We start from the raw sequence: 144,179 nt of genomic DNA, 5'->3' as shown, positions 1-144,179 counted from the left end.
TCACCCACCCCCTGTCTCCACCAGTGAAGGGGCTTCCTAGTGTATGGAAACTTTTCCTCCTTCACAGCTCCCTCCCCAAGGTGCAGGTCCCATCTCTATTCTTTTGTCTCTCTTTTTTCTTTTGCCCTACCCAGGTACATAGGGAGTTTCTTGCCTTTTGGGAAGTCTGAGCTCTTCTGCCAGCATTCAGTAGGTGTTCTGTAGGAGTTGTTCCACACGTAGATGTATTTTTGATGTATTTGTGGGGAGGAAGGTGACCTCCACATCTTACTCCTCCGCCATCTTGAAGGCGCCCCCCACACACTTTATATCATTGATATTATTAACATGTATGAATTTAAAATATGTATTTTTAACATTGCAGACTACTGAGGAAAATTGTTTATTTTTTACACTAGAAATAATGTACTTTAAGCTGAGGAAATTCTACATTATAAAATGATATAGTTTGTTTTAGGAAAAAAATAAGAGTAGTGGATAGGGGTATTGGTTTTCATATACTTCCCTATTACAGATGAGAAAATCTAAGTTCACAGAGACCAAGCAAAATTTCTAAGGCCATAAAGGAAGTTGATTACAGAATGATTACCAAAAACCAAGGTTTCTGAGTCCAGGTCAGTTACTTACCCAACATGGCCTTGGATGCATTTGGTCATTTTTTTCCAAAACACTGGTTTGTTTAATGGGGCAAAAATGAATCAGTTGTTAGGCCAAGGGAGCCACTCAAATCTGAGAGATTTATACAGTGTTATGAGGGTATAAATTCCCAGTCCATGTAGGGTAAATGAGGAAACTGAAGGCTATAGAAGTAATTCGGCCATAGTCACTCAGGAAGATAAGGACTGATGTAGAGACAGAGACAAGTTCTGCTTCCTGACCTATTTTCCTTCATAGGAAGCTTGATGGCATCCCTTCTGAGAGAAAAAATCAAACAATACTATGTTTTCAGGTAAACAGATTTTGATCCACAAAATGCATAATTGTGTGTAATCTGGTCTCTATTTTGCTTTGCTTGTGTTTATTTTGATTTGTTTTTCGTCCCTGCCATTAAGTTGGCTTATGCTTTTAAAATTTATATTAAATAAAATTTAATGTAAATTAAATAAGTGCCTTCCATGTGATGGGAATTATGCTAGCTATTTTCATGTATCTTTTCTGTCAATTCCTCATAGTAACATTGAATTTAGTTGCATTAGTCCCAATTAATAAGAACAATTATTGAAGCTATGACTTATATAGGCCACATTCAGAGCAGGTGGAATTCTATAAAAAAAATGTGGTCTGATGATTGAAAAGTGATTTAAGGGTCTTTACTTACATTTTTAAAATGTTTGGGAAATCTCCCTTTATGCATTTATCCTGGAGACACCTTAGTAATGCCCTGTAATTCCATGGTTTGTTTCTATTTAAAGTTCAGAATAAGTTCTGAAGATTTCTTAGATTGTTAAATTGTGACCTGCAAGAAATATTAAAATAATCAGTTTCAAATACAATTTCACAAACAATAAATTTAGCTAAGGGAAAAAAACCTATAAATATTTAAACTTGAAAGATGTCTTGTTACTGGTAATGGAATATTATGTGAGGTTTTATCTACTCCATAGCTCAAGTTTGCTTTAGCAGATGTTGTATAAGCCTGTTAGGGACATAATCTCTCTAATCATTTCATTTTTCAGGAAGACTCCAGATGCTTGACTGTAACCATACTCCTGTTCTCAAAAGATGTCTTATTTCTGTAGAAACATAGACAATAAATTAAAGGAAGTGATTTTTGATACTATATTTAATGTAGTAACTGTACATGTTGAACATTCTTGACAAAGGAATTGTGAGTAATGAATTTATTCAGGCTTTCCAGAAATTTTATGAGTATCTGGCCCCACCCTGTGATAAGCAGTAGTGATAGAAGGATGAATGAAGCAAAAACCCATCCTTCAGGGAACTTGCAAACTATTAAGGTAGACACACTTTGAAAAGATGATTTATAACACATTGAGATAAGAGATAGATGAGACTATATAATACCAAAGGAGGAAACAATATTTGCAATAGTGATCACAGCAATGTATTTTAACATTTATTGAGCTAGTAATATATGCCAGAGTTTTAAATGTTTTCTTTGACTTATCTCATTTATTCCAATTTGAATTCCTGTGATGGGTACTTTACCTAAATAATCTTTTTTAATCCACAAATTTTTTTTATAAATTTATTTATTTTATTTTATTTTTGGCTACATCGGGTTTTCGTTGCTGTGCGTGGGCTTTCTCTAGTTGCGTTGAGCGGGGGCTGCTCTTCATGTGGTGCACAGGCTTCTCATTGCGGTGGCTTCTCTTGTTGTGGAGCACAAGCTCTAGGCATGCGGGCTTCAGTAGTTGTGGCTCGCGGGCTCTAGAGCGCTGGCTCAGTAGTTGTGGCGCAAGGGTTCAGTTGCTCCGCGGCATGTGGGATCTTTTTGGATCAGGGCTCGAACCCGTATCCCCTGCACTGGCAGGCTGATTCTTAACCACTGCACCACAAGGGAAGCCCCTTAATCCACAGATATTTACTGCACTTGTACAATAATTAATCTTATTTTACACATGAAGGCAGAAAGGTTTAGAGGGATTTAGTTGTCTAAGGTCACACAGTAGATCACACAGTGAAACAGGGTAATTTGATGGGAGTTTAATAAAGGAGTTATCTATAAAGTATGGGTAAATTTAGGAGAACAAGGGATAGTAGTGTACCACTGGGTTACCTAGAGTAGGGAGTATGCAGTTTTGCCACCCACCTGTATATAGGGTCAGGAGCGGAAGGAGTTAAAGGAACCTGGAGAGGTGTAACTGGATAAAGAGATCCATATGATAAAAGCTGTTGCATTTGGTAGGGGGTACCATAGTACACAGGAGGAAAGGAGCCAGGGGTATAAATATCCCAACATCTCTCTTCCCTGACCTAAGATCTACTGTTGGTGCCTCCACTGGCTAAAACCACCTGCAAGCCAGAGGTCAAGGGATAATTATGTAGTCCTAAGAAGGGTAGAGATTGGCTGGGAGTATATATGAGGCAGGGTAATTGGTACATAACCAGCAGAGTAGAGAAGAGCACACATTCAGAGGAAAGTAAGGTGTTTGACTGACTGAGGGTGAGGCTAAGCTGAAAGAGATGGGGCTGATGAAGAACTCTCTTTCATCACTTTTACATTCCTCCATAGCGCCTTCATACTCATATCTTTAGCAACATGTTTTTTTTTCAAAGTTATATACATGAAAGTCATATGGGACAAATATGATAAAACATGAGTAAAGAAAGTTGACTTAGGAGAATATTGGGAAAGTTTTGTCAGATAACCAGTGGCATTCACACTACTTCCATTTATTCATGGATATATATTGAATATCCACTATGAGTCTGGCATTACTCAAAAGGCTATTTATTTCTTCAGAGGGCTGTGAGTGCAGTTAAAAAGGACAAGTAAATCAATGATTACAGTACCTCATGAGAAGCGTATGTAAAACACACACACACACAAGATACTATGGGAAGAAGAGAAGGACTTAATATTTTACAAATATCGTTTCACATAATCCTCACCACTATCTATAAAGGTGCTGTTTTTATTGACATTTTACAAATGAGTTAAATGAAACTGAGATCAGTTAAGTAACTTACCTAAGATCTGACAGCAAATAAATGCTACAATCATATCTGGTTCCAAAGTCCATGTTCAAATTCCTATTATAAAAATACTTCCCTTTGTGTCAGGCAACAAAGATAGATAATTTGGCAGTACCCAGAAAGTGGGGGTAAACTATGGTTGTGGATAGAGACAATGTCATGGGTTTTAAGCAGGTCATAATATTTTCCTTTGATGTAGTTGACTGTGTTCCAATCCTGTGGTCAGTTATTGATATTTTTTGAAAAATAAGCATGGTATTATGTCCAATCTAATTCAGGTTTCACTGAAGATATAGGTGCATGTGTTCCATCCTGCTCATATGGTTTCATAGCCCACTGCCTTTCTGCTATGCTCAGTCCTCATATTAGAAGTTATTTATGTTCCTGGCACATCATATATTATCCACTGTGACGGCACTAACGTGCATAACCCTCTTTCGGCTCACTACACTTTCATCTGTCATCTAGGACTCTCCATTTCTCCTAAAAAGACTAGTGAATGTAACTCTTAAGGATAATTTTCTGCCATCAAATATGAATGAGTATTCCATAGTTAAGTATTATGGGAAGTATTAAACCCACATTATGAAACAGAGTAAATAAAGCTTGGAAAATTGTCAATCTTTGGTTTGTCTCTCCATTCAATCATGACATCATATTCATGCTATTTTAGTCTTTGAAACCTTTTAAAATATAACTATAGGAAACTGCTGTCATGTAGTTAAGAAAGACTCTGATAACACATTTGCCTTAATACTACTTGACTTTTATTTTAATATTACAAAGTATTGGGCTTCCCTGGTGGCGCAGTGGTTGAGAATCTGCCTGCCAATGCAGGGGACACGGGTTCGAGCCCTGGTCTGGGAAGATCCCACATGCCGCGGAGCAACTAGGCCCGTGAGCCACAATTACTGAGCCTGCGCGTCTGGAGCCTGTGCTCCGCAACAAGAGAGGCCGCGATAGTGAGAGGCCCGCGCATCGCGATGAAGAGTGGCCCCCGCTTGCCGCAACTGGAGAAAGCCCTCGCACAGAAACGAAGACCCAACACAGCCAAAAATAAATGAATAAATAAATAAAAATTTTAAAAAAAAATATTACAAAGTATTATATAAGTAACTGCAGTAGAAAGAGATGCAGTAGAAAAATATTAGACATTGGAAGAAATAAAGTAAATTTTATTTAGTACCTACTATGTGCCAGACAATACTGTTGTCATAAAATTATAGATTAGATATGATTCAGAATTTTAAAAATGCTCCTATTATTTGTTGTTTTCTTCTGCATTTCTTAAATGGTTAATCCAGTTCCTTTTTCACCATGCCAAATGGATAAGTCCTCAGAAAAGGACGGATGATTTCAAAGAGAATATGAAGTTTTTTTTCCTGGAATGTGCATCTCCCTTTAATGTAGAATTTCTTATCATATTTCCTAGCATTGCTCATATTTTCACATTTGAGAATTCTCCAAGGTCATATTACTTTGACTGATTTTTTTTCCTGTCTTCTATTATCTATGTCCTAAATATCCAGTGTGAATTTCTTCACCAAATATTACTGATTTTTTTTTAGAAATATTACCATTTGATGTCAAGCGCAGCACTTTTACTGATTGGCGTTTTTTTCCCCATTGGTTAGATTCTTATTTTAAATGTGTTCTATTCTTTATTAGAATTTGAACTCTGTGCTTCTGATTTTATCCCCTGATAATGGGAATAAAAAGACCTGAATCACTCCACAGTGTTGGTAATTAATTCCACCTGTTTTCAACACCAAGTTCCACATAGAATATTTATCACTTTGGTGATTTCAGTTATACTTCTCTAATTTGTTACCATTAATTAAAGTTTTAGTAATAGTGATGAGTTATTGACTTCTGAGCTCAAGGAAACAGCATAATATAGATGGAAGTATGGATAAATAAAATCATAGAAAGCTTTGTAGAAAAGTGTGATTAGAAAGAAGCAAAAACAAGAAAGAAAAAAATCAATTGAGAAGCACTTATTGCTCCACTGCCATTTCTGAGTTATTGTATAGATGTGGCAAAACTTGATCAAAGTGTTAGAATTTAATTCAAATTCTAAGTGAGCAAATAAATGACTTTTCTAATAATGGTTCCCTTTCTTATAAGCACTTAAGTTTTGGAGAGGAGATGGAAAATAGAAGACTTCCTTGGGAAGTGGTCAGGATACTGAAGTAAATTATATAATTTTAATGTAAGAAAAACCTCTAAAACACATTATTATAAAATTAATTATAACAACAATAAAAATAAACAACTAAGTCCGTGTTACATACACATATTTATTGTGAGGTCCCTATAATAGCTAGTTTTTCTTCATTCTCCACTTCACTCTACCCACAATTCTACTGGAGATGCAAAATAAATATAACTCACAGGTCATGCCCTCAAATAATTATTTTTTACTTGGAGGTCAAGGCTTAAACAAAAGTCAAGTGAATTAACGATAATGTGATCAGCATCAAATGTCATAGAGTTCAAAGGAGCAAGATCATTGTGAAGTTACATGGTCACAGGAAAATTCCTGGGGGATTGGTGTTCTAAGGATGTGCAGAGTTTAATAACAACTCTAACAGTGACAACAGATATGTATTGAGCATTCCTTTATGTGCTAGACAATATTTGTTATATAAATTTTATTGATGAGGATATTGAGTCATAGATAAAATAACTGGCTCAGAGAGAGTGAGATGAGAGTTATTTTATTCGGGGAAAACAATGAAGAAAATGGTGTGCAGGTGATGTTCTTAGTGTGCATCATTTTTTTCATAGTTACTCTCCACCATCTGGAGCAAAAACTTGATGTTGGGAGTCATGGAATCTAAGTTTAGAGATGCACTGATGAGGACTTTGATAGATAGGCAAGGGACTAAAATTTAATCTGGAATCAATACTTTAGAACAATTAATACAACCATGAGTTGGCAGAGTTTGAGTGGTCGGTGACTGATTCATTAGAAAGCTGATTCTGTTAAGTATCTAATTTTAAATTGTGGCATTGAGGACTGATAGGAAATCATAGTCATGGCAGTCAGGAAGACATGGAAGAAACACACTCATTGAAAATGCAGAGGAATAAAAATGTATACAGGATAATGACTCAGACAAGAGTGAGAAGAAGAACACTGGCTGAACATCTATTATGAGCCAACAACTGTAATTATTAATTACGTTGTAACTTCTCCAACCTGCTCACAAAGTCTCCATGAAAACAATGAGTATTGCCAATGAATAAATCAAAACTAATATGGCTCAGAGAATACCCTGCACAAGTGTATACAGCTCAGACGTGGGAGAGTTGGATTTTCTTGAGCCCAATCACCTCACAATCTGAAGTTCTTTCCAATTCTCCAGGCATCCCTCCTGAGGCATTGGAAGGTATTAGCTTAATTAAAATCTTAAGAGTGTGCCCAAACTGGCATGAGTAAGGCTATAAAATGGGGTTTTTGAAGTACCCTCAGATAAACAGAAAGCTCTGTAACTTACATTTCATCACATCAGCCTTAATTATAGTGTAACATGTTGATATTGGTTGAGTAATCTTCATTTTATATTTTTTTGCCCTTAGTCCATCTTGTTCTTATTTCTATAATATTGTTTGAATGTTCCCAGATTGGACCCAAAAGCATTCTATGTAGGAAGTTATGGCTAAAACATTCATCTTAACATTTCTTCTCCTTATGGAAATGCAGATTCTCTCTTGTGCAGCAGACTAATTAATGTCCCTTTCCTGCACAATATACAAATGGCACATAAATATTTAATGGCCTGGTTTAGCATTTTTATTAGACTCTATGATACATCAAACTATACACTGTTTAAAAGCTGAATCTAAATGATATCGTGCTTTCGAAAACCCCATAATGTATGATGTATTTTACCAATAAAATTTAAAGAAAACGTTTAGGCTGTACTGAGAATAAATTATTATTCTTTACTTATTCTATAACTTGAACTTGAGCATTCACCAATAACTCATTATGCTTTTATTAGTAGTAAGTAATACTGGATGAGCCAGATAGGATATAAAATTACCCAAGATTATCCTATATAATGTGATCAGTCCTGCCTTTTAAGAATTCCCTGGAGATAAGCCTAGGAAAGTGTTCAATAGTTTTGAGATTACCTCTTCAAAAGCTCCATCTCCTAATTTCAGCTTTACCTATCTGCCTTCCCATTGTCCATTCTCCTTTAGTCTCTAGATGTTCCTACATCTAATTCTGCGCTCTTGAGGTATCAGGTTTTTCGGGTTTGCTTTCAGGATTTCCAAATATCCTCTGCTATTGCAGACTGCAATGAGCCGGCAACTTCTCAGCAAGGTCTCACCACCACTATAAGCACCTAGTCTTCATCATTGTTTTGGGTTCACCATACTACTGGTTCTACTCTTTCAGACAAACCGTATTTAGGAATACTAGTTCTATGAGCTGTCTTCAAACTACCCATATGGTTGAAACCTTTGACAACTGGTTTATATGTGGCCCAACTTATAATTTATGTGAAATGTTAACAGTGAGGTTCAACCAAAAGAAGACACAAAGGTTCTTTTTTTATCAATTTCACCTTCAACTTTCTTGTAGCTCAACGTGGGGTCTGACCTCCAAACTTAACACAGCTAAGTTGATAACCAGTTATTAAAATGGTAAATGATTCTAATATTTTGTCCTATTTAAGGAATTAGTATTCTAAAGGTTATTTGCTTTTAAGAATTTTGACAGTATACAATACACTGATAACACGTGGAGAAAAACTAATAAAGGGCAGAAAGTACAATTAATGAACTCTGGAGTAGAGCTTTCCAAGAGGAGGAAAAATAAATACCTAGGTCTAAGATTCACTATCCAAATGTCACTGTACTATCTTTGTGTTCCCAGTTGAAAAAATGTCAGAGTAGAGGCCTGAGAAGAGGTTTCTTCAGATACCTTAAGTGTTACATAAGGACAAGTTATTGGATCTTTGAGAATCTAAAACTTAAAGCATGAGTGGAATTCAGGGAGATTGATTTTGTGATGTCATGAGAACTGTTGTTGCTGTTTTTTACTTAGACGAATCTCTAAAAAATATAACAACCAAGCCAAAGAGTCCCTATGTTGCCGATCCATAAAAGTGTTCATGGCCAGGATTCTGGAGGATGCCTGAGGCAGAGAATGGCATGGATAAGTGATTATAAAGCTATTTCCCAAACCTAAGATGTTGTGACTTTCGCTTTATAAATGGTTTGAGTTATACTAACCTAGAGTTGGAACCCCCTAGCTGATACATCAGAAAGTTTTTCCCAATTATACTAAACAAGTTGCAGGGCCCAAATGCAGCATGTTACTTCATGTTTCCTTACCTTTATTAATTATGTTCCTTTCACCTATGATGTCTTACTCTTCTTTGCTAATTTTTCTTTCTTCAGTGAAGATTCCTGTGAGTGGTAAGTATATTAGCATTATTTACTTACAGAGTATTTGGGGGCTTATTTCATAGCTCAAGGCGTAGTAGTTGTTCAGTAATCATCTGCTTTTGTCATTTTGTTGCTATATCTTCCTCAACGGAAAACCTTTCTTGACCTCACCGTTCCCATATCCAGCTCAAAGACTCAAGTACTATTTGTCAAGCTGTTGGTTTTTTCTACTCTTGTTGTTTCTATTGTTATTATTATTACTAGATATTTCTTAGTAAATCACAGATTAGGCAAGTGGGGATATATACATAGGAGCAAATTAAAATATGTATATTTTTAATTTTACAGAATATCATGTTTCTTTGTAGAGCCAGTCTTGTTTGTTATTATATTGGCATAATTATGGTGTTAAACCATCATAAACTTTTATGCCTGGATGTAGGTCTGTTGGTGAATACCTCTTGGGGGCACTATTTACATCTACAGTTAATGCAAATGAAAGTCTGTGGAAAACAATGTCACCTCTAAAAATGTGCAATAATGTAGCATTGCCTGGGATGTGTCCTAGAAATTGGGTAGTTACCAAACTCACTTAATTTCATATAGGTACCTTAAGACTCAACAAATTTATAAAACAGGACCCATTTTACACAGTTATTTAGTTGGATGAAATCTGCTCTTTCCTTTGCTCAACACTGATCCAGACTCTGTTTCATGATGAGAAGACACTGAATACAAAATGCCCCACTATGCTGTCAGAATCGCAATTTATGGTCATGGCTCACTTTACCTACGTAACTAAAATATTGTTCACATATATATAACTTTTCCATTGTGGATATTATGGCTAGAAAGCCAAGAGGTCACTCCTTTATCTTTGACATGCTATTCCATCACACATATCAGTAAGCCAGAGAAAAGAGGGAAAAGGAAAGAGAGTGAGATCAAAATTCTATTTCCTGGTTGGCTTGATTTTGCTGCCTGTCTCCATGTCTTTGTTTCCTTTGTTGGGTTTTTTCCTATGGCGGGTTTTTTTTCATCACTTTTGAGTCATAAGATTGAAGAAAGTAATAAAAGCTTTACACATTCAAACCTATGATTGAATGTCTTACACAATTTCATGGGAATAACAGTTCCCCCAAAGAACTATGAACCCATGGGTCCAAGATTAAGTATTCTCACTCTATGAATTTTATATTCTGGCTGAGGAGGTTGTGTGAATACCATGCAGCAATCTATCACAAATGTTCATTGCCCATATGCTGAATATGGGATTCCCATGGTTTTTGATTAGTTCAGCTCATGCTGTCTACATATGTGACATACTTGGTGTCACATTAGTATAACTATGGCATTAGATGGTCATAAACTTGTATGCCTGGACATAGGTCTGCCCAGTGCACACTATTTAAGTACATATACTACAGAGCATGCAAATTCAAGTTCCTGGAACGCAGTGTAACCCCTAAAGTTGTGTAATAATGCAACAATACAGGAAGTATGGTTTTTCCAGGAAAATTCACCCCAGGCCAGATTTGTCTGGATGTCAAAGAAAAAAACGCTTCCATGCTGAACTGGAGTCTAATGAAGTTTATACTCTTGATTATGAAGAGGAGATTTTTATTACACTCACTCCAACAAAATGTTAAATAAGGGTGATGCAAAACATAAACATGATATCTATATAGTTAAACACTTTGGATAATTTTAAAGTTCACAGCTTATGTTCTAAAACTATGTACTTGCTTCTATATCATATTCAACTTCCAATGAGGTTTACTCATTTGAAGAATTCCTTTGAAACTAGAGAAAAGAGAACAGGATTTAAAAAAAAAATTGTAACAGCTAATGTTTAAATCCTTTTGCAAACACCATAAGCATAAACATAACAGAGTGTTAAAATATGTCAATCATATTTAATTCACCAAGATTTTCAAGTATACCATTGCACCAGAAATAATTTCATGTAATGTTCTAATTTCAAACCTGAACATCTTAACATATGATTTGAACTAACTCTCCTAATACTAAAATAAAAATATCTACATATTTGAAGAGAAAAAACTTCTTTAAAGTGATATTTGCTTAAACTTACAATGAAAAATTTACTTGCTAAACAATGGAATATTGTTTCTAATTTATCAAGAGGCAAAATTAAACTACTGACAAATGACATTCATTCCACCAAAAATTTTTTTGTTAAAAGGTAGGTTTGATGTCATTACAGAATGTTTAAGTGCCATCAAAAGAGCTTAAAGCACACATGCTACTTTCATGATAATTAGAACACATCACAAATCTTTAAGTATCCTGAAAATCAATGTTATTTCACAGTTATGCTGTAATGGGAGGAGGACTTAAATCAATGTTTCACCTTAAGAGTGAAAAATCAGTTATTTCCTTTTCTTGACTACAAACATCCATATCATCAGGATCAGTAATATATTACAATTATATTACTACCAGAAAAAGAGAGAGAAAACCCTTTTTGTATATTATTGTAATCTATCTGTCCTTTCTAATTATTATTTAGCATAATATGCTTTTATGGCTTCACAATCAGATAACTCCTAGCACCAAACCCCATCTCTGCCATTTCCTAATTATATGCCTTTGGCATGTTACCTTGACTCTGAAACTCAGCTTTCTCGCATGCAAAATGAAATTAAGTATACCTATTGCTTAAGGTTGCTTTGAGGATAGACTACAGTAGTACATTTTATAAAACACTTAGCACTGATTTTTTTAGTTAAAAATGACAGTATGAGGACTTTTTTATTTCCCTCTCATTTATGATACATCCAAGTCAAGAACAATAATAATACTACCATCAGAATATATAGTATCAATAGCAAAACAGAATGGAAAATAATGCTCTATTATTAATGGAATTAGAGAAGGAGAAATCCATGGCTATCAGCCATTAAGAAAAATAGTCTTTGAAAAATAGAGAAATTTGGGCCACAAGAGGAATGGAGGGAACTTGAGAGTCGACTTAGAATTCTTCAGTTCAGAAGCAAGATGGAAATTTCCCTGAAATAAGTATCAAGATCCAGAATTATTTACAAAGGTAAAATCTAGTGATATCAAGATACCATGGCATGAAAGAAATCAATACCACAGAATGGCACCAGAGATAGCACCAGCTGAGGTAAGACTCTGCAAGTCAACAACCAAGATTTTCTGCAACCCAGGCCCCTGTGAACTGAGAAGGCAGATTGTGAGTTGAAGTGAGAAAGGAAGGGGAGTAGAGACCACCAGATCATTTCACCACCACATGCCAGTGCTTCAAGACCCACTGACATGATACCCAGAGCAGAGATGTCCTTTTGAGGCAGAAGACAGAACAAAATAGGTTACAGAGTTTTTTTGACCTAAAATTAATGATTGCTTCTCTATCATTTTTCAGCAAATAAGTAGCAACTAGCTTCATCCATTCAAAATGGAGCTATGTAGGACCTTGGAGAGATCAAGTTTCCTCTGTTGGTTACTGCCAATGTGTGTATGTGCACTTGTGTGTGTGTGTGTGTGTGTGTGTGTATGCACTTGTCTGTGTATGTATTTTTGCATATGCATGCTTCATATTTTCAATGTAGATCGATAAAGATGATTATTTGCTAATGTAGTATGGCTACTCCAGACAATAACTCAGAGGATTAAAACCAAGGAGGGAAAGCGGCAGGGAGTGGGGGTGGTGGTGTGATGAATTGGGCAATTGGGACTGACATGTATACACTGATGTGTATAAAGTGGATGACTAATAAGAACCTGCTGTATAAAAAAATAAATAAAATTCAAAAATTAAAAAAAAGAGAAGAGAGTGTTATACTTCAAAATGTACAGTTCTAATCTGTAATAAAAGAGCAACTCAAATCTAAAAAAAAAAAAGAAAGTGTGAAATGAATAAAAAAGCTGACCTTCCAGCAAACAAAAGGGAACTCCCGCTGCTGACTGTTTGAGCTGGTTAACTGGCCCCTGGACTCAGATGGAAATATCTGCTCTTCTTGCGTCTCAAGCCTTCCTGGCTTTCAGACTGGAAATTACATCATTAGCCCTCCTGGTTCTCAGGCCTTTGGACTTGGGACAGAAACTACACATTGGCTCTCTTGGGTGTCCTGCTTGCCAACTCACCCTTCAGATCTTGGGACTTGTCAGCCTCCATAATTGCATGAGCCAACCTATTCCTTATAATAAGTCATATGCATGTGTATATATATATATATATATATATATTTAAAATTCATTCCAGGTGGACGAGGCTGTTTTATAATTTGGGGATTTTTTTTTTTTTTTTGGTTTTAATTGTAATAAGGTCATAGTACTTCACACACACATACACAACACACACACAGTCTTACTGTTTCTATAACCATACTGTTTTGGGGGAAAAGAGGGAACTTATTTTGGCTTGAGACATATGTAAATCTCCTTCCTATTATTAATGCTTCTTATTTGTCCTTGCATCTCCAGCGGCCTCTGTTGTTGCTTACTGCCCTGAACCATGTGCCTACACTAAACTGCTAAATCAGAGAGAAATAAATTTCAGTTTTCTTGGAAAAAAAAAAAACAAATCAAGGACCAAGAGAATGCAGACAATCACAATCAAGTGATGAGCACCAAAAAAAAAAAAAAAGAAAAGAAAGAAAATTATTTCTTTCCTTACTTTGAAGTCTGTTCTGTCTAAAATTGATATATCAATAGCTTCCTTTGCCTTTTTCTGATTACTGTCAGCATGGTATAATTTTCTCCACTCATACTTTTAATCTACATGTGTCTTTGTATTTAAAGTGGGTTTCTTGAAAATACTTACTGGGATCATGTTTTTTGATACACTTTGCAATTTCTGTCTTTTAATTTGTGCGTTTAGACCATTGATATTCAAAAGTGATTATTGATACGGTTGAAGTAATATCTACCACAATTATTATTGGTTTCTATTTCTTGCCCTTGTTCTTTGTTCTTACTTTTGTCTTCCGCCCTATTTCTGCCTTTTATTGTTTTAACTGAGCATTTAATATGATCCCATTTTCTCTTATTTCCTTATATGTCAGTTATACTTCCTTTTTTAAACTTTTTAAATTGGTTGGCCTAGAGTTTGCAATATATACATTTATAGCTAATTACAATTAGTCCAAGTCCACTTTCAAATAACATGATACCACTTCATGGGTAGTGTAAGTACTTTATAGTAACAAAATAATTCTAATTCCTTCTTGTCTTCTCCTGTATCATTGCTATCACTCATTTCACTTATATATAAGCATATACATAAGAGATATACATAAGCATATGTAATTTAATACTTGCTGCTATTATTTTTCAAGAAAATGTTATTTGTCAGATTAATTAGGAATAAAAAAAAGTTTTTATTTCCCTTTACTTATTCCTTCTTGAATGCTTTTTCCTTCTGTCTGTAGATCTGAGCTTATTATTTTCCTTCTCTCTAAAGAACTTCTTCTAGCATTTCTTTCAAGGCAGATCTACCGGCAACACATTCCACCAATTTTTATTTGCCTGAGAAAGACTTCGTTTCCTTCACTTTTGAAGGATAATTTTGCAGGATACAGAATTCTAGGCCGATGTTTGTTTGTTTTTTTCTCTCTCTCTCAACACTTTAAATATTCAATCTTCACTCTTCTTGTTTGAATGGTTTCTGAGGAGAAGTCAGATGTACTTCTTATCTTTGCTCCCCTATAGGTTATGTGTTCCCCCGCTCTGGCTTCTTTCAAGATTTTTCCTTTATATTTGATTTTCTAAAGTTTGAATATGATATACCTACATGTAGTTGGTGTTTTTTTGGCATTTATCTTGCCTAACATACTCTGAGCTTCCTGGATATTTGCTTTGGTATCTGATATTAATTTGGGGAAATTCTCTGTCATCATTGCTTGAAATATTGCTTCTCTTCTTTTCTTGTTTTCTTCTGGTGTTGCCATTTTGCATATGTCACACCCCGTGTAGTTGTCCTACAGTTCTTGGATATTCTGCTGTGTTATTTTAGTCTTTTTCCTCTTTGCTTTTTTGTTTTAGAAGTTTCGATTGTCATATGTTCAAGCTCAGAGATCCTTTCCTCTGCTGTGTCTAGTCCAAGAATAAGCTTATCAAAGGCATTCTTCACTTCTGTTACGGTATTTTTGAACTCTACCATTTCATTTTGATTCTCTCTTGGAATTCCCACCTCTCTGCTTACATAATCCCTCTCTTCTTGCTTGTTGTCTACTTTTACCATTAGAGTCATTAGCATATTAATCATAGTTTGTTTTCATTCCCAGTTTGATAATTTCAACATTCCTGCCATATCTGACTCTGGTCTTGATGTTTGTTCAGTCTTTGCAAACTGTGCTTTTTGTCTTTTAGTATGCCTTATACTTTTTTGTTGAAATCCAGACATGATTTACCCAGCGTTGGTTCCTGTGGAAGTTTCTGTTTGTGTGTTTCTGCTCTTGGTGACTTGTGATTTTCTGTATCCCTCTGTCTTCCTCTCCAATTCTGGGGACAGCTAGGTGCTCTGTAACTCACTTCTCTGACAGATCTAAGAACAGTTTTTGATTTTTGCAATTAATTCATCTTTTTACTTATTGTTAGGCTGGAGTGGCAACTTTCAAGCTCCTTACATGCTGGTTATATAGTTTTTATTTTTACTTGATTGCTATTCCTATGAGCTTAATCAACTTTATTATTTAAAATATCCAACATATGGTGTTTTTAATTTTCTCTATCTTTTGTTGTCTATTAATTCCACTTCTTGTAATTAATTTTCTTCCTTCTACTTACTGTAAATTTAATTTGCTCATTTTTATAGCTTCATAAAATAGAAACTTAGATCATTGATTTTAAGCATTTTTTCTTTTCTATTGTGAGCATTTGAAGCTCTAAATTTCCCTCTAAGCACTCACTCCTTAACTGCATTCTACAAACTGAAAATACATTCTGTTTTCATTATCATTCTGTTCAAAATAGTTGCTAACTTTTCTTATTACTTCTTTGTACAATGATTTATTTAGAAGGATTTTCTTCACTTTCCAACTATTTTCTGTTTACCTTTTTATTATAGATTTCTAATTTAATTCATTTTTTGTCAGAAAGTATGCTCTGTAAGATTACAATATATTGAAATTTACTGAGACTTACCATATGGCTTGACATAAGGATTATTTAGTTATCATTCCATTGCATTTGAAAAGAATATAAATTTTTCATTACTTGGGTGACATTTTGATTAGGTAAACATGGTTGATATTGTTCATTTTTACAGATTTTTTTGGTCTAGTTTTCCAATCAATTATTGAGAAAGGGATGTTAACATCTCCACATCTGATTATAGATTTATGTATTGAACCATTGAGTTCTGTCAGCTTTTCTTCATGTATTGTTAAGCTCTGTTAGTCTGCACCTGCACATTTTTGCCTGTTAGGTTTTCCTGGTGAATTGATCCATTTATCATAAAGAAACAGTCCCCGTTATCTCTGGGTATACAACTTGTCTTGAAGTCTATTTTCCCTGAAATTAATATAGGTTTCCCTGGTTCCTAATGCTTACTATTTGAAATATATATATTTCCCCATTCATTTACTTTCAGGTTTTCTATCCTTATATATAAAGTGTATGTTTCATAAATAGCATACTGTTACATAGTTGAGCCTTGATTTAAAAATCCAGTCTGATGATCTCTGCCTTTTCGATGGACTATTTAACATGTTTTATTAATTTGTGTGTGTGTGTGTGTTTCCAATTTTTCCCTTCTAATTCCTCTGTTAGCTATTTAGCTCTAATTTGTTATTTTTATAGTGGTTGCTCTGGGAATTGCAATAGGTATCCTTATCACATTAAAATATATTTTACATTGTATCACCTCACATAAAATGAAAGAGTCGTGTATACTTTTGTATAATTCTACTTATTCTCTTCTATCCATCATTTATGGTCTTGTTGTCATATCTTTTACACCTAACTATATTATAAATCTTACAGTGCAGAGGCATAATCTTGCTTAAAATAATTCTATATTATTCAAGTGATTAAGATAATAAAGTATATAGAAATATGTAATATTTGACACTTGCCCACATATGTAACGTTTGTGGTGCTCTTTTTCCTTCCTGCAAATCTGAGCTTCCATATTGTGTTCTTTCTCTTTCAGCTGCCATTTAGTGCATGTCTGTTGGCAAGAGTTTTATTTACCTTAGTTTTTATCTATTCTAAAAACATCATTATTCTGCTTTTACCCTTGAAGGATATGTAGCTACGTATAGACTACTGAATTTATACTTTTTTTTTCTTTTCCTCTTTTGAAAATGTAATTCCAGTCTTCTGGCATCTGCTGACCCATGTCAGCCATCATTTGTATCGTGTCCCTTGCATGTAATGTGTGCTTATTTTAGCTCTCTTTTTGGGGTAACATTTTGTTTTACAATAATTACAGACTCACAGAGAGTTGAAACATTTTACAGAGAGTTTCCATGTGCCTATTACCCAGCTTTTTAAACTGTCATGTAGAATCTTACATAATTATAATGCATCATCAAAACCAGGAGGTTGATTGACATGGAATACAATCTGATCTTACTCAGGTTTCATGAGATTTTACATGCGCTTTCATTTTTGTGCTATGTTTTGATAGAATGACTAATGGCCCTCCAAAAAAAAAAACCACTACATCCTAATCTCTGTGACTTGTGAATAGTATCTTATATGACAAAAAAAAAAAAGCTCTTTGCAGTTATGGTTAACTTAAAGATCTTGAGATGGTGAGGTTATCCTTGATTATCCCAATGGACACTAAATGCCCTACAAACATCTTGATTTTGGCTCAGTCATACTGATTTCAGAATTCTGACCTCCAGAACTTGCTCTAAGGGAATAAGTTTTCTTTGTTTTAAGCGACAAATTTGTGCTAATTTTTTAAAGCAGCCTCAGGAAACCAATACAAATCTTTATGTATAACTTCCCATTTTTATAATTTTGTTAGGGAGAAAATGTTATGTACAAGACTATATACAGTATATAACTTTTGGGGTTTGGCTTTTTCTAATAATGCCCTTGAGATCCATCTAATTTGTTTCATATATCAAGAGTCTGCTTTTTTATTGCTGACTAGTAGTCCACTGTATGGATGTACCAGAGTTTGTTTACACATTTACCTGTTGAAGGACGTTTAGGTTGTTTCCTGTTTGGGCTATTTCAAATAAAGTTTCTGTGAACAGTCATGTCCAGGTTTCTGTGTGAACTTAAGTCTTAATTTATCTAGGATGTAACTCAGGAGTGAAATTGCTGAAACATGTGGTGTTTGTTCAGCTTTTAAAGAAACTTCCAATCAGGATTCCAGAGTGGATGTACCATTTTACAGTCACCCTAGCAATTAATGAGAGATCTGGTATCTCTGCATCCTCACCATCATTCAGTATTATCCATATTTTTTTTAACTTTAACATTTTAGTAAGTTTATAGTGACATCTCACTGTGGCTTTAATTTGAATATTCTTGTTGGCCAAAAATGTTGGGCATATTTTCATGTGTTTATTTGCCATTTCGATGTTTTCTTTGGTAAAGTGTCTAGCTAGTCATTGGTCCATTTTCTGAATGTTTTTCTTTGCTTGTTTATTTTTTATTTGTTTTCTCACTATTGAGTCTAAAGAGTTCTTTAAGTAGCCTGGAAACAAGTCTTTTATTGGAAACATGATTTACAAATACTTCCTCCCAGTTAGCAGTCTATTTCTTCATCTGCTTAACAGAGTCTTTCAGAGAGCAAAGGCTTTTAATTATTACAAAGTTCAGTTTATCCATTGTTTTTTCTTTCATGGGTCATGGTTTACTGTTATATCTAAGAAGTCTTAGCCTAGGCCAAGGTTTAATATTTTCTCTTATAATCTGTCCTAAAAGTTCTATAGTTAAAAATTTTACAGTGATATTTATAATCCATTTTGAGTTAATGTGTATATAAGGTATAAGGTTTAGGTTGAAGTTAATTTATGGGTACTTATGATACTCGATTTTTCCTATACAGTTTGTTGAAAAGACACTATTTCCTAAAATTTATGTTTATCTTGGATTTCATCATTTTGACTATGATGTGTTAAATCTTATTTATTTTCCTCGTATTTATCCTGTTTAGTGTTTTCTAAGCTTTTTTTTAATTTAAAATTTTTATTTTTTATTTAAATTTTAAAAATTGGGGTCCTTTATTTCTTCTAATATTTTTATCTCCCCACTTACTCTTTCCTCTCCTTCTGTGAATTCAATTTAAAATATTTTAAATTACTTAATGTTGCCCCACATATCTAGGAGGTTCTGCTCATTTATCTTCATTATTGTCTCTTATTTGTTTATATTGAATAATTTCTATTGTTATATCTTCAAATTAACTGACACTATCTTATGACATATCTATTTTGCCTGTAAGCCTGTGCTTTTTTTTTTTTTTTTTTTTTTTTTAGGTATTGTAGGTTTTAGTCCAAGAAATTCTATTTTGTTCTTTTTTTATAGTTTATTTTTCTCTGCTGATATTTCCCACTAACTCATTCATTACAACTATGCTTTTCTTTATGTATTTTGAACATATTTATGTTAACTGTTTTAAAAATCTTTTCTGCAAATTCCAACATCTAGATTATTTTGGTGGCATTTTTATTGACTTTTTTTTTCCTCTTGATTAGGGAAAACATTTTGCTACTTCTTCACATGCATAGTGACTTTAGCTATATTGTGGAAGTTGTAGATGGAATGTTTTAGAGAATCTGGATTCTGTCACCTTCCTTCAGACACTATTGATTTTTTGGTTCTTTTAGGCAGTTAACTTGGCTGGACTCAAAACTCCAAAATCTCTATTTCCTGTACTGAGCAATAGGTGAGATCTCTGCTCAGTTCTTTCATCTTTTCAGTTGTTTTCTACTGGTTCTTCGGCATCTCTCTAGTGCAGTTCAGGTATTTTGCAAGGGTTTGAGCAGCATTTATATTCAGATTTTGGAATCCCACATCTGTGGACTTCTACTTTCCAAGCTATCCCCCTCTTGACTTTCGAGTTGCTCAGAAAGCTCCAAACTTTATTCTTAGACCCCAATCCAGTAATGTGATTTTTCCATTTCAGTTTTAGGCATCCAGAACAATATTGACAACCCTTAGGTAAAAACCATGTAAATGGAATTATCAGCTAATATATTTGCTCTTTTTCAAAATTTGACAACCCTCCTATTTTTTTCTTCTTTGTTTTTCTCATTCTCTATTGCCTTCAAATAATTCTATCTGTGTGTATATGTATATATGTGTGCATATGTAAGTTCAGAATTTATAAAAATCATCTGAAATATGAATAGTTGGCTACAAGCTATACTAACATTTCTCGAAGCAGAATTCCAAGGATTTTGGATTGTAATGTAAGGAAGAGGAAACCTTTAGAGGGTTTTAACTAGGAGTGTGATGTTATTGAATTTAACCTTTATATACTGTACTCTGTGTGTTAATGTGTGGAGAGTTTTTTTGTTTTGTTTTGTTTAGTTGTTTTGTTTTGTAAGATTAGATAGAGAGGGTCAGTTGCAGAAACACACGCAAGAGATTGTGGCAACTTGGATATATCTTAGAGTAGTAGACATGGATAAAAGATGGGTTATATTACTTGCTCCGTCTTTGGGCAAGCTATTTTATTAATCAACTGTAAAATGGTAATGATACCAAAAGCCACTAGTTTTTTGTGGAGATTAAAGAAAATAATATATGCACCACCTTAGACATTGCTGGACATACATTAACACTCTATAGCATTTAATAGTTTGCTATATGTGTATTATATGTCAAATACTGCACTGTGAGCGCAGAATTACTCCTGTTCATGGGTCTAATCATGAAGATACACATTAATCAAGTATCAAATAAATACATGAAAATTCTAATGAAATAATTGATATTGAGTTGTTTATGATGACTTAAGAATGTGTAATAAGATAACTTGGTCTGGTGGTAGGAATAACATACACAGATATAAAATTGATGATAGCTTACCTGTAATAATACAAGAGTGTTCAACTGGCTGATCTCCAGTTCATATTAATGTTAATAAGAAGGGTAAGTATCCCTGTGAAGGTGAGATTTGACATAGATGTAAATAAAAATAGGAGATGTTATTTAGGTGAATAATGTATGTAAGATTGCTTTAGAAAGAGGAAACAGTATACGACAAAGCCCCCAAAGAGAAGAGAGCCTGGAACAGGGGTGGAAATGGAAAAAAGCATTGTGGTTGCAGCAGAGTTTGAAGATGATTATGCTGCACGTGGTGCTGAAAATATTTAAGAGTCAGGCTATACAGGGGACTTGCATGCTGTGGAAAGGTTTGGTTTTCATCTCTAGAACAAAGAAAAACTCCTTACGAGCTTTAGGCAAAAAGCTCAGCCAGACTTCAGTGTGGGGAGCAGATTGGAGAAAGAGAAAATTGGATTAATCCAGTCTCAGTAAGTGTAGAGTGATGATAATGATGGAGATATCATGACGCTGGTGCTGATTCTGCTACTGCTGCTGGTGCTGGTGTTGCTGCTTGTGGTTGTGTTTCCTTATGAGAGATTTGGAAAGACGAAATGGTAGGGAGAAGATTGCCTAATTTATTATTTTTTGCGGGAGCGGGGCACAATTTGTGTACGTCTGGCATTCTATGGCAGGAAAAAAACTGGCAAAGAAATAAGATAAAGTTAGTTTATTTCATACTTTTTAGCACCGACAGTAGAAGGAGATTCTGGGTCTTCCTAAGCATTTACCAATCCTTGCAGGTAAGCAAGAGTTGCTTGGAGCTAATTATTAGGATTTCGGTGGTGTTTGAAATGTCTCAACTTAAATACTTAAAAGGGAATTGGATCCAATTTTACTTTAACATAACATTATCTCAGCAATAACTTTATCATAACATAAAGCATATTGGATAGAATTTTTCTCTTCACTCAGACTGAAGTTCTGTGTATCAATAAAGAGAGCAGTTGTACAGAGATAATCATCATGCCAGTCTCCAAATGCATCTGAAAAGCTGTTAAGAGCCAAAGAGGAGGCTAATGAAAAGATCTCCTGTGGTTACAGAAATCACATGGCTTTGGTCTTTTCCTCCAGATATTTTCTTTGTTAGTTTCTTCTGCAAGTCTTGGCAAAAGCATATTTATTAAACTGCCTCTATTTCCCCAGTGCACTTCATAGCTGGGAGACCAAGAATAGAATGGTCCAAGAAAACATGTAATTAATTTTCTTTATCATTTCTTTATAAGTGTGAAAATGAATAAAGGACTTGATTAGCCCTCTAATCCCTTTTATCTTCACACTCACACAAACACATACATTACACTCGTAAATAATATGATGTCAAGATCTTGTGAAAACAACAATTTCCACAATACGTATGTTTTTGGATATCTCTAAAACGTTTCATTTGTCATACCAGTTTTACTTCTCTAGGGCCATTTATGTGGAACTTGATTGATGCTTCCTGACCCATGTCAACTCAGTCTAAATGGAAAAAGTGGCGTTATCCTCTCAAAGAATAGACAGCACAACTAGAGTAATCACCTTTTCAGACAGCAGCACCTTGTCTTTGTAGAAAAGTATTGAACGGTTCTAACTATATAAAACTCCATTAATGCTACCCCATTAAAAATGTCAGAAGAAATGATGTGACCCAAAGAAAACCGAATGAGCAGAGCTGGGTGTTTAGACCCATATTCTTAATTCCCATGAGTATTCTTGGGGAAAGCAATAGTCAAAATGGGTATCTTGGGGGTGATTTTGACCCTGGTAGATTCAACTAATAAATAGGTGAAATGTGTGTGCGTGCACATTTTGGATTTTGATCATTGATAAAGCAATCACAATCACACATATAGATTACTGGGAACACAAACAGTGGCTCACTAGCTATACAAAGCTTACTATAAAAGAAAAGTTAAAGCTCACATTAGTTTCATGCTTCTGACTTCAGAATATAAAGTGGTCCTGATGCCCCAATATTTATAATTTTTTTTTGAAAAATGAAGGCAGATACTTTTTGGCTGTTAAAGACCGTCATGAGAAATATGAGTACTTTATATATTCTTAAATGAATTATTTCAGGTGTGTGTGTATTGTTGTACATGTGTATATGTAAGTCAGATCTGATTCTTCCTTAATTACATGCTACCAAAGGCATCTAAGAGGCAAAAAGACTTCTTCTGAAGGTGATATAAATGGCCCTGTTCAGGGATGCTGATAACTGAAAATGAGAAGACTGAGTTTCATCGGCATTTATGGTCCCCAGAAAGAGCACTGGCTTACCAAGCGCTATGACCATGCTAAAAGAGAACATCCAAAAGACTGAATAAAGCCTTTGATTCTGCCAGCTAGAGTACTTGGAATATCTTTCATTTTAATGTAGCTAAAAGAGTATCTGGATTTTATTCATAGTTGAATTAAATTAGAAAGGAAAGGCAGAGGGACTTCCCTGGTGATCCAGTGGCTAAGACTCCATGCTCCCAATGCAGGGGGCCCAGGTTTGATACCTGGTCAGGGAACTAGATCCTACATGCGCAACTAAGAAGTTCGCATGCCGCAACTAGAGATCCTGCATGCTGCAATGAAGATCCCACATGCCACAACTAAGACCCAATGCAACCAAATAAAAAAATAAATATTTAAAAAATTAAAAAGAAAGGCATAAACATATGATGGTAAGGTGGGAAGGCTTTATACATATATGGTTAGTAAGCCTGCTATATAATGGTCTTCAGTAAATAGCAAGTGTTAAAGATTAAGAGAAAGATTAGATAATAACTGACGTGGTTAGAAAAGACATACAAGAAAAGTCAGGCCTTAAAATGAAAGCAAGAAGGGCTTTATAGGGAAGACATGTCATGGATGGAGAAGATCTGGTTTGTTGGAATATGAGTGATAAGTCAGTGGTCAGGGTGTGGTATCTGAGGTAGCAATGAGGTCATACGTTTAGAAAGGTAAGTCAAAACATTAAAAAAACAAAACAAAACAAAACAAAACTACCCCTGAAGTGGCTTTCTCTGTATAAAGCTTGCTGGGGAGACTCTCTTTCAAAGTTCACAAGGGAAAGGGAATGGGCTTGATGGCTGACATTTTGAGTTTAAATTCCAACTCTTCCACTTCTGAGTTGTGAGTTGGAGTATGTTACTTAACTTCTATGACCTTCAGTACCACTGATATGAAAGGAAGGTAATATTGCCTACTGAAGAGGCATTATAGCTTGTGGCTAAGAGCACATACTCTGGAAGTAAACTTCTCAGGTTCAAATTCTGTTCCCATCACTTATAAGATCTATATTCTTGGTAAAGGTTTTTTAACTGTGCCTTTTCCTCATCTCTAAATTAGATTATCCTATAAAGCAGTTCTGAGTATTGAATGCATAATTTCTTATAATAGTGCCTGAGAAGAAGTGTTTAAAAACTGTTCATTATTAGTGTTTGTGTTATTGTCATTACATCAAGTGTGGTTTGAAAAATGAAATGATGTAGGCTTGTAGTGTGTCAAGCATAGATTGTAGGACACAATAAAGATGCAGCAATGGTATTTCATCTCCTGTTTTCATGCCAAAAAATGTCAAAGTGGACTCTTCTATGTGTCATTCCCTGCAGGAAATCTCACTGGCCTCCTACTATTTTTCTAACAGCCATATTCCTCATAGGAAATCTTCCTACCAACTGTCATAACTAACCTTCCCCTAAGTGCCAAGAATGAACTTTCTCACCCTTGAATTAATCAGACTATTTAAGGCCTATACAGTGGTGGTTAAAACTCAATTTCTATATGAAACCATTCTTAGCAGAAACCGATTGACACAATGGTTCACATTAAGCCATTGCCCTCAACAAGGGACTCATTTTACCTAACACAGTTAAATATGTTTCATAAACACATTTATGGAAACCATGTAGATTCTGTGTCTGATCCTTTTATTTATACTAAACAGTGCTCTTATTTCCCCACATAAGAAAAACATATAGCCCTCTTTTCAGTAATATACACTTTTTTATATTGGAAAGATTTCCAATATAAATTTCACCTAAATCCTATCCATTTAGAGATGAGTAAACAGAAGCTCAGACAGGTTAACTAACTTGCTTAACAGCTACTAACTGACAAGATGCTAATCTATAGAAATCACCTTAGTTTTTCATTTTTTAAAAATAATTTTATTTATTTATTTATTTGTTTGTTTTGGGCTGTGTTAGGCCTTTGTTGCTGCACATGGGCTTTCTCTAGTTGCGGCGAGTGGGGGCTTCTCTTGTTGTGGAGCATGGGCTCTAGGTGCGTGGGCTTCAGTAGTTGTGGCATACGAGCTCAGCAGCTGTGGCTCACGGGCTTATTTGCTCCGTGGCATGTGGGATCTTCCCGGACCAGGGCTCAAACCTGTGTCCCCTGCATTGGCAGGCAGATTCTTAACCACTGCGCTACCAGGGAAGTCCAGTTTTTCTTTTTAAAACTATATTATTTTATATTTAGTATTAAATATTTTTTTAAAAACACTGTGCTTGAAATAGCAAGCCACAATTACAGTCTACTAAAATTAAAATATCTCTTAATCTTGTTTAAAATCTAAAATGCTGCAGCAGCCTCATAAACAATTACTATTTTAAAAATAAATGTCACTGGGATACCAGGGATTGTCTCAATTGATACACTCCGTTACCATCTGCTCCTAAGAAGCCATATAGACTTTAGATTTGGTAAATGGTTCATCATCCCAGTAGCTTCAGAGACATCAATAAAAAATTCTGTAGATAACAGATTATCTGTCAGAAAATTCCATGTGTTAACTATTTTTCTCTATCTCATTTTCAGTACTAATTAAATATTTAAACTAATCAGATGTTGAGAATTTTTTTATGATATTTGTGAAAAATATATTACAATATTAACTTAGGGGTTTCACAACTTCCCACTGCTCCCTGTCTGAAGATGAAGTCTCTGTTTCTAAAGTATATTATACTTGAAAGTAGTTGAAATGTATCCATGACACATCATTAATGTGAGCTATTTTGCACATTTTTTTTCTCATTTTTTCAGCATCTGGAAAAGTTAATGGAAGCTGCAAATGACAGGTAAAGAATTAGAGGAGAGCAATGATTTTCCTCTTTGAAAGCAGTTTAGTTGTATCCATAATTAGTGTACAGAAACAGACCCATGCCCCTTGCATAGGACATTGTCATAGGTTTGAATCTCCCATGACTATCCTGAATGTTCTGGATCAGATCCCAATAATGCTGCATGGAGATGGAGTAGAGAGAATTCAAAGAGCTGGGCGAAAAATCAGAAATTAACTTGCTATGTGACCTTGGAAAAGTCACTATCCCTTTTGGAGAGTTAATTTTATCCTCAGTAGAAAAAAGAAGCTTTGGATAGATCAGCAGTTCTCAATGTTAATTTATCAGCAACTCTCCTAATCAAAGCCATTCATATGCTCTCCATAACATACTACTCTTGAGTGCTAAAATTCTGGTGCTGAAAGCTTTTCTGCTTCTCTGTCAGATAAGGACCATAGCAGAATCCAAAAGAATGAAAATGACAACAATGTACTTTAATTATCTGCTCTAATTAACGTAAAATTATATCACGCAAAATGATGTTACATGCAACACCCTATAAACCGATTATGACCAACTAATCTATCACAACAGGGGCTGTTAAGACATAGAGAACAGACTTGTGGTTGCCAAGGGGAAGGGGGGGAATGGGGGAGGGATGGACTGGGAGTTTGGGGTTAGTAGATACAGACTATTACATATAGAATGGATAGACAACAAGGTCCTACTGTATAGCACAGGGAACTATATTCAATATCCTGTGACAAACCATAATGGAAAGAATATAAAAAAGAATGTATATATGTATATAACTGAGTCACTTTGCTGTACAGCAGAAATTAACACAACATTGTAAGTCAACTATACTTCAATTATAAAAAATAAATAAGCAAAAGGGCTGTTGAGGACCACTGTGTTGGGTAATTTCACAGGTATTTCTTATGGTGTTAAAAACTCTCCCTCTCTGTCTCTCTCTCTGTCTCTCTCTCTCTCTCTCTCTCTCTCTCACACACACACACACACACACACACACACATTCTGACTTTTGCATACTTACTTTAGTAGTAACACTATTAGTTGCTACAGGTCTCTGATTAATTAATTGTAAGAGCATTAAGTTACCTAGAGCTTGACTGACCATTTCCTGGTTAGTTTCATCATCTCTTTAGATTCAATTTTGAATGGATACCTGTATCTTGATGGAGCATATTTTCCAAGAGAATAGCAGGATATAGTCCAACAGTGGTCAGAAGTACTGTCTTCAATAAGGTAGGACTGGATACTGATGGAAGGAAACCTAATGGAAAATGAAATATTCTAGATCTCACAAGTGTGGGAAGCACTGCATTGGTCTGTCAACAAGAAGTGAGGATCCAGTGTGGTGAAATTACCCAGATCCCTAAGAAAAAATTGAGGAATCAAAAGACAGGGATGGGACTCAGTTCTAAAAGGGATTTATAATAAGTCTGCAGTCCAGATATTGTAAGAGGATTACCATGCCAAAGACACCAGTGACAAAGGAGAATGTTATGCTGAGTTTCTAAAGATTGGGCTTGATCTACTGAAATCTCTGCTAAACAAGTCATAAGGGGAGCAGAACTAAACCTCCTGATGGGGTATTTGGGCTCTTTTGTGAAGTGTTCTTTCTCTCTTCGTGCCTTCTATTAAAATGGACCTGCCTTATTCCCCACATTCCCTAGTTCTGTTCTCTGTTTTCCAAAGAGATAACAAGCTAACTTGTGAAATGAATGATGAGTAGATATTTACAGAAAAAATATATTACCTGCTCATTTTTATGCATGCATACTTTAAAAAAATAATAATTTATATTCACTCTTATGGCCCAAACAAAAAATGGCCGTGAGAGCAAATTTATAAAATACAAAGGAGTTAAAGTAGAAAAATTAAAAACAAACAGACCCCAAATCATCCCAAGAAGGTCACTGATTTGATGTGTTCTCATCTTTCAATTCAGGCATGTTTATAGAGTTGTGAACATGTGCTATATACAATTTTATTTCCTAGTTTCTCTCTAAAATTATATTAAGCATTTTCAAATTGGTTTATGTAATTCATAAATATTATGATTGGATTATATTCCATTCAGTTAGTGTTTCATCATTTGTTTAACTATTATCTTATTGTTAGGTAATTTATTTTCTAACCTTTCACTTTTAAAAATAAACGTTTGTGCATTGAGATGTTTATTTTTTCTGTTTCATATATTTTCCTTAATATGTTTAAAATCAAATAAATTAAGTCAAGAGGTTTCAATGTTCTTTAGATATAATTTGATTTATTTTTACTATAAAAGTACAAAATCTTTCTGAATTTAAGCCCCAGTTTATTCCCAGAAAATTTGGATAAACCTTAAATGACATTTTAAGCCATAAACTGTTTTCAAATAAAAACGATGTATGCTGATTATCTTGAAAAATTAAAAAAGATTTTTAAAAAAAGGATCATAAAAACAATTTTCACAACTTTCAACATCCAGAAATAACCATAGTTAATATTGATGAGACTGAGCTAAATATTTTTGTATGTAGATATGAAGACAGGAGAAGGGATAAATGGATCGAGAGATGTTTCCATTTATATATATGCCTGTGTATTTAAAGTGGTTTTATTAGGTACACCATTTCATTTAAAATAATTTTATTGGCATTTAGCAAAATGAGACAAAAAAGACAAGGACATAATAGGAAGTATGTTCTCATTATATCATGTAATCACTCTATGAAACAGACTTCTAAATTAAAACAAACAAACAAAAAAACACAAGCAAAAATATTACAGAAGAAATAAGTTAATATAGTTATCAATTTCATTATTGTGAGGCTCTGCTATTAAAGTAAGGAATTTAGGGCTTCCCTGGTGGCGCAGTGGTTGAGAGTCTGCCTGCCAGTGCAGGGGACAGGGGTTCGGGCCCTGGTCTGGGAGGATCCCACATGCCGCGGAGCAACTAGGCCCGTGAGCCGCAATTACTGAGCCTGCGCGTCTGGAGCCTGTGCTCTGCAACAAGAGAGGCCACGATAATGAGAGGCCCGCGCACCGTGATGAAGAGTGGCCCCCACTTGCCACAACTAGAGAAAGCCCTCGCACAGAAACGAAGACCCAACACAGCCATAAATAAATTAATTAATTAAATAAATAAACCCAAAGTTTAAATCTTAAAAAAAAAAAAGGAATTTAGCTTATACTACAATTCCTCTCACTGCCCTTCCTCTCCATCTCTTGATTGTTAGTTATACTGCCAACGTTTACATTACTTATATTGTGTCCTATAATTCTACTGATCCCCCCTTCTACTACACAAGCTGAGTAGAAAAGATTATTTTTCATGACATAAATTAGCAGAAAGAATACAGAAGAATGTTTGAAGATGGATAAACATGCCCATCTGTTTCTCAATACAGAGTTTCTTTTGGCAACAATTCTGATATTAACTATAGGTAAGACAATATGAATTCAGGAATACTTGATTTATATGTGAGTTGCAACATGTCCATGGGAGAGAAAAAACAAAACTTGTGTATCTTGTCCAAAAGTTTATTGACTACATGTTTAAGTTGTTCACAATTCAAACCTTTCTCATGTCATCACGGTATTTACTACTACACAAACACCTCACAACATCCACCCCAACTCCTCTCCTGAGGAAAACCTATAGTTTCTTTACTTTTATTCATGGTTACTTGGTTAATTATGATATATTTAAATTTACATCTAGTATCATTTTCCTTAATCCTGAAGGACAACACTGCCTGTAATGGTTCTTGTAATAGTAGTCTTATAATGGTGAATTCTCTCCCCCTTTGTATGTTGGAGAAAAAAAGTAAAGTATTTCACCTTTATTTTTTGCAAATATTTTTGTTGGGTACAGAAATCTAAGTTTACAAATGTCATCTTTCACTATGTCAAAGATGTCATTCCATTGTGTTCTGGCTTGCATGGTTCCTGGAGACAAGTCTGCTGTCATTTCTTTATCTTCTTGTATATGTAATATTTATTTTTTTCCTTCTGGATACTTTTAAGACTATTACTTATAAATGTTTTATTGTTGTTGTTGTTGTTTTGGGGTTTATTCAAATTGACATGGTGTATTTTGTTGTGGTTTTCTTCATGTTTCTGCTGCTTGGGGTTTGTTGAACATCTTGGGCCTGGAGGTTAATATTCTATTTCTTAATGAATTTGGAAAAGTCATGGTCATTATATATCTTCAAATATTTTTTCTGCTCCACTTCCTCTCCTCTTGGAACTCCAGTTGCATATACATTCATCCACATCAAGTTGTCCAGCATCTCACTGAGACCTTTTTTTCTCTCATTGTTTCATTTTGATAGCTCCCATTGTTATGTCTTTAAGTCCTCTAAACTTTTGTTCTGCAGTATCTAATCTGCTGTTAATTTCATACAATGTAAATTTTATTTAAGATACTGTACTTTCCATTTCTAGAAGTTCTATTTAAATTGTTGCCCATGCTTTCCTCTATCTCTTTTGACATATGGAAAATATTTATAAGTGTTTTAATATGTTGGTCTGCAGTTTTCTCTTTCTTTGTCAGTTTAGGTCTGTTTCTATTGACTATTATTTCTCCTTGGTTATATTTTTCTGTTTCTTAGATTTGTTTTCTGAATTTTATCATATTTCTCATATTTCTTTAAATGTTACTGTTCTTTGTCCATGAATGTGCATTATATTATTTGGATTCTGTTTAACCCTTTTAATTTTGTTAAAGTAGTCCAGAGCAGCTAATATGACTCCTCTACTGAAGTACTGTATTAGTAGAATAGTACTACTATTCTACTATTGTACACAATAGTACAAGAGTATTAATAATATAATAGTAGAATAGAAGTACTATTCTACTAATAGTACAATAGTATTCTGAGGACTATACACATTGCTCCCTGCATTAGGAGGTCTTTCTACTCTGGTTAGTAGAAACATGAACTTTTGGTCCTTATATGAGCTATCTGGATTGTTCTGTTTATTCTTTTCTGGTGTTCCCTTCTCAAGTCTTAAGTACCTCAGATGCATGTGCAGAAAACTGCTTAGTTTAGAATCCAAGGGGACCATTCTGTAGATCTCTGGAACAATCTGTGAAGTTCCTCTCTAGTATTTGCTCAACTTTGAGCTAACTTGGCCTCTCCAAATTCTAAACTCTCTCTTCAACTCAGCAAGGACAATGGGCTCTGTTTGAGTTCTCTTCCCTGTGCTGAAGCCTGAACCTTTCTTTAGTCAGTAAACTGAAGCTATTGTAGGTCTCACTTTTATTTTTATTATCTTCTCTTATTTATCCTTATCCTGTGCTGCCTATTGATCAATATCTTAATAAATTTGTTTCATGTAGTTCATAGGTGTACCTTGAAGCTTATCTTTCCTTCTTTATCTTAATATAAGAAGACATATTATGAAGAGAAGATAAGTATTAAAAGAGTAATATCACATATTTGTGAGTCCCCTCATTTTTTAAACATCACTCTCCTTTCATTCTATAATATGGGACTCAATTACCATTAAAAAATATAGTATTCTTTTTTCATGGCCCACCCATAGCCTTAGATCTCATATATTTAATCAGAACATTGTTAAATAGATATTTCAAGATGTTAACACTTACTTTAGAGAAATCTGTGTCTGAACCAGGTCTCAGGATCTCTGCTTCTTAGTTGTCATTAATCCCATCCTCTCTTCAATCTTCATATTTCTTTGTTATAAATTGTACATTTAAGTGCATTTGTTAAAATATACATATATATGTTTTACAGTTGTAGCTATTTATCTGTTTCTCAGTTGATGGGTTTATTTATACATATTTTCTAAGTTAGTTTCAAGGGAGAAGAAAATTTCAGTGTATTTTAAATGCAGTGGAACAGGTACACAGAACTATGTCTGTGAAGCAAATATTTTGGGGAGAAAATGTGTCTATGTTTAAATGTCCATACTTTTAAAAATAAATATGCATGTGTTATGTCATTAATGTATAGCCACAAAAATTTTCTTGTATGTAGAATGCCCATTGCATATATTTTTCTCAAGTTGCTGGGAGCCCTGTTTAATTCCTCAAAATATATTTTTTATATTTTCTATTTACTATAGCCAATTTGCAGCAAATAACCACCAAGCTTCTTTCAAAGAAAGTAGATATCAGTAGTAAAACTGGAAAATGATATATTATTTCCACTTTGAAGTGCCTGCCTCATACAGGGTAGATAAGTGCCAGCATTATATATATCCTATAGATAGGAGAGTATTTGGAAAGAATTCTTTTCATCAAAAGAAAATCAGGCTTAAGAGAGGAAAAAGTAAAATACCATTGACACCAAACCACTGAGAGAGGAATTCTACCAGGAAAATACATAGGCTCAGAGTTCACTTTAAAAAGGTAGCACACATTATTTCTAAATGGATTTTTAAAATCCATTCTCTGGTTTACTGTTTGTATCACTTTGTATAATTAAAAGGTTTCCTCATGTGTAGATTTTCAATTTCACTACTTGTGGGCTTTTAATAGATAGGCAGGTTTGAAAAGGAAATATATGGTTCATAATGTTTGAAATGATCTATTGCAGACAGTTTTATAGAAAACAGATACCTCCAGTGTAATATGCAATTCTAATTATCTTAGAATCATGTGATATACACAGCACAGCACATTTCAAAATTTAAGATACTTTTTTTTCTATTCTAATTCCATTTAGCCCACTGTTGTAATCTGTTTTATGTCTGTGTTTTAATTTTGTTTATGTTCCCTCTAACAATGTACTTAATATCTCAAAGTGCTTTGCCATAAGCTCTAAGAAAGACATCTTTTCATTACCACAAATGAATTACTTTTCATAAGTCTCATTCCCCATATAGTTCATTACGTCTCTCTTCATATCAGAGCTTTCTTCCTCTCTCATACAAACACACACACATGAGAAAAGAAAGATAAATCAGGAGCTTGGGATTAACATACACACACTACTGTATATAAGATAGATAACCAACAAGGACCCACTGTAGAGTAAGGGAACTCTACTCAGTATTCTGTGATAACCTATATGAGAAAAGAATCTGAAAAAGAATGAATATATGTATATGTATAACTGAACCACTTTGCTGTACACCTGAAACTAACACAACAGTGCAATTCAACTATAATCCAATTAAATTAAAAAACAAGAGCCAGATGCAAGACAACCACCTGAGTCTATCAGAGAGGAACAATTTTATAAACATAAAATAGTAATGTATGCATAGGACTGCCTTGGCTGTGTGACTGGATGATTGATAAACACTACAACATGAATTAATCTCAAAATAATTATGCCAAGTGGATGATACTAGACAAAAAAAAAGGAATGCATTCTATATGATTCTATGTGGGTAAAAATCCAGGAACTGTAATCTACAGTGACAAAAAAGGGATTACACATGGGCATAAAGAAAGTTTTGGGAGTGATAAATATGTTTATTTTCTTGATTGTGATGATGATTTCATGGGTGTATACATATGTTAAGATTATCAAATTATACTTTTGAAATTTGTATTTTAATGTGTATTATTTATGCCTCAATGAAGTTGTGAAAATAATCATCTGCTTATTACTGCAAAGACTCAAGTGAGGAAACAGGAATAGTGGAAATAGCACAAGCTTAAGTTGGATGACTCTGAAACCCTAAATTCACATCGAATTAGTTGTATAATTAATTTAATATTTATAATAGTTGTATACTTTACATTTAATTAGTTGTATAACCCTGGGCAAGTTACTCATCTATCTGTACTATGGTTTCTTAAGACTTTTAAAATATATTGTCCTGTAGAGTGCTTTATTTTACAGATGAGGAAAGTGGGGGTTAAGAGGCAGGTAATAGCTGACATTATTTTTATCCTTTCAAATAATATTTTAAACTATTAAATGTCATTAACTAATAGGTATAATTGTGTCAAAAATTAAGTAGGAATCACAGTGTGTGGTATTTCCAGATTTTCTGCATCCCCTCCAGCACTTGGTATGGCGAGTCTTTTTCATTTTAGCCATTCTAATCGGTATGTAGGAGTGTCACATTATAGTTTTAATTTGTACTTCCCTAATGACTAATGATGTTAATTATTTTTTCATGGGCTTATTTGTCACCATACCTCTTATCTAACTTACCATCATACATCATACCTCATTGACCCCAGGATGGGGCCAGGAATTTTTCATTTATTTGGCTGTTCAAGTTGTTGAACTTGGAGCAGGGCACTAGTTTTATGATCCACTTTCAATCATTTTTTCCTCCCAATGGAGCTTTGTCTTTGGGTCAAGTTTGTCTTCCAGTATGTTTCTGCAGTATATAGTGGTAATTGCCCTTAACTTCTTTCTATTACTTCTTATATTTATCTTCCCAAAGTAGTTTGTCCCCCTAAATAAGCTTTGTTAGAAGGTGAACTGTCTGGCAATTGTTTTTGAATATTAGACTTCATGAAATCTATTCAATTTGCTTTGGGCTTTTCAGATTGTGTATTCAAGTGTGCTACATCAAACTTTGTATGTGAGAGATATGTGCATGTTTGGATGTTACACCATCTCTTTTTTTTTTTTTTTGCGATGCAGTACGGTATTTGAGTGTTTGTCTTCTGTTGGTTGTCATGGGTATCAGCCTTTCCTTTGAACTTATTTTAACTCTTGAGCTATATAACATAGATTTAATGTGAACAATATAATACAACAGATTTCCCAGTTCAAAGGTTGGTATCCTTTTTTGGTTTCCTTCTTTGATTTTGTAAAGAAAAAAAGGTTGTGTTTTTTGTTTGAAACAAAACACAGCCTCCTGTCTGCTTTGCCTCTCCCCTTCTCCTGCTGGGTTCTGGGACTGCTGATCTGAAGCAGGAGAGGCCAGGCTGGCCTGGGCCACCAGAAGTGGGAAGGGAATTCTCTGTGTGGGAGCTTCCACAGAGCCAGAGGGGAACGGCATTCAGGAATGGAGATTGGCTTTGTTAGGTAGAAAATAAAATTTTAAAACTCTATACACATGCCCTTTATACAGATGGGGGCCAGGAGGTGCCACCCCCAAGGTGAAGCCATCTCTAGCAGTTGGACTCAGGGTCCTGGTGTCACCCCCAGTTTCTTGAGTTCTGGGGTGGAGAACAGGGCAGGAAATAGTAGCTCTCAGGACAGGAACTGGGGGAAGAGAAGAAGAGAAGGAGAAGTCAGAGTACTCTCCATCCCCACATGGTTAAAAAAAAAAATTACTAAAAAAGCACCCAAACCTTAAAACGTTGATGAAATTTATGTTCAAGTAGTTTACCAAATTTTAACTGCATTTTAAAAATTTTATTACTGAGTTTTGAGAGTTACTTATATTTTTTGAACAAAAGTTCTGTATTATACAAATGCAATTGTATTTTGCAAATAATTTCTCACATTTTGTGGCTTATCTTTTTGTTCTCATTAACAGTGCTTTGAACAGTCCTTAGCAGTATTTTGAAAACAGAGCAGAAGTTTTTAATTTTGATAAAGTCCGATTCATCAAGTTGTTCTTTTGTGGTCAACAAATTAAAGTCTAAACTATCCAATAAATTGGAGACAAATGAGATCCATAATTCCCATTTTTCCAACTGTGAATTCATTACTCTGTTAATTAAGTCATCATTCATCTACTTAAATATTGATTATCTATTCTATGTGGGGACCCTGGTAAGCACAATTAATACAAGGGCAAAAAAAAATATTCACTCATACAGCCTTGTGGAGGTGACAACCTAGTTGGAAAAATAGACATTTAAAAAGGCAATCACAAAACAATAAAAAACAAAATAAAAAATAAAAATAAAAAGGCAATCACAATATAACTTTATAAGTGTTATTACAAACGAATCACAAGCTGCTATAGAAATAATCATAGACATCTAAATCAATCTTGGTGGACAAAGGAGGATCACAGGGGGATATTATGAGTAAACAGCATGAAATGAGATTTGAATTAGCTGTAGAGTTTCTCAACCTCAGCGCCATTACAGTCTGGACCATAACTCACAGTTGGTGGGGGTAGGGTGGGATTCTGCCCTATGCCTTGCAGTACGTTTAGCAGTATCTCTGGCCTTTTCACACCAGATGCCAGTAGTATTACCACGTGTAACAATCAAAAATTTCTCCAGACAGTGTCAAATGTTCTTTGGGGGGCAAAATGCTCCACAGAGAACCACTAAAGGAAGAGACATAGGGTCAAGATTGATATAGAATGTACTGTCTAAATAATGGCCACCCAAGATTCCAGTTCTAATTCCTGGAACTTGTGTGAATGTTACCTTATTCGGCAAAGTTTTGCAGGTGGGATTAAGTTAAAGATATTGGGATGAGATTATCCTGGACTCTACAGGTGGGCCAAAAATGCCATGGCAAGTGTCCTTATAGGAGAGATGCAGGGGAAGATTCCCCACAGGCAGAAGAAGAAAAGGCAATGTGAACATGGTGGCAGAGATTGGTAAGATGCAGCCACAAGCACGTGAATGCCAACAGTCACCAAAAGGTGGAAGAGGCAAAGAAAAAAGTCTCCTTTTGAGACTCTGGAGGGAGTGCAACTCTGTGGACACCTTGATTACAGCCCAGTGAAGCTGATAAACTTCTCGTCTCCAGAACAATGATACAGTAAATTTCTATTTGTTTCAGTCACCAAATTTGTGCTAATTTGTTACAACAAAACCACACAAAACTAATACATAGGTGATGATAAGCAGATAAAATAGAATATAAAATGAGAAGAATATATCAATAACAGAGGGTATTAAATATGAATAATAAAGTGTGTGTGTATTTATGAGGCAGGACAGGAAAGTGTGTATAAAAGAATGGTGACAATTATAGCTATGGAAATAAGAAAGAACCAGAGTGTGCTGAGTCAATGTATTTGTTTGTAGGGCTGCTGTAATAAATTGCCACAAACTGGGTGGCTTAAAATAACAGAACATTTTTTTATCACAGTTCTGGGGACTAGAAATATGAAATAAAGGTGTCAGGAGGGCCATATTTACTCTGAAAGTTCTAGGGTAGAATCCTTCCTTGCCTCTTCCTAGCTTCAGGTGGTTGCCTGCAACCATTGGTGCTCCTGACTTTGTAGCTTTATCACACCAATTTTTGCCTCTGCGTTCACATACCCGTCTTCCCTCTGCATGTGTCTGTGTCTCTAAATCTTCCTCTTCTTATAAAGATAGCAGTCATAGGATGTAGGGCCCATCCTAACCCAGTATGACTTCATCCCACCTTGATTGCATCTGCAAAGACCCTTTTTCCAAATAAGGTCATATTCCCTGGTTCCAGGGATTAGGACTTCAACATATCTTTTTGAGGAACATCATTCAACTCAGAACGGAAAGTGTAAACAATCATAAGAAGTTGAGACTATTCCCAGGATAATGAGAAAAGTCCCAAGAATTTTACTCAGTGGAGAGACATTATCAGATGATCATTTTATAATGATAATCCTGGCAGTTATAGATCAAATGGCTTGGACTGAAAAAGAATTGAAATAGGGGTATCATTTAGTAGGCTGTTGAAATAATCCAGGAAAAGAATGCTGGAGGCCTAAACTGGTTAAATGATCATGTATTTTGAGATAATTGGATAGATCCAAAAATTTTAGGAGCTAGACTCCACATAATTGGAATTTCTTTAGATATAGGATGAAGAATAAGGGCAAACCAGATAAATCTATGGCTTAAGAAATTATGAGGATGTTGAGATGGGTTTAAGGACAAGCAGTAGTTTTGGAGCAGATTATGAGTGAGTTCAGTGTTGAACTTAGAGTTTTTGTGATCCCCATTTGTGAGATGCCTAGACGAGGAAACATATTGGGTAGTTGTATTTTCAGTAAATTTGGAAGTGAAACACTTATTTGGGAATACTCAGCATATAGAAGGCAACTTAAGCCCTTGGAAAGGACAATATAGCCACAGGTAGAGAGAAGACTGAGATGGTGAAATAGTCAAAACATAAGGAGCCTCAATATTCAAATTCATCACTTAGCAATTAAGGATAGAGGTGCACTAGCCAGGAAGTTCCACGTGTCACCTGGATAGAGTGAGAAGTCTTCACCAAAGGGAAAGGTTGTGGGGAGAGTGCAGAAATACTAAAGTTGGATTGATAAGCACAGTTGAGGATTCTGAAAGAAGACAGAAGTCTAAGCAGCAGGCATCGATTCTGGGATGCTGCCAAACTTTGTTTCCCATAATATGTTTCTAATATGGATACTGTGCCAACAGTCTGGATTCAGAGAAAATTGGGAGTTAGAAGCAAATGAGACCATTGGTTCAGGGCGAGGAGAAGCAGAAATAGTTGGGGACCACCTGAACACTTAGAACAAGTAATAGCATTTGATTTATTGCAGTAAGGGATCAGCTAGAGTGCCACGGGTCACTAGGTAGCTCAGTTTGAAGGAGCAAGAGTGGAATTGGAGGCATACCCATTTAGACTTTGCTCATCCTCAACACCCAGTCTCTGTAATGAAGAGTATGACTCCATCTAAAAAAAAATATTTTTGACTGCAGGCAGCTTTTAAGCCTCTGTGCCTTGTGTCCCATAACTGGACAAGCTAATAAGGAAACTTGGGTGCTCCCTTCATACAAGCAGGAGATTCAAACCGTGAAAGTCCCAACCCATATCAGAGGGCCCTCACCCCAGCCCCACCTCCTAGCCACAAGAAAACTCATGCCAGTCTTTTCTTTGCTCTCTCAAGCCATCTCTGACCTGCTTGAGAGGCCTGCCTGCTCATCTCATAACTGAGAGACCTCAATTATGTAATTAATAAACTTTTTTATACCTTCTTGGTGCACTTGTGGCATCATCAGTGTCTCTGAACCAAACTTTGGGTGAGGGATCCATCTGCCTCTTCAAGTGATCGTAGCAGTTTCTTTAGGTAGAGGCTGCTTGCTTTGCTTGGAACACCTAATATTACCCAGGCAGAGACCCCTTTTTGAAAAGCCGAGTTTTTTCAGTTAGCTCTCCAAAGACCTAGCAGTGACTATGCAAGAACTAGATTACATTTCTATAATTCTCTCTTTCTGGCAACAAATCAGTATAAGTTTCACCATGGTACTTATTTTCTAGAGTCTTAGCTATTGCATTCTGCCTGAGCAAGGAGACTTAGACCCTTTGATGGAGTTATATTACAATATACGCAGTGGAAAATCCCTTTCTTGTCACATTTCTGTGGTTGATGTCAACATAGGGATATTTTGCCATGTCCTATTAACCAAGAGAAAGTAAATTCATTGCAAAGATAGGGACTTATTGCTACTTCAAGTGGCCTCAATGTCTGCCAAGGTACTCATTTTTTAGTCAGTGTAGGGTTCCATAAAGGTTTTTATATAGATGTGTATGAAGGCAAATGGCATCCCAAGAAACATGGTTCCATGATCCCATTAATATATGTGACTTTCCAAGCTTAAATTGTGCCATGTTTATTTTCCCCTTCACTTGTCCACAATTTCTCCCATTTAATTTAGATTGTTCAATTACCATTAATTCCAGGCAATCTATTGTTTAATTGGATGGATTTCAATTGCAAATTAAGACTGCTGATTTCAACCAAGGAAGCTAATTTAAACCTAACAACAGGTTTGTTTAAAAAAAAAAAAAAAAGGAAAATAGTATAAGAGAGTACAGCATAACACAGACTTTTGTTTGTGTATTAAGGTGTCACTTGTTAGTTTAATTAGAGCAAAACTGCAGTTGTCTACTAACTAACTTTCTAGATTGCAGAAATAACTAGTACCATAACTCCTCATGTGGGGAATATTGTCATAAAAGGCTTACCTACCCACTTAACAATTTCAGAAAGTTTTTTTCTTACTTACCCAAAGAGTCTTTTTTTTTTTTACTGGAGTATATTTGCTTTACAATGTTGTGTTACTTTCTGCTGTACAGCAAAGTGAATCAGTTATACTCATACATATATCCCCTCTTTTTTAGATTTCCTTCCCATTTAGGTCACCACAGAGCACTGAGTAGAGTTCCCTGTGCTATACAGTAGGTTCTCATTCTTTATCTATTTTATACGTAGTAGTGTATATATGTCAATCCCAATCTCCCAGTTCATCCCACTCCCTCCTTCTCCCTTGGTATCCATAAGTTTGTTCTTTACATCTGTGTCTCTATTTCTGCTTTGCAAATAAGTTCATTTGTAACATTATTCTAGATTCCACATATAAGCAATACTATACGATATTTGTTTTTCTCTTCCTGACTTACTCACCCTGTATAACAGTCTCTAGGTCTATCCACATCTCTGCAAATGGCACTATTTCGTTCCTTTTTAAGGCTGAGTAATATTCCATTGTATATACAGACCACATCTTCTTTATCCATTCCTCTGTGATGGACATTTAAGTTGCTTCCATGTCCTGGCTATTGTAAATAGTGTTGCAATGAATACTGGGGTGTATGTATCTTTTTGAATTATGGTTTTCTCTGGGTATATGCCCAGGAGTGGGATTGCTGGGTCATATGGTAGTTCTATTTTTAGTTTTTTGAGGAACCTCCATACTGTTCTCTATAATGGCTGTACCAATTTACATTCCCACCAACATTTTAGGAGAGTTCCCTTTTCTCCACATCCTGTCCAGCATTTATTGGTTGTAGATTTTTTGATGATGGCCATTCTGACCTGTGTGAGGTGATACCTCATTGTAGTTTTGATTTGCATTTCTCTAATAATTAGTGACGTTGAACATCTTTTCATGTGTTTGTTGGCCATCTGTATGTCTTCTTTAGAGAAATGTCTATTTAACAAGCTCCATCTTAAAATCATTCTAAGCAAAAAGTAAAGATTAAAAAGAAGCTATATTATTAAATAGATGGCATTATCTATAGCATAAGAGAAAGGAAATTGAAGAAGCTACTCTCAATAGTACTAAAAAAGGCTCTATGAAATGTTGAGTTAAGTAATGGCTCTCAGGAAATATGAAGGGCAACTCAAAGGTTGGTGTGTGCCTATATCATCAGATTCTAGCACATATCTGCTTAGGAAATAGAGAGAAAACTCTTCCATTGGATAATATATAATATTACCCATGATCCTTTTTGCTTGATGGATAAATGTATTTAAAAATAAGCACGTTAAACCAATTACCCTGGAAACTTCCTAGTAATGAGATGGCAGTAGATAAAGCATGTAAATCAAGAAATAATTGCCTTTATTTTTAAAAATGACATTGACTAAAACTTACTGAGGTATTTTTAATACTTTTGCTAGTTGCTCCAACAGTGTTTAGAAATTGTGCTTATGCAGAGTAGAATAAGATAAATTGTTAATAAAGATTCAGGATTTGTAAAGGACCACATGGTGGTGAGCATAAAAAATACACAGAAAAAGAATCTCAAGGTCTGAGCATTTTCAAAAACAGGATTGGAATGGGTTGTGAGGAAAGCTTTATATAGATAAATCTCTGAATTCAAAGAGTAAATCATAGGTTGTTTCCATTTTCACACACTGATGACAGCCATTGTCCATGCTGTGGCTTCTGGGAGGATTATTTATAATGTGGTAACCATAATGAAGAGTTTCCAATACAGGAATGATGGCAAAATGAGTTATCATTGTATTCCAAGTAAGCGTTGTTATTGTAAGCTGATAAAGGGACACAAGGGACAGTAATTTTTTCATAATTCATATTATAACCAAATAGGAATGATAGACATCAAATATATAGATTACTTACATTGCAAATATATTCCTGGTTTTGCCCACTCTGGTTGTTAGAATCTCAATTACATTACTTAGAAAAGATGAGCCTACACTGTCAGTTATCAACGACTGCAATTCTTGGATAAGATTTTATAAGGATAAAAACTGATTGAAATTGACAACTCTATGCTATAAAATGAAAATTATAAACATTTTATAATAAACTTTTAAAACTGTTTAGAAAAAAAGTAGAAATAATATTCACTGTGGATCTAATGTAAACTTCAAATTCCTTCATAAAAATGATTGGTGAAAATTATTTAACACGATGAATAAGTGAAAAAATTTAATTTTTCTTGTGTTTTGAAAATTCTATTAATCATTCACTCTATCACTAAAACTCTTCATGTTACATTAATAATACACAATACATTTTGAACTGGGATGTCCCATTTTTATTTCAAAGTTATTTTTATTACATGCAGGAAACATTTAAGGTTTGCTTATGAACCTGCTCAACACTCACCTCAAATGCTCCCATTGTATTAGACATTTTAGAAATATTATTTCTATACTCAGAGGTTTGCCTTCTTCAAAATACTGTGCAGCATGCTACTTTTTAAGAAAATTGCTTTCTAATTTTTGGGTGTTGTCTCTGTTTTCTAATCAGAGCCGTCTCTGATCTACAACATCATTGTTCTCCTACTTGGGGTTGGGGATGATTTCTGTTACTCTCTTATATAAGCATTTGCCTCTTACCATCAGAGTAGAAGAGGGATCCCTCATTATATATTAACTTGATACCATGGGTACTTTTTATACAGCACTATTAAAGATCCTTCTATACAGGACTTTTTTTTCAACTTAGCCATTTCATATACACTTTCACGTAGACTGCACTTATCATAATACTGAGATTGTCCAAAAGGACACAATAAAATCTCAACCTTAAAGCTGAGTCCATAGTGTCTAAAGAGTATACAAATGCACAGTGACCATGAAAACTATGAGTTTTCCCTTCTATTTAGCCACAACAGGATAGAGACAACAAGGCACTGCATTCTACATAAAAGTTGGCGTTAAACTGATAACCAGGTGTGAACCAAAAAGTCACGCCCTGAGATTAACTTGCTAATTCAACAGAGCACTTGTTCTGCTATTTGGTAGCTGTGCAACTTTGGAAAACCATTTAACCTGTTTGAATTTCATCTATAAAATAGGGATCACAGCAGCCTCTAACTTCTAGTATTCTCATAAGGTAGATAAAGCTTTTAAATACTTAGCACAGTAACTGGCACACTGAAAAGTGTGGAATGATGTGTAAAGTTAGGGTCATAAAATTAGGCTATTATTGCTATAATTTTCTGGAAAAGTATCCTCGTAAAAAGAGCAGTACTCTTACTTTAATTGTGTGAAACCATACCCTGCTGTAAAAGAATTGCTAACAACACTGCAAAAAATTACGGTCAAGGATGGTTCTCAAACACCTCCAGCCTGTTGCTTTAGAAATAAACAAAACGACAACCAAACAAGTACATTTATAAAGAAAAGCTCTCACTCCTGAGAGAGTCAGCTTGAAGCAGTTCCGTCCAGTGGGTTAGAACGGGATCTGTGGGAAGCCAAGGAGAGAGGGCAGAACTCCCGGAGGCCATGCTGATAATGAATCATTAAGCCTTTCGGTGGGCGACTTTGCAAACATGTGATGCTTCCTGAGCACCAAAGTCTCAGGCCCTCTGAGTGTGCTGAAGGCTTTGCCACTCAGGGAGGAATTGAATGGTCACAGTGAAAATAGGCAAAGCCAGACACAACTTTGCAAAAATAACTGGAGTGGTGAGAAACTGCTATCAGTTTCCTATGAATAGTGAGGCTGTGGACCTGGACTCTTCTTTTTACAGATTTGTTGAGACAGCACTAACAGAAAGCAGACCACACCGAGACACGGAATCTGATTCCTCGTCTGTTCTCCTTCCTGATTTAGGCAAGGAAGGAGAAACTACTGTGTGAAATGAAAACAGTACACTGGAGGAAAAGAACCAAGTTTGTTTTCAAGATATAGAAAGAAAGGAAATAAAATCAAGTTTGAGCAAAATATGAAAAGAGGAAGAACATTGCTGTGACTTGGGATGTGGCCCCTTATAAAAGCTTTTAAAGAGTAACAGGGCAGAACATCCAAACTCATCTGTGGGCAGCTGCAAACTCACAATGTCATGCCTTGTCAGCAGAGCACAAACACAAAAGGCAATTTCAGTTTCACCTTTCCTCATTATATAGATCTGCATCAAGACAATGATATTGAATGATACTGTGTTCCCAACAGGCGCTGAATGGGGCAAAGCAAGGAAGTGGCAGAGAGAGCAAAGGGGGTGCCATAGATTCTACCCTAAGAGCCCATGCCAGAGAGGTTTCTAAAGGGTGATGCTTGGCTGTTTCTTGGGGAGGGCATGAGTTTGCCCAGCTACAATGAATTCCTTCAAGTATCTGTTCAAATATGCTCATAGAGCCTTCCCTGATCACCCTATTTAAAATGTCCTTGCCATTCTCTATTTTCAATTCCTCTTTGCTACACACACACACACACACACACACACACACACAAGCACAATATTTTATTATCTATCTTTCCAATTAGAACATTAACTCTAAAAGGATGAAAACTTAAAAAAAAACTTTTTATACAGTTTTTAAAGATTACACTCCATTTACAGTTATTACAAAATATTGGCTATATTCCCCATGTTGTACAATACATTACTGTAGCCTCTCTTACACCAAATAGTTTGTACCTCCCACTCCCCCACCCTTGTATTACCCCAACCCAGTGCCTGTCAAAATGTCTGGCTTGGGGGCTTCCCTGGTGGCGCAGTGGTTGAGAATCTGCCTGCCAATGCAGGGGACACGGGTTCGAGCCCTGGTCTGGGAAGATCCCACATGCCGCGGAGCAACTAGGCCCGTGAGCCACAACTACTGAGCCTGCGCGTCTGGAGCCTGTGCTCCGCAACAAGAGAGGCCGCGACAGTGAAGAGGCCCGCGCACCGCGATGAAGAGTGGCCCCCGCTCGCCGCAACTAGAGAAAGCCCTCGCACAGAAACGAAGACCCAACACACCCAAAAATAAATAAATAAATAAATAAATTTATAAAAAAAAAAAAAAAAAAAAGTCTGGCTTATAGTAGGACCAAATAATAATAATATTATTATTATTTTATATATAATAATCATAATTTATAATATTAATAGTACTAGTAGAACACATAACTGAACACTGTCCCTTTAGATAGGGGTGGATTGAAGTTTTTCTAAGTATAGATAATATTATGAACAAAATCTTAGAGTGATAAAGAAACAGTACCCATGAATATTGGCAAGTGATATCACATGTCTTGAACACAGTTTCTGGAAGAAGTCATCAGGAGAGAAACCCTGATTTCAAGCTAGGTTCTTTTTCATTAACATTGACAATTTTGAGGTAGTTGACCTGTGAAAATTGCTAATTCTTTACACGTAACAAAAACTCAAAAGGATTCTTATCACCTCATATGGTATGAAAATTTTTGCCAATTAAGTCTATTCTAGTCTGCCAAATGACAAAATCAAAGCAAGACCCCTAACATAAATGGACAATGAAACCTGTGTTTATACTCCTTGGGGCAAGGGAAATATCTTATTCATGATCATATTTTCAGCTTCAAGAACAGTACATGACACATCTTAGATGCTAAAAATATTAGAAAGAATGGTTAGAAAAGTGGATAAGAAAGGGAAAATGAGGTCCATTAAATAGTGAGCATCATTCAAACAAATAAAGGGATAGAGTCCAAAGGAAACCTTTAAAGACGCTGAGATCTGTAAGGGCTATAACTTATATGAGTTATTTTGAGCTACTTCAGAAATAACCAGGGAGATGCTAGCTAGTGAATAGTTTAAAAGGGAAGAGTCTGATGTCAAATTGCATAGGATCAAATCTCACTGAAACGTTTGATAACTGTTACCTCAGCAATTAGCCTAACCTAAGAGGTATAGTTTCCTTATCTGTAAATAATTGTAACAAGCAGCTTAAAGCACTACTGTGAGACTTGCAAGAGAGGATGATTATAACTTTGCTCAGGTTTGGAATAGAATAATGGTTACATACTATAACTGTTATTATTTTGTTATGAATATTATTATTCAAAAGAACAATTCAGGGGGAAAAAGTTTTCCAAAGTAAAAGAGTGAGATTCAAAGCAGAAAGATAGAAAGTAAAAGTAATCCTACCCTCTGCCAAAAGCTCAAAGGAAAACCTCACCTAGCTAGCTGCAGGTTTTAAGAAAGGATATTGTCTGCCCGATTCTTACAGGATATGATGGTGCATGGAATGAGCATGGACTTTGGAATCAGAAAGGTCTGGCTTGGAACCTAACTTGGGATCAAGACAAGTTCCTTCATTTCCTCATCTTGAAAATTCAGGGGTCTTATCAGAAGTCAGTGCAAAACAATAGATATAGCACATCTTACACATCCTAGGTGCAATTTCAACCGCAGACATTTTTGACGTGTACCTTCACAGTCTGCAAAATGACATATAGAAATAGGATTTAGTTTGACTTATTGCAGAGCAGGCCCAATGCCATGAGGATTTGGGTACAGCAGTATATTCAACTAAACAGCAGTTTGGCTGAATTTGATTAACTGTATGTCCAAATGTGAATGTATTTACTGCCTCTTCCATAAAGTGTTCTGTCCAATCCACAAATTTGCATGCAGAAGTAGAAAGATTTGCAAGAGTCAGTTCTATAAGTTTGAACCTTCTAAAGAAGGATAATTCTATGATAATTTTTAAACTGATTCAGAGGGGAACATTTTTAACCCAAGCCTGCATTATTTTTAGTCACATATTTCTTTAAGTTCTCTCAGTGTGGGTAGAGTAGTACTTCTTTTAATTTGTTATATTCCTAAACTCACAAAATGATATCAACAATCTAATTGTGCAAAAAACTTGCCTAAGTAAATTTGCATAAAAGTTCAACTTAGTGAAAGATACTTTCACACACATCATTCTATACTCATAACAACCTATCTTAGGTCAGGTTCCATAGAAGCAGAGTCTGAGATAGAGATTCTTGTGTAAGTGATTTTTTTAGGGAATTCTCTCAGGAGAAACTCCAAGGAGGTAAAAGGAGCAGAACAGACAGGGAACAAGCTAAGCAAAGATGTAGGTTTAGCTGCAGTCTTGCCACTGAGTAGAAGCCAGTGGCCCCACTGGGGGCTCTGGGGCATGAATGGTACCAGAGCTCTCTCATTCAGTGTACCCCATATCGGTTGTGAGTGTGTGTGTGTGTGTGTGTGTGTATGTGACATCTTTATCCATTCTTCTGTCAATGGATATTTAGGTTGCTTCCATGTCTTGGCTATTGTAAACAGCGCTGCTATGAACATAGGGGTGCATGTATCTTTTCAAGTTAGTTTTGTCCAGATATATTGAGCTAGGTGTTTTGATCATTTGTGGCAGCTCTCCAGAGAAAAGTACAATCATGAGCCAAGAGCAAACATCATTCACAGAAATGAGAGATGGGTGCACAGGGCCAGTAAAGGAGATCTAGGCAGGACTCAGAGCCTCTACTGTAATTCATCCCTTGCATTTCTCAAATTCACTTGCTTATCATACCCAATCCCCTCCATTCGATCACAGCTTTTCCAGGATTGTGAATAGTTACAATTTCTCAGTAAACATACAGTTTTGATGCTGCAGTTGCTCCTGCTGTAAGTAGCCACAGTTCTGTCTTCTTGTGAAAATCAGAACCACTTACATCTACCAAGTGGTAGCTACTGTCATTGCTTTTGGGTTTACTGGCCTGAAAAGTCTAAAGTGACCAGGTAGCTATTATAGCTTTAAGTTTGGTGGGATTCTATATCTTCCTCTGAGAACCAGGACTTCTAGACCCATAGAAACAAGTGTTGTCAGGACAAGAACAAATTACTAAACTAGATCACTGGAAGTGATAGTGAGCAGAGTCTTTCCTACTTCCATTTCTTAGTTCATTGGCCCATTTATTTTAACAGTTGGGTGCCTAGTACCATATAATGGCCATTGGCATATGTTGCATATTGCACTGTGAATATGCACCCTATCCTTACAGGGTATCCTCTCCAATATGATGCCTCAGCTGTGTCTTCTAAAGGTCATTTCATCACTCTATTAAGCCAGAACTTCTGGATTATAAGTATGGTAGTAAAGAACAGTAAGAGTAGTTCTTGGCAAGCTTTAATAGGTAAGTTACATGTGTTAGTCTGATCCAGCTGCCATAACAAAATACTATAGACTGGGTGGCTTAAACAACAGAAACTAATTTTCTCACAGTCTGGAGGCTAGAAGTCCAAGATCAAGATGGCAGCAGGGTTGGTTTCTGGTGAAGCCTTTCTTCTTGGCTTGTAAATGTGTCTTCACCGGGCCTTTTTTTCTGTATCCACAGAGAGAAATAGCTCTGGTGTTTTCTCCTCCTCTTATAAGGATACCATTTCTATTGGATTAGGGTTCCACCTTTATGACCTCATTTAACCTTAATTACCTCCCTAAAGGCCCTATAACCAAATACAATCACACTGGGGCTTTGGGCTTGAACATACGAATTTTGGAGAGACACCATTCAGTTTATTATGACACTGAGTTTACAGCAAAGCCATGCCATTTGCAGCAGAGAACTATATACCATTCAAAAGCATCTCCAGATAGAGAGCAAGTCTTAGCAGGGGACATCAAGAGACCATGTAGCCAGAACTCCCCCTCTTGAGCTGGGTGCTGTCAGAACCATAAAATCATATTCGTAGGCTGAGCAGAAATTCATCATAAGATGAAAGTGATAAATCTTACAATTAGGCTTGAGCAGCTCCTGAGGGTTCAAGTGAGCTGTGAAAAATAGTAGCCTAGTCTTTCATGTCACCTACCCTGGTTACACTGACACCTTTACCTAAATCCACACCTGCGGCCTTGTACGGTGTTACCTTGTACTAGCTGAAAGGGTAAGACAAGTCATGAGCTTAGTTCACAATTGGCTTGGCTGGGTATGTGGCTGTGACCTGAAAATTGACTGATACTGCACTATAGCCCTGCTGGTGGTGGCTGGGGTTCTGAAAGACAGTGAAGAGAAGAAATTCTCCTAATGGGCAGAGCCTTGGGTGGGTCACAGATTCTAACGTCATAGCCGTTTTCAATGTGAATCAGTTTTCCCTATATTTTAGACAGGAAGCAGAATCTCTGTGTGATTTGCTCATTAACATCTACGCATATACTCATCAAGTCTACCGAAGAGACTGAGAAGAAAGCATTTTAGTAAACTCTGACTCTTTTTATTTTATGGTTGCTAAACATTTATGATTAAGTTGGAGTTTAGTTTTCTGAGACTACTGATTAAAGAACCCTGTGCTTTAATCCTTAAGTCACTAATTCTTCTAAGCTAATGTTTTCTGATCTTGGAAAGGAAGGCACACTTTTTTTTAAAGATTTTTAGACAGAATTCTTTCTGGAGTAAAGCTGCATATATAAACCTTAAGTTTCCTGTTGATTCTTTAGTAAAATCATGACTCGTACAGCTACTGAGTTGGTTTCAATGTAGATAAATGATACTATGGCATCAGTTAAAACCTCTTTCAAACCTTACTTGAATAAATAATGGGAAAAAGGATAGGTTCGCCAGATGAATGTGATAGAATATGGTGCTATGGTTAACTGAGTTTATAACTATGGAGAGACAGATCTGGTCGGCTAGAAACGCTAATAGATAGAAGCATAATTATCACATAAAACCTATAAAACTCAAAATGAGTTGATCTTAATATTGCTGTCCCTCCATAGCCAGTTAGCAAATCTCCATTTTACCAGAGGAATACAGAATAAAGCCATCTGGATTATTGGAGAAAAGAGCATTCAAGTAACTTAGATTAACCCGAGCCTTATTTTCTGAGGGAATAGCTTCAACCATCCAGCTAGAAAGGATGTCAATTTCAAACTCAGTTTGAGGTAAAGGGAAAGAGAAGATTAAGATAATTAATTGGCATCTGACCATGTTTAAAGAGTGGGAAGGTTTGAGATGGAAAACAATCTCAGTAAATTGCATTATAATTATGAGAAAAAAAACAGGGTCTATCTCATTGCCTGCAGGGAGCAAGAAATAGTCAGTATAACTTTATTTTTCATGAGGTGCTCAGAGTCTGCAAAACATTATTGCTGTTGTCATCAGTTGAGAAAAAAGCGATATATTAAAGAAGACTATAAATCCAATTTGTTATACTAGATACCCATAATAGATGTAAAGCCGTATATTTGTTTCCTTAAAAAAAAAAACATCTGTGATAGATTGTTTGCAAAAATAGCCACACTTATTTTACTTTCTATACCCAAACCCCTTTACAATGCAAGCTTGCAGTTTTTCCCATCAATTATGAGTGTCTTATTTCTCCACCATTTGAATCTGGGGTGTTTATATCTTGATTTGTTCGAAACAATGTGGTAGATCTGACATCACTTCGGTGACCTCATGAGGCTTTGCAAACTTCTGCTTGCTCTCTTGTATCCCCAATATGCCAATGGAATGAGTCCTTGACTAGACTTTCCAGAAGCTGAGAGACTAAGGCAGAGTTCAGTTTTCACTTTTGAATGGGTGAGAATGCTCAGCCAAAATCAGAAAAGCTGGTTAGAGCCAATCCCCAGATAACCATTTAGATATTGTAGTGCATTGAGACCCACTGATGATACTGCCTGAGACCAAAGAACTGCCTGGTTGACCTGCAGACTCTGAGCTAATAAATAGTTACCATAGTAAGCTGCTAAGTCGATTGGTGGTTTGTTATGCCACAATAACTACTAATCAGACATCTAACATGAGAAAGTTTGGCCCAAAATTGTAACAAAGATACTAAAATATTTCAATTATAATAAAAATAATCTACTATCAGACACTAGTAATTTTATCAATGGACTAGGTCAAGAAGATTTAAGCAATACCTGCACATTTGGTCTAAATCATCGTGGCCCCAGACTAATTTCTTACCCCAATGCTCTAGTCATCTATATTCTAGGACCTCTGTCATCAAAATATGTTATTCCCCAGCACAGTGTCCATCAGTATTTCAGGACCATGAAGCTAAAAATGCATGTAAGTCTGCTTTTTTATGTAGAGTCTGCTAGACTTTACTCCTAAACCAAATGGGAACTTGAAATGTGAAGGGTAGTCTGGTAGGTAGAGTTAGAATAATGCAATATCAGAATGTTCATGTCATCTCAAACATATTTGTCCATTTATGAGAAAATGGAAATCATAACTGGCTTGAAAACACTGGGGTACAAATCTAAGAGTTTTTCTGTTGCTTTAAATCCTCCATGGTTTGCTCTGTGCCTAGGCAATGAAATCCAAAATCTGTAACAGTGAACAAAAGACTTGCACTGAATGGTCTCTTGTTTGACTCCAGCTCTGTCTCCCATCACTCACTTCCAAGTACCCCCATGCACTTCAGTCATATTAATTTGCTAACACTTTGTTAGGCCTGTCCTGTTTCATCTCCCACAATGCGTTTGATTTCATTTCACTGTTTGCCTGAAATGCACATACCTATCATGTCAGTCTAGAAAGCCCCTATATATTGTTTTCATTATATATCATAGTCACCTAACTTGTGAAAACCTCCCTAGTCTTTCAAAGAAGTGAGATGTTGCCTCTTCTGTATTTTCGTTGTACTTTGCATGTACTTTCACGTGTAGTATTTGCCACACTGTATTATAGTAATTTCTTCAAATATCTTGTTAACCAACTAAACTGAAGACAACACTATACCCTATCATTTCCATAACACCAGCATATAATATCGGGCCAAAAATATAACACAGCACCATCTTTTTGTATAAAAAGTATTCTCCAAAATATGTCCACTTGGATTCATATCAACATTCACTAAATATGAGAATCAAATGCATTGGCATTTGTGATTTTTCTAATTGCATGTATAAAAGATGAAAGGGAGTAAGTGAACATTTGATAAGAACATACTGAAATAAGTCATTTAGTTACTAATTTCTGCTTACATGTAGCAGCTATAAATAACACTTAAGAGACCCAGGCATGCAAAATAATAATAATAATAATAAAGAATGGATGAGGAGGGAGGGGAAGGAAAAGGATTAGCAACATAAAAAGAAGTATTTTTTTGTTTATAAAGTCTTCATTTCAATGGGAAATAAAAACTTCTTAATCTAAGTCATTTAGAATGATTCTTTAAAAATGCACTACCTGAAAAGACGACAACAAACAACTATGAGGACATTCTGCTTCTGACCATCTGGAAGTGTCAGGGTTTGGACTTACCCTCTTATGTCACTACTACATAACTGAACTATAAGAAGCAACTCTTTTCAGGTACTACATAAGACTCATCACAGAACTGTAATTAATGAGGCAAGGGGAACAAATGAGGCAAGCCCTAATCACCCTGAGCTTTATGCCTGGAGACAATTTCCAGACTTCAATGGAGGGATGGGGAACCCAAGCAAAAGCCGGCAGTCTTCAGAGAGAAAAACTGGTGTTTTAGACATCAAGATGGGTGGAATATGCAGAACAATGTTATAAAACAGGAAACTATGCAGAGAAAAAGTATCAGATATTTATAAAGGCGTCCCCTCTGTCTTTGGCTGAGTGCCATCTGTAGGTGCATAGAGTGAAACTTCATAGGTCTGGGATAAAACATGTTTTAGGAGAGAACAGTTGCCATGGAGCTTTCAGATAAAAGACAGGGCCAAAAAGTGTTCAGTTTGCCATCAACTAGGATGGAGAGACCTCTGGAAATGCAAGGGACACTCAGTAGACATCTGAGAAAGGCCACACCTTATAGTGAGGGATGAACTAACTCCGTGAAATGACTGCTAGAGATAGTCTAGAATAGTTTTAAAAGCCATGAGAGAATTACATTGATCCACACATAAAGTAACTACCTTCTAGAACAAATGTCACATTCTTAAGGTAGAGCAACAAAATTCAGCATTCTACAATATAAAATTCATAATGCTTAAAATCAAATAAAAAATTTCTAGACATACAAAGAAGCAGGAAAAAAATGACCTATAACTAGGAAAAAATCAATAGAAATAGACTCAGAAATGAAAGAGATGATGATATTAGTCTACAAGAACTTTAAAACAGCTGTTAAATATGTTCAAGGATTTGAAGGAAAACATGAACATGTCAAAAGAAGTAAAAGAATTCTAGAGATGAAAAGTTTTGAAATTAAAATGTAAAAATGGGATTAACAGCATGGTCTACACTGGAGAAGAAAATATCAGTGGGTTAGAAGGTATAGCAACAGAAACTATCCAAAACATGGCACAGAAAGAAAAAAACTAAAAAAAAAAAGTGCATGGGTACAGTGATCTCTGTTACAGTATCACAGTCTAACACGTGTGCTGTAGTCTCAGAAAGGAAAGGGAGGGAACATCAAAATATTTGAAGAAATAATTTTCTTTCCAAATGGCTATGATAGAATAATGACCTCCCATAATATCCACATCCAAATCCTTGGAACCTGCCTGTGAATATGTTACCTTACATGGCAAAGAGATTTTGGAGATGTGATTAACTTAAGAATTTACACAGGGATAGTATCCTGGATGACCCAGGTGGGCCCATTATAAGAACAAAGGTCCTTATAAAAGTGAGGCAAGGGAGTCAAAGTGAGCAAGAGAGAGAGACAGAGGGGGAGAGAGAGAGAGAGAGAGAGAGAAAGTCAATAATGGAAGCAGAGTTTGATGCGATGTGCTTTGAAGATATGAAAGCCTTTGTGAGCAACTACTGGAAAAGCTGAAAAGGCACGGAAATGGATTTTCCCCTAGAGCTTCGAGAAGGAACACAATTCTACTGACACCTTAACTTTAGACCATAAGACTCCTTTCACATTTCTTACCTCCAGAAGGGTAAAATAATAAATTTGTGTGGTTTTCAGCCACTAAGTTTTTGCTAATTTGTTACAGCAGCGATAGGAAACTAGTACCATCACAGACACAAAAACATAAAAACCCAAGCAGAATAAGAAGAAAAGAAAAAGAAAACCAGACTCAGGCACATCATATTCAAATTGCTGATAGCTTGCTTTAAAAGAAAAACAGGGCTTCCCTGGTGGCGCAGTGGTTGAGAATCTGCCTGCCAATGCAGGGGACATGGGTTCGAGCCCTGGTCTGGGAAGATCCCACATGCCGCGGAGCAACTAGGCCCGTGAGCCACAATTACTGAGCCTGCGCGTCTGGAGCCTGTGCTCCACAACAAGAGAGCCTGTGAGAGTGAAAGGCCCGCGCACCGCGATGAAGAGTGGTCCCCACTTGCCGCAACTAGAGAAAGCCCTCACACAGAAACGAAGACCTAACACAGCCATAAATAAAATAAATAAATAAATAAATAATTGAAAAAAAAAGAAAAACAAATGAACAAAAAGCAAAGAACAGCAACAAAAATTCTTAAGAATAGTTAGAAAAAAGGCATATTATATACAGGGAACAAATAGAAAAATGACTGTATATTTCTTTTTCATAAACTAGAAAAGCCAGAATAGAGTGAAACAACAGCTTTAAGATACTGAGGAAATAATGTAAATGAAATGCTCAACCTAGAATTCTATAAGAAGAGAAAATACAGAAAAAGATTGAGTCAAATTAAAGGTGAATTTATTGCTACAAAAATTACATAAACTGAAACGTTAAAAATATTTCCAAAGGCAGATAAAAAATGATAAATGGAAATATAATTCTACACAGGAATAAAGAACAATGGAAATAAATATGTGAGTAAATATAAAGTTTTTTTAATTTTAAAACTTCTTAAAAATTTTTAAAAATTCTTAAAACTATAAAAATAAAAACAGTAACAATGTGGCTTATAATGTGTATGTATTTATGTATGTAACATGTATATATATGCCTGTTATAAATATATATACATTACATGCATGTATACATATATACATTATATGCATATATGCAATGTATCAATATACATAAGCATACACTATATATACATATATAATGTATATATACATACACGTGTGTGTATGTATATATATATATTTAAAATGTATGACAATAATATCGGAGATTGGAGAGGAGAATTCAAGTATCCTTACAACATGAGTGCTGAGATATTATTTAAAGGTAAAATGAGGCAAGTTAAAGCTATGTATTGTTCCTGAAAGCAAAAAAAGAAAGGAAAATCATTATCTTCACAAAGCTGGGTTTTCATTAGTTGCTGTGATAAAAAGCATGCGCTATGAAAAAATCAACATGGAACAGAAAAGGGGGTGACTGGCCATATCCAATCTGAATGCACAGTTTGAGAAATTGTACAGTACTCAACAGGCATACACATCTCATTAGTAAGTAACTGGAGCTATTTAAAGGTAAAATTAAAATTTTTTCTTTCAAATTTTTCCCGTTACTTTTCCAAATAACAATGGTTTTGTTAGGATATAAAAATGTATTATTAAGTTGTTGGCCCTAACTACTTAATAAAAGGAAATGTTATTATTATTTTTTAAAAAAAGATATGTATTGTAAATCCCAGAGTAATTAAGAGGTGTTGCTAATACCAGTAGTAGAAAAAAAATGGAATACAAAACCCACACAATTAGATGGAAAAAAAAAAAGATGAGAAAAAGGGGTAAAAGAAGAAAAAAAACCAGATTAGACCAATAGAAAAAATAGAAACATGGTTCTTAAGTCAAATTATATTGATTATTACATGAAATGTAAACAGTCCAAACACTCCCATAAACAATGAAAGGAATCAAGGTTCCTTTGAGGAGTGGGAGGCCATACATACAAATGAACCTGCATCATGTTTTGGAGTCAGACATAAGGAAGTGCTCAAACAATACTAGGTTATGTCAAAAGGACTAGAGGAACCAATCTGAAAGAGCTCCAAAAAGACAGAGCAAGGACAATTTGAACAACAAAATAAATGATGATATTATTGGACTCTAATCCAAAGGAAGTAATATCAATAGTTCCATACTGTGATAAAAACATGATTGAATAAATACATAATAAATACATGCATAAATAAATGTGAAGAAATATGTCTTATAGAAAATTCCAATTAATAAAACAAGAGGAAATAAGAGTAGCATAAAACCACTATTTGAATATCATAGTAGTAATTGCTGCAGGCAAGATCCACTGATGAATGCTAAAAGTAGGGGAAGAAACTTTAAGTCGAAGCAGGATATTTGCATAGCTTCAAAGTATCTCCCCTGAAGTATTTATTCACTGTGGTAGTTTAAACATATGTTCAAAAATTATTTGATAATTCTCTCTGGTGGAAGTGAAGATTAGTTCACTTCCCCTTGAATGTGGACCGGACTTAGTGACTAGATTCTAATGAATAGATTATGGGAAGGGAAATATAGTAACTTCCCAAGAAACCTAAGAGTAGCCCCCTTAACCAAGAGATCAGGATTAATACAACCTATAATAAATCATGTCAGTACTCTGCACCCGTTAATATGGTGCGATAACAAGGGCACATTACTTCTGTGATAATCTTCCCCCAAGTCTATAACCTCAGTCTAATCATGAATAAACATCTGAGAGACTCAATTAGGACATTCTAAAATGCTAAAATGACTAGTACTCTTTAAACTGTCGAGAACATGAAAGACAAGGCAATATTGACACAAACTGGAGGAGATGAAGGAGACACAATCACTAAATGTCATGTGGAATCCTAGATTGAACTGTCAAACAGAAAAAAAAAAAAACGATGTTGGTGGGAAAATTGGTAAAATTTGAATTGACAAATCCAATACATGTAAGAATGTAAGATTGCTGGAGGGTGGAAGAATTGAAGAGATAGTTCAAATGGAAAAGGTAAGAGTACTAAAGGGAAATACAGGAGTCCATGTTCAAAAAGAAAGATGAGTGAAATAGAGTTTTAGGAGGTCGTGCAACTAAAGGTACCGGTATCCCCTCTATTTTTGAAAGTTTGCTTTATGCCAACTTGCTTTTATAAAAGACCTACATTAGTACCAGTTCTCCCTAACTGTAAGAATTTTGAAGAGGATTTTCACCTTTATGGAAAAAAGATGAAAAGGGAAAATAGTGTTTAGCATTTGTTTTGCAGTGAGGCAGCTTGCCCCCTGAGCAGTTAGAGTAGCACCACCAAGCTCCTTCCCCGGGAACTACACTCAGCATCTCAGTTTCAAGCCAACATGGCTATAACTGTGTCTATGAGCATCTGTGCTTTATCTCCATTTATCTTGTGCATCTGTTAATGCGATGTGTCCTAAGGTCATTGCTTCTCTGGTTTATGCCATTTCAGTTTATGAAAGGTTTCATAGGAATACTCTGGTTTCAGATAGTGGGGAAAACCTGTAGTGTAATATTAAAGGTATGATGGCTAAGGTATTGAAAGTTGAGGAAATGTCAGGGACATAAGAAGCTTAAGGCACTCTAGGGTAAAGGGGTTGAATGAAACTTCTGTGGCGATGATAATAGCACCCAAAATATGATAAGAAAAGTGGTGAAAAAAAACAGTGATCCAGTTGCTCAGATTGTGAGTGAATAAAGAGGAGTAACTGGAGGATTATCAGAGGCCAGCAATAAAGAATAATATACAAAATAGTGTGGGATTCAGAGAAGCTGTGTTTTGTTTGTTTTCTTTAGGTAGGAGGGAGTAGAAAAGTTCTGGGAATTTCCAGGTGGAGACAGAAGTATAGATGCAACAACCTGCAAACCCTTTGGTACAGGGTATAAGCAGACACCACTTGAGAAATTATAGGTGAAGTAGTGCCCACAGGAGATAGCCAAATTTCAGTTAGAGCAGGGACATAAAGGCAATTTTCAGAAATAATGTTGAGAACATAGGGTACTTCATTGATAGCATGTTTTGACATCCAGAGGGATGGGCAAAAACTTTAGGTGTAGAGAAACAGGATAGACTGAAACAATAAGATGATGTACAGACGTGGGAAGAGGCTGGGAAGCTAGTGGTGACTGAAGCTTACAGAGATGTACAACAATATGGGGTTGATTTCAGAGAATATATGCGGGGCGGTTCAAAGGGAGTGGTGTGGTTCTATAGACTCTTTCTTGAGAGGAGTTTCAGGTAGTCAGTTGCTTGGGTCTGGTAGAATATAGCTTCATACTAAGAAGTATGAAGGAGCAATCTAGTGTCTCCCTTAAATTGTGCTATTGACTAAGTCCAGGACAGAAGTGAAGACATCCAGACAAGAACGTATGTAACTTGAGAGGTCAGGATTGATATTCCTGCTCTGAATACTCTCTGCCTGTTTTGTGGATTCATCTTCCAAGTTAGTTCAGTGATTAGGATGCATTCAGGATGTCCAAAGTCACCTAGATAATAAGTATAAAGATGCTGCTGATATGCCTCCTGGAAAGGAGTTGTTTTTAATAAGATAGGGCTGCTGGGACAAACTAAAAGATCAAATTTCTTTTTTAATGCATTTAGACTGTCAGAATTGCTTTGTAAATTTGAGGAGTTGTATACTTGGGATATAACTTATAAAATTTTCAGATTGTTGGAGTCAAATGATACTCTGGAGATATCCTGTTTAAGCCTTTCATTTTTCAGATGAAGAGAGGGAAATGACTTCTCCAAGACAAGCCAGCTAGACTTAAATAAATAAGACAAATAAGATCACTAGACCTAGAATTTCTTTCATCTTTTTCTGAGGACACTGACAAAAAGTTATAGAATGTAAATAGTTCACCAGATATCTAGGAAAGAACTGTGAGAAAATAAAAACTCAAATACAAATCTTTTAATGCTTAAGGCTTCCAGGTTGAGACAAGTTGTCTCAAGAGAAGTCAGTTTGAGTAGAATTTAGGTAAAAGTGAATTATGGAAACAAGATAAAACTACAGATGGGGTATATAAAATGCACAGGACAAGAAAACAGAAGCTTGAGTGATTGATTTGGAAGTCAAAATATTCTTTTCTCTTCTCCTACATGCCCTCACTTTATTTACTCCATTTCTTTTCATGTAAATCACACCTTCACATACATTCTACAACCTCCTACTGCGTATCAGGAGAACAACCAAAGACACAATCTCTGTGAGCCTCAGTTTCCATATCTGTCCACAGGACAAGAATTGTACATGGCCTCTCTCCCATTACAAGGTTTGTTCTGAAGCTCAGTGAGAAGAATTGTCCAAATGAGGAATAAGGGGTGCTTTAAAACGGATGCTAGGAATTGGTCCAAGAAGTTTCCTCTCAGGTAGGCCAGTAATCCTGAAATCTACAGTTTCATTTAATTTACAATCCTGTATTAAATAAGATTGTACTAGTAGTAAATCACTCTAAACTATTTCATTTGAAAATATGTGGTATGATTCATATGAATGCCTACTATAAGAGCAACAACAGGAATAAAAACCCTTCGAGTTCATTTACCATACTTAAACTCACTATTTTATTTGATTTTCAATGAATATGAGTTCATAATATTAGCTATAGATGAGAAAAGTCATCTTTTTTAATAAGGTAAAACCACTTCATCATGATCACAAACTCATCTGAAAACTCATAATTCAGATTTTTGTTTAGATTTTAATTTGGGTTTTATCTATTATATCAGTGTTTTTGTTTTTTGGGTTCTTTTGACCCACACATTCTGTGAAATCAGTAAATGTGTACCAATCATCAAAATCAGTAAATGTGTACTTGATATGTTTTATTCTGATCAATGCATTTGTGTAAATATAATAAATCATAATTATAAAATTTTGGAGAAATGAACATTAATGTTGCTTGATCAGATAAAAATATTTGATCAGAACCCATTTTGAAACATTACACAGACACAAAATGATTTTTCAGTGTTTTCTCATAAGCAAAGTTACTAAATTCCCTAAAGAGGCCATAATTTTTCCATATTAATTCTCAAAATACTACCTTTAAGAATGGAAGGATTATGCTAATAATGATTAAAGATGCAGTTTAAATTGGGGTAAATGTTTCAAGACAATAAAACTAAAAAAGATTCTAAACAGTACTGAATTGCACAGATGTCTGGGGAAATCTATGAATTAAGTATAGATCATCATCTCATAGTAACCTTTGATAGTTCTCATTAAAACTGTAGCAGCAGAATCTGTTAGAGGCCCCCAGAGAGATATTATGTGTAAATGCAGAAATTAAAAAATGAATATTGAATGATCCTATTGAGAAATTAAGGCCATTCAATTGTGTTAATGGTGGTAGAATATCAGATCTATGTTTTTAATCTGTTTCTCTAAAAAGAAAATGAAAGTCTATGTCTAAATTTATAGATTTAATAGAACATAATTCAAGTAACACCTATTTTGCATAGTAATTAGCATTAGGATTTTTATAAAGTATTATATATAGTGTGTGGTATACATATTTATATTGTATATATGTGTGTACATGTATGTATATGCATGTATGTATTGATATATACACACACATATACACATATATATATGCATATATATATACATATAAAATTGTCACATCTCTGGGCACTACACTGTTCAACTTACAAATATAAGTTTACAATGGCAGTAACATTCAATTCAATCTTTCTCATTTAGAATAACCTGAGTAATAGATGATTTATCATTTCTGGTCATAGGTCTGTATAATATCAAAATAAATACGGCACTCGATTTTTTAAAAAAAATGATTTCTAGAGTAAGAAGAAAAATCTAATTTTGTTACAAATACACATTTACAGTTTCAGAGAAGATTAAATATAAGAAGGCATCATAGATATTATCCAATTCTATCCAATGCTCTTTTTTTTTTGCACTGAGAATGACGATGAAACATAGAGGTTAAGTGTTTTCGTACAAAATAACATAGCTAGTTATTGGGAGATCGCAAACTAGAACCCAGATTAGCTCAGATCGTGTTCCACAAAGCCACATGACTCACTTTTTTTGAAGGTAAGTTAATAATCACTATTCCTCTCAGAGAAAGAAAGAGTAGTCTTGAATTGAGGAAAATAGCTTATCATGATATTCCTTCGGTGTTCTGTATGAATTTGTTCTTCAACAGACTGGTCCAGGCATTGCAATGGACGCTGGGGATAGAGGTATGAAAAAAAAAATTGTCCCTTCATCTCAGGAGAGACAAAAACATGAACCAATGGTTTAAATATGTAGTATTGCCAGGTAGAGGGCACTGAGCAAGTACAAGAGTATGGGGTTCATTGGGACTAGGAGAGGTCAGTGAAGAAGGACTTACTTAAGGAGATGACACTTGAACTGTAAGGTCAGTACACATTATCCAGACCACAGGAGAAGCAGGAAGTCCAGACAGAGGGATACACAAGAACAATTTTGTAAAATCACCCTATATTTGAAAGATTTCACCCTAGACATAGGGCTTTTATTGGGGTCCTGGGTTTTCTTCTTTTACTCAATGTTTCCATTACTGCGTTTAAATGATGGTGCAAGTAAGTGCAGGATTCTACTCCTGCCTGCAGTTACTCGTGAAGAGACATGGCTGAAAAAAAAAAAAAAAGAAAAGAGACATGGTTGGACACTGTCATTGGTGTTGTCTCCTGGATCAAACATTTTAGGGTAAAATTTCAGCGATGAGGCATCTTTTAGGCTTCCTACTTCTTGGCAACATTATAAACAAGGGCAGAAAGAAGGGGGAGAACACCTTCAATATTGCCAGGCATATATTAATGTGAATAAAAGCAGCTCATATTTCAGGGCCAAATTATTCCTATCATAGCAAAGTCTCTTTATGAATTCATTATGTGAATTTCAGCTTTCAGAGCAAGTTTTAGGAAAATGGAATGTTTATTTTTCTTTCTGTGTAGAGGCATTTGGATTGCCATGAGCCATCTCTTCCTTTGTTGCATTTTTGATGATGCTTAGTTTTGGGAATGCAATTTTAGATCCAAAGTATGTGTAATCATATTGATGGGTAATGGTAAAACATCAGTCAGACTTCAGGCCAAAAGCAACCTATGAGATGAAATAGAAAGCTAAAGCTTTGTATGTCAGCACCACTCTCTCCCTTTCCTCTTCCTCAACACCCAAAGCTCACACCTCCCTATCCACATACATTCTCATCTTGAGCTGTTCTGCATGTGCACTAACTTATTTAGGCTACCTGCCTAAATACCAGAGCCAACGGGTAGTCAGATGCTCAGCATATCAAAAGCCCCTTTCATAAAATACTAGCAGAACTATGGATTTGTCTCTCCTTTTATTCAGTTATGCAAACACAACATTTACTGTAGTGTTAGTCCCCGGCATAGATACAAAGCATTTTTGTGATGTTATGGGGTAGTAGCTATTTCTTTTCCCCATTTTCAAATATTATATTTCAAAGGGAAAGCTCCATTTTTCTTGGTTCTTTTCTTCTCACCTTCCTGTATCTATTATGTACCTGTGGAGCTCTATGTCTCCAGACTATGAAATCCTCATAGGACACTCAATCCCAGGGTTTGGGAAACGTTGTCTATAAGAGGCCAGATAGCAAATATTGTAGTCTTTGTGGGCCATATGGTCTCTGTCTCAACGACTCAATTCTGCCATTGAAATATGTAATAAATAAACAAGTGGGTATGTGTGTGTTCTAATAAAACTTTATTTACAAAAATAGGGAGCAGGCCAGATTTATCTGATGAGTCAGTTTGCCAATTCTGGTTCATATCCAAGCTTTCTGGGGCTAGATTCTTGTGTTGTTTCCACTTGCTTTGGTTTATACCAAATTATTGGAACAAGTTCAGTTCTGTCTAATATCTTTATGGTCTGTGCTACTTATGACTGTTTCCCTAATCTGATCTTCTCACGGACCTCCAACTAGCCTGAACCAGCACTGAATCTATTGTACTTCTATTCAAACTCGTTCTTACTTGTGACTGAAGGACATCAACCCTACACTATTTGCCCTTCATTATATGGACGTAACAGACTCTTTTCACTCAAGTCTTAGTTACCCCATTCTCCTCCAGACCCCACTTTCAATGTAAGCATTAAAGGCATTCTACTTGTGATATGTACTCTGACCTCATCTATCTGTCAGAATTGCTTTCGACTGCATATAAGGGAATATACTGGCTTCAGCTATAAAGAATTTTAATTAACTTATTTAACAAGAAGTCTGGAGGTGGATGTTTCCAGGTTTGTTATATTAACTCATCAGTATACTCAAGGACCCCAAGCCATTTTCATGTCTCTGTTGGTTACCTCATAGGCAAAGATAATTATTACAGCTCTAAGCATCCTCATACCACCATACAAGGTAGATTTAAGAACTCAGGGAGAGAAGTCCTTTAATTCATTTACATTTAATTCTCATAATCTCCAAGGGGTTACATGAGTACCCCTAGAGCAACCATCAGCATTTGGGGACTAAAATTATCAGTGCTCATTCAGATCAATTAGGATTCATTCTCTAGTGCTAAGAGTCTTGCCTTTACTGAGAGTGAGAGCACTTTGCTGACTACCCGGCCAAAATAAGTGTGGTTGTTAGCAGGTAAGAAAGGGTGTGGGGATAGCCTAGTGAAAAATGGTATTAGTCATATCATTCTTTGTAAGCAACAGGAGCACTGAGTCCAAAGGAAAGGATGAGAACATCGATTTCTAATGTTCACTTTCAGCATAACCTTGGATATAGTGCTTAACCCCTCTCTCTGCTTGAACTCCCTCCTGTGAAAAGTGAGTTTGATAAAGTAGCATCTTAGATTTCATGGAAATAGGAGGCACTGGAATATATCATTCAGCCCAAGTGCTCAATTCTGCATAGATCGGGTATAAATTGTAAAAATGTTTGATTAAAGAGTGTACTCAAATGACACTTCTGTTGTAGTGGAAAGCTCAACAGAGGATGCTGTGTCTCGTCTGCAACCCACTGATTTTCTAAATTACCAATTTATAAAAGTTCTCTTTCAAAAACACTCTGCATAATGTACCTATTGTTCTACCTTTTCCTATTTTTGAAACAAATCAGCAGCACAAGAGACATATTCCATTTACTTCCAAAGAAGGTTAGTTGTTTCAGAGATACAAGACTGAATGACCTTTTAGGTGTTCTGTGTGGAGATGATCTAATCACAACAAAACTGCCTTTGTTCAAGTATCTTCCCATGAACAGGACCCAGAGCACCTTGGGAAATTCATGAGGGTAGGAGAGTGGGGAACAGGAACAGGCGTGTTAGATTAAAGGATCAATAGTTTCACAAGTCCCTGATTCTTTTCACTGTAGTTTTTTCAGGAATAATATCTACTGAGGGCAGCAGTGTGACAAAAGATGAATTCTGCTCACTCCCCTCAACTCTGTAACACGGAATTAAATGTACCACTCCAACAACAATATAGAGCTGATGACACTCCAGTGCAAATGACCACTTCAATGATTAGAGCGGCTGCTGAGAGGAAGTCCTAAATTCAAAAGATGCATTCAAGACTTCATTGACAGTGGGTTTAAATGAAGGCACAACAATCACTTCTGATCTTCGAATCAGTGGTTGCAAATGATGAGGTACTGTTAGGATCATCTTGGCAGCTTTTCTGAACTAGTGTGCTAGCAGATGCTGCAGGATTCTGTGAGGCTGTTAAATAGGCAGGGGATTTCTCCCTAACAAAGCCATTTGCATTAGCATCGCCTCAAAGGAATAGGAGCAAATTCTCATCTTTACAGACATTCCCTATGACTACTCGTCCCAACCTTGTGCTAGGCAATGGAGATGAAGGCATACAGCAATATAATCTTTGTCCTCAATTAGCTTATTATCTGTTCTCTGTGTTCCAAACAAATAATTCTGAAGTGATGAGGAAGACTTAATCAAAGCAGGAGATTTGATAAGGACTGATTCTTGAAGAATGAAGAAACTTTCCTTATTTAGAGAACTGGAAAAGACATTTAGGGCAGAAGAAACAGCACGTCTTGCAATAGACTTGAAATTGTGATAGGGATTTAGGGATCATGGAAAGCAGTTTGCTTGGTTTGGTACACTGGGAGAGTTGTACAGAGAAGAGGGAGAAGTGATGGGAGACTTAACTTGTATCAAAATATCGAAAACATGAGATTTTTCCTGAAAACAGTAGAAAATTAAATAACCCTTTAATTTCCCTTTATCATTGTTAGGGAATACTTCTCTTTTATCTTCATTTCCACAAGGAACATATAATAAACTAAATAATTAGCGAGGAAAAAAGCATTCATTAAATGACAATATATTCCAGTTACTGGATATCCTAGATCAATTCTTTTGAAAAACATAGCTCAGAATGCAATAGACACAAAATTCTTAGAGGTTAAGTCAAGTCTTCATATGGCTAATTTCAGAATACCTACAGGACTAAAGGGTTAGAAAGAAGCAAAATTAAAAAACTATTTTTTAAAATTTGCCCTTTTTTGTTTTGATTTAAATAGAACACTTTCTTTTTTATTGAATATACATTAGCTACATAAAATCATTTTTGGAAGGGAGGTATAAATACAAAATTTATACATAACAACTCCTTGTATCAGAATTGTATACCAAACAGTTTCACATCCATTATCTCCATAAACCTTACAGCATCCCAGTGGTGTAGATAAAACAGATCTCATGGTTTCCAATGGGCAGGGCCATAGAGCTAGTTCAAAATAAGAACCCAAGTTATTCTAATCATTTCCATTGAACTTTTTATGAGATAGTAGCATTAAAATTCCATATAATTTGTTAGTTCTTAGAGTAGGAGGGGAACAAAAAAGGTATTTCATATGCTTTAGGAACCAGAACAACAAGAATGTTATATTTTAGCTTCTTCAGGATAGTCCAACAGAATCAGAGAGGAAAGGGAAGAGACTGTTGGATCTTAGGAAATTCTTGATTCTGGAATAGTTGGTGCAGGCCTAAAGAGCTATTTCTGTTCTTTGATTAAAGTCTAAGTGGATGTTATCACAGTCTCCCAAGACACTGGATTCATCTGAGATTTACAAGCATATATTTAAACATCTTGGGTAGTATGCTATTCCATTATCATGGACTTCTCTGTATTTGTTTTCCTATAGGTCTGAGCAGAGACTATTTGGTAGAATGGGATGAAATGACTATTAGGGAAAAAAAAAAAAGAGAAAGATACATTAAGAAATGGAGTAAAACAGGAAGAGATTAGAAGTAGGATAGGGCTTCCCTGGTGGCGCAGTGGTTGAGAATCTGCCTGCCGATGCAGGGGACACGGGTTCGAGCCCTCTTCTGGGAAGATCCCACATGCCGCGGAGCAACTGGGCCCGTGAGCCACAATTACTGAGCCTGCGCATCTGGAGCCTGTGCTCCACAACAAGAGAGGCCGCGATAGTGAGAGGCCTGCGCACCGCGATGAAGAGTGGCCCCCTCTTGCCGCAACTAGAGAAAGCCCTTGCACAGAAACGAAGACCCAACACAGCCATAAATAAATAAATTAATTAAAAACAAATTTATAAAAAAAAAAAAAAGAAGTAGGATAGCAGGGAGGGGGTCAAGGGAGAAGCCAGAGAATGAAGCAGAAGATGCAGCACATGACAGTTCAGTAGCCCTATCACCATCCAAAAAAGATGGACAACAAGCAGCACTTGGGCCTCCACTTCCCTTGGTTGGCTCACGAGAGGCATTGTAACTGATCATGCCAGGCTTACCTACTGGGCTACAGAACCCTTCTCAATTAATATTCAACTAGTTTTTGAATTCAATTTGCATATATTATTTGCAGCTACTGTCATTTTGTTCTGCTGAAACTCAAACTCAGGAGGGATTTGAACTCACATCTGCAATATTCCAAAGATTGCCATTGGGCCATCAGGCTGTGAGGAAGTGTAATGCCTGCTCAGTTTGGAGACATGGATTTTGGAGAGACAGCCACTAAAAAAGCAAAAAATTCAAAAATTGCCTTCACAATACTCATACATGCACCCCTAAACATATATATTTACACTGTAAAACATGTAGTCATACCCCCAAACAGGCAAACTACTATACACAGTATTAATGAAACATCCTTTATGGCACTGTGGTTACATGTTTAATGTCTCAGTCTGAAGAGAAATAAAGGTGATGCAAAATAATGTAGTCAGTCTTTAGAACATTGTCAGAATGGAGGTCCCAACTTTCTTTCATCCACTTCCGATAAACTGAGCCTTCTTCAAATCCAGGGAGAGAGGGAGGTCTTTCAATTCAGTTTAACATACGTTGAATTGACTACACCTCTGAGTCAGTCACAAGTATAGACATCTCAGATGATTAAGCCCCACACTGTGAATCGACTACTACAGTTCTCTTTCTCTTGCTTCCTTATCTTTCTTCCCTCTAAACATCATACTTTTATTTATGCTTGAATACCCTCCTCAGATGCCCTTGTCTATGAAGGTTTCTCAGACCTCAGAGCAGGTTCGTCAGGCTCTGCTCTGTGTTCCCACACCATACCATTCTATTCTCCCAAGGCACACACTAATTTTTTGCTTATGCATCTTTCAAAAGACATTGAGTTTCTTCAGCACACACTTAAGAAAGGCTTGCAAGTGTCATACTCTGTGCTGGGCCAACGTTTGGGGAAAAACAAAAACAAAAACAAAATATGATCAGGGGTCAGGCTCAAAGCCTATGAGCCAGGTTACAAGTGGGTGTTAAGTGTGAGCCTCCAGACTCGCTAGTACCTGTGAAAACTACCTTGCATAAAATTCCTTGCTGTATCCTTGACCTTGGCTCTCATATTTCAACACTAGGAAGCTTGGATATGTCCTCATCCAAGGCCTCAACAGTTGCTGAATGAGGGGTTTGAATAGAAGAGGGGAGGGAGAGTTACACTCAAGATTTTGAATTTTAGAAATCAAACTTTAGAAATCATTTACTTTGCCTCTCACCATGGTACAAATGAGAAAACTGAGAATAATGTAGTTAAATTACTTTTATAATAGGAGTAATATCTGAGACATTATATCTCCAATTCATTACTACAATTGTCTTAATTCCTTATCCTGGATCTCTGCCAAACTTCTACCACCCCAACCCTCCTTTGTATTATTCACCAGCAATACAGAATTTTATAGGGCTCTCAGTAACCCCTGGTTCCTCTGTACTCTAATTTACTTTTGACCATGAGGAAAAATGTAAGCCCTGTTTTCCTCGTATTATGTCACATACCATATGTACCTGGTGGAGGATTAATGTCATTAGACCAAAATAAGACCAAAGTTAAAGCTTAGTCTCTATACCTCAACATATTACAATACTTGAATGCAAAAAAAAAAAAAAAAAAAAAAAGCAAAAAGAGAGAGATTTTCAAAGGAAGAGTTAGCTGGCACAAATTATAGTGTTATTAGTGTAAACCTATCTAGAAAAAAAAAGTGCATCGTGAGGTTAGGACAATGACTTTGACTTCTTACTTTTCTTTAAAAGGTGTAATATATAATTTCTGACAGTGCTATTTTTTCTTTAGACTAATGATTCTGCTTTGTTATTTTTACAAAGCACTTAGCTGCTACCTTTCGCTAAGAAAAGTCTCTTTTATCTTTATCTCAATAGAAAATGCTTTCTGGCTTTCCCCAAACCACTGAGACTCCTAATATGGCATTGTTCTTCAATCAGCCCCACAGGTACCCATTACAGAGGCAGAATAATCTATTTTGAAAGAACCCAAAGGTATTTTCTTGTTCTCCAATGTAGGGGAGTGGAGAAAAACCTCACAATGACCCTAACTACATGGCATTTGCAGTGCAATTTCTGTAAAAATTGTATTGAATAATAACCATTTATTCGTTCACTTAAAATGTTTATTGGACTCCTACTATGGTCTATACATTTTTTATTAATTTATTAATATGGGTACAATCTAAAGTTGATTTTTATATCTACAGATCACAGATGAAAAGACTGAAACCATGTGAGTTTTGATAAGAAGTCCACAGTTGCTGAGTTGAATCAGTTACTATTGCTGTGAAATAAACCACCCTAAAATATAGAGTATTAAAATAATAACAATCTGTGCATCAACAGTTTAGGATGTGTTCAGGAATATGGTTTCCCAATCTTGGCTAAGTTACCTCATAGGTTGGTGTTCAGCTCTGGGTTGATTAGGCAAAACTGTCCAATGGTTGACTGGCTGGGGCCTGGAACCCCCCAGCTCTCTGCATGTGGTCGCTCGTCCTCCAAGAGTGACTTGGCCTTGTTCCTATGGTGGAGGCAAGACACCAAAAGCAAGACAGCCAATCCTGACTGAGAGAAAGCAGAGTATGCAAACTTCTCCAGGCTTAGTCTCCAAAGTGTTTGAAAACCAGAAACCTTCAGGGAAAAGGATGTTGAAATAGGGGTATTGTTATTTATTTAGCCCGTCAGTGCAATCAATTTACTATGATCTGATCTTGGGCCCAAATTATTTGTATCTCTTTGACACACAAGATATGTTTACCCCTCCATAAACACCCCGATGTGTCTTGTAATTACAATACCAGGCTGCAAGCACAAGATCTTAGGATATACATCAGGTCTGGATGTAGTTCCCTGGAGGTGGTGGCTCCTTTTGATTCAGAGACCTATGAATTAATGAAAACTCTGGTTATCTGCCTCGTACACACCCAATGTACAAGGGTCACACAGGGACAGGATAACCACAATGCATAGTCCCATTCTTAAAGTGAGAGGAAGGATTAGGAGACACACAGCATCACTAATCCATACCATTTCTGAAAACTTGTAAAATATTGTCCATCACCATTCACCCCCTCAGCCTCGCCCCCAAGCACACACACCCTAAGAGCGGAGAATTTTCTCTGGGCTCTTCTCCCGAGGACTGGATCTCCTTATATTATTCACCATGGCTCCTGGCCCCACTCTTCTGGTCCTTGATGCTACCCTCTGAGATATCTTATCTTTTTCCTCACCCTCTTTGGATTCTTCTGAAGTAATAACCTGCAGTGACAATTGAACAAGTTTCTACCTTCCCATACAAATTTGGAATCCCAGAGGACTTCAGGATGTTTCAGTCATCTTGGCACCTTTTAATCCAAACTAGGTTCTTTTTTTTTCCAGTGCAACTCTGTTAAAATTTTGTGAGCCTTCTATTAATCTCATTCAACTCAATTTGCCAAAACAATAATCACTGAAGATTTTAAAACGTCACAAATACTTAAGCATTTCAGGTCAACAACACCCTTAAGATTCCTAGATGACCTATTTTCCTAGCTAAGGGGGTCTAGTAGGTACCAACTTAATTCTTTCAGAGATCTTAACAAAGTTTCTTGCAGATACATCCTTAATTTTATCTATACCCCAAACCTTTTGAGAATCTTTTGCTAGCTGGCAAAATTGAAGATGAGCTACTGTCTTATTTCTAACCCAGTAAATCCTGGCACCTCTACATTCCTTTTGAATGTTACTTGAAAACTGGTTAGTTCTTTTGGGTGTTCATGCCTTTCTTTCCACACCTATCATACACAACTGATGGCATTCTGCTGACACCTTCAACACTCTGCCTCGGGAACTCCTTATCCATAGCCATATTATTATTTTTTCCATTTTCTTATTAACAGCTGGCTACAGTTTTGTGAATTGCTTTGCTACTACATAAAATGGGTCACGATATTTATTAGCCTGTAATAAATTTTTCTATTTTCTTAGCCTTTTCCAATTCCTCATTTTTTTATAGGTTCCCATTATTACTCAACTAAGCTGATATCACACATTGTAGGTTTTTATTATAGCACTGACTCACTTCTGTTGTCAATTTCTTCATTAGTTAGCTATTGAAGCATAACAAACTATTCCAAAACTCAATGGCTTAAAAAATCATCATTTATTATTGCTCCCAAGTCTAAGGGTCAGCGGAGTGGTTCTTTCCTCATCAGGGCACACTTATGTGTTTATGGTCAGCTATAGGTTGTTGTTGTGATCTGCATTTTCTCACCTGTTTGGTAGGTCTGTAGACTAAGATGGTATTAGTTTCTGCACCTGGGACCTTCTCCATGTGATCTCTTATATTCCATTAAAAAGCATCACAGCACGGGCAGCATTCTGAGAGAAAGAGTACTCAAGTCCTCAGGTATTTCATTGTTTCCACTGTATTATATTAGTCAAAGAAAGAAGGCTGGCCCAGATTCAATGGATGGCCAAAGACTGTCAATAGTGGGAGGAACTGCAAGTAAACAGGGGACTATTAATCAGGATCAACTGTGCAAAAAACCTCTCACAAGAGTTTAAAAGTAAATAAATAATGTCCATATACTAATCCTTACCGTATAACTTTGATACCTGGACTCTCTGCATCACTGAGGGTTAGTATAGATCAGTGCTTAGCAACATAAGTGCTGATGTTTGGGTTTGGGGTTGATTCCAACCTCCAGCAAGACCAGTGGGATAAATTCCTTAATTTCTCTGTTCTTCAATTTCCTCATCTGTAATGTGAAAATGCTTATTGTCTTAACATATTTAATTTGTGTAAGAATTAAATGAGTTAAGTCATATAAAGGGTTTAGCACTGGGGCTACTATATCATGAGCTACTATATTAAAACCTTTTACTTTTTATTTATATACATTTTGTAATTATCAGTTTTATATATACCTACATTGTCAATTTTTACTGAATTTTACTGGTATTTACAAGTATTTAATACCTTCTAAATTGAAGGCAAAAGGCAAAATTTAACACCTTCTAAATTGAAAGTGATTTCTTGAGTTAGATTAAAAACTAGAAAGTTGCAAGTTTACTCTCTTGTGAAACAGAAACATTTCCTATACCTTTATCATAGTATAGACTCAAAACATTTCAAAAGAATAGAAAAATTTCATAGAAGAACATAAGAAGGTACTATGATTTAAGGAAATCATTGAGATATACTTTGGTTCCATGTAGACATTTTCCAGAGGGAAATAATGTATGGACAAGATATATAGATATATATGTGACATATAAATATGTCACAGTCTGTAGAGTCATAGAACTTTAGTCATAATACTGTCATCACCATTTGCTTATGGAAAAAGTGAGTGATCAATCTATGTAAAACAGCTTCTTTATGTAAAATAAGAGTAATAGTAAATCCTATCTACTCATAGAATTCTGAGGATTAACTGTAATTATAGACACACGCACACACACAATTACAGTGGTTACCTCAGTTCCTGGCACGTAATAAATACATGTTACTTTGGCTATCCCTGATGATAGCCAAAGTATCATCATCTTACTTTGGCTATCATCATCATACATTTACATCCTAATGTATCCTTTTTCATCCAATGTGGTAGACAAAAAAAAAAAATGGACTTGGTCTTGAAAGTCTTGGAATACATAAATCAGAAAGGTTGATAGCACTGGATTAACAAAAGACTTAAGAATGTTAAAGTATATGAGAGACGGTCACTGTTATGTTTGTGATGGGCTAATGGAATAATATGTGATAGAGAAGGCTACAAGTGTCATGAGCATACAAATCATCTGGAATGTTGATGGATAACCTCATCTTGTGAAACTGTGCACGCAAATAGAGTTAGAGTGCAGAATAAACTGACATCTGTTGTACTGTTTCTTTTGAAGAATCTCATCTTGTTCTTAAAGAGGGGCCCATGGCAGGTTTCCTTATCAGGAGCTCTGGCTAGTTTCCTGAAAGTGAGAGAATTTGAGATGGGATGTGGAAGCTGCAAGCTCAAGATGCAGCTTTGTTTAGTGAGTCAAGGTTTGTGAACTAAAAGATAAACAGCCAGTGAGTCAATACTAGTTCTCCCACTATGTTCTTTGGCAAGCTGTTATGTCTCTCTGAACCTCCAGAACCTCATCCGGGAAATGAGAACAATAATAGGACTTTTCTCTCACTGTGTGTGTGTGTGTGTGTGTGTGTGTGTGTGTGTGTGCGCGCGCGCACATGTGCACACGTGTGTGTGTGTATGCAACCCACAGCACTTAACTCATTGCCTGGCATGCAATATTCAATAAATGTCTATCATAAAAATCATGACTATAGCTCCAGATAGGTGCAGTTTTAGCACTTGGAGCTCTCAAAACCCTTACTCGAAATTACTTTAGTTCTATCAATGGCCTCTGCAGATTCAACTCAGCCCCTAAGCCCTTGTTCTGATGACCTACAATGGTGTACTTCTCTAGCTGATTCTTTTTTTTTTTTTTTTCTTCTTTCTTTGGCTGCGTTGGGTCTTCGTTGCTGCACATGGGCTTTCTTTAGTTGTGGTGAGTGGGGGCTACTCTTCGTTGTAGTGCGCAGGCTTCTCTTTGTGGTGGCTTCTGTTGTTGCAGAGCACGGGCTCTAGGCATGCGGGCTTCAGTAGCTGCAGCACGCGGGCTCAGTAGTTGTGGTTCGCGGGCTCTGGAGCGCAGGCTCAGTAGCTGTGGCTCACGGGCTTTGTTGCTCTAAGGCATGTGGGATCTTCCCAGACCAGAGATCAAACCCATGTCCCCTGCATTGGCAGGCAGATTCTCAATCACTGTGCCACCAGTGGTGGGAAGTCCCTCTATAGGTGAGTCTGATGCACAAATTCTCACACAGAATATGTGCTTGGTTTTCCAGCCCAACATAGTACAGCCAAGAATCTAGCTTCCAATTTGGCAAGACATTCTATCCAAACCTCTGTTTCCTCATCTTGAAGATGTGGATAAACTATTATCCACCTGTAAGACAGGGATAAACTCTTATCTCCTTGGATGATGTTATAGACTAAATTGTGTCCCCCTGGAATTCATATGTTGAAGTCCTAACCTCCAATATGACCGCATATTGGAAATAGGGCCTTTAGAGAGGTAATTAAGGTTAAATGAGGTCATAAGAGTAGGGCACTAATCCAATATGACCGGTATCCTTATCAGAAGAGGAGGGGATACCAGAGATACATGTGCACAGAGAAAAAGCCATTTGAAGACACAGTGAGAAGGTAGCCACCTGTAAGCCAAGGAAAGAGGCCTCAGGAGAAACCAAACCTGCCGACAGCTCAATCTTGGACTTCCAGCTTCCAAAACTGTGAGAAAGTAAATTTATGTTATTTAAGTCATCCAGTCTGTGGTACTTTATTATGGCAGCCCTGGCAGACTAACACAGATGAAAATAAGAATCAAGGAGGTAATGCATATATAACACTGTGCTTGAAATAATACATTTTATCAGTGTTGTGCAAAGGAATTTTACATTTGCAAATGGTGAAAAACAAACAACAAGAAACCTAATGTTCCACATAGATAATTTGTAGAAAAAGCAGACAAATTATGAAAGAAGGCTGAAAAGATCCAAGGATTATATTCAAGGAGATGCGTTTAAATAGGTCAAAGATGAGAATCTAGGATAATAACTGAGGATCTCAGGAATCTTGTTTATTAAAGTATAAAAATTGGATGAGGGGGCAGAGTATTCCATGGCCTTGCCCACTTATAGATACAATAAGTATTTGGGTGCCTTTTCATCTTTTCAACGTAAAATAAATATTTCACTACCCCTGCTTTTTAATGTCATTTTATTACTCCCTGGGGATGAAAGATTACTTCAAGATATTTATGACGACTATGAGTATTTATAACCTTGGAGGCATTCCTAAATCTCCACAAGTGAAAGCTATGCTCTCACCCTGTCACATCTATGAACTCAGCGCAGTGTGAAACTCAAGGCAATCTCTAGCTCCAAGAGGATCCTATTTGATAGGGGTAGAGATTGAGACTAGAGCAAGAATCCAGCCACAGCTGGTGAGAACAGTCACCACAGGCCAACTCTTCATCAATGATGATTGTAATCACAACACAGTTAGCAGGCCAGAATAGCAGATAAAAATATAATGGAAAATGGAGCCAGTATCACTGACCTCCCTGGGAAGGGAAATGGAGTTGGCATCCCATTATGGAGGATGAAACTAGACTTGCATTTTGCCTCCAGGGGGCGCAAGGGAGGCGTGTTTAAGCCATTTCCTATGCACCATTTGAAAGGTTCCATTACTATTCTTTCTGCCACCCCTTATCACCACCAATTCCTCCCAAATCTTAGGAGCTCCAGGGAGATAATACAGTACAGTGAAAAATATCTGCACTTCTGAAAGGTGTGTTCAACTCTTAGCTCTTCTCCAACCAAATGCAACTTAACTAGGGTAATTTAAAACAATCTCAATTTTCTCATCTTCAATTTCCCCAGAATGTTACTCTGAGAATTAAACGAAGAAAAGCTTATTTTATTTTTTCCAAGATTTAATACTTTCAAAGTAAATTTTAAAATAGCTACAATATTCAGATTGTTCTAGATTTTATTTAACCAACTTAGGAGTTTCCAGATTAATGACCCAGAATTTTTGCTGTATAAGACAGTTGTTGGCATGCGTCAATAACCATTGTGTGGGCACTATCTCCTCTCCATGTCTCTTATCTCAGACATCTGCTAATATCTTTCCTTCAACTTACATTCCAAACCACTTTCCAGAAACAGTCTTCTCTCCCACAACATAAACCATCACAACATGCATTTTAGTGTGGCATGATTGCACCCTCCAAAATTAATGTCTGACACTAGCAATAACCAAAGTGTCAATTCCTGTTAACAATCTATGCCTTGGCAGATTTTTGTCAATCCATTAATAATGTGTGTAATTGATAGCAACAGAGAGAGGCCACTGCTGTTAATTCACTGCTGATTACAGATGATTATTAAGGATGACGGTAGTGGATATTTTTCTCCTTGTCAATCAAACTTTAGTATTTCGAAATTACTTATATTAGATAAGGAAAAGGACACAATATAAAGTTCTGGAAATTGACTTATATTTAAATTAAACCTTTATGGAGTATTCACTTTATGTTAGGTACTGGGCTCTGTACTTTGCATTATCTTCCCTAATCTTTACACTAACAATTTGTGACATGTTTCACTCTCCTGCATTTCAGGACTTCTATATTGTCCTGTATATCATTGTATATGATTCAAGAAGCGATCCCAAAGGCCTTTGAGAAATACAGGGCTACATTTTAATTTATTGCCCAGGATCTCATACTAGAAACAGGGTATCACTTACCTGATAGTCCTTAACCTGCAACCTCTGCAACAGTTTCCTTGCTGGCAAACAGAATTTCACACATTCGAGGTAAAAAAATAAAAGATCCTCAACATTCTCAGACTCCCTTAAAGTTAGGTATATTCACATTAGCACATTAAAAGGCTTTTAGAAATTCTGCTCTAGGGAAAACTTGCTAATGTAGTTTAACCCAAGTATTTCCAAACTTAATAGACCAAGAAACACCATTGTCATATAATACCCATAGACAATCCATGAAACAGAGATTCTTCACTTCACACTTTGGAAAACAGTGATCTCAATCCATGAGATGACAAGGAGTAAAATCACATTGACATGCAAATAAACATCTAGTTACACGTAAGTAAAATATCCAACATTGTCACTGTGACAAATTTTTCAAATCAAGAGCCTTAGAATGTTTTTGTAATAATAAAATTCTGTTGTTTGAAGAATCTTCAGAGCCCAAAATTACTTTCCAGACCGAATGTTCATCTGTTGTAGGAAGTGGTAGAGAAAAGTGGCTTAGAGAATGGGATTCTACAGTCAGAGAGGCTTGGATTCAAATCCTGAGTGTAACACTTGCTGAATGGCTTTAGGAAAGTTACAGCACCTTTCAGAGCCTAATTTTTATTGTTTTCTCTTCTGTTTTTTTTTTTCTTTTTAATCTGAAAGTAGACACCTTAGTACAATAGTTCCAATTTACTGAATTGCTGAGAATATCAAAGAAGGCTAAAACAATCCTTTGTACATACATGCTTCCAACAGGGTTAGCTCCAATTACAATACATCCGTCAGCAGCAGCACCAATGATTCCCAAGTAATAACAGAACAATGAAGACCAAGGAGAAGTGTCTGGACACAGTGAAATAGAGACTAGAGAGCCTCGTTATTTCTTGAGTAAGGTATTGCCATGAGAAGAAAAAAAAGTGCCACATTTTATAAAGACGAAACTGGGTAGTTTAATTAGCGAAAATAAAGAAGACAAAGCAATGAGTAAAGATTTCACTGGGGAAATGGAGGCAGGCCAGGCAGAAACAAGAGCTTGGATTACATTTTCAATAACCTAAAAATGGAAAGGAAAGGTTGAGACTGATGTGTTGCTGTCCTGTTTTCTACTTTGATGAAAAAGAATTTTTTTTTAAGATTCCAGGATGCAAAGATAGACTGTCAAATTCATTCACACATACATATTTTATTCTTTTATAGAAAGCAATCCCACTGATATGCTTATAAAAGCAGATATGCATTATAGTGACTGTTGTGGAACTGCCAGGCTGTCATGGCCTCTGGTAGTTCCATTTGCATGCTAATGAAACAAGAGGCCAGATGCCACTAATTACAACCCAGTCACTCTGTCCAACACCCCACAACCAACTGTTAGTGAATGGACCTTGTCATTCCATTATGCAAATGATACTTAGGAAGAACAGGAATAAATTCTAAATAGTGGCAACCAGAGCCATATATTGGCAGGAGGTAAATTAATAAATATATTCAAGAAATGGAAATTAAAAATTATTATTCAACACGATATTAATCATGGCTGAATAAATATGGAATAGCACAACTCTTTTTCTTCCCCCCAGTGTCTTGTATAATAGAGTAAAACTTCCAGTAACTTGCTAAGGTATATAGTCAAGTGTATTTCCAGAAAGCATCAATTAGGTTGCTGAAATGAGGGTTAAATTTTCTTAATACACTTATGCTGTTTCTTCTTAATGAAAAACAAAACAAAACAAGATGCCTAAAGGGTGTTTTCCTTCCTGTGGTTATCAAGTTATTCTATCAAAACTGCATGCCATTATCAAAATAACTAGTTAATAAGGAGGAAGAAAGACATCAGTATATTTGTTTCTGGTGGTTTTTGATATTGAACTCTTATAAAGACTATCGTTCTCATGGCATGTTTTTGTTTAGTTTTTTGTTGTTGCTGTTGTTTTTTACAAAATAAATGTGAATAAGGAAGTTAATCTGTAGAATTGAAAGAAGATGGGTTTGGACAGAAAGCATATATGTTTAGACTATAGATAAATTACTTGTTATTCGAGGAAGTTACTTCAATTCTCCAAGCTTTAAAATTCTCCAAGATTTAATTCCCTCCTCTGGTAAATCAAAGTAGCAATATCTACTCCTAGACTCACTGTGCTAACCAAATGAGACAATGTGTTTGTAACACCCAGCCCTGTGCTTGCAACAAAATAGGTGTTCAAGAAATAGTAGCTACCATTTTCCATTACACATTCATGGCTTTTCTAAACTCTCCTCCTGGACAAGCTGTGTGTCACTTAAAATACTTTAACCTCTGTTTCTTTATTGTCAAATAAAAGCTTTGGACTCAGTGGTGTCTAAGTGCCCCTCTTGCTCTGATTTTTTAGAACTACATGGAATAAGTAAGGAGGAAGTCAAGAAGTACTTGAAATAAAAACCGTTCAAAACACGTGTTTTCTGTGCTGGTTTCAAAGCAGCTTACCTGGAAGTGCATTGAACGTAGCAGCCAAATGTTAAGGCTGGGAAATCAGCCTCCCCAAAGATTGCCTTAGAGGGATATGTGAGTGGAGATCAGTTCTCCCCAAGGCAATGTCGGTATCATGGCATCATTTTGCATGAAAATCACAATGAGAGTTTAAAATACATTTTCCACATCTCTGTTAGCAGCCTAATCCTCTCATGGAACATTTCACAAACTCCCAATTGATTGGACTCCTCATTTTGTGACCATATATTCCATATTTTTTTTAGCAGTTTCTGATTGTTTGCATTCTAATCCGTAATTAAGGTAATTTGTTACATGTTTAACCAGCTGCGATGAATATATTATGCCTTCTGGCATTTAACTTTTACATTAATTCACTAAAATAAGATTTTATCAGACCAGGTATTGTGACTATATTCTCAGAAATCCTCTTTGGCTCTCTAGCCTACCTGGGCTCTAAAAGAGTCCACGAGAATTCTTACTTGGAGAGGTTCCTTTAAACCAAATGGCACTAATAATAAAAATTTGAACGGAATCCCCCCCCGTCCTTCACAAGATTGGAGGATGGCATTTAGCTTTTGTGTTGGTTTAGGTGATTCATGTGTTCAACCCCAATCCTTATGCCTGCTGTCCCAAACAATCTTCACAAGAACTGTGGCCCTTAGTAGGTATTCAGCAAGTCTAGACTGGATCAACACCTCAGTGAAGTGTGCAGGTGTTATATTCTCAAGACAGTAGAATTAGGTAGGACTCAGTAATGATGACTGATTCCCCAAGACCAAATGGTCCCTAAATAAGAGAGTCAGGATCCAAATCCAGATCTTTTTTATTCCAATCCCTATGTCTATACCAAGGTGTTACACCAACTCTGTCATCCCTGAGCTGCTTCTGTTTCTTGTTCTTTACTTAAAACAGTTCCTTGGCATTGCAGTGGTGGACACGTAAGTTTGAGTGTCTTTCAGTGCTTCTCTACTTTGGGGAGAACTTGCTTGAGAAATCACTGAACACAGGGAAAGTTAAAAGGAAAAACTCTTGCTTAATAGCAGCTAGGATGGACAGTAAGTGATGTTACACATAAGTATTTATTTGAGTCTGATAAAAGATTTTTAGATGTAGACTTACTGTGGAAATTAGTATTTCCACCTCTAAAGGGAGCTAAATCAAAAGGCACCAGTTTACTACCTAGAGAGAATGATACATAGAAATGGAGAAGAGGATTAGCTAAAGATGACGGCACACTCAGAATGACAATGACAGCAGACAGAAAACTGGAAGGGCACCAGAGAGACAAGACATTCCCTTAGAAATAAGTGATTAGCAGCATTTTTCAGAGCATATTAATGTAAGATGGAGTATCCTTAAATAATTGATGAAAAATAAGCTCTTAAAGTGAACTACAGAGAAGCGTTTAAAAGAATATAGCTTTTGGAATTATACAGATTTTGGTATGAATACTAACTCCACTTTTAGAAGCAATTTGAATTTGATCAAATTAATCTTTCTGAGTGTTTCTTTGGGTGGAAAATGGAAATGATAATAACTAACTGAAAGGATTGTTGTGAAGGTTAAATGGTATACCGCATGTCAGACTTTTTGCCATGTGCCTAAAACAGGAATAGTGTACAATAAATATTTGCTGTTATTCATATTCTACTAACAGCCTAGCAAACACTAGGAATTTTATGCAAATAACTAACAGGTTTGGGAAAAAAAGTTATATTAGCACAGAAGATGATTGACAGAAAGAAGGAAAAGAGTAAACCAGAGAAGATTACCTCAACAGAAAGCGGGTTTCTGTTTTTGATTTTTATTTGTTTCTTTGTAAGCCTGAGTAAATCTGTGTTCACTTAAAGTGGGTGAGAAAATCATTAGGTATAATGTCAGAAGATTTCTGGATGAAGTAGAAGTAAAAATCCTAATATTGTCAGAGAAGGCTCCACAGAGGAACCTTAAATAGGCAAAAATACAACTCTGGAAATGAAGTGCAAGTATGGACAAAGACGGTTCTCTGTAAACAAGAAGACCTGGTGTGCACCTAGTTCCACTTCTGTAGTTCAGCAGCTGTGCAATCCACTACAAACTAGTTAATCTTTCATGATTCAATTTCATGATCTGTGATATAAAGGTAATGCCTATATCTTAAGATGGCTGAGAGTACTAAATAAGATAAAGTTAATAAAATCCTTAGCATAGACATTCATACATAGAAAGTGTTAGACAAGTATTAGCTAATTTGATTAGTGATGATTAAGGTGGAACTGCACCAAATTTTAGCAGTCTGTGGCTTTGATTCTTTCAATTCCCGCATTACAAATGGCCTATGGGTCCCACTGGGAATTTCCAAATATTTTGGAATCTGCTCATATTTCATGGGTGCCAAGAGCCAGCCTCTCTAGAAACTTCTCATAGCCTCTGTGCTGGCTTAACAATTCCACTATAAATTGGAATTTAGTCCTTCGTGACCACGGAATAATCTTTTGAGACAGCTGATTTCAGAGGCAAAAACAAACACATCTTTAATGAATCAATCAGTTCTGTGCTTCTAAGACTACACCTGAGGGAGAAGAGGACGCTTCAGTTCCAGCAGCCTTATCAAGGGTAATGTTGTCCACTTAATGGAAATGTAATTGCTCCTCATTCCTCTTTTCTCATTAAGTCAATCCACAACTTGGACCTCTCAGCAGTGATCCACAAATTTATAAGAAAAGATGTCTCTTGCTGAGCTGAGAGACCACTAAAGCCCAGACTCATTGTTTACTCCTGAGTGCTGTAAGTATCCCTCACATTAGAAAATTATGTGCAAAAACTCCCAGGAAGCCATTGGTTGTTAGGGCACAGAAACAGGAAAAACAAAATCTCATCCTGTACCTTCACCCTTCACAGCAGAGAGCTCACAGAGCAGCTATCCAGCTAGAAATGTTCATAACTACTTTCTCTTCTTTTACCAGCTCTGTGTTTTACATACATTAGCTAATTTAATCTTCACTGCTAACAATGCACTAATTATTATCCCCGTTTTATGGGTAAGGGAATTGAATCTCAGAGGTTAATTGACTTGTTCAAGGCGACACAGGTGGTAAATGGCTAAGCCTACATTGTCAGGTTTTACCTTCTTGAATGAGATCGTCAGGAATACGAATACCTGTATTATAGAACAGAGGTTGGCAAATGTTTTCTGTGAAGGGCTGGATGGTAAGTATATTAGGCTTTGCATGCCATATGGTATCTGCTGCAACTACGCAACTGTGCTATTGTAGGGCAAAACCAGCTGTAGACAATATAGAAATAACTAGGCGTGGCCATGTTCCTACAAAACTTTATTTACAAAAGCAGGCAGTGGGCAGATTTGGCTCATAGGCTCACCCGTTATAGACAGTTAAGGTGTTTTTCAGGCAACTGGGGTTTTGATAATGGATTTATCACTAACCTACTACTTGACTTTTTGGATAAGTCACTTTTTTTGGAGGCCTTGTTTCATTGTCTCTAAAATAAATTAAATCATTTAATGTGCCAGCTAAAACTTGGCACTTGCCATCTGCCTCTACAAGGATTAAGTCACTAGCCACTGCAGCTGCCGACCTTCAACACAACCTGAAAGGAGTTCAGGGTGGAGATCAGGAATGAGGCACTCTGTGCTCTGGGAAAAAACTGGCAGAATAGGCCTTCAGATAGGTATTTTCAGGAGAAGATTTTACGAGCCTAATTTCTTATATCTTCTCATATCCAGAAAAGCACTAAAATCATTAACGGTGACATACGTTCCCAGCAACTAGCAGCAAGCCTTTGCCAACATGTGTGCTTGATGACACTATCCCCTTTTGCTAAAATCCTATGTAGACTGACCTGGCCCCTACCTCTTTGGAGCAGTTCCTCAGAGCTATCTGAAATGCTGTCTCCAGGGCTATCGTCCTCATTTTGCCCCCAGTGAAAGTTAACTCACAACTTCCACATTGTGCATTTTTTTTAGTCAACAGACGTGAACGATGAACCAGTGATACTGATACATAGGTTTCATGACGGAGATTGGTCTGTTTTCTTCAGTGCCAAATCTCCTAGAGCCCAGAATAGTGGCTAGCAGGTGAAAAGTGCTCAGATATAGGTTGAACTAATGAATAAGCTAAATGAAATATTAATATATGTATTAGGTTTTGAATGTAAGGCCTGACACAAAGTAGCTGCTCTGACATGGAAGGTCGTCTGTATAACTGGCTTCTGGTATTTTCATCTATATGGTCTAAGCAGAGGCATACAGGAATAAAGACACATGTAGAGAATGGACTTGAGGACACGGGGTGTGGGGGAGGGGGAAGCTGGGACAAAGTGAGAGAGTGGCATGGACATATATACACTACCAAATGTAAAATAGCTAGCTAGTGGGAAGCTGCCACATAGCACGGGGAGATCAGCTCGGTGCTTTGTGACCACCTAGAGGGGTGGCATAGGGAGGGTGGGAGGGAGACACAAGAGGGAGGGGATATGGGGATAGATGTATACACATAGCTGATTCACTTTGTTATACAGCAGAAACCAGCCCAACATTGTAAAGCAATTATACTCCAATAAAGAGGTAAAAAAAAAAAATTATACCCGGACAACAGGCCTTAACAGGGACTGTCCCAGCCAAGTTCAGTCACAGAATCAGCTTATGTCGCAGAATCAGCTTATGTCTATTTATGTTCCAATTTAATTTCTGCATTGCCTCCAAATGCCTTTTTTTTTTTAAGATTTATTTATTATTTATTTATTTTTGGCATCGTCGTTTTAGTTGCTGCATTCAGGATCTTTTGTTGCGGCACACGGGATTCTCCCTAGTTGTGGCGTGCAGGTTTTCTCTTCTCTAGATAAGGTGCACGAGCTCAGTAGCGCTCAGCATGTGGGATTTTAGTTCCCTGACTAACGATGGAACCGGTGTCCCCTGCATTGTAAGGCAGATTGTTTACCATTGGACCACCAGGGAAGTCCCTCCAAATGCCCTTTTAAACACCACTGAAGCTCTCCAGCCTTTACAGACCCAGGCGTTATCTTCAGAAGGAGCATAAGGAGAGGAAAACTGAAAATTTTAGCATTTATCCATAAGAAAGTGAGTTACTTGAAAAAACACATTTTAAAATCAGAAACAACTGGATCTCTTTCAATTAGCAAGATAAAATCTCCTTTTCCATCTCCAACAACACAGCAGGAATGGAGGCACCAAAAAAAAAAAAAAAAAGCAAAAGAGGTTGTTACAAAAAGTAAAGATGCATTTACTTTGCTAAATACTAATGTGCAAATTTCTACCCCTCTACAGTTCCTTCTCGCTCTAATATTTTATCATCTCTGTGTGTGACAGACCCCTATGCCCCTATGGCCAATGAATTACAACGCAAATGAGTACCAAATTCTTAGCTGGCACCTGAACAGGAACTCAGTCAGAGGCACTTATGTCCAATGTGTACTTAATCTATTGTCCTTAATGAATAAGCCTGGGTGTGCATTTCCATTACAAAAGTAGCAGACCTACCTTCCTTTCTATATTACAAGGCCAATACCTGCGAAGATGAACAAAGAGGATGTTTAAAGACATAGGGTCTGAAAGCTTCTAAAAGCCACATAGTGAGATATTAAACACAACTTCAGAGGATTCTATTTCAAAGGGAAGATCATGTCTGAAGCATTTTTTAATACCATTTTAACTGTGAAAACAAAGAGAAACAAAACTCCTTGGAGAAGTTTTTGCTGAAAACCCAAGCCACAGACCCTTAGCAAATGTTCCCACAGTAATTAATGAGCCCCTAACAAGTGTTGTAAGGACTGGGGCAGGGGAGGGACATAGACCATTTGCTCTGATTCAGAGATTTTTATGACCATCATTAAGTGAAGATGGGCAAGTAACTATATCGAGCAGGACGAATTCCCCACGCACAACTTTGTGATGCAAAAGTCTGAGCAAACCCGTGAAAGAGAGAACGCTTTAAATCAAATCAAATCAAATGGGAGAGGGTCTTGTTATTTTTATAATAATTTCTTAAAGCATAGAAAATGATTCAAACACCTCTAAATTATTATATCTCACAAGTAGAAGACAGATTTTGAGAAAGATAATCAAAGGAAAAATTTTGATAATTTTACCTTCAAATATTTTAGGCATCTTGGAGCAAGGTTTGCATATTCTGCTAGTACAAGACAATAACCCCATTTTAAACGTTTATCCACCACTTGTCTATAACTCAGGCTATAATGTTGTTCAGAAAAGTGGTTGATACAGAGGAATTTATATATTTAAAATTTATTATAAAGAAATAAATGTTCTTTTGTGAAGTAATTTTTCTGCTCCCTTCATTCAGTAGTAATCCATCTTCACCACCTCTATTAATTCAGTCACTTATTTTATGATAATTGGTCACAAATACTATTTGATGGAACTGGCTGGTATTTTTATCATCTGAACCTGCTTGATACAAACTTACAGTTGGCTTCAGTGTTCAGAAATAAACACAAAGATTAGGTAGCACAAGGAGATGACAGTTTTATGTAAGGAGGAGCTTTTCAATTCTTTTTTTACTCCACACTCCACACTGCAAGGAGTAACTCTGACATGAACACAAAGCTGTCCACTCATTCAAGTTTATTAAGGGTCTAATAACATTCAAGCACTGTGTTATGGAAAATATGATGATGATGAATCATCCCTCCCATTTGGCTCTTACAGTCCAGCAAGGGAGATATGTATTAATCAACTTCTCAGAGTGTTGTAGATTATAGAGTGTATTTCTCCTTAAGATGGAGAATTTAACATTTTCTTTCTTAATGCACTAAATAAACATTACTGAGAAACGAAATACCTCATAGGAATGCTTCTAATTCTAGTAATCACTGTATATCAATTATTTAGGAAAAAAGGAAAAATACATGGCTTTTTACATTATGTTATTTTGCATGTGCAAGGTGGGTTTTTGGAGCAATATTACTATTGGATTTTTCTAGTGACCAACTGAATGAGTAAGGTATCTTATCTGATATTACTTGAGAAAATAGAATTAGTTTCACCAAAGGGCTAATGCTTAGAGATTCATTTCTTTAGCTTAGTTCTTACACCCAATCCATTTTCCTAACATATATACTGTTACATATAATTGGCCAAGTTTTCAAACAGAGAATAAAAATCAATACATACATTTCCAAAGTAGTCATTTAGCTACAATTATTTTAGACAGTTTTCTATATACAATAAACCATTTTTTTCTATGTACAACAGATTTGAGGGCTATGATACACCTGCCACTTACTATGTTCATTTTTCCAAACCTTTGTTCCACCTTTCACTAAATGAGTTTCTACCTCAAAAAGTCATGGTAAGGTCGGTATGAGATTATACATTCTATATCCTTAGAAGCACAGTACAACACACATGGTAAAAATATCAGTAATGTGGATTTTGTGTTGTTCTTGTCATTTTTTTTTTAATGAACTAAGGTTTTAGTTTACAGAAAATAGTCAGAGTAGTGTTACATTTCTTTGCAACAATGAACCTGTTAGTGTGTGTTTAGTAAAATTACTCTGAGTTGGTATTCCAAAGTTTTCCAGCTATCCATATCAAACTTGATCAATTTAAAGGGGTCTTTTATGACTATCCTTTTCAAAGTATGCAGAATAAAGATATCCCTTAGATTAATAAATATTTATATGAGCTTGTGATTTTATGTTGATCTTACTTGCTATCAATTATTTTAATCAATGAATGCTGCATGAAAAAATCTGTTGAAAATAGGTACACATATATCTATCTCATTTAAATTAAAATTTGTCTTATTAGTAAACATAAAAATGGAGGGCCTAGATTGATTTTGGTCAAAGAAAGTTTAGAAAGCCAGTCCTTTTGTTAAAAAAAAAAAAAAAAAAAAAAAAAAAAGCAGGGCATAGAGTTATGTCTTGTCTCATTCTGTTACCCAAGATAAAGCTGGGTCACAAAGATCTGAGGACATTTTGGAATGGTTCTCTTGATCCCTTCCCCTGCACCCACTTTTCCCTGCCACATTCACAGATAACTCTCTACATATTTACAGTCTGAGAGGGGGAAACACTCTCCAAGAGATAATTTCAACCACACATTGGTGGGCAGTAAATGTTATGAATGCCAATCAGAAGTATATGTCAAAAATGCCACCTTCTGTCTTAGTAAAAGCTGACTTAGCAGAAACAGATGAAATTTAGGGCAAGTCAGGATTCTTGTTTCATTGTCCTATTTTCTGTAAGAGATGGAATTTAGGACACCTCATAATTCTCCCTTCTGCCCTATTTTATTGTATCTATGTTTATTCATATTCAGCAAAAGGAATCCCAATTTTAGCCTTTGGTTTCTTCATTTAAAAAAGTATTTTCCCAAATTAATTATTTTAATTTTAAAATGAATACATCTGGTTAAAGATCCCACCCTGTCAATGTTATTAAATTTAACATTCATTTTTTTATACCATCATTTTATATGATACTCTCTGGAATGAAGAGCCATTAGATTTACATATAAATGGCCTTGAATGAAAGTGTTATATACAGATGAATATAATTTTATTAGGGTTTCAATTCAGCCAAGGAATCAGATTTTTAAAAATCTGCATGAGTTCACATTTATTTAAAACTGGATAGCATACATTGCATTAAATTTTACAGTAAACAATTTTTAAGCTTAAAAAGGATCCAATGCTACTGTAAACTCTGAAACTGACTTTCAAATCATGCAGACCATGAATTTTATACAGTAATCAATTAGTTCATTTTTTAAAAATTTTGTTTGATTCTCTTCCACGATCTAGTCACTGTCAGGGCATCAACGTTGGACCAAATCCTTTTCATGGTGCTATCTTTCTTCTCTTCTGCCTCCCTCTTCCACTTGTAAGACCTGTGTGATTACTTTGGGCTCAGGTAGGTAATCAACATAATCTCCCTGTTTTAAGGTTATCAGATTAGCAAACAATTCCATTACCTTAACTTCTCTTTGCCAGGTAACTTAACACTGCAGTTTCTAGGAATCAGCAGTGGACATCTTTGGGAAGCCATTACTCTGCCTCCCACAGTCATAATTTACCACCCTTTTACATGAATTGCTAATAACTTTTAAGGATATATGTTTCTAGGATTTTAAGGCATCTTTTTCTATAATTGTATTTTCTTGCATATATTTGTCAGGTTTTAATTTCAGAGTTATGCTCACTTCATGAAACAATTTGGTGGTATTAGACCCCTGCGTTTTTAAAAACTATTTTGTCTAAGTTTGGCATCATTTGTTCCTTAAATGTTTGGTATAATTTGCCAGTAAAACCATTCTGGACTGGATGTTTTGTTTGTGTGTGTTTTTAATAATTACTTCAAAAATTTTATTGTATAGAGAGCCATTAAAATATCCTCTTTCTTTTTGAATCACTTTTGGTAAGTTTTGCTTTTTAAGGAATTATCCCATTTTATCCAAGCTGTTCAATTACTGTATAAAATATTTATAATATTTTCTTATTATCCTTATACTCTGCAGGATTTGTAGTGATATCAACTCTTTAAAACCTATTATAAGTAATTGGCTCTCTCTGTTCTTGATCAGTCTTGATAGGGGTTTATTAATTTTATTAAGCTTTGTGTGTGGATTGCAGCTTTCCTCTATCGTCGTTTCTCTGTTTCATTAATTTGTGTTCTTATATTTATTGATTTAATTCTCCTTTTATTATATAAACATCGAAAGCTCTAAATATCCCTATAATCTCTGCCCTAGCTCCACCTCACAAATACTGAAGTGTTTTCATTGTCATCATTCTGAATTATTTTCTGATTTCCCTTGTATTTCTTGTTTGACCTTTGGAATACTTAGAAATGTGTTGCTTAATTTTGAAATAAATAGGAGCTTTTATAGATATTTATTTTAATTCTAATGTAATTAATTAGTCAGAAAAAGAACACTTGGACTTTGAGCATTCTTCATGGTCCACCTTACACGTGGTGAATATTTCATGTCACACTTGAATATAAAGTGTATTCTACATTTGTTGACTGTAATTTCCCATATATATCAATTACTCAGAGAAAGAAAAGATCATTTACCCCAATACCTCCCAAATTTATTTTTGGCATGAAATCATTTTTCTCTCCTTAGAGCTCCAATGAACTTCCCTTAGTATGAATGTTTCCCAGGACTTACTTTGAGAAGCACTGTCCTAGATAGAAGTGAAATCCTCCTTTTTCTGGAACTCTCATACTCGTCACTAGATTGTTCAACTTTGGGGCTTCCTTCAAATGGTGGGATAGAAACAGGACACCTATCCAGCACACAGGTCAATGAATCAGTCTGCACACATCAACATCTGCTTCCTTTTTGACATTCCTGGGAATTTCAAAATTATACATAAGAAGAATGACTGAAAATAAAACATCATACAACCAAAGCATATTTAGAGATAAAATGAATTATAAGTTTATATATATTTATAAATAGTTTTATTTAACAATACATATTATTTAAGGCAGTTCTTAACACATTTAACTATTTTTAGCTCTGATAACTTTGCATTAGCCCCCTTCCTCAATGTTCAGATTTAAATACCGTAAAAGTAAAAGTAAAAGTGAAAACAACCGTGAACTCAGGTGAAGTTAATAAACAGCAGTTTTGACCTAAAAGAACATTTAGAGGATTAAAAAAAATTAAAATAGCTAATTAATTTTGACCTAGCTATCATACATTGCCACTTTTCCTGTTCTTTTTTAGTTAGTACTATGGACGAAAATAATAATTATTATATAAAATATCTTTTTTTGAATTACACGTTACCGGGTAGCACCAAAATTCTAATAAATAAACTCCATTAAAATATGGTATTTTCCTTCTTCAAATAAATGTCACTTGCATTTGTTGGGAAAAAAAGGCTTATTCAAAATAAGTATTCTATATTTTTTTAAGGACTCAAAAACTTAAGTTTGCACAAAAAACTTGTGTTCATTTTTTCCCTAGAATCCATTTTTTCCATATTTTGAAAATGGAAAACTGTTGACCTATTATCAATCTTGTTTTCTTTACTATTTTGTTTTAAATTTTAATAAGATTTTATTTAACTATAACCTACACACAAAAAGCCCTGCAAATCTTAAGTGAACAGCCAGATGAACAGCTGCTTCATAAAATGAAGACACCAATGTAAGCAGCACCCCAATCAAGAAACCCATTTCCAGTACCTCAGTCACTACCCCTTAGACCCAAAGGTACCTGACTTCTAATAACATAGATTTATTGTTGAACATTACAAAAATTAAAGGATATTATCCATACTCTTAAAACCATGGGTAATCATCAGTTAAATTCATTATACCTGTAACCTGCCTTCACTAATCAAGGTCGTTTTAATTGTTGCTAGCAAAAACTCGCACGCCCTACAAGCCGCACTCAGCCTAAACAAGACGACAGCCGGAGCCGTTTGCCAGGTACTTGGTGTCAGGTGTGTCTAATTTGAGTGGAGCCGGTTTAGACTGGATAGTACCGCCACCCGCCCCCGCCCCCGCCCCAACTGGGCATGCGCGAGTCTCCACTTTTTGAACCTGCAGCGGCCCGTAGCTTAGTTACGCCTGCGCAGAATGACAGTGAACGCGCCTTTTCCTTACATCCAATCACCTTTCTCGTTCTCCACGTTCTTCACCCCCTCAGACCGCCGTGTTTCTTTAGCCCATAAATACCCCTAGCCTTTTACCTTCTAGACGGTGAATTTGAGGTTTGTTCTTTTTCCTTTTCGTCTCCTGCCTTGTCTTGGCTGCTTTGTGAATAAGCCCTTTTTTTTTTGCCGCACCTCGGCCTCTCCGTGTTTTGGCTTGCCGCGCAGCGGGCGAAACGAGTCCGGTTCGGTAATACTCTTTGTTGTCTCCTTTCCTTTGCTTAATACTTAATTTGATGGATTCACCCATATGGTGTGTAGTAGTAGTTCCTTGTTCTCATTGTTGTATGGTATCCCATTGTGGAACACTTTTTATTCATTAATTGGCTATTAACAGAATTTCTCTCCCTCTATCTATTCTCTTCATTTGAAGAGTTGTAAGAAACAAATAAGAGAATCTAAAATCAAAAGATTAGGTCAAAGTCTAATGCCAACAATTTTCACAGGATTATGTGTAAAACACCAAATCTCTTCCTAGAACCTGGTTCATCATTCCTATCTCAGAGATTGAGAAAGAAAATCTAACAATATAATTCACAAATGGAGAACACTTTAAATTATTATTAACAGGCATGTTTAGTTACTATTATAATAATTATTGTTTTTAGGTAAAATGAGTTTAATGACTGGAGACTGGAACTTATTTGCGTCTCCAATTTTGCCCTGCCTGTTTAATAAAATAAATGTAAACAAATAGTTAAGTAATTTCCAAAAGGGTTAAGTAATTTTCTTCCGTCATTTGGTAATACAGTACTAAGTTCACCACCCATGTGAATAAACCTTTTCAGTTAATTTTTTTTTGCCGTGCAGTGCGGATTGTGGGATCTTAGCGCCCAGACCAGGGGTTGAACCTGGGCCCCAGCAGTGACAGCTCCAGGTCCTAACCACTGGCCCACCAGGGAATTCCCTTCAGTTAATCTTCTTAGTATATATGAATTTTGTAAAAGTTGTATGACAACATGAATTCTCTATTCATTTCGTAATTATTTATTGAGTTCCTACTGCGTAAGTCCTCTGTTAACACCTATTAAGCAGTAAGAATGTGTCCAGTTTTAATAAAAAATAAAACTAGTTTGTACCTGTTATAGCACAATAAAGATTTAAAACAAAACAGCGTATTAGTATTGAAAGCAGAAGTTTTGGTGGTAATAATGAAATCAATCTCTCATCTTTTTATTCTACTCACTGTAAAATTTAGATAATTTTTGCACAAACGGGATATAATTGATTTTCTTCTCATTTTAGGAAGCAGTCCTTGATGCTTGGGATAAGATGAAAAATAAAAGTGGAAGCAAAACCCAAATTTATTTGGTTCTAATGCATATACTTTTCCATAACAGATGCCAGTGCTGGGCAAAAATCTTGATGAACACCCTAGCTGTGGATCTACCCTTCTTTTATATGCTGAAGGAAGGTAAGAGTTTGGAATGAAGCATATTAGTAGAGGTGGTCAAAGGGACTATTGTCCTTGTAGAAAGGAAAAGGGATACAACTGATAGTAAAGCAGGGTTAGTTAACTTTCTTGTTTCATGTAAGCTACTTTTTGCGTGAGTTTTACAACTATTTTTACTATAATCATCACAATCATTTTACCTTCTTTGCTTCAATGTGTGTATTGATAAAATGATGATGATAGACCTTGTTTGTATACCTTCCTTTTTTTTAGTTTGTGTCTGTCAGTAGAACATGGGATATGGGTTTTACATTTAATGTGTTCCATTATGGTTTGCATTGGTTCATAAGTTATCTACTTATTAATAAGAGGAGGGAAAAAATTCTCTTCTTATGCAGATAATACATATAAAGTAAGAATTGGGCATCCTGAGGAAAAGTAGCTCGATGTCACTAGGAAATTCACCTTTCTAGACCTAAAGAGAATAGGAAGAGAATGAATTGGGGAAAAGAATAAAATACATGGCCACAGAATTAGGGGAAAATAATTCTGTATGAGAATATGCTATGAATAACTTTCTCCTCTATGAATCAACTTGAGGGTTTTATGTAATTTAAATGAGTTAATGGAAATCAAAATGCTCTGTATACTCTGTATAAGGATGGCTATAAGCATGCATTCTGTATTGTAAAGTCAGAGGTGAATTAAATTCACATTCTACCACTTGTTAGCTTGTGATTTTTGGAAAAGTCTTTAGCTGCTCTGAGATTTTTTTCATTAAAGTAGAATACTAATGGATATTAATAGAATTTGTCACATCCGTTATTTTGGAGATTCAATGAGAAAATATGTAAGGTGCTTTTCATAGTGTCTGGAATATAGCAAGTGATTAAAATATAACCATTGGTAGTAAAAATGATGGTGTATGAGGGGTTGATGCCAATCAAGTTCATTAAACCGGTAGTCTTTGCTTGGTACGTCTCTTCACTTGAATGAGTATCAGATAGGAGGAGAGAATAGTTAATAGTAGTACTTTTTTTTTTTCCCCAAATGGACATCTACCTTGGGTTGGGAACTAAAAATGTTTTATTCCCTCTCATTTGAAGCTCTCAAAAAATCATTTCCAAAGTCCAAAAAACTGCCCGACAACAAATAACATCAGGAAGAAGGTGTGCTAAATATCTGTGATTTATTTTCCAATTGATTGTGGCTCACTGTATAAGAAAGACAGGTGATATGCAAAGTAAAATATTTCTTACGGAAATAGTGATTATATGGCTCAGTATTTTTCTAGTTAAAAGTAACAGAAAACCTAAATTCATACTGTTTGATTAAAAAAGAAAAAATGAAGATAATCGAACCATTCAGAACTCATCTTTTGGGCACAGTTTCCACTGTTTTGTCTTCCTTTTCAAATAAGGCTCTCAAATGGGGTGGCAAGGCAGTCACCAGTTGCTCCCTTTTTACATCATCCAGTTCAGTGGGGGAAAAAAGTTTTCTTTCTCCCGACTTCAGCAAAATTCCCAGAAATGTATCTCACTAGTCATTTTGGGACATTTTACCTATCCATGAACAAACTGTCCTGACTGGCTAGGCATGAACTATATATTTTATTCCAAAGTGCATGCAGTAAACCTAAGATATAGGAGACATTAAAAAAATGTATAAAAATTAGTATTTTAAGTGAACCACCCACTAATTAATTCCCAAATACAAGTGAAAACTTGGCAAGGCAGAAGGCATTCATGTCTTGTGATTAATGAGCTAAATCAGGTATCTGTTGTGATTAATGAGCTAAATCAGGTATCTGTCTTGCAGCTCTTCACAGCTCACAAAGAAATCTCAGCAGTGCATGGTTCATAAGGCATTGACCTTCAGTCTAGTTCTGAGGCTTAGTGCTGTATCACCTGTAATGCCCATGTGTGATCACTATCACTCTCTGCTCAGCTGTAGAGAGGTGAGATACAAGAGGTAGTGAGGATGGCCCAAAGGCAATGTAGTTATTTGTCATTGCCCAACACTGAGTATAGGGGTAGAGGAAGCCACTAAGGGCTGAAGAATGTAGTATTCAAACAGTCTGAGGCAGAACATATTGCTGCTAGCCTGTTCACCCCTAGAACACATAAAAGAATTATATCTGTGGAAACATCAGGTCAGTTTCATACCTACCCCTGCCTCATCCCTGGAGTTGAATCAAGACAGACACTTGTCTTGACCTGGCCTGATGGTGTTTAGCTTATGAGAACTGATAAGATCACAGCTTAAGACTTGATGGGTTTAGTTGTTGGCAAATAAGTCACACACACACACACACACACACACACACACACACACAAGCATTATATATAGTTATCTCAGTGCCCACATGTTTTGCTATATGGAAAAAAAGGCTTTTTCAGAGATAAGATGCTGGCTCATTGAAATGCTTCATCTTAGGAAGAATTGCACAGAGTCTCACAGATAGTGATTTCTGAATTATTGATAATTATCAAGCACTTACTGTGTCCAGGCATCATGATTTTTTGAAAAAGTATTATCTCATTTGGTAGGAAGAGAAGTTGTATGTGCAAAAGTTAGAATTTCCTGAGATTGAATCCTACCTCTAACATCTACCAGATATATGTACTAAAGAAATGCATTCTAATTATCTGTTTTCTCTACTTATTTGTAAAAATAGACAATAATATTACCTACCTCTAGGAGTTTTATGAGGATTAAATGGAATAATTTAAGTACTATGTTGAATAGAAGCAGCAAGAGTGATCATCCTTGCCTTGTTCCAGATCTTAGAGAAAAGCTTTCAGTTTTTTACCACTGAGTATGTTAGCATTGGGCTTTTCATATATGGTCTTTATTGTATTGAGGTAAGTTCCTTCTATACCAGTTTGTTGCGTTTTTATCATGAAAAGGTATTGAACTGAATTTGGTCAGATGCTTTTCTGCACCTGTTGAGATAATCATGTGATTTTTATATCCTACATTTTGTCAATGTAACACACTGATTTGATATGTATAATGAACTGTCCTTGTATTCCAGGGATAAATCCCTCTTGATCACGGTGTATAGTTCTTTTAATGTACTGTTAAATTTGTTTTTTAATGCCTTGTTGAGGATTTCTGCATCCATGTTTATCAGGGATATTGTTACATATTTTTCTTTTCTTGTAGCGTCTGTCTGTCCTTGGTGTCAGGGTAATGCTGGCCTCAAAATGAGTTTGGAAGTATTCCCTCTTATTCTATATTTTGGAAGAGCTTAAGAAAGATTGATATTCTTCTTTGAATATTTGGTAGAGTTCACGTTTGAAACCATGTAGTTCTGGGCCTCTTTTGTTGGGAGGTTTTGATTACTGTTTCGTTATCCTTATTTGTTATTGGTCTTCTATTTCTTGATTCAATACTGGTAGGTTGTGTGTTTCTAGGAGTTTATCCGCTTCTAAATTGTTGAATATGTTGTTCAATATAATTGTTCATAATAGTCTTTATGATTTTTTAATTTCTATGGCACATAAGATAAAGGATGTGGGCACTGCCTTCCTAAAATGAGGCCTAGGACCTAGAGGAGGTATCAGGACTAGGGTGAAAAGCTGTGGTGGTTTATGTGTCAATTTGATTTGGCCACAGGGTCCCCAGATAAAACATTATTTCTGAATGTGTCTGTGAGGATGTTTCTAGATGAGATTAGCATTTTAATTGGTTTCAGTAAAGTAGATTGGCCTCCCCAATGTGGGTGGGCATCATCTAATTCACTGAGGTCCTGAGTAGAACAAAAAGCAGAGAAAGGGTTACTTTCTTGCCTGCCTGCTGGAACTGGGACATAGGTCTTCTCCTGCCTTTGGACAGGGATTTACACCATTGGCTCCCCTGGTTTTTGGGCCTTCCTATTCAGACTAGCATTTGATAACTATCTTTGGAACATGTATATAATTCTCAGTGATGGTAGAAACACAGCTCTCCTCCTGTGCAATAGCTGAAGGAGTAACTGTTGATGTTTTAAGTTCTAGTTGAATTGAAAGATTGTGAGACGAGAGACAGGCTTTGTTGACAGCCCCATTTCTACTCTCCAGAAGTGTGAGAACATCAACCTTAGGGAAACCTCTCTGGTCCTCAGACACCTGATCTATAATTAGAAGGTTTAACTAAAACTCTAGGGTTCCTTTCAAACCCTAAGGACAGAACATCAAATGACACATACAACTTCCCCTAAAAGATCCCTGTTATAGGATGCTTGGTTATTAAGTAACTTGAGTGGATGAGAGTACAAAAGCCAGTATAATGTAAAATGAATCCATACATCACTACGTAGCCACTGGTAGCTACTGGAGCTTTGAATAGACTCAGACTCCCTGGTAAATGTTAATTAAATACTCTTGTGTAGCCGGCTTCCATCTCCTTCTCACACTGATAATCCCAGTGACATGGATCGTGTTCATTGCCCCCATTGAGTCCCTCCTTTCCAGCCAGCAATCAATAAATAGATCAGGGAGCCAGAGGGATAGTGTCTTTTCCTTTCAACTCCTGCTAATTTCCATCTGATAATTGACTTCCTAAGGAAGCCTGGGAAACAATTAAAAAAAGAAAAAAAATCAGTTGACTTCTAATGATTTCACATTGCAGAGGGTCCCATTTGGTTTAGAACACACTTGACATCCCTGTCAGGCGACCTGATCTGAGACTTGTAGTGAAACTTGAAACATGATCAGTTGCACCTGTTTTCTTCCCAGGGAGGAGAATTTGACACAAAGCCAGAGTGATAGATGGAAGGGCTGGTGTGAGCAGGGGAGTGGAGGAGGGAAATGCACATGTACAAATACTCCCTCACACTCCACAGAAATGGTTCTGTCTCCTGGAATTATCTGATGAAGGGGAAATTGGTGACATTTAATGTTCATAAATAATGTAAGCATCTCATTTCAGTTTGGCAGCATTGTCCCTGGCTGTCAGAACCATTTCAGTATCACCAGTCTAATCTCAGGACTTTGTTTCCATCATTTCATTTTTTAAAGGGAATGGTAAAATGAGAGAGATACCAACCGGCGAGGCTTTTGTTGGGAAAATCCAATAGGAGATATAAAAGACAGGGGCTTGAGAAAGCTAGACTCTCAAGAGGCCTCTGCTTATTAATGGCATGGTAATGAGTCCACTGGTGCCCAGCCTGAGCTGTTGGATATAAGAAAAAGGATATTTGTCACTCTTATAAAGAATGAAAGGGGACAGAAATGCATAAAAATGTTATCACTTGTTTGTAGACATTGAATGATTATATCTCAAACAGAATACTGGTGGCAGAGATTGTTTATAAAAAAAAAAAAAATGCCTCCTGGGATTACAATGACAAAGAAACACCTCCAATATCATTCCACATTAGCACCAAATAGAATAAACATAGCTTTATCTTCATTTTTCTTATTCATTAGTGTTTTAAAATTGGAAACCTACTTTCTGTGTTTAAATATAAGCTTATTCAGATTGAATGTAAATAGAGATCAGCATTTTTAAAAGTCCAACTTCTGCCCTGTTTCTCCTAGAATATTCATAAATGCAAAGGAGAGTGAATAGTACAATAATGAAATGTAAGCATTTTTCAAAGCCACAGACCATAAGATACTGAGATTCTTTTTATTCTTATTTAAAAGTTGCTGAAAGGAATCAGCTCACCTAATGTGCTAATTTACTACTTCTAAAAGTGTTTTGAAACTGATATTTAAGTTCTAGTAGCAGCTATCAAATAAATTAAATTCATCTTAAAGTATCTGATTCTTCAGATCCACTGGTGATTTTAACAATGGACTTAGAAATACAGAATTTCTATTACCACTGTCTTTGGGAGACTGAAAATGTGGACCATTCCTGTACTAACAGAAGCTGAACACAATTCCCTGGTGAAAATACCACCTTATCCTCAAGAAAAATGTATTTGTTATAAACTCAAACTTTTCATGCTACAACTTGGAAAAGGGGACCTGGAAATTTAGAGTCCCATATCTTAAGAAGAAAAAGAATAAGGCGTCCACTATGGATATTCTTATTTGCAAGTCAGAATTTCTGGAATAATTTTGGATTAATATTTTTCATCTCCGGGCAAGCCATTCATCCCAAATGCCATTGGTCATTGGTTGATAGAGCAAGTGGAAGGAGAAAAATATTTCTTCACAAAGTAGATAAGGCAAAAGTCACAAACACTGATTAGAAAAGGGGAATGTACTGTCTCCCCAAAAGGGCAAATAGCCCATCTATTGAACACAAAACTCAAATGGGGAACATAAGTCATGCTCAGATTCCAAGAATCTTGGGAATTCTCTCTCCCAGAAATAATGTGCCATTGTCCAAGATTCATAGAAATACACTGTATTCCAGTTTTTCCTTGAGGTAATGGTTCCCGCTGTGCAGGAGAGATGGAGATTGGTGTGTGTTAGCAAGAACACAGGCTAGGGAGGGAACAAGTCATCCTACAGGAACTTTGAGATCCTAGGCACCTTGGATGATACTGACTACTCCTTAAATCATATTGTGCCAAGTGGAAAATAAAGGTAATCTTCAAAATTTCAGAATCTCTGCATTTTCCCAAAGTGGTTAGTACATCCTGGAGAGTACTTCACTGTACAAATAAATGAAATCAGGATTTCTCTTGGTTTTGAGAAAGTATCGAGGTGTTTGGTATTCAGGTAGGTCAGTCACTGCAGACTGCTGTTTGGAGCCCTTTGGGGACAGAGGAGACTAAGAAGGCCTCTGTCTGCTCCTTCCTCCTCAGCGTCACCCTGCAGTTCCATGTTTTTGGCTTGAGTGACTAGTTATGTGCATAAGTTGCCAATTAGATTAAGGTTCTGTGGCTGGAAACAAAACAGCATTTTAAATTGACCAAACTAAAAATGATGTCAGATTGTCACTTGGTCTCCTATTTTGGATTGCAGGTTTTGTGAGATTTCAGATATCATGAGCATTACATAAACAATACCTTTATGGGAGTTAAGAGAAACTGAACCAATAGGAGGTGGATGGATGGATAGATACAGATAAGAAGAAATTTATTATAGAAATTGAGGCTGAGAAGTCCACTGTCTGCTGGAGAACAAGGAAAGCCAGTGGTATAATTCAGTCTAAGTCCAAAGGCCTGAGAACCTAGGGAACTGATGGTGTAATTTCCAGAGTCCAAAGGCCCGAGAACCAGGAGTTTCAAGTCTGAGGGCAGGAGAACATGGCCATCCTAAAAGAGAGAAAGAACTTTGCCCTTCCTTTGCCTTTATGTTTCATTCAGGCCCCAAAGGATTGGATGATGCCCACCTGCAATGATGAAGGTGGATTTCTTTACTCAGTCTACTCAGAATCTAATGCTAATCTCTTCCAGAGACATCCTCAGAAATGTTTTACCAGATACTTGGGTGTCCCTTGGGCCAGTAAAGTTGACATGTAAAATTAACCATCACAATATTTCTATAAAATAAAAAGAGAAAAAAAGAGGTGGGGTGGGGAGGGAAAAGGAGATTCTCTTTTTTTCTTTCTCCCTCCTCCTGCAAAGAACTTTTCTGTACATGGATTAAAAAATACTAAGCCGCTCAGTACTGAGAGTCTAGTATTACTTCTGAGTTTACCCCAAAATGGAGTTGTTCATCTCCTTTCCATTCTTGGGTTTTCCTTCTGTTTCTTTTTTTCTCTTTTCATGTTTTGCCTTGAGTCTCCCTTCACTTTTCTCTTCCAGAGACATAATATTGAATTTTATCTTTTAAGCAATTCTTTATGAACTTTGGGATTATCTGTTGATGAGTTTACTATTTATTCTGATGAAACTACTAGAAAAAGAAGATATAAAGTCATTAATTTTTGGTACAAATGCCAGTTTTACCCACAGTGCTCTGTTATCTGGTTCAGATTACTCTTTCTGAGACTCAGTTTCTTCATGTGTAGTCAGAAGTACCTGCACTGGTTTCTCTTACTGGAAATCTCTACTAGGTACTTACATGATTCTGTTTTTGGTAGGCAGTGTTCAGCTCAAGTGTCGTCTTCCTGGATACCCAGTTTAAAGTAGTCTCTCCCCATCACAGATGCCCTGATTTGTTTTCTTCATTGTACTTACCTTTGCCTGAAATTATCTTGTGGATAATTTATGTATTTACCATATGTCCCTTTCCATTAATATAGCAGCTACATAATAACAGGAACTTTATATAACTGATTTATCACTTACATTAGATATTTATTGCTGTATAACAAATTACATTAAAATTAGGTGGCCTAAAACGCCATTTATTTTAAAAGTTTTTGTGGGTCAGAAATCCAGGCACGGTTTTCCTGGGTCCTCTGCTTCAGGGTGTTTCACAGTGATGAAATCAAATGTCTCATCTGAAGGCTCACCTGGGAAAGGATTTTCTAAGCTCACCCAAGTGGCCATTGGTAGGATTGGTTTCCCTGTGGATTGTTGAACTGAGGGTATCAGTTCCTCACCAGCTATTGATTAAGGACTTCTCTCAGTTCCTTGCCACGGGGGCCACCCCACAGATCTGCTCATAATAGGGCAGGTTATTTCATTAGAGCAAGCATGAAGAAGAGCCAGAGAGAGAGTGTTGTAGCAAAACCGAAGTCAGTCTTTTTTAATGTAATCACAGCAAGAGATGGCTCATTACTTTGGTCATATTCTATTTGATTGAAGACATTTGCTAGGTCCAGCAAATACTAGGAGGGGGAGAAGGGATACATAAATTGAATGCCAGGAGGCGGGCATTACTGGGAACCATGTCAGAAGGTGCCTATCATACCCTTAATGTAAAAAAAAAAAAAGCTTGAATCAGAATTTGTACTCACGAGATAGTAGCCAAATAGGAAGGCCAAGAATTCCTAGAGAAGGAAATACTATACCTGTGAAGCCTAAATCTAATATTCCCAATGAGCTGGTTTGAGGACCAGATATCTGTCAAAAAGTCCTGTGTCCTTTCATGTTGACATTGAGCAAGTTTTATCTTCCCGTGAGTCAGACATGTTTGTTATTCACATATCTACTACTGAGGCAACAAGGAGGCATCTTCACTATGATTAATTCGTCACAGGGGCAACCATTCTTGATAATACTCATTCAACAATTGGCTGAAAGCTTTTTGTATTCCAGAAAATGTATTATATTTGTTACCCAAACAACATATAACTTAGACATCCAAAGTAGTTATCCTCAAGTTTATAAAGATAATGAGACTATAATGTTAGTTGAGTCACACACCTAAAATATGCAAAGCCAAGATTCTCAATTTTGCTCAATCAATATTAACTTTCTTTTTTCATAATGGCTATGGGCACAAATGTTAACATTTGGGAAAAATGGTTGAAGGGTATATCAAAAAGCTTTGTACTATTTCTGCACTGATTTTGGTAGTCTGAGGTCATTTCAATATGAAAAGTTAAAAAAAAATTATGCTTCTTTGTGATCTCCCTTATACAACAAAATGTAAGGACTCCATCCTGGCACAGACGACCCAATGCAGGAGGCTCTGCAGAACTTTCTGGTCCATCCTCACACTATCTGCAACTTGAGGTTGCCAGCATATGTCTTACCATTGGCTCTCCATATCTGCAGGTCCTGAATCTGCATATATGGATTGCCGACTGGACTATGTCATTTTCTGTAAGGGACTTGAGCATCCATAGATTTTGGTATCTACAGGTCTTGGAACCATTCCCCCATCGGATACCGAGAGATGACTGTGCATCCTTTATGCCAGGCTTTTCTTTCTGGCCAGAATTTCCTCCCCATCATTATAATGAAGCAAACCCCTACTCATTAATCAGGCCACAGATCATATTCCTCCTGCCTCAGAAAATTCTCCCTGGATACTCCAGGCAGAATTAAGCATTTACTTCTGGATACTCCTTACTATTTGCTTTTCCTTCCCTTTAGAGCAAATATCTCTTAAGTCTTTGTAATCAGGCTTAACCCCAAAACTGTGTGATTCTAATCAAGGCAGAGATCATACTCTGATCTCTCCCACCTCCCTTCCCCTACCCAGGCATATAATACATGAAGCATTTTAGATGCTTCATAAATGTCCTAATGGGTGGGCTTCAAGCTGCCAATCAGTAAAATGAAGTTTTAACTTGGTAGGGATATTTATTTTTTACCATATATCTAGACTTTATGTGTAACATTAATTCACCAAATGACTCAGTGAGGTAGGTGCCACTGCAACCTCCATTTTACAAGTGAGATTATATTATTAAAAAAGAGTGGAGTGGGGATTTGAACCTTCCCAGGTTGTCTGATAAGGGACCATCACCCTAATATTTCCATCTATGAAATCACCTCGAATACAACCTTCAATTATCCTGGTCCTACAGTTTTTTAGAGCCATAAACAGTCATCTGTCATACAGTCCCCTGGTTACTTTGCTTTTAGAAAGAGATAAACAATTTTATCATTTGTGGTGTTCTTCAGCTGACCGTATATTTTCTAAAATGATAAACCTATTTAGAATTTCCCCCCAGGAAAGTCTCTAGCGTAAAGCACGCATTCCTGTTCTTCATGATTCATAAAAATGGTTGTTTGATTGTTCTTTTCTTTCACAAGATCTGCCTGTTTTTTTCCCCCTAAGCTCTTAACATCAGAGGGTAACCTTAAATGAATGACATTTTCAAGTGCTTTATATTCTAGGTCTTAGGATCAGATGTTGCCATTTTCACAGACAGCTGTAGCTCCACTCACAAAAGGCCAAGTACCTTATAAAAGAAGGAGTCATTGTAAAGTAAGCTGTTCAAAGCCGTATGCCTGATTCTTTTCAGGTGCAATAGGAACAGACTCTATTCAGGTGCTTCTCTGGGTTGGGGGCTGCTACTTGCTGGACCTACTCAAGAAATCATTTACATTCCTTTGTTTCTTGAGCATTTTCTATGTCAGATACTGTGTTGAGAACTGGGCTTACAAATATTATGTAACAGCTTACCCTTTGTCCCTTAGGAAATTTACAATTCTATGGAAGAGCTTAAATTCCACCCAGTTTTTTAATTCCAGAAACTTCTCTTTGTGCTCTAATTGTACAAAAGTTCTTAATACATTTTTTCTCTTTTTCTCTTCTGTCTCTTCCATTGGTTCTGCTTCCATGGGAGCACCTGTTCCAGTTTTCACCTTCATCTTCCCATCTCAAGCACAGGGTTCTGCACCATTTCTTGATCCTGTTTTCTGTCCCACAGTGGCACGCTGGAGCAGGCTGAGAGATTTATTTCAAGTACTCAGTGTGTGCACAACACACACACACACACAATTGGGTCTAGCTTTGTAAACCTGAGATGATTCATTATACTATTTGCCCAAGAAAGATCTTATTTCCAGGACTTAACTTTGGTTTTCAGCTGAAGGAGATGTTGGAGAAATGTTTTAAAAACACAGGAACAGAAAGACAGGTATTTTCTTTAACCTTATATTCCTGTACAATATTAAGTCACCACTTTATGTCCTGTGTACTTGAACATCAAATAATGTTGCAATAATGTTGCAACAGCCAACCAGGAATTGTATTACTACCATTTGCACTAGCAAAGGAACCACAAAATAAAAGAATGACTAGGGGCCATACTGAGTAGCAGGCTTCCAGGTCTGGAGCAATCATATAATCAAACTAAAGTCCTGATGGAGTTGTCACCATTAGAGATCCATATCCTCAGATCCATTTTGTTGTGTGCCTGGTGAACATGTATGTTATGGCATTAGCAACTTGTTATGGCATTAGCAACTGTGCGGCAACACGAGTGGAGGGGATATGTCTACCCACATGGCTTATGTGAAAGGATTAGGTCAAATACGGGCCACATTCGCATGACCATTTTGTATAGGAATTAGTCAAGGAAGGCTGTATTGCCAACAAGAAATCTTTCTTGGAGCAGGGACGGATATAACTATGTCCTATGATGATGATCTTATACATGCATTTCTAAATACTTGTAAAAAGGACTATGTGCTGGGATGCAATATAAATACACATAGTCACTACAAATATTTCTGCTATATAATTTCTGGAGCTTACAGTATAGTGCAAGAGATGGATGATACAAATAAACAAGAAACACAGACTATGAAAACTACTGTGAATGAAAGACCCAGGGGTCTAACATAGAATTTCCAGGAGACTTGGTTTAGATGGGGTGATCTGTGATCGTTTCACTTAGGAAACAATATTTAAACTGACATGTGAAGGTAGACCTAAGGGATTCACCATGATCCACCGTTGTGTTACTTGGATCCACTTCTGAGAGAATCTAATTCTGGGAGGAACTCATTCAGGATTCTGATGGCCCTCTCTCCCAGGGACCTTTAGAGAAGGACGTTTGCTAGGTGAACAGGTGTTCGCAGCAGCTCATCTAAAGACCACAACTGTTACTTGTCTCCCTCCTCCATCTATTTCGTATTTCTCTTACCCTCAGTTATTGCCTCTGCAGGTCCTGGTAGTTTACCTACTGTTGTGACCAAGACCCTCTTTCTTGAGGAGTCTGTGCTTCTTCTCTGACAGGTTTTGCTGTACTTGTCTACTTAACATCATAATTTTTATGTCAAGGGAGGACTCGGATACCAAAGTGGATAGCCTGGGTATAAAGTTTCTGTTCCCATTGTGTAACAACAGCCCTACTTCCTCCTGATGATCAGGGTCAGTCATTCCTGTTGGTTCCTTGACAGAAGGGTCCAGAAGTGTCCAGGTAGCTTATAGTCCATCAGGACTCTTGCTGTGTCTCCTGGCAGAAACATTCTCATTTTGGGAGCAAGGACATCTAAAACTACTGAGCCCAGGGTTGTGGAGATGAGAGGCACACATTCCCCGAGTAGGGCATTGGAAGTGTTGGTAAATGGGGCCACTTCTGCTTTCACCCCTCAGTTCCCAGACTTGTGCATTCTTGTTTTCGAGGAAGATGACATGCATACCAAGTTATAAAGGTTATTGATTTAAAGTATACTCTGATACCTGGAAAATCCTATAAAAGTATCACCCCTGAGCTGGCCCTTCAGCTGAGCCTTTCATAGACTATTTCATCACTCTGTCAGGCTAGCAACTTCAGCCTATGTAGTATGAGAAATGATCCTTGGATCTAATAATGGTCATATGCCCACTTTCTTACCTCCTTTACTGTAAAGTGGATCCTTTTTGACCCAATGATATACTGGGGGCTGTATCAGTGGATCAGATACTCTATATGGCCCTCAGTTAGTGGTATTGGCTGAGGCCCTTAAAGCAGAAAGGTAAACCCATGCCTAAAATATGTGCCAAAATGAATCACTGCCCCTTTCAAAATATAAAGGAGTCTTCCGGTCTTGCACGTAAAGAGCTTAGGAATTGCCACTCCATCCCAACAAGCAGAAAGCTGAACAGACTAAAAAAATCAACAACTCTTCTTGGAACTGTAAGGGAGAAGAAGACACAGGGCAAACTACAGGCCCCAAGATTGGAGAGGCAGGAAAATACAGAGAGTCCCAGCTTATAGAGCAGAGAGCCAAGAGCGTAAACCACTGCAGGAATCAGAGGCTGGTAGGAAAACCTGAACTATAATTGATGAATTGCTGGAGACTCAGACAAGTCTGAGAGATAAAAGCTCCAGGGGGACCCACTCATAGGGGAGGCCCCACAATACTGTGAGATACTCATCCAGGAGCTGGAAAAGATTCTCCTAGTAAATATCAGAGAAAAATCCCCTTGGGCATCTGGCAGCAAGAAAGGGAAAAGGGACCATTTTGAAATACACTGCAGTTCTCTCTTCTTATCGAGGCCTGCCCTGAGGGGAAACTAGTTAACTAGAGCCTAATGTTAGGTATTATCAGAGCCTAGCTGACCTGGGAGAAGGAAAATAAATAACCAACTGCAACCCACTCCAGCCATCCTTTCTCCCTAAGGGGGAGGGGGAAAAAAAAAAAAAAACGCTTGTGAAGTTCATAGTCCAGAGGGATAATCTCACTAAAAGACTGACCTAACCATAGGAGTATAGAACCCTTCCCACCCCTCATACCTCACTATAATGTTACTAAAGACCTATTTGCAGCAATCCCTTTTACCTGGTACTTTATGACCAGCTATCAAGAAAAAAAATTACAAGCCATACCAAAAGGCAAAAAAGCAATTTGAAGAGACAGAATAAGTATCAGAACAAGACATGACAGGAATGTTAGAATTATCAGACAGGGAATTTAAAACTCATAATCCAGACGGTGAAATGTTATTCAACACTGAAAAGAAATGAGCTATCAAGCCATGAAAAGACATGGAGAAACCTTAAATGCATATACTAACTGAAAGAAGCCAATCTGAAAAGGCTAAATACTTGATGATTCTAAAAGTATGGCATTATGGAAAAGGCAAAGCTATGGAGACATTGAAAGGATTGCCAGGGGTTGAAGGGGTGGAGGTAGAAGGATGAATAGGTAGAACACAGCGTACTTTTAGGGTGGTTAAAATATGGATACATACCATTATACATTTGCCAAAAACCTATAGAATATACAACACCAACAGTGAACCCTAATGCAAACTATGGTCTCTTTGTAGTGGATGCTCTGATAGGTAATAACATATAATACCACAGTAGCTCATCTTATGCTCATTCACGTATGTCTATTCCCATCCCTCTACACCAGTCCTCTTCATTCTCTTCCTATTTTTTCCTTCCAGGCTTCTAAGCAGTCTACCAAGTCATTCACCACTGCCCATGAGTCTATATGTATTCTAATCCCAGACTACCTCTCAGTTCACACAAAGTGAATGATCAGTTGCCCCACACAAATTTCCAAGCCCTTGGGAGGATTCCTGCTTAACATTCTCTTTCTAGGTTTCCCTAGGGCTATATAGGGCAGCAGTCATCCATTTTTGGCCTATGCCTACATATTGAGTGGACATTCATCAATCATTCATAAGGCATATCCCATATGGGCATAGGTATGAATTGAGGGAACTATCACAATGATGGAGGATGTATCATGGGGGATGGGACCTAGGCTACCTGCGTGTGTGTGTGTGTGTGTGTGTGTGTGTGTGTGTGTGTACATACACATACATATATATTGCTCACTTGTGCCTTGGTCCTGTTTGGTCTTTATCTCAGATTATTGCTTCTATTACATGATGATTTGCTGCTGGACCAGCCAAACTGTATTACTTGGTAGATTTGACATTACCCAGCTAGTGATGGGTACTTCTAGTTTTATGGTAATTAATGTTCCGTGATCTGGTGTTCTATCTCTTCCAGAGCAAGTAATGAATACTTAGAGCTTATTTTCAAAATGTGTATACTTTTGCACTGCAGATGGGATGGATTTGCTCCAGAATCCTAGGCATCTGTATCATGATTCTTTCAATGGGTCTATCCAATAAGTTCCTTTTAGCATCTTATGCCACCACTGATACCTCTAATAACATAAGGCCTGAGAGAAGAAAGAGTCCAAGGTACAGAGCCACAGCCTTAACCTGCTGAAGAGCTTTTTCCTGCTCTAGACCCAACTCAAATCTATTAGCCTTTCCTGGACCCAGTGTATGGTTTGAAGTAGTTTTTTCGGGTATGAAATAAGCTACGTAGAAAAACTTAAAAGGCTTTTAAGCACTGGGCTTCCTTCTTGATGGGAGAAGCAAGATGCAATATTTTATCTTTTATTTTGGAGAGGATGTCCAGGCATGCTCCAGACTATAGGATACCTAATTTTTCAAAGAATGTGGGAGTACCTGAATCATCACAGGGTTTATATCTTGCCAACCAGATTGTATATGTTGTAATAAAGCCTCCAATGTGCTCACCATTTCTTGCTCTTTGGTCTGATTATCATGACATGATCAACATACTGTGTTAGTCTGCTGTCTTCTCCTAATGATTTGAAGAGGCCAGGCTGGTGATTTAAATGGAGATATGATAAAACCCACATCTCCTGCATCCATTAGGTTCTTAATGGTAGCCTGAATTTCTGTCTCTGCCCCTAGCATATGATATTTTTTCAATCTTCATTCCTGACTGGGAAGGGGAGGTGGTTTTAGAGGCTTCTAATTGGGCTTCCCCACTGTGATCATAGCTCTCACCACACCCTCCAAGGAAGCAGTGTGGTTGCTGTACTAATGAAAAGCAATGTTTATTCTAATTATACCCCCAAGAACCAGAGAAATACCCACCAAGTGGGTACATGGATCCACTATATGCACTGTAACCAGACCAACTTGGCTAGGACTCCATTTGTTGTCTGGGCCTCATATGCCCAAATCAAACTGGTGAGACATGGTGCTGCTTCAGGCAGCCACGTATCAGTGTCATTTTGGACCCTGTGTTCAGTAATCCTCAAAATATTTAGGTATTCGCCTTTTCCTAGTGTATAATTACCTAGGAAAATGGCAGCGGATTTCCTTTGGGGAAGGAATTTTTTTGTTTTTTTTTAATAGATCTTTTTTGGAGTATAATTGCTTCACAATACTGCGTTAGTTTCTGTTGCACAACAAAGCGAATCAGCCATATGCATACACATGTCCCCCTATGCCCTCCCTCTTGAGCCTCCCTTCCCTCCTCCCTATCCTACCCCTCTAGGTCATCGCAAAGCACCGAGCCCATCTCCCTGTGCTATGCTGCTGCTTCCCACCAGCCAACTATTTTACATTCGGTAGTGTGTATATGTCGATGCTACTTGTACTTCACCCCAGCTTTGCCCTCCTACCCCATGTCATCAAGTCCATTTTCTGTGTCTACCTCTTTATTCCTGCCCTGCAACAGGCTCATCAGTACCATTTTTTTTTTTTTTTTTTTTTTTTAGATTCCATATATATGTGTTAGCATACGGCATTTGTTTTTCCCTTTCTGACTTACTTCACTCTGTAGGACAGACTCTAGGTCCATCCACCTCACTACAAATAACTCAATTTCGTTTCTTTTATGACTGAGTAATATTCCATAGTATATATGTGCCACATCTTCTTTATCCATTCATCTGTTGATGGACATTTAGGTTGGTTCCATGTCCTGGCTATTGTAAATAGAGCTGCAATGAACATTGTGGTACATGTCTCTTTTTGAATTATGGTTTTCTCAGGGTATATGCCCAGTAGTGGGATTGCTGGGTCATATGGTAGTTCTATTTTTAGTTTTTTACGGAACCTCCATACTGTTCTCCATAGTGGTTGTATCAATTTACATTCCCACCAACAGTGCAGGAGGGTTCCCTTTTCACCACACCCTTTCCAGCATTTATTGTTTCTAGATTTTTTGATAATGGCCATTCTGACCGGTGTGAGGTGATACCTCATTATAGTTTTGATTTGCATTTCTCTAATAATTGGTGATGTGGAGTATCTTTACATGTGCCTCTTGGCCATCTGTATGTCTTCCTTGGTGAAATGTCTATTTAGGTCTCCCACCCATTTGTTAACTGGATTTTTTTTTTTTTTTTTTGATATTGAGCTACACGAGCTGTTTGTATATTTTGGAGATTAATCCTTGGTCTGTTGTTTCATTTGCACATATTTTCTCCCATTCTGAGGGTTGTCTTTTTGTCTTGTTTATGGTTTCCTTTGCTGTGCAAAAGCTTTTAAGTTTAATTAAGTCCCATTTGTTTATTTTTGTTTTTATTTCTGTTACCCTAGGAGGTGGATCAAAAAAGATCTTGCTGTGGTTTATATCAAAGAGTGTTTTTCCTATGTTCTCCTCTAAGAGTTTTATAGTATCTGGTCTTACATTTAAGTCTTTAATCCATTTGGAGTTTATTTTTGTGTATGGTGTTAGGTAGTGTTCTAATTTCATACTTTTACATGTAGCTGTCCAGTTTTCCCAGCACCACTTACTGAAGGCTGTCTTTTCTCCATTGTGGGTTCTTGCCTCCTTTGTCGTAAATTAGGTGCCCATATGTGCGGTTTATCTCTGGGCATTCTATCCTGTACCATTGATCTATATTTCTGTTTTTGTGCCAGTACCATACTGTCTTGATTACTGTAGCTTTGTGATATAGGTTGAAGTCGGGGAGCCTGATTCCTCCAACTCCGTTTTTCTTTCTCAAGATTGCTTTGGCTCTTCAGGATCTTTTGTGTTTCCATACAAATTGTGCAATTTTTTATTCTAGTTCAGTGAAAAGTGCCATTGGTAGTTTGGTAGGGATTGCACTGAATCTGTAGATTGCTTTGGGTAGTATAGTCATTTTCACAATGTTGGTTCTTCCAATCCAAGAACATGGTATATTTCTCCATCTGTTTATGTCCTCTTTGATTTCTTTCATCAGTGTTTTATAGTTTTCTGAGTACAAGTTTTTCGCTTCCTTAGGCAGGTTTATTCCTAGGTATTTTATTCTTTTTGTTACAATGGTAATTGGAAGTGTTTCCTTTCTGATTTTTCGTTGTTGGTGTATAGGAATGCCAGAGATTTCTGTGCATTAATTTTGTATCCTGCAACCTTACCAAATCATTGATTAGTTCTAATAGTTTTCTGGTAGCATGTTTAGGATTTTCTATGTATAGTATCATGTCATCGGCAAACAGTGACTTCTGTTTTAAACAGTTTAAACAGTTTTACTTCTTCTTTTCCAATTTGTATTCCTTTTCTTTCTTTTTCTTGTCTGATTGCCATGGCTAGGACTTCCAAAACTATGTTGAATAAGAGTGGCGAGAGTGGACATCCTTGTCTTGTTCCTGATCTTAGTGGAAATGCTTTCAGTTTTTCACCTTTGAGTATGATGCTTGCTATGGGTTTGTCATATATGGCCCTTATTATGTTGAGGAAGGTTCCCTCTATGCCCATTTTCTGGAAAGTTTTTGTCATAGACGTGTGTTGAATTTTGTCAGAAGCTTTTTTCTGCATCTATTGAGATGATCATACGTTTTTTTATTCCTTAATTTGTTAATATGGTGTATCACATTGATTGATTTACATATATTGAAGAATCCTTGCATCCCTGGGATAAATCCAACTTGATCATAGTGTATGATCCTTTTAACATGCTGTTGGATTCTGTTTGCTAGTGTTTTGTTCAGGATCTTTGCATTTATGTTCATCAGTGACATTGGTCTGTAATTTTCTTTTTTGTGATATCTTTTTCTGGTTTTGGTATCAGGGTGATGGTGGCTTCATAGAATGAATTTGGGAGTGTTTCTCCCTCTGCAGTTTTTTGGAAGAGTTTGAGAAGGATCAGCGTTAGCTCTTCTATAAATGATTTATAGAATTCGCCTGTGAAGCCATCTGGACTTTCGTTTGTTGGAAGAATTTTAATTATGGTTTCAATTTCATTGCTTGTGATAGGTCTGTTTACATTTTCTAATTCTTCCTGGTTCAGTCTTGGAAAATTGTACCTTTCCAAGAATTTGTCCATTTCTTCGTGGTTGTCCATTTTATTGGCATATAGTTGTTTGTAGTAGTCTCTTATAATCCTTTGTATTTCTGCAATGTCAGTTGTTATTTCTCCATTTTTGTTTCTAATTTTATTGATTTGTGTCCTCTCCGTTTTTTTCTTGATGAGTCTGGCTGAGGGTTTATCAATTTTGTTTATCTTCTCAAAGAACCAGCTTTTAGTTTTATTGATCTTTGCTGTTTTCTTCTTTTTTATTTCATTTATTCCTGCTCTGATCTTTATGATTTCTTTCCTTCTACTGACTTTGGGTTTTCTTTATTCTTCTTTCTCTGGTTGTTTTAAGTATAGGGTTAGATTGTTTTTTTGAGATTTTTCTTGTTTCTTGAGGTGAGATTGAATTGATGTAAACTTCCCTCTTAGTACTGCTTTTGCTGCGTCCCATAGGTTTTGGGTCGTTGTGTTTTCCTTGTTGTTTGTTTCTATGTATTTTTTTTATTTCTTCTTTGATTTCTTCAGTAATCTCTTGGTTATTTAGTAACGCCCTGTTTAGCCTCCATGTATTTGTGTTTTTTACAGTTTTTTTTCCTGTAAATTGATTTCCAATCTCTTAGTGTTGTGGTTAGAAAAGATGCTTGATACGATTTCAGTTTTCTTAAATTTTCCAAGGCTTGATTTTTGACCCAAGATGTCATCTATCCTGGAGAATGTTCCAAGTGCACTTGAGAAGAAGTGTATTCTGCCACTTGGGTGGAATGTTCTGTAAATATCAATTAGATCTGTCTGGTCTATTGAGTCATTTAAAGCTTGTGTTTCCTTATTTATTTTCTGTCTGGATGATCTGTCCATTGGTGTAAGTGGCATGTTAAAGTCCCCTACTATTATTGTGTTACTGTCGATTTCTCCTCTCATGGTTGTTAGCATTTGCCTTATGTATTGAGGTGCTCCTTTGTTGGGTGCATAAACATTTATAATTGTTATATCTTCTTCTTGGATTGATCCTTTGATCATTATGTAGTGTCCCTCCTTATGTCTTGTAACAGTCTTTATTTTAAAGTCTATTTTATCTGCTATGAGTATTGCTATGCCAGCTTTCTTTTGATTTCCATTTGCATGGAATATCTTTTTCCATCCCTTCACTTTCAGTCTGTATGTGTCCCTAGGTCTGAAGTGGGTCTCTTGTAGACAGCATATATATGGGTCTTGTTTTTGTATTCATTAAGCTAGTCTGTGTCTTTTGGTTGGGGCATTTCATCCATTTACATTCAAGGTTAGTATTGATATGTATGTTCCTATTACCATTTTCTTTATTGTTTTGGGTTTGTTTTTGTGGGTCTTTTTCTTCTCTCGTGTTTCCTGCTTAGAGAAGTTTCTTTAGCATTTGTTGTAAAGCTGGTTTGGTGGTGCTGAATTCTCTTAGCTTTTGCTTGTCTGAAAAGCTTTTGACTTCTCCATCGAATCTGAATGAGATCTTTGCTGGGTAGAGTAATCTTGGTTGTAGGTTTTTCTTTTTCATCACTTTAAGTATATCCTGACACTCCCTTCTGGCCTGCAGAGTTTCTGCTGAAAAATCAGCTGATAACCTTATGGGGATTCATTTGTATGTTATTTTTTGTCTTTCCCTTGTTACTTTTAATATTTTTTTCTTTGAATTTATTTTTTGTTAGTTTGATTAGTATGTGTCTTGATGTTTTTTTTCTAGGGTTTATCCTGTATAGGACTCTCTGTGCTTCCTGGGCTTGGGTGACTATTTCGTTTTCCATGTTAGGGAAGTTTTCAACTATAATCTCTTCAAATATTTTCTCAGACCCTCTCTTTTTCTCTTCTTCTTCTGGGACCCCTATAATTCGAATGTTGGTGCATTTAGTGTTGTCCCAGAGGTCTCTGAGATTGTCTTCAATTCTTTTCATTCTTTTTTCTTTATTCTGCTCCTTGGCAGTTATTTCCAGCAATTTGTCTTCCAGCTCACTTATTCGTTCTTCTGCCTCAGTTATTCTGTTATTGATTCCTTCTAGTGTATTTTTCATTTCAGTTATTGTTTGTTTATCTCTGTTTGTTCTTTAGTTCTTCTAGATCTTTGTTAAACATTTCTTGTATTTTCTCAATCTGTGCTTCCTTTCTTTTTCCTAGATTCTGGATCATCTTTACTATCATTACTCTGAATTCTTTTTCAGGTAGATTGCCTATTTCCTCTTCATTTATTTGGTCTTGTAGGTTTTTACTTTGCTCCTTCATCTGTGACATATTTTTTTGCTGTCCATTTTTTTTTTTTTTTTTAAGGAGTGGGATTGTGTTCCTCTCTTACTGGTTATTTGGGCTGAGGCTTGCAGCACTTGAGTTTGTAGGCTGTTGGGGAGAGCTGGGTCTTGGTGCTGAGATGAGGAACTCCGTGAGACCTCACTCCTGTGAATACTCCCTTGGGTCTGAGGATCTCTGTTAGTCCAGTGGTTCGGACTCGGAGCTTCCACCGCAGGAGCTTCGGCCCAACCCTGGGCTCGAGAACCAAGATCCTGCAAGCTGCGTGGGGCAACAAATAAAAAAGGACAATAATAAAGTAAAAAATAAAATTAGACTAGGGAACTATCAGATAAGTTAGAAAGAATGTAAAAATATAGATGAATCAACAACCAGAAGGTACATCAGTACCACAATAGTAAAAAAGAGGAGAAGGGAAAAGAAAAAGGGGTGGGGGGAAGGCCTTGGCTGTGGAGAGCAGAGCCTAAGCAAGGGCGAGGTTTGGGTGGTGGGCGGGGCCAATGCTCAGGACCCACAGGGCTGGAAAACCCTGGGGGCTGTGGGGGCTTGGGCTTAGGCTCAAGGAACAGAGGGGGCCCAGGCTTGCACCCCACCCCTGGTCTCAGAGGGCGTGGGATCAGCCTGGGAGCCCAGCAGGCTCCCTGTGCCTGAGTGGGCGGGGCAGTTGCCCTCTGCTCCTCTCCAGCTCCTCCCGGAGGCCCCTTCCGCCTGCGTCTCCTGATCTACCCAGCCTCAGGGATGCCAATCCTGTCTGGCGTCCACTTCTCCTCCCCCCTCAGTCCCCCTACATCCTACCGGTTCACTTTGGGGTTCTCCCGTCTCCTTGGGCATCAGAGTCCCCCACCAGTGACCGGCAGGTGCCCTAACTGTGGGGAGACGCTCACTCCGCGTCTTCCCACACTGCCATGTTGACTCTGCCTCTGGGGAAGTAATGTTGAATTATTACCATACATTCTTGTTGTAGGATCCTTCCTCTCGTACATGTCCTCTTTTTCAGTTAATCCCAGTTACAAAAAGTGGTTCAGCTGGAGAAATTGGGCAAAGAATCATGACTTTTTTTTTTTTTTTTGGCTACACCACACGGCATGTGGGATCTTAATTCCCTGACCAGGGATCGAACCCATGCCCCCTGCATTGGAAGGCAGAATCTTAACCTCTTAACCACTGGGCCACCAGGGAACTCCCCGAATCATAACATTTTATTGGAGCAACTACCCTTACCCGTTTGATCCTCCATTCCTTGACTTTTTTGGGGTAAAGATTTATTTATATTATACAGCCATGATGGCTGCCATCTACATTGCCCCTAGGGATACCATGTTCTATTAACTAGGTCTATGACTCTGTAAATGAGGTAGTTCTGGATGTCATATCAACCTTGCTACTCACTACAATAATTGAGGCAGGCCTTTTCTGGTTTCTTACCCTATCCTATCCCCTTGTTATCACCGAACCAGTTCTGCAGTAGAGTTTATTATGATCTGTGTTGGCTTAGAGAGGGGAAATTCTTAGGGATGCTGGTGACTCTTTGCATTGTTAAATGGTATATCCTTGAGGCCCCTAGTTAGAGCTTCCCTTTTTACTAAAAATATGTTACTCAGAATTTAATTATTGCTAATTAGTATTCAAATATATCTCAAGAATATATGCACACATACTTAGACACACACATTGATGAGCACCACCCCTCCTCCCTGGCCCACTGCAGTCTTGGAAGATTCTGTTTAATTACTTTAAGCCCAGTGGAAAGTGACCATTATACATTTTAAGAACTGGGATGAAATCTATATCTATTATACTATAGTCATGAAAATTGACAACTATATAGAAATTCAATCTAATATCCGATAGATCGGTGATATTTTTGTAATTCTATATAAGAAGAGAAAATAGCAGATGGATTTGGGAGATGGATTGGAGCCATACTGAGAAGTCTGGATTTTATCCTATAGGTGACAGGAGCACGTGAAAGGTTTTAAGCAGGAAAAAGATAAATTTGACTTTTACTTTAAAATAAAGTAGGGTGGGTGAAGGAATGGAGAGTATTGAGACATGATAAGGCTTTGGACCACTGCTCCCACTATGGGAATTATTCTTCACTGGTAAGCGAGGCAACTTACACAAAAGGTTCAAAGCATTGAAAAGGTATCAGTCACATTTGGACTCCTTTATAGTAGTTAGCAAACTGAAGGTGAGCTGGCAGCTGGTGTGTAAAGGGAGGAGGGTGGTGGTACTACTTCGTTTAATAAGGACTTTAGTGATCATTAAAGGGTAGGTGTGGACAGAGCACATCTGCAAAGCTAATTGCACACTTTGAGAACCTCAGGGGGATGATTTTAGCTGCACTTATCCCCACTTCAAAGTTGTTGTCTGCTAAATGGACACCGTTTAAGCCATCACTTCCCATAGAGGTGTGGGGCTTGGCTCATGAAAATTGAGCAGGCTAATCTGGGATAACTGCAAATTAATAAATAAACCCTGATATTATGTAGATAGATATGCTTATTTCAGACACTTGAGAAAATGCAAGAAATTTTTTTTTGTGGGGGGGATAATTTTTAAAGGACTGTTTCAGCTGCTTGATTTAATGATCTGTTTCTTGAGATTAAAAGAACAACTTCAGAGGCCTATTTCCCTTTCAAGAGAAGGATTAAATAATCTTGAAGTAGTTTGATGTGCAGTTTATGTTTGCATTTTTTATCTAATCAGCCAAACAAATATAATTAATTCAGACAGTTGTCTCTATGGTTTTGGTGCCTGGTAGGCGCTTTATCATTACAAATGCAAATATGTTCCTAAAATAATGAGAATGTTATTATCACCCCTTATTCATTTATGTGGCCAGAGAGAGAACTGAAATAACATTTATTATGGAAGTGACTTTTGTAAACTGTGCAGAGAACATTAACTACTTTGCCTGAGCAGGACATAAGTCTAGCTGTGACTTTGTCTACTGTCAGTATGTCACTAATGGGGCATGCAGGTTGGGGTAGTGTCTAGTGAAATAGACACTGGATCAGGAGTTTTCCCTAAACTGGGGATTTTATTCTACTTCTGCCTCTGTGTCCTTTAGGTGGTTCCTTAATACCTTAGTTTCTCAACAGTTATAGGAACAGTAATTGTTTCTGCCCTACCTACCTGAAAGGAATATTGTAAGAATCAAGTGAACCATATAAAACAGTGTAAAGTGTTCACATGTAAAGTGATTGCAATTAATTACATGAATGTTTGTCCATGCATGTGCTTCATTTGTGACATCTCACTTTGAACTTCTTCCAGTACTCACAAGCTGATTTTTCTGCTGCTTTCAATGTGGAGATTAGGAATGCCTTTTTACACTTCTTTCATTATGCTTCTAAACTATATCCAGTTTCCCTCTTTAGGACCTTTTCCGGATGCTTTTTTGCTGCTCCTTTTTTTTTCTCCATGTATTTGGATTATGATTGCTTCTAGGGAACATCCTCTTCGCGTACTGGCACAATCAAGCCTTCCCTGATACTACAATCACTTGCCTGTGACCATAAGCCACTACAAATCACCTCCCTTCTTCCTTCAGGGTCAAATGATTATCTATACTAATTGTCAACACTTTCCCAGTTCTAGTCATTCACCAATCTGGAATCTGCCCTCATGACTCTGTTGAAATTGTTCCATGTCTTAATAGTCAGAAGCCTATGGTTTGTCTCATCCTAACGATCTTTCTACTGTATTTAATATAGCTGACCAGTTCTTACCTCTAGAAAGCAACAGCTAAAAAATCTTTGTACTAAACACTGAAGACACCACCTTTTTTAAAAATGCAGTATAATTTAGGATGCTAGGTGGAATTAAAAATTAATAGTCATTATCCTTTTATCTCTTAAAGTTCAGAACATAATGTTACTGGGGAATTTTGTTATATTTTCATTTTGTTTCATTTTTGTTGTCATACTTCAATTGAAACACCTAAGAGACTTAAGAACAACTCTTTTAATGTGCAAAATTAAAGACAGACATTTCTAAAACATCTTTTTCATGTTTAAAATGGAATTTGGGAGGAAAGACCTATCTAACTTATGACTGTAAAATAAACTATAATAATAATGCACATGAAAAAGTACTGAGAGACAGTGTAATGTAACTCTTAATAAATTATACTTTAGAATCAGAGAGACCTCTATTTAATTCCTCATTTTTCTACTTTGTAACTCTGAAACTGAGTTACATAACCTTTCTAAGTTTCATTTTTGTTCTCTATTAGATGTAAATAATAATTATACTTACCAGGTATTAATATGAAAATTAAACTAGAGAATGCTTATAGTTTTTAGTACAACTCAGTAGTAATAAAAATGTGAATAATAATTAAATTATGCATTTAATAATAATAGAGTAGTAAACATTCAAGCCCAAACAAGCTCTCTCAAGTCAAGAATAAGATGGAATATATCAAAGATGATCTGGTCAGAATAGACACACTTCTCCCTTAAGCAAAGTGTTTTAAATATTTCACCTGTTATTTTCAGAAAATATATGTGCTATCAAATATTTTTAACAAATAAAATAGGACCTTTATATTTCACATAAATATGCATGTTGCTATTTGATATTCTCATGACTAAGTGTAGGTTCAGTCTTTCTTAAACATAAAAAGAAATCACTTTGTCATATATAACACTGACAATAATTTTTCCTCAGAAAGTCAAATAATTATGTTTTGATGTAGCTTATTTCTGTCTGGTTCTGCTACAAGTAGCACAATTTGAAGGGACGTATGCTCAGAATGGCAAACCAGCAAAGAATTAGCTGGGGGCACAAAGAAGCAGAGAGACAGGTTAGAAGACTATTTTAGAAGACCCCTTAATAAGTGAAGAATTCCAGGGTACCTCCTGGTAGTCATAGTGATGAAAAGTTGAGGACAGGTTTGCAAAGGCTAATGAGGTAAACTTGAAATAATTCATTCACCTATTCATTATTGTTGTCTTTGGTTGGAACAATATGAAGATTTTGTGTGTGGGTGACTAGATGAATGGTGGTTCTATTCAACACAGGGAATCCAGAGGGACCATCAATTTGGGGGAAAGATTACAAGTAACCTTAATTGGGTTATCCTAAAGTTTATGTGATTTATCCTGGTTGAACACTAGGGAGTAATTATTTCAGTGGATCTAGAGCTAAGGAGAAAGAACTGAGCTAGAAAAAAGTGGGCTTGAGGATTATTAGACTGTATAATCACATGTATGCTGTGTATTCATGCTTTAGTTTAGGGCTTTGCCTTAATTTACAAACAATTTTGTTCTAATGATCAACTCTTAATCTATACACTAGATTGACCTTAAAGCTACATGAAGTAGGGGGTAGAACTTCTCAAAATATTTTATGAAAATATCCCTAATGGCAGAAGAAAGTGAGTGAATGCTTGGAGGAGTCTGGAAGAATAAACTAAATTGGCCCACAGCAAATAGAAATTTCTATTATATCTTAAAGTTATGTAAAACCTGCATTCTCCATCATAATACCAAAAAAAAAGTGATTTCAATTACTTACTGTTAAAATTATTTAAGCCCATAACTATTTTCAGTTAAAATTAATGTCAGAAAGAGATAACCATGTTTGAAAAAGTTTGAACATAGGTAAGAAAAAAAAGTAGTACTAGTTCACAGAATGGGCTAGAGATTTGCTGATTTTATATTGTGACATGTAGGTATATTGAAAACAAAACAAAATACATGCACCAAATACCCACTCGTATAACCCTATTCTAATGAAATGTAATGAGTTATTTCTGCATACTCTCTCTAGCATTTGTCTGCCTAATTTCAATAATAGTATTCTTAAAGTTTAAAATTTTGGATTTACAATTGTTTTTTTTCATGTAACACTGCACAGTGACTTTTTCTCTTTGTTGTCAAAACATTATATTGATTCGTGGTTATATAATTTGTCAGTCATTTGCCTTATATTGGACATTTAAGTTGTCTTTTGTTTTTGATATTCATGAGCAAAACTGGGATATAGGAATCATCATGGAATTGCCAAGCTAAATGTAACTGAGATATTTATGAGTCTGATAGGTTTTGAAATACACTGAGCTCTCTCTAATGAAGCCCTAAACAGGGGGTTTCTGAATCATGGTAGTAAAACAAAGATACAGGATATGGGGGATTTTTTGCAGTATTCATGATACTGAGAGACAGGAAAGATTCTGCTGTCCCAGCTAAGCCCCAGTTAAGCAGATTATGTGGGTGGGCTAGAGCAAACACTACTAGACATGCTGTAAAAACAGTATATCAACTAGATGAACTGCCACTCGTAAGCACCACCACATGCCCATTGCAACAGCTTGGTTAAAGTGTGTCTTTTCTTGTACATGTGGAAATGATATATGTTAACCAAACAACTATATCTGGGAAGTGCCTTTTTACCAGCTATGCATATATTTTATATCTTACTGAAGCATGTTATGTTAGAACTCAGGAGAATATAGAAGGAACAAATCAAAACCAAAAAAGCGATGATGTACTGAGCGTCAGCTCTATGCCAGTGAGTCTTATATACAGAAATTCATTATGGAGAAAATTATCATCATTTTGCAATTAGAATAACGATGCCTTACTCATGGTCACGCAGTGAGTATTAGGAGAATGAGAATTGGAAAACAGGTCCAAGAATAAAACCTATGCTTTGCCAAATGCATCTATAAACACAAGAGTCTTGATGAAATCCAATTAAAAGAACACTCTACTTATATGAATATTTGAGATAGCTTTACTGAAGCTTTTACAGTTTACAGGAATATGTGAAGGGCTAATTAGTGCAAAGTGAAAGTGCATTCAGTTAAGAAAGTAAGCTTGATCCCATTACAGTGTCAAGTGGGTTAAACTTGAAGTACTGTCATGAGAGGCAAGCTCACTATCTCATTAGTGCTTTGGTATATGCATATGTTTACTTGTGGGGAGCCTAGAGGCAGATCTGGGAGAGGTGGTGCATAATTAGACTCATCTTACCCAAATCGCTGTTTCTGGGACGCCCTTCTTGATGAACTTTTTTCCTCTCTGCTTCTGTATTTTGTATTTTTTTTCATCTGAGCATTCAGGCAAACTAAGCCTACTTTGATATTTTGCTCAAAGAATGGCATGTGAAGTGCAGTGTTTTCACTTCTTTCTAAAACACAGCCTCCTCAAGAAATGCATAATATTCACTAGGCAAGATAACAAACTAGTATGGATTACTGCATTCCTTCCTCACTTCCCATGAAAACACCATGCTAGATATTATTCTGAAGCAAGAAGTTTACATATCCCACACTTTTGTGCAGAATTTAAGAAAAATTAAGGATACAAAGAGCAGTTTGCTCTCAGTGTGTATATAGTAGAGAGTTGTCTAGAGGACAGGAGTGCAAGATGTATTCCAACATGACTGAGCAAGAAAACAGTAGCTCCAGATATTACATTAGGATGTTAGGTATTAATACCATGGCAGTTATGGAACCCAGCTGGGAAAGAGAGCTGTTAACTATACGTGAAGGCAAGCGTTTTACCTGTCAGATCCTACAGATCTCTAAACATGCAGAAAGTTAACTGAGAAAATATCCTGCAAAAGTGACTCTTGAAACATACCAGTGCTGGGAAGTTTTCTTGAAGTAGCAATCCTTGGTGAGAGGGGAAAGGAAATGGGAATTGGTTAACGTTTGGGCTGAGCTCCTGTATCAAATTAAAAGGAAGTTATACACATTATAGGAAGATAGAGAATAACTTCAAGGAAATATAAGCAGCTAAGGAAAGTAGAGGTGTATGAAGACCATACAAAATATAAAAATTACATAATAATTTATAGTCCAAGGAATACATAGGATTCATATTGACCCAATTATAAAAATTAATAACAGAAAAGAAGAATCAAATATATAAAGAGATATACCATGTTCACAGGTGGTTCAACTTAATATAAGGTTTGAATTCATCCAAAATGAATTGTACATTAAATGCAGTTCTAATAAAAAAAATGCTAGCATAAATTTTGAGAAAACTTGGATACAGTGATTCTAAATTTTATATGGAAGAAAATACATTCACAAATGGGAAGGCAAAGTTAAGAGTATTTTAGAGGAATTTACAGTGCTGGATATTCTCCATTTACCTCTCCAGATTGATGTTCTTCTTTTTTCCATCTCTTCATGTCTTGGGATGCTGAGCTCTATGGAACCCATCAACCAGGCTTTCTAGTTATCTGGCTTCTTGAGAAACACTGACACACACTTCTGCTATTTTTCTACCTAAGGCTTAATAAAGCATGTCTATTTACAGCTCTTGCTAACAAATAGACTTAAGTGAACCCTCCAAATGGTCCCACATTAGATGTGTATATCTGTATTTTAGTATTTATCTCATCTTGTTATGGTTTTCTGTTTTCTCTGTTACAATATTCTCCTTAAGAATACTGTTATGTTTTATTAATTAGTATCCCAGAACACATTAATCAGTTTATAAATTTTTTTAAAACTGAAGTAATAGAAACTATTTACTTGACTGCAGTATATAGTTTATATTCAGAATCATCATATCCCCACAGAAAGGCTTATAGGTTTAAATCTAAAGTTTATTATTTAAGCATGAAAGGAAAGCAGCAGTTGAGGAGAAAATCTGTTTTTTTCCTCATGTAATAACCAAACAATGAAATGTAAGAAAGTTCTATTTCAAAAATAAATGAATAATATTCCACTGTATATATGTGCCACATCTTCTTTAGCCATTCATCTGTCGATGGACACTGAGGTAGCTAGTGAGAAGCAGCCGTATAGCACAGGGAGATCAGCTTGGTGCTTTGTGACCACCTAGAGGGGTGAGATAGGGAGGGTGGGAGGGAGAGGCAAGAGGGAGGAGATACGGGGATATATGTATATGTATAGCTGATTCACTTTGTTATAAAGCAGAAACTAACACAGCACTGTAAAGCAATTATACTCCAATAAAGATGTTAAAAAAAAAGAAAATAAATAAATGAAAACATTACCATCTGTAGTTATTGTTTAACGGAGACACAATCCAATCTCAAGACAATTTTTGAAATCCCAGAGAAAATAATGCAATTGCCCAGAAAGCAATCAGCCATTTTTAATACTTTGATATTTAATAAAGATAGCTTTATCTCTGCAAGCACAATTTGGTAACCAATATTATATTCTTAGATAAATAAAAAGAGCGCTCTGAACAATGTACTAGGATTTAATTTGAATATATAACATTTTACACCCTCCCTACAGGAAACTACTGCAGAATTTTTAAAAATTATGTTTTGTTTTCTTTGAATCCACTTGAGTACCCAGATAATATAAAAATGCAAACATGGAAACTAAGATATTTATTTTGCAAGGTTTCTTAAGTCAAAGATTATTGACAAGTCACAGGAATATGTTTATTTTAATTAAAAAATTGAAAGTTTGAAATACTTAAAGATTGTTTAAATAGTATTTCAGATATAAGGTCTGAAATTATAAAAATTCATACACCATAATACATATATATTTTTAAAATTTTATTATTATTTATTTTATTTATTTATTTTTGGCTGTGTTGGGTCTTTGTTGCTGTGCGCGGGCTTTCTCTAGTTGCAGTGAGCGGGGGCTACTTTTCGTTGCGGTGCGCTACCTTCTCATTGCAGTGGCTTCTCTTGTTGCAGAGCATGGGCTGTAGGCGTCGGGCTTCAGGAGTTGTGGCTCGCAGGCTCTGGAGCGCAGGCTCGGTAGTTCTGGTGCACGGGCTTAGTTGCTCCGCAGCATGTGGGATCTTCCCGGACCAGGTCTCGAACTCGTGTCCCCTGCGTTGGCAGGCGGATTCTTAACCACTGCGCCACCAGGGAAGCCCCACCATAATATATTGTCTTGATATAAGATAAAAATATTAATGTCATGTATATAAATGGATAATGTCAAGTATATTATTTCTGATTTATTCATTTAAAAAATATTTCCTTTTCCAGACATACTCCATTTGCTGATTAAACATCTTGGGAAGTTTTCTTAATATTAAGAATTACCTGAAGAGTGTATTTCAGATGATGAAATCTGACAAAACTCTATTTAATCTGAGGCCATATGGAGAGTATAATAGAAGTAGAAACCAAAAGCAGTTTAAGTACAGTTTCATATTTCTGTTAAATTTCTTGATAAAATAACACAGGCTTGACTTGAGGAACGTACCCAATATATAGAAGATTAAACTAAATCATATTTGATGCCTTGTACACTGATAAATTCCATGTAGGGTCTATTATGAGTAAACATGTCTGATTTTAAGACAAAGGCAAAGACATATGAAAGCATTAGACTTGTTTTTAATAGTGTGATCTGAGTGGAGATAGCAAAATTCTGATGCTCTTTAATAATATATATCAGAAGAGATGGAAGTGAATCACTCAGTAGGAAAAAAAGGTAAATATAAATTAATTTCTTATTCTTACTTTCTCTGACCTTCTTCTGAACATGAATGAGTTACCATAGGTGGCTCTGAGCATTTAAAAACTGACCACCCGTATTTTTCCTATCATACACGAAAATGTTTCACTTGGCATTCACTAACCATGATAATTTTATCTTACAATATATATTCCAACCTTATCTGTACTGCTTTCCAAGCAGCCTTGCTTAAATGTCATGTTTTCCTGTACTCTTTTTTTTTTCCCCCCTAATCTGGATTTAACTCCATAGCAAGTCAAGGTAGATCTGTGCACGCTGATCAAAACCCATAGAATATACAACACCAAGAGTGAACACCAGTGTAAACTCTGGAGTTTAGGTGGTAATGATGTGTTGATATAGGTTGTAGATACTCTCACTGTAAGCATTTTTGCAATAGACATCTTTGCTGCAAGCATCTTTGCTGCAGGCATCTTTGCTGCAAACATTTTCATCACATAACTAATCGGCTGAAAGGCAATTTTGCAATAAAAGATAAAATAACTGGTTGACAGTTGGGTTTGACAGTTTGGTTTCAACTGGTTGACAGTTTGGCTTTATTTCTCCATTGACACAGTACTCCTATTTTTATATTACATAAATCTTAGCCCTAATAATGGTCTGTACAGTGACGAGTAGATAAGGTGGTCTGAAAATAGTGGATTATAACAGCGACATATGTTGACTTGATAGAAAATATGGTGATAAAACTTACTGGAAGTGTCAAATAAGAGTGTGTAAAGCCAGATGGTATACTATACTAGAAAATATCATACCAGTTTACAAATCCTTCAGTGAGCACAGTTATTCCTTTTACCCATCAAAACCAAAAGTTAACCAAGCTATAGTAAATGTAAAAGAGGAGGCTAGAAATTCACAACAGTCTTCCACAGTATTAATTATTGATTCTTTAGCTAATTTAGATATAACATCTTGTTCTCTAATGCTGTCTTTACCAAATTTATCATGCAAGTTAGAAGTTGGACGCAAAAGAAGAATCAAGCTCCCATCTATCGCCTACAAAGGAAGTGGTTATGTGATTCCTGATGAGTATACATTGTTAAAAATGGTGTAATTTTTTTTTTTTTTTTTTTACTATTTGATAGTGGAGAACATGTAAATGGAATTTTGGTATTTGGCACAGAATCTGGTTTAGATGATTTGATGAACTATAAGGACTGGACATGTGATGGAACATTTAATGGTAGCCCAGATATGTACTACCAGTTATGTATGTTACTTACGTTGATAAGAAATAGCAGCATCCCTCATCTGTTTTCATTCCAGGGAAATCTGAAGAAACTCACAGCAGATTTTTTATATTGTAAATAACTTATGTCCAACATTAGATCCTGAATCTTTAATGATCGAATTTGAGAAAGGAAGTATCATTGCTTTTTCTAACATATACCCGAATACAACTATAACTGGCTATTTGTTTTATATGGAAGAGAATATTTACCACAAAATCACTGATATCAGAGAAAATTTTTTCTATGAAGCAGAAGCCAAATTTAACACAAAAATTAAATGCATTACAGTGTTAGCTTTTCTTCCATTTAGCGACTTTATTGATGACGATGATTTGCCCCAAAACTTGGTTTCTTTTTTTGAAACACACTACATTGTGTTTGAAGGCACAGAGTCAAACCCACATATCCCGTAGTACTTTGGAATGTCCATCAGTGGACACGTGACAAGATGCCAAGAATAAGCAACAGTGTAGAAGGCTTTCACAACACCATACAAAGCTCAGTTACAAATAAGCATCCTAGTAATTGGAAACTGATGCCTCTCTTAATGAAGGAAGACATTATAGCGAAAAAGAAAAAGCATGATGCCGAATGAGGAGACAAAGCAACAAGCAAAAATAATGTATAATACTATGAACAAAAAACTTCAAAGAGAAATGCTTAGGTACAACCCACAAAATAAAGTCAGATACTTGTGCAGTATTGCCATGAATCTACACAAGTTTTAAATGTATTCAAATATTTTGTATTTTTCAATAAAGTCTTTTAAATTTTGTATATTTCTCATGTTTCATTATGTTCTTTTAATGCCCCTCTTTTATTTTTCATTATTTTATCTTTTATGGCAAAATTGCCTTACGGCCAGTTAGTTATGGTAAAAATGTAAAGTCTTTTAAATTTTGTTATTTTTTATGTTTCATTATGTCCTTTTTAATGATCCTCTTTAATGTTTCATTATTTTATCTTTTATGGCAAAATTGCCTTATGGCCAATTAGTTAAGCAGTGAAAATGTTTGAGGCAAAAATGCTTGGACAAGATGTCTACCACAAAGATGCTTACAGCGAAAGTAAATAGGACAAGGTTAATATAGGTTCATTGATTGTACAGATTGGTACAAATTGATTGGTACAAATTGGTACTACTTTGGTGTAAGATGCTGATAGTGGGGGAGGTGGTATGTGAGGGGGGGTAGAAGTTTATATAGGAACGCTGTGCTTTCTGTTCAGTTTTGCTGTGAGCCTAAAGCTGCCCTGAAAAATAAAGTCAATTAATAAAAAATAGACTTTCTTGTTTTTACCAACCATTTAACCATGACTTCTGATTAGATATATCCTATGACATTCTATAGATAGCAACTTTGTGAATATATATATACACAGTAGGTGTGTGTATATATATATATAATATACAGTATGTGAATATATATATTCACACAGTTATATTTTTACCCTTATATATATATATTTACCCTAATATATATATATTTTTTACCTTAATATATATATTTTACCCTAATATACATGCATGTATATATATATATGTGTATATATATATATATATTTACCATAACACATTAGAATTCCTTCTAGGGAGGGACTTAACATTTGTGTAGGAATATTATCTGATAAATCGTCAGCCCTGGAAACATAGGGCTGCAGTAACCAAGACCTGCCAAATGATAGCTAAATTGTTCTGCATTAGAAATACATAAGACATTAGATGAAGGTATGGAAAAGACAAGAAGGTTCAGAGAGAGGAGGAACAAGAAGAGAAAAAGGCTGAGCAGTAAAACAGGAAGCTAAATTCCAAGTTGCCAAAGGAGACAAATAATTTTTGGAATGGAAATATATCACATCAATTTCTAAATTGTTTATCTGTGAATCCCCAAGCCTTCTACAAAGCCTTGTAAAAAAATAGGATGAGTTCAAAGATTATGCCATTTGGGGCATAATGGGGCAGTATGAGTAAGGTAGTGGGGAAATTACTAAACAGCTAATTTAGAGAAAATGACAGCTCTGAGCCACAGGTAGCCATGAGTAATGTACAGAAATTGTGACTTGAAGAGAATATTGGAATTCTGAGTTTGTGAAAAAAGAATTCAAGGAATCTTATCCAGACCTGAAAGGCAGAGATATCCTTGTTGACATTGGGGTTACATATCATTTGAGGGACAGGGGTCAGTGTGCTCATATGTGGGAAAATTCTAGGCCTTACTTCTAAATCAGCCACTTGGTAGCTTAAGTCACATCTTTGCTTAGTGCAAAGTCTTATGCCAGACACATGGAGACATCTGAAAAATAGTAAACTATTGATAAACTATATATCTAAAATATATTTGGATGTTATTCCATGCATTTTATCATGGAAATTCGAGACAGCTGGGTTTTGTTAAAGCTCCAGGTTATTCTGAAGGTATCACACCAAAAATTGAAAACCAGTACCTGAAATGCACATCACCACAGTAATTCTAACTCATTTGGGTGTTGTCATAAAATTTTAAAAGTTAGTCACACTCTTTGGAGATACTACATTGGGATACTGTTATATTAAAAAAAAAAAAACAGTTATAGATAACATAAGAAAATGAAACAGACATAGCTGACAGTGAATGAGGTGGGTAGTACTTTGAAAAAAAAAGTTCTTGGGGAGAGCCACTCGTTTATGCTCTTTATATTCCAAATGAGATTCAAAGATAATGTCAGATATGGAAATGGTTTGTGTGTGAGTGGCTTTGTATGTGTACGTATTCATGTGTTTGTGTGTACTGGGTGGTGTTCTCCTTGAATCTACATGGTTGTTGATTCCAGTGTTGTGTCATCCTAGTAATCCCTGCAGTTGCACTATGTTTTATTCATATTGGCTGAAACAGTGCCTGTGTAAATGTATAGTGTTTGCTCTGCTTACTCAGTATTCTGTTAGGTGGGTTCCTCACTTAGTTTTAACTCTCTAGGTACCAAAGTTAGAAATTGATAATCAAGTAGTGTTGACCCAATCTAGACATCGACAAGGTAGATCTCATAGTAAGGAAGACAGGTGCTCAGATTATATTTTGTAGTGGGGATAAATTGTAATGGTGCACAGAAAAAGGGGGTTTTGTGTGATGTCATTTTCCCAGTCATCCATTTACTCTGGGAACAGTACTAAGACTAAAGTGAGCAGCAGATCTCATAGATAGACAGCTCAATAGCTCAGTACCACTTCCAACACTAGACTTTAAGTGACCTAAACTTCTGTGCATCCACTTGAGATAACATTTTTTTCAACAGAGAGAATTTTACTTGCCTGATTTAACACCTTCCAATAGGAGAAGATTTTGGACCATTTCAAGCCAAAATTCCTGAGGTCAAACATATTTTTCCTAATCCAATGAGATATGTCTAGGAGATAAGAAGTGATTGATTGGAAATGGATAGGCATGTCAGAACATAAACAACATTGCCACCAGCCCCAGGGAGACTCCTCAGAGTCAAATCTTTAGAAATTAATTGTGAAAAGGTTAGGCACTTAGAATTTTATGGATTCCTCTTCAGGATAAAGTATTGACATATGTGATCAATTTCTGAACTAAGACATTATGAAAACAATATATAAATCACTGCATCCACACCATGGAATGAGACATATTATAACATGCATTTAATCTAGTATAATTACACGTAATAAAAATAGATTTACACTTCATCAAGTAGCTGGGTAAATACTTTTCAATGAACTGCCTCACATTCTAGTCTGGTTTATATTCCTTTTTTATTTCTTTGATTCATCAGTGAACACCTCCTTCTCAATTGCATGCCCTATAGTTCCATACAATTCCTCATTAGTCCATCTGAGATATTTCCTCACATCATAATCCTTATTCTTAGTTCGGTCTTAAAAATTCTCAAATTCATAGTTTAGTATTGTTTTCTGCTTTTTTAAAAATCAATTGTAATTTTGAGGAAAGTGATTTCTTTCAAGAGGGAAGAAATCCCTATCCCTAATTACTTTTCAACTCGGAAATGGCTTTTCTGTCTCTCTACAAGGATGGCCACTTTGTATGTAATCCTTATGTCTATGTGATACGAATATGAACTATTTTTGTCTTTTGTATTCTGTCACCATTGGGAGTTAATTTTTCTCTTCTAACTTTGACAAGAATAGTAAGTTTCTGAGACACGAGTGGAAAACAGATACCATTCCTGGGTAGCAATGTATATAATCTTATAATTCCATTTTCTAATGGATAGAAAAGCTCAGAGGCTAAGGTTTTAACAAGAAAATCCATTAATTCTTATTGGCCACCATAACTATTTTCTACATTGAAAGGATGGGCCAAACGTGTGAATAGGTATAACTATAGTCACAAACTTCCATGTGCGAAATCACAAATGTCATTGTTTCTTTCTTGAACTCTCTGGGATTTCTGGCCCTGAGTTACAGTTTACCAAATGAGAGAGAAATGTATCTAATCCATCTAAAGTAAACTTTGGATTCTTTTTCCTCCATTCTCTTCAATGGAGAACAATTCAGATCCACATCTCATTCACATTAAAGTTAAAACTGCGCCTAAAATCTTCCCTCATTCCACTACTGTCTGTGTTGATTCTAAGTTCAAGGGAAGGTGGAAGGTAGGATAGTCTTGATTATGGTTTGATTTAAGTTTGCATCCATCCATTGCTATTAGCCTTGTCTAGCATGCCCTCTTGGTCCAAACACCATATAGAGATTCTTCTGACCTAGAGAATCTCCTTCTCTTGTCTAAACTTCCTTTGATTGCTCTGCAAAACCATCATCTTCCCTTTTATCCCAGAGAGGGAGTTTCACAATTCACCTCCATTTACCTTGACTTTTTCCCTCTTCTCTCTAAGCTGAATTCCACACCCCAGAAGGACTGTACTTAAATTTTGAAATCCCCTTCCAGATTGCCTAGAAGCTATGGGAATAGAGGATGTACCTCAGCCAAATCATGGAAAAGTAAGGCATGGCCACCAGCCTTCCTGACCATTCTCCTCCCATGCACTGGACCAGTTTATGAGACTGACACCTTCTAACTCTCCATACTGTAAGAGTGGTCCAGACTTAAAAGAGGTTTTGCATGGTGTCATTTCCCTGAAGTGTACTGAGAGGATGCTTGAGCAGAGTCCATATATCTGGATTGCTCTTTAGTCTCTCATTTTCCCAAAAATGGCAGAATGAAGAATCCCATTCTCCTTCACTGATCGAGCTTTGTGGAAAAGGAGAAGCCCTCGTGGTTATACTCCTTGTGTGTAGGCAAGCCAATTAAAATAAATTATGTATGGTGTTTCTCACCAAACTCCTCAACCTGCCAAGAAACCGCTAAACTACCATTTTCTTTCACTGGTAACACATCACAAGTGCAAGAATTAGTGAATGAAGGGACCATGCAGGGAGCAGAAAATGACATCATCGAAGGGCATCATGGAGAGAGACAGATCCGATGGTACAAAACGTTTCAATGGAAGGTGAAAATTTAGCCTTGCAAATTTAGGAATCTTGTTGGCAAAACTCATTGACATACCATAAAGGGTACTTCCACTTTTAAGTTACTCACTGTCTTAGACATTAGCAACTAGAACTCCTGCTCTGTTCAAACTGAATTTTAGACATGTTCTTTCCATGTACCTTAAATGTCTTCCTCTGTTGATTATTTGACTCTTGAAGGAAAGTGCACAGTTGACTGAACCACTGCAAGAAGAGTATGGGTAATAGAATTGGCAGGTGGCTACATTGACTGGAGAAAAGAATTGAGAATCTTTCCAGCCTCATATAGGGCTTGTGGCTTCTTCTGCATTAATCATTAAATATCCGATGCTCCTTTAGGGGGAAGCTTCTTTGGATAGTTCCCATTTGCTCTTCCAAATCTATTTTTGCCCTTCTTCATCCAGTTTTGTGCCCCAAGAAGCTAAACTACATGCACTGCTTCATGGTCACCCTTACCCTCTGGTTTCATGTTGGGGTTGGGCAATTCAAGACACAAGGAGGAGATAAGAAGGAGGGAGGAAAGGGACTTCCCTGGTGGCACAGTGGATAAGACTCCACGCTCCCAATGCAGTGGGCCTGGGTTCGATCCCTGGTCAGGGAACTAGATTCTGCATGCATGCTGCAACTGAGAGTTCACATGCCACAACTAAGGAGCCAGCAAGCCGCAAGTAAGGAGCCCGCCTGCTGCAACTAAGACCCAGCACAACTAACTAACTAAATAAATAATTTAAAAAAAAAAAAAGAGGGAGGGAGGAAAATGATGTCAGGATATTGGCTTTCTTTGTTCCTGCACTAATCAGTCACTTTGGCTTGTCAGTATCCCTTTGTCAAAGGCTAATGCTCCTAGTAGATGGTCCTCTACACAACCTAGTCTCTGCTGCTTCCATTAAATGTTCTCTTCCCTTAACATTCAGTCTAGAATCATCCTTCTTTCTGCTAGTCCTGGGATACTGTTCTGTCCTTCTTTGTTTTTCTGAAGCCTACCTACATATTTGTAAACACCACCTTTTTAAAACCACCTTAATGTCGTTGCATGTGCCACCTGTTTCCTTCTGGGACCCTTATCGATATTGGGGGTCTCCCTGTTACTTAGTATATATCTCCTTCTCCTGGACAGTGCAGACAGCAATAAACAGGAATCACAATGTAATGGAAATGTATTACACCTTTATTCAGTATTCAAATGTTGGTCTTTGTGAGTCAGTAGGGCAGCATGCTTTTAGAAACTGGTTACATTTTACTTAAGTGTCAGATACTTGTTTTCCACATAACTTCCGTTGACTTGATTTGGAACTACAAGGGATTTCATGTTTCCTACTCTAAAATCTTTGAATGAAAACAAAAGGAAAGAAGTTGACATGCAAAGCCAGTTCCTGTACGAAATTGTACGTCAGAAATGAAGCAATTAAAATTGACATCAACATCACCAAATGCCTAACTCTTTCCTCAAAAACTGAAGAAATTGTACGTCAGAAATGAAGCAATTAAAATTGACATCAGCATCACCAAATGCCTAACTCTTTTCCTCAAAAACTTTTTCAAAAGAAAAGATATGTCTGTGTTGTGACATAAATAACAAGAATATGTTTTCAACAAACAAAAGAAAATTCATATTTCCAACTGAGTTGATTCCTGTTTAAGGTAAATGCGTAATTAGATTATACATATTCTTCTAAGTGTACTACCATTTTGCTTAGCATTAATTTTGAAATTCTAATTTGGGAATTGTTTTGAGAGAAAGTTTAAAAATATTGAAAGTCAAGCACACTGGCAAATTGATATCCCCGTGTCTGCCTCTCTTCTTGTTTGTTTTTACAGTTTTCTTTTTGACATGTAGATGTGGACGTTTATTGGTCAGGTCTCAAACTTGGTATGTATAAAACTAAATTCTTGGTCTCCTAATACTACCTGTTCTTCCCATAGACTATTTGGTTACTGGCAAATACTGTCTTCTAGTTGCTTAGGCCAGATGCCAAGGAGTCATTCTGGACTTCACGCTTTCTGTCACATCACATCTAATTCATTTAATTATGATGCCTCTGCTCTCAAGTATACCTGTAATCAGTGGCCAGAGGAGAACTTTTAAAGCACAAGTCAGAACTTGTCATTCTGTACTCAAAGACCTCCGTTAATTTCCCAACTCATTCAGAGTAAAAGTTAAGTTCCTTAAATAGCTTGTAAAGTCCTCCAAAACTTAACATCCACTCATTTCCTATCTGACATTCTCTACAAATACTCCTTTTTTTCTCTTTGTTCCAGCTTGACTGATCACCTTTTACGTGTCTGCATATGTATGTATGTATGTTTGTGTCTATGTATAGAGATACAGCACACCTCGTTTTATAGTGCTTTGCTTTATTGTGCTTTGTAGACATTGCGTGTTTTACATATTGAAGGCTTGGGTCAATCCTATGTAGAGCAAGTCTATCAGTGCCATTTTTCCAACAGCATTTGCTCATTTCGTGTCTCTGTGCCACATTTTGGTAATTCTCATGATATTTCAAACTTTTTGATTATTATTATACTTGTTATGATCTGTAATCAGTGATCTTTGGTGTTACTGTGAGCTGAAGGCTCAGATGATGGTTAGCATTTTTTTAGCAATACAGTATTTTTAAATTAAGATATGTACATTGTTACTTTTTAAGACATAATGCTATTGCACATTTAGTAGACTACAGTATGGTGTAAACGTAACTTTTATTTGCACTGGGGAAACAAAAATTTTTGTGACTTGCTTTATTGTGGTGGTCTGGAACTGAACCCATGATATCTCTTAAGTAGGCCTGTATTTATTTTATACTTGTTCCCTTTTGTATGTCTGTATGCATGTATTTATGTAGGTGTGTCATGTATGTGTATGTTCATTAACACCAGGCCTGCTTCTTCCTCAAGGCCTTTTGACTTCAGTCCCCCTTTTCTAGAATGCTCTACACATATATCACCTAATTCAGACTCTTATGAAAATAACAACTTCTCAATGTCTTTCCTATTTAAAATTTAAAAACCTACACCCTTTTCATCCCCCTTTTCTGCTTTATTTTTCTATCACTACCATACAAAGTACTTTAGTTCACTCTGTTGTTGCTGTTATTTAATGTTTGCCCCACCATAACAGATTTTGAGTTTCATGAGGATAAGAAACTTTTATCTGTTTAAATTTTTAGCTTTCCAGTCCTGCAGCCTCACTGCCTAGAAAAGTGCCTTTCATATTGTAGGCATCCGGTAAATGTGTTCAATACATAGGTGAATAAATGGCTTGATATTTTCACCTATGACATCATCCAGCATTAAAACATGTTTCTCTCGTTGTGTGTATGTTGGCCTGGGAGCATTTATAGGCATCTTCTTATATTGCTGGATTGATTTTGATAGTGAAAGACTGTTGCTTCTTGGTGTTTAGAGATTTCAAAAGTAAAGTTTTGGGATGCATTTTGACTCCATGACTCCAAATCTCGTTATTTTAATTAAAACTAAAGCTATTTGATGCTATCTGGCATTTGTGCTGGTCTCAAGAGAGCAGAGGTCCTTTCAGTCCCATTGTGCTTGCACTTCTACACTCTGCACAGGAAGCTCTTACGAAGAAATGTTCATAATTAGTCTTAGAATATAAATATGTCCCCAGAGAGACCTTTCCGGAGACACCTTAACCCTCCCTCCATTCCAGGTACTTGTACTACTCTGTTTTATTATCTGCATATCACTTTCACCTCTCTGAAATTAAATACTTGGTTCACTTGTTTTATACATTTATTTTCTGTATCTCTTCCCTAAATAAAACTTTGTGACTGCAGGGACATGTCTGGGATGTTTAATCCAGTATCCTAATGCCTTCCTTCCCTCATAAAACATAAATGATGCTTGCTGATGTTTATTTAATGAGTGAATGGATAGATCTTCTATTGTTTTCCACACAATGGAAGTTACAGATGAAATCTACTTTTAGCAGTCCATATCTTGTAACCTTTAGAAAATTATGTTTAAAAATAGAAAAATGAGAGAAAGGAAAGAATCTACTATACACCTATTAGAATGGCAAAAATCCAGAACACTTACTACATCAAATTCTGGTGAGGATGTGGAGCAGCAGGAATTTTCACTCATTGCTGATGGGAATGCAAAATGGTACAGTCACTCTGGAAGACACCTGGGCAATTTCTTACAAAACTAAAATACTCTTACCTTTTGATCCAGCAATGATGGGCTGTGGTATTTACCCGAATTAGTAAGTGTTTTCCAGAGAAGCAGAATGAATAGGGTACACAAAGAGACACACAAAGGAGTCCCAAGAAAGCCAGTGTTGTAATTCAGTCCAAGTCCAGAGGACTAAGAACCAGGGGAGCTGATGATGTGAATCTCAGACCCAGGGTAAGGGAAGATAAGATGTCACAACTCAGGCAAGAAAATAAGGGGCAGATTCCTTCTTCCTTCATCTTTTGTTGTATTCAGACCCTCAGTGGATTGGAAGATGCCCAGCCACATTGGAACACGCAGTCTACTTTGCTGAGTCCACTATTCAGTTACTAATCTCATCCAGAAACCCTCACAGACATAGTCAGAAAAGAAATGTTTGTTCTGGGCACCCTGTGGCTCACTCAACTTGACACATGTGATTAACCATCACATTACCTAAAGGAGTGGAAAACTCATGTCCATATAAAACCTGCACGTGGATGTTTATAGCACCTTTATTCATAATTGCCAAAACTTGGAAGCAACGAAGATGTCCTTCAGTAGGTGAGTGGATAGATAAACTAGTACATCCAGAAAATGGAGTATTATTCAGCACTAAAAAAGAGCTATCAAGCCATGAAAAGACATGGAAAACAGTTAAGTGTATATTGCTCAGAGAAAGAAGCCAGTCTGAAAAGGCTACATACTGTGATTCCATCTATAAAACATTTTGGAAAAGGCAAAAGTGTGGAGATTAATAAAAAGATCAATAGTTGGCAAGGGTTGGGGGAGAAGAAGGGATGAATATGTAGAGCACAGAGAATTTGGGGGGCAGTGATACTACCATGTATGATTCTGTATTTGTGGATATGTACATACATTATAAATTTATCCAAACCCATAGAATATGTGAACTATGTGAACTATGGTCTTTGGGTGATAATGATGTGTCAGTGTAGGTTCATCTTTGTAACAAATGAACCACTCTGGTGGGAGATGTTGATAATAGGGGAGGTTATGCATGTGTGGTGGCAGCAGGTAGATGAGAAATCTCTGTACCTTCCCCTCAGTTTTGCTATGAACCTTAAACTGCTCTAAAAATAAAATCTATTAGAAAATGAAAGAAGGGCTTCCCTGGTGGCGCAGTGGTTAAGAATCCGCCTGGCGGTGTGGTGGACATGGGTTCGAGCCCTGGGCCGGGAGGATCCCACATGCCACGGAGCAACTGGGACCATGTGCCACAACTGCTGAGTCTGTACTCTAGAGCCCACGAGACACGACTACTGAAGCCCATGCGCCTAGAGCCCATGCTCAGCAACAAGAGAAGCCACCGCAAGGAGAAGCCTGCAATGAAGAGTAGCCCCCTCTCGCCACAAGTAGAGAAAGCCCGTGCGCTGCAATGAACACCAAACACAGCCAAAAATAAATAAATAAATTTATTTTTTTTAAAAGTATAAAAAAATGAAAGAAACTCGGAAAAATACACTATAGTAATGTTCTTTTTGAATTTTTGAATTTTATTTTTTTATACAGCAGGTTCTTATTAGTTATACATTTTATACATATTAGTGTATACATGTCAATCCCAATCTCCCAATTCATTCCACCACCACCCCCACACCCCTGCGCCACTTTCCCCCCTTGGTGTCCATACGTTTGTTCTCTACATCTGTGTCTCTATTTCTGCCCTGCAGACTGGTTCATCTGTACCATATTTCTAGGCTCCACATATATGCGTTAGTATATGATATTTGTTTTTCTCTTTCTGATTTTACTTCACTCTGTTTGACAGTCTCTAGATCCATCCATGTCTCTACAAATAACCCAATTTCGTTCCTTTTTATGGCTGAGTAATATTCCATTGTATATATGTACCACATCTTCTTTATCCAGTCGTCTGTTGATGGGCATTTAGGTTGCTTCCATGACCTGGCTATTGTAAATAGTGCTGCAGTGAACATTGGAGTGCATGTGTCTTTTTGCATTATGGTTTTCTCTTGGGTATATGCCCCGTAGTGGGATTGCTGGGTCATATGGTAATTCTATTTTTAGTTTTTTAAGGAACCTCCATACTCTTCTCCATAGTGGCTGTATCAATTTACATTCACACCAATAGTGCAAGATGTTTCCCTTTTCTCCACACCCTCTCCAGCATTTGTTGTTTGTAGATTTTCTGATGATGCCCATTCTTCCTGGTGTGAGGTGATACCTCATTGTAGTTTTGATTTGCATTTCTCTAATAATTAGTGATGTTGAGCAGCTTTTCACGTGCTTCTTGGCCATGTGTATGTCTTTGGAGAAATGTCTGTTTAGGTCTTCTGCCCATTTTTTGATTGGGTTGTTTGTTTTTTTGATACTGAGCTGCATGAGCTGTTTATATATTTTGGAGATTAATCCTTTGTCCGTTGACTCGTTTGCAGATATTTTCTCCCATTCTGAGGGTTGTCTTTTTGTCTTGTTTATGGTTTCCTTTGCTGTGCAAAAGCTTTTAAGTTTCATTAGGTCCCATTTGTTTATTTCTGTTTTTATTTCCATTACTCTAGGAGGTGGATCAAAAAAGATCTTGCTGTGGTTTATGTCGAAGAGTGTTCTTCCTATGTTTTCCTCTAAGAGTTTTGTACTGTCCAGTCTTACATTTAAGTCTCTAATCCATTTTGAGTTTATTTTTGTGTATGGTGCTGGGAGTGTTCTAATTTCATTCTTTTACATGTAGCTGTCCAGTTTTCCCAGCACCACTTATTGAAGAGACTGTCTTTTCTCCATTGTATATCCTTGCCTCCTTTGTCATAGATTAGTTGACCGTAGGTGTGTGGGTTTATCTCTGGGCTTTCTATTCTGTTCCATTGATCTATATTTCTGTTTTTGTGCCAGTACCATATTGTCTTGATGACTGTAGCTTTGTAGTATAGTGTGAAGTCAGGGAGTCTGATTCCTCCAGCCGCCTTTTTTTCCCTCAAGACTGCTTTGGCTGTTCGGAGTCATTTGTGTCTCCATACAAATTTTAAGATTTTTTTGTTCTAGTTCTGTAAAAAATGCCATTGGTAATTTGGTTGGAATTGCATTGAATCTGTAGATTGCTTTGGGTAGTATAGTCATTTTCACAGTATTGATTCTTCCTATCCAAAGACATGGTATATCTCTCCATCTGTTGGTTTCATCTTTAATTTCTTTCAGCAGTGTCTTTTCATTTTCTGCATACAGGTTTTTTGTCTCCCTAGGTAGGTTTATTCCCAGGTATTTTATTCTTTTTGTTGGAATGGTAAATGGGAGTGTTTCCTTAATTTCTCTTTCAGATTTTTCATCAGTAGTATATAGGGATGCAAGAGATTTCTGTGCATTAATCTTGTATCCTGCAACTTTACCAAATTCATTGATTAGCTCTAGTAGCTTTCTGGTGGCATCTTTAGGATTCTCTATGTATAGTATCATGTCATCTGGAAACAGTGACAGTTTTACTTCTTCTTTTCCAATTTGTATTCCTTTTATTTCCTTTTTTTCTCTGATTGCCATGGCTAGGACTTCCAAAGCTATGTTGAATAATAATGGTGAGAGTGGACATCCTTGTTTTGTTCCTGATCTTAGAGGAAATGCTTTCAGTTTTTCACCATTGAGAATGATGTTGGCTGTGGGTTTGTCGTATATGACCTTTATTATGTTGAGGTAGGTTCCCTTTATGCCCACTTTCTGGAGAGTTTTTATCATAAATGGGTGTTGAATTTTGTCAAAAGCTTTTTCTGCATCTATTGAGATGATCATATGGTTTTTATTCTTCAATTTGTTAATATGGTGTATCACAATGATTGTTTTGCCTATATTGAAGAATCCTTGCATCCCTGGGATAAATCCCACTTGATCATGGTGTATGATCCTTTTAATGTGTTGTTGGATTCTGTTTGCTAGTCTTTTGTTGAGGATTTTTTCATCTATATTTATCAGTGATATTAGTCTGTAATTTTCTTTGTCGTATCTTTGTCTGGTTTTGGTATCAGGGTGATGGTGGCCTCATAGAATGAGTTTGGGAGTGTTCCTCCCTCTGCAATTTTTTGGAAGAGTTTGAGAAGGATGGGTGTTAGCTCTTCTCTAGGTGTTTGATAGAATTCACCTGTGAAGCCATCTGGTCCTGGACTTTTGTTTGTTGGAAGATTTTTCATCACAGTTTCGATTTCATTACTTGTGATTGGTGTGTTCATATTTTCTATTTCTTTCTGGTTCAGTCTTGGAAGGTTATACCTTTCTAAGAATTTGTCCATTTCTTCCAGGTTGTGCATTTATTGGCATAGAGTTGCTTGCAGTAGTCTCCTAGGATGCTTTGTATTTCTGCAGTGTCTGTTGTAACTTCTGCTTTTTCATTTCTAATTTTATTGATTTGAGTCCTCTCCCTCTTTTTCTTGATAACTCTGGCTAATGGTTTATCAATTTTGTTTATCATCTCAACGAACCAGCTTTTAGTTTTATTGATCTTTGCTATTGTTTTCTTTGTTTCTATTTCATTTATTTCTGCCCTAAACTTTATGATTTCTTTCCTTCTACTAACTTTGGGTTTTGGAACTTTGAAACTAGGAACTTTCTCTAGTTCCTTTAGGTGTAAGTTTAGATTGTTTATTTGAGATTTTTCTTGTTTCTTGAGATAGGCTTGTATTGCTATAATCTTCTCTCTTAGAAGTGCTTTTGCTGCATCCCATAGGTTTTGGATCGTCGTGTTTTCGTTGTCATTTGTCTCTAGGTATTTTTTGATTTCCTCTTTGATTTCTTCAATGATCTCTTGGTTATTTACTAACGTATTGTTTAGCCTCTATGTGTTTGTGTTTTGTACGTTGTTTTCCCTGTAATTCATTTCTAATCTCATAGCGTTGTGGTCAGAAAAGATGCTTGATATGATTTCAATTTTCTTAAATTTATTGAGGCTTGATTTGTGACCGAAGATGTGATCTATCCTGGAGAATGTTCCGTGTGCGTTTGAGAAGAAACTGTAGTCTGGTGTTTTTGGATGGAATATCCTATAAATATCAGTTAAATCTATCTGGTTTATTGTGTCATTTAAAGCTGTGTTTCCTTATTAATTTTCTGTTTGGATGATCTGTCCATTGGTGTAAGTGAGGTGTTAAAGTCCCCCGCTATTATTGTGTTACTGTCGATTTCCTCTTTTATAGCTGTTAGCACTTGCTTTATGTATTGAGGTGCTCCTATGTTGGGTGCATATATATTTATAATTGTTATATCTTCTTCTTGGATTGATCCCTTGATCATTATGTAGTGTCCTTCCTTGTCTCTCGTACCATTCTTTATTTTAAAGTCTATTTTATCTGATATGAGTATTGCTACTCCAGCTTTCTTTTGATTTCCATTTGCATGGAATATCTTTTTCCATCCCCTCACTTTCAGTCTGTATGTGTCCCTAGGTCTGGAGTGGGTGTCTTGTAGACAACATATATATGGGTCTTGTTTTTGTATCCATTCAGCGATACTCTGTCTTTTGTTTCGAGCTTTTAATCCATTCACGTTTAAGGTAATTATCAATATGTATGTTCCTATTACCATTTTCTTAATTGTTATGGGTTTGTTTTTGTAGGCCTATTCTTCTCTTGTGTTTCCCACTTAAAGAAGTTCCTTTAGCATTTGTTGTAGAGCTGGTTTGGTGGTGCTGAATTCTCCTAGCTTTTGCTTGTCTGTAAAGCTTTTGATTTCTCCATCAAATCTGAATGAGATCCTTGCCAGGTAGAATAATGTTGGTTGTAGGTTCTTCCCTTTCATCATTTTAAGTATATCATGCCACTCCCTTCTGGCTTGTAGAGTTTCTGCTGAGAAATCAGCTGTTAACCTTATGGGAGTTCCTTGTATGTTATTTGTCATTTTTCCCTTGTTGCTTTCAATAATCTTTCTTTGTAATTTTTGTCAGTTTGATTACTATGTATCTCGGCGTGTTTCTCCTTGGGTTTATCCTGCCTGGGACTCTCTGCGCTTCCTGGACTTGGGTGGCTATTTCCTTTCCCATGTTAGGGAAGTTGTCGACTATAATCTCTTCAAATATTTTCTCGGGTCCTTTCTCTCTCTCTTCTCCTTCTGGGATCCCAATAATGCGAACGTTGTTGCGTTTAATGTTATCCCAGGGGTCTCTTAGGCTGTCTTCATTTTTTTTCATTCTTTTTTCTTTATTCTGTTCTGAGGCAGTGCATTCCACCATTCTGTCTTCCAGGTCACTTATCTGTTCTTCTGCCTCCGTTATTCTGCTGTTGATTCCTTCTAGTGTATTTTTCATTTCAGTTATTGTATTGTTTATCTCTGTTTATTTGTTCTTTAATTCTTCTAGTTGTTTGTTCTTTAATTCTTCTAAGTCTCTGTTAAACATTTCTTTCATCTTCTTGATTGGTGCCTCCATTCTTTTTCCGACGTCCTGGATCATCTTCCCTATCATTATTCTGAATTCTTTTTCTGGAAGGTTGCCTATCTCCACTTAATTTAGTTGTTTTTCTGGGGTTGTATCTTGTTCCTTCATCTGGTACATAGCCCTCTGCCTTTTCATCTTGTCTTTCTTTCTGTGAATGTGGTTTTTGTTCCAGAGGCCACAGGGTTGTAGTTCTTGCTTCTGCTGTCTGCCCTCTGCTGGATGAGGTTATCTAAGAGGCTTGTGCAAGTTTCCTGATGGGAGGGACTCGTGGTGGGTAGAGCTGGCTGTTGCTCTGGTGGGCAGAGCTCAGTAAAACTTTAATCTCCTTGTCTGCTGATGGGTGCGGGTGGGTTCCCTCTCTGTTGGTTGTTTGGCCTGAGGCGACCCAACACTGGAGCCTACCCGGCTCTTTGGTGGGGCTAATGGTGGACTCTGGGAGGGCTCACGCCAAGGAGTACTTCCCAGAACTTCTGCTGCCAGTGTCCTTGTCCTCATGGTGAGCCACAGCCACCCACCGCCTCTGCAGGAGACCCTCTGACACTAGCAAGTAGGTCTGGTTCAGTCTTGTATGGGGTCAGTGCTCCTTCCCCTGGGTCCCGATGCGCACACTACTTTGTGTGTGCCCTCCAAGAGTGGAGTGTCTGTTTCCCCCAGTCCTGTTGAAGTCCTGAAATCAAATCCCGCTAGCCTTCAAAGTCTGATTCTCTAGGAATTCCTCCTCCCGTTGCCGGACCTCCAGGCTGGGAAGCCTGACGTGGGGCTCAGAACCTTCACTCCAGTAGGTGGACTTCTGTGGTATAAGTGTTCTCCAGTTTGTGAGTCACCCACCCAGCAGTTATGGGATTTTATTTTATTTTGATTGTGCCCCTCTTACCGTCTCATTGTGGCTTCTCTTTTTTCTTTGGATGTGGGGTATCTTTTTTGGTGTGTTCCTGTGTCTTCTTGTCGATGATCATTCAGCAGTTAGTTGTGATTCCGGTGCTCTCACGAGGGGGAGTGAGCGCATGTCCTTCTACTCCGCCATCTTGAACCATGACTCCAGTTATGTTTTTTAAGATCCTAAGTTAATATAAACCCTTTTCAATACAAGTTATCTAAAACAGGTTAATAAATATATATAATTTAAATTAAACTTACTTATTTTATGTCATTTTCATTTAATTCATGCTCACTAACTGTGGAAAACATCTGACCAACAGTGTAATATAAAATCAAGTAAAATTACCTGTAGCCCCCAAAACAATAAACAACCACTGTTAATATTTTTAACAACCACTGTATTTAACAGAATAAAGCCACTTATATTTTTTCTGAACCTATTCATAATCTTGTTGTTATTTATTTGTGCCTTTTATAATTGCACATATTCTTGAGTATTTTTCCTCCTTAAATTATATATATATAACAAGTACGAGGAACATGTCATTGACTCCTAAAAATGAAAGGAAGAACCTAAAGTAATTAGCAATTTTTTACCTACCTGCAAAAGGCTATACTGGGACTGCCGTGAGTAAATCAGATATATGGTCAATCTAATATAATCTTTTTTCAAAATGTTAGATAATTATATCACTGCTATTGTCAATAGCTACATAGAATTTTGCACTGATAGTTAATGGTTTACTTCAACATGCATATATATTTAGATATTTATTGTATTTCACATATTTTTAACAGAAAGTTTTATTACTTAAAATGCTATCTGTTTTTAATGTTCATTTCTTAAAATAGATTCCCAGAAGTATAAATACTATATCAAAGTTTAAAATGTATTTGGAGTACTTAATGAATTTGGTCAAACACATTTCAAAAGATATATTGTTGCTGTTTTTAGTTTTTTATTTTAACATATTTCAACTTTAATATTTATAATATGGCATTAAATAGCAGGTATAACCCAAAATAGTTGGCTCCTCCAGTGTATCTTTGATAGAAATTTATGCTTATTTTTACAATTGTCTTTTTTTTATTAAAAAAATCATCTAACAGGTACATCTTCAAAAGTAAATTTGTTAATGGTCAATTTTGACATAAAAATTTTACTTGAGTATTATCTAAAATACACATATTTTCTGGCCAAGCTAAGTCAAATTAAATGTTAATTAAATTAGTGTTTGAAGAAGCTTGAAAATTCTTATCCTAGGATAGTTAATAAACTAATAAATTAAGAATATCCAACTCCTTTAGGCTTCCTCATTCTAACTTATTGCACGTAGTATCTTCACTTTTGGTGAGCTTTTCATAGGAATTGCACATTTATTTTAGAAGAAGATGAAGACCATATTAAAAGTATTGACACATTTTCACTCTAACTGCTTGAAGCATAACATATTGTCCTGTGAACTAAAAGAAGTTACAAAGGTTATGAAATGCAGGCTACAGTCCATGACTCTAAATAGCTTAGAAACTTTTCTACATTTTTTTATTCCAACTGATTACTCATACATTATAAAGCTGAAAATGTATGTCCAAAAAGGATCCAAAATTTAATGGTAATACACCTACCTGAGCTGACAGTTTTGTGCTGCTGGAAAGTTTGAGTTATACTGTTTGCTAGAGCTGGTATTCATCTAAACTTTTATCACCACTTTGGCAGTTATACTTACAGTGTCTGTATAAGTAAAATATATCTCCCTAGTGGAAAAGGAAACTAGAATTAATTAGGCCACACTGAATTCCTTTCACCAAACTGGGCACGTTCTTGTGATAATCGGTCAATTGTTTTAGGAAGTGGCATCAACTTAAAAACATGATATATTAAATTAAAAAAAATAATATTGCATTTATACTTTCTTTTTGATGGTCATGCTGTCTATATGTTCATATAAGATCCCACATCTAAAGTGAAGTTTGCTGGGGTCTTCCATGGTGGTCCGGTGGTTAAGACTTTGCCTTCCAATGCAGTGGGTGCAGGTTCAATCCCTGGTCGGGGAGCTGAGATCCCACATGCCTCACGGTGGAAAAACCAAAACATAAAAGAGAAGCAATATTGTAACAAATTCAATAAAGGCTTAAAAAAATGGTCCATATCAGTCAATCAGTCAATCAATAAATAAAGTGAAGTTTGCTAAAAGAATAATAATAAATGATAAAATTAACAAATGCTGTGTAGATTTAGTAAAATATTTTTTAATTGAGGAAGTGAAAAGTCACATCCATTGCTTTATAATCTTGGTGTATTTTGTGTTTCACTATTCAGTTTCTTTACTGTAAGAATATAGAACTTATGAGCCTCCAGTTACCCCTGAGCTGCTGGGCTTTCGAATGCAACAGTGTGAGGTAAGAGATCCAGTATAGGATAAACATCATATTACTTATAAAGCACATTTTCAAGGTAGGGAATATTAAGTATCTGGTTTTCAAGTTGCATATAATGTGCCCTTTTAAAAGATGGATATCTTTGGAGCAGAGATATGTGGTAGTGTAACTGATTTAGGGCAGGTGTGTACGGAGAAAATCCTGGCTATTTCTAAAATTGTTTTTTAAAGAAACAAGGTAATCGTGGATTTGTATATAAGAAAAGATTAGGATGGACTCCCTGAATATCCAGTTGAACTCTTGAGATACCCAATCAGGGTGGATTTGGGCTGCAGTTACCCAGGTGCCATTTCTTTCCCAGGGAAATTGAAAGAAAAGATGATGTCCAACTAGGACCTTGGCTATAGTTTCCTAAATTGTCTTTCTGAGCTACATTGAGGACTTATGCT

This window comes from Balaenoptera musculus, chromosome 19 (genome assembly GCF_009873245.2).
Source record: "Balaenoptera musculus isolate JJ_BM4_2016_0621 chromosome 19, mBalMus1.pri.v3, whole genome shotgun sequence".
Taxonomy (NCBI): Eukaryota; Metazoa; Chordata; class Mammalia; order Artiodactyla; family Balaenopteridae; genus Balaenoptera; species Balaenoptera musculus.
Note: the sequence above shows the minus strand (reverse complement) of the source record.